This window comes from Stegodyphus dumicola, chromosome 3 (assembly GCF_044657685.1).
Source record: "Stegodyphus dumicola isolate Sdum_Otavi_A_Nest chromosome 3, ASM4465768v1".
Classification (NCBI taxonomy): Eukaryota; Metazoa; Arthropoda; class Arachnida; order Araneae; family Eresidae; genus Stegodyphus; species Stegodyphus dumicola.
In genome coordinates, this window is record NC_140770.1 from 197,422,648 (window position 1) to 197,544,543 (window position 121,896).

Here is a 121,896-nt window from a genome sequence, read left to right on the forward strand (position 1 = left end):
AGTTGGTGGAAGGGGTGAGGAGGAGCAAACGTCAACGATCCCACGGTCAAAAAATCTTTTGTCGCATAGCCCAATTCTTTTAAAACGTAGGTAAATTCACCCTTCTTGTGGTTGTAGGACTGGAAACCCTTCAGATCGAGCACGATAAAGTTTTCTGAACACGCCATGGCGATGAATACGGTGATGTCTTCCACAAACAGGAGCAAAAAAGAGAATCGAAAAGGTATATATGTATAACAGGGAAGATCTAGAAAGGAAAAAAAAACAATAAAACGTTTTAGAGTCGTCGTCTTGAAAGAGACATTTTTCTTTTCAAAGGGTTAAGAAGTTTCAAAGTTTCAAAGGTCTTTTTAAATGAAGTTATGATTAAACCATATTCATAGGACCAAAGGGACTTACCAGCTCAGTTCACGTCTTCTTCTGTTCTCTGAAGAAATCTCGCGGAGGATACACACTTTTATACTCGCGCGACATCTGTCGGGATCGCGACCCCATCTAAATGTCAGGGTCATTCCAACCTCTTAAAAGGATCGGAATGAAAGAAACACTTTGATAAAAAATATATTTATGAAAAGATATCTGAGGGTCGTGAGAACATTTTCTCTCCCCACCCCCCGCCTATTTCAAAAAAAAAATAATAAAAAGTCTTTCTTGGATCGCGTCAAGATTACAAAACAACTCACAGGACTTGTTTATCTCGATCTTGTCAGGATCACCGTTTCACATAAGAAGATGGATGGACCCTGAAGTTTAGACATGATAAAAATTAACTCTACCCGCCTTTTGTCTGGGAATAGGGTCTCACCGTTTCTAAAAATAGACCAGATCCCATTCTTGGAATTCTATTCTTTAGGAAAGGAGGAGTGATGGTCTATTTTTAGAAAGTGTGAGACAACATTCCCAGACAAAAGGGGGGGTAGAGTTAATTTTTATCATGTCTAAGACATGATTAAAATTAACAAAAAGTTTTTTTTTTTTTTTTTTTTTTTTTTTTTTTTAAAGGCTGAAAAATTTTTCTGAGAGAGCTGAGAAAGATTTTTCCTCCCAATCTTTTTCGACGATGAAAAGGGAAAAACTACTGATCCGATCTCCCTACGCTTTAGGGAAAAAAATACTTATGAAATATTCATGTGTTGAAATTGACTATTCAAATAAGTGACATTTTGTTTCTCATTGGAACTGTTCAACGGCGAGTCCACTCGTCTCATTCTTTGGGGTAGGGGATGAAAGTACAGCGGTTTGTTGAAATCGATGATAGTTTCCTCTTTAGTCGGCGGAACTGTAAATCTATCCCGTCTTAACTCTTCTAATCTCTTTGAAAGTCTTTCCACTTACTCTGCTAAGGTTTCCTCGGTACTCATGGTCTCTCTTAGTTTAGGGAAGTCTTGACGTATTGGCTAGAGAACAGAGGGTCTTTTTCTCTCTATACATATATCATGTGGGAGCGTGTAATTTATAAATCCTTGTGAAATCTTTCTACGTCTTGTGTAACTTGGAAGATTCGTCTTGTGTAACTTGGAAAATTCTTCTTCTTCTCGTCGATTGGGCTGGAGTTATGGAAAAGAAATGGGATTGGAAAGAAATCAACATATTACAAAAAAAAAAGGAACTTTTTTTTCTATTTTTTTTCCTCTAGGGATTTACATACCATTTCATTCATGAACATTCAAGGGTTCTCTCCAAGACCAAATTTTAGAAGAGGACCACAAAGAGTACACTTGAGGATCCTCTTTCCGGTCTAGGTGAGATAAGGGTTGAGACCAATATTCTTGGGTCTCTAAAGCATCCCAACTTAGACATTTATTATTATTATTAGAAAGTTCATCCTCCTCCTCCTCCTCATCGTCGCACGAGTTCTCCTGGGGAGATTCTTCCGCCTCCTCTTCGTCTTCGACAGCTTTGCTCTCGGAGGGGTAACAATGTAATTTCCGGAAAACGTAACTACCCTCCATCAAATGGTATCGAAAATTCCTCACCTTGTTCTCGGCACAATGAATCATCTTTTGGAAATATTGGTGTCGCGTGCATTTCGACTTGTTCCGCCACTCGGTTTTCCCTGGGATGTAAAACTCGTAAACGGATCGCTGGCAGAGCTTGCTAAAAAATTCGGCTTTATCGTATCCATTGACGTAGATCGTCTCCACATTTTCGGTCAGTATTTTCAGGATCATAGGAAGATGCTCGTAGGAAAGGCGACCCTCGATCCATTGCAGGCCGTGTCGGTTATTTGTAGTCTGGTTGACCACAGCTTGATTGCGGGACGATAAGTCATCGTAATGGACAGGAGGGAGAAAAATCAGGGATCCGCATAAGGTTAAATCGCAAGTGATGTAGCCCAGTTCTTTCAAGATGAAACATATATCTCCCGTCTTTGCATCATAACAATGAAAGTATTCCATGTCCAGAACAATGTAGGAATCTTTGAGAGGTTTGGCACTCAAAATGTCCATCTTCTTCAATTGAGGAAAAAAAGAAAACAAAATTCTCTCTCTCTCTCTCGCTGTGTGTCCTGAAGGAAAAAATGGATAGCGTTCTCTCGCCGTCTCCTCTTTTATAGAGAGAGAGAGAGAGAGAAGGTTGCACGTGACAGGTCGTATGAATTCTGGGAAAGGTCACATTCGTATATATATTTGTTTTTGAATAATATCGTGCGTATCTCAATACACATCCATCATAATAATAATAAAGGTCACCTTGGAAAGAAAAAGAAATAAAAAACATGGAACTCGTGCTCGACTTTGAAGGTTTCTACGATTCTCAAGGAGCCTTTATTGTGAAAGAATTGGCTTACGTCACATTGGACGGTACTTCTCGAGGGGTATTTGTTTTTAAACCCCCGTTTCCATGGCAAATGCTCACCGAGAAAGAAAAACGAACCGCTGTGTGGGCGAGTGATTATTATCACGGCTTGTCGTGGTACGAAGGAGAAATTCCGTACAGTTATTTTCCATGGGTGTTAACGATGTTGACGGAACCTTTTTCCATGATTTGGGTGCGAGGAGAAATGAAACGGCGGTTTTTAGAGAAATGGTTACAAAGATCCATTTATTGCATTTCGGGATCGACGCAAGAGATTCTCAAATACAATGGGATCGAACACATGAATTGTCCTAACCATACAAAAGGTTTTTTCCATTGCGCTCTACAAAAAGCGGTTCGGTATCATTATTATTTAAAGACACAGAGAAGAAATTCGCAAGGTCGATCCCGCACAATTCAATCTTGACAGAACTCATTAAAAAAATACATATATCATGTTATTTCATCAACAGCATAGATGGTTCTGAAGCGAAACTTGGAATTTTGAAATAATAGATCAGAGAGAAATCATTCTTAAAAACAAATGATAAAGTCTCGAATCGGCTGGGAGAAAAAAAATTTCTCAGAGGTGGAAAAAAAAAACTTTTGGTTAATTTTTATCATGTCTTAGACATGATAAAAATTAATGACCCTCCCTTTTTGTCTGGGAAGGATGTTTCACCCTTTCTAAAAATAGACCATGACTCATCCTTTCTCTAATGGCAATCATTCCATGAATGAATCACGATTTGTTTTTCAAAAGAGTGAGACAACATTCCCAGACGAAAAGGGAAGAGGGTCGTTAATTTTTATCATGTCTAAGACATGATAAAAATTAACAAAAAGTTTTTTTTTTTTTTTTTTTTTTTTTTTGAGTTGCAGAATTTTTCTCAGCTCTGAAAATTTTTTTCCAGCCGACTCGAGACTTTACCATTTATATTTACGAATAGTCTTTGGATTATTTATTTATTTTCTTTTAAGAAGAAAAATTCTGAGCTAGACCTATCTATTGGCTTAACATTCTGGTCATAGAAACAGTCTACAATCTCAGTTTTTTTCGAGGCTAATGCACGGGTTCTCCAATCAAAAGGGTTACTATAAAGGGATTGGTTTGAATGCATTTATCTGCAAATGTTGTAGGATTCTGTTGTTGAGAAGGGGGTATATTATTATTATTATTATTATTATTATTATTATTATTATTATTATGATTGTGGCAGATTCGTTTTCTACATGGAAGTCTAATCTCCTCCGAAGACCTTTTCTGGGGATCGTCGATAGATGGTTTTTCAATAGGAATCGTTTCCCTCGGATCCTCAAGAGATAGAGGGGGGTCCTGTCTTGAGACATGGAGCGGTCTCTCCGCCTCCTCCTCCTCGAGAAGTCTTGAGAAAGGGAGAGGATTTTCGGTTCCCTTATTCTCGCGAGGTCTTGACAAATTGAGAGGTCCCTCCTCTTCGAAAGAGAGAGAAGTTTTGGTTCCCTTATCCTCGAGGGGTTTTGACAAATCGAGAGGTCCCTTATCCTCGAGGGGTTTTGACAAATCGAGAGGTCCCTCATTTTCGAGGGGTCTTGATAAATGGAGAGGTTTTTCATCTTCGAGGGGTCTTGAGAAAGGAAGAGGTTTTTCATCTTCGAGGAGGTTTGACAATGGGAGAGATCTCTCCTTCTCGGGGGGTCTCTCTTCCTCAAGGGGTTTTGAGGAAGCGAGAGGTTTTTCATCCTCGACGGGTTTTGACAAACTGAGAGGAATCTGAACAGGCTTCTCCTCATCCCCATCATTATCGAGGAGGATGAGGATAGGCTTTTGGAAAGGTTTTTTGTTTTTCTTCTGAACACGCTCCTCTTGATGCTCGGGGAGAGGGATGGGGTAGTTGTTCCACCATTCTATTTTTTCTTGCTCGAGGATTTTTTCAAAAGTCGTGGCCTCTCTAAGATGAGACGAAGGAGGAGAGTCCTCGAGAAGAATATAATAGGTATTCTTTCCAGTCTTCTCGATCGAGAGAGGTTCGTGCAAACATTTGTGCAACCATTCACTAAAATGAACGAGAATCCCTTTTGTCTTCTCAAGACGATCCATAATCCTATTCATTTGCGATACGGTTAGAAAGTGGGACGTTTAAAAATATTTGGCTCGTTTCATTAACAAAATTTGTGCATCCAAAGGTGGAATGTCACGAGCCATCAACACGTTTTCGTCGGACAAAAATTCGTCCCGCATCTTTTGATAACTCCCCACGGTATGATAACCCGCACATTTTGAAAAATCGGAGGCTTTCAAGTAAACGACTCCTTGGATGATATAAAAGGAAAGATCAACATATTTATATTTGAAAGGAATACACGTAGTGAGCTGGGGATGCCTCCTCATGATCCACTTGGACAAAAATACGACTTTGGGGCTCTCCCCTTTTATTTATAGAGAGAAAGAGAGTGTGACCTTCCCTTCCCTCCTCCTCCTCTCCCCCTGCTTCCTCTATCTCTGGACGTCCTTGGATTGGAAAGGGTGACTTTGAAAAAAAAAAAGAAGGTCATGGTTGGATAATTTTTTGTTTATTAAATTATTACTTTCACTTCCTCATTCCCACACACATTCATCTTTTTAAGAAAAGAAAAAGAGGTCATGGAGATAAGATTTCTTGGAAAGAAGAGAGAGAGAAACAAAAAAAAAACAAATAAAACGGACGTCATAGAGCCTCTATGTGTGTCTGTGTGTGTCTATATATATAAAAACGCGAGAGTACTGGGCGAGATCATTTCTTTTCCATTGGGAGCCATGTCGCTGTTAGACGTTTTTCCAACTCAACGGATTTCGAACGGGGAGGATTTGAAGACGCTAAAGCAAATCTCCAACTTGAAAATTTTTTTGGCGTGTCATTGTGCGACATTTATTCCGCATTTACCACCTCATCAAGCGATCGTTTCTTTCAACCAAGATGTCGAATCCTCCAACCTGCTCGTTCAGAATATATACAGAAATTTATTCGAATCGCAACAAACGAAAGAGGAATCTCCCTTCTCTTGGAATCGGATGGATCGAGCTTTGAGACGGCCCATTCAAACAGACCGGCGATATACGGATCCGCGCACGAGTTTTCGGTGGAAGAATATTTTTCTCACGAAACGATATTTTACGTTTGGAGTGAGAACGACGGCTGAGGACGAAGTTGATATTGTTCAAACCACAGCCGCTCCTCTCGCCTATTACGAATCATCGTCCCCCAATCTGAAGGAAACAAGTTTTAAAGTCAGCGACAGGATGAAATATAAGAAATATATTCTAAGATCTTTTCAAAACTATGTCGTTCTCCCGAAAACGCAATATCTCATCATCACAACCCAGAAGAGTCTCTTTCTCCTCGATCGGTGCTCGTACTCGCTTTGGAAACAATTGAAAGAGGAGATTTCTTTCCAATTGCCGATGATGTTTCAAGAAAAAGAAGAAGAAAACCCTCCGCCACCTTTACCCATCCCTTCCTTAGATGATAAGAGGAGCTGGACCAAACCGTCGTCATGGCCCGAAACAAAATCGACCCGGCAACGGAATGAAATTGAAGATCACAATTGAAGATGAGGAGGAAGAAAAAAAATTACCTCTTAAAAAACGGTCGACTTACCGGAACCTACCTGGCGTGCAAGATCCGCTTCAGAATCCAGAAGCTTCTTCTTCTTCTTCTTCTTCCCCGACTTGTTCAAACAGGCAACCTCTTTCGGACTCCTCACAGACAGAACCTCTTCCAGTATCCTCTTCTTCTTCTTCTTCTCCTCCAACCTGTCCCGACATCGTAGAGGTAGAATGTCAGACGGGTCCACAAGCTTCAAAAAGTCCCGACATCGTAGAGGTAGAATGTCAGCCGAGTTCACAAGTTCCAACAGGTCCAGAAATCATGGAGGCAGAATCACAGCCGGGTTCACAAGTTCCAACGGGTCCAGAAATCGTAGAGGCAGAATTTCAGCCGGGTAAACAAGTTCCAACGGGTCCAGAAATCATGGAGGTAGAATCGCAGCCGGGTCCAGACATCCTAGATCCCTCCACTCATCCCAAAGAGACTCCAAGTGTTTCAAGACAGCCTTGTGAGGATCCAGCCCTTCCCGTATGGAATGATTATATGGACTTACAAAATTTGGTGCAACAGGAAGGAGAAAAAAATAATCATACGGATGGGTGGGTCAAAGACTGTTTAGATCATTTAACCTCGAATGAAATTGAACTGTTATGGAATTGCATTTCTGAAATCACATCGGAAATGGGATAAAAACCAAAAACAAAAAAAAATTTTTTTAATAACAAATTGGAGGAGGGTCATGATGTCAATTAAAAAAATATTATATAGAGTCCAATCTTGGTGGTTCACTTCAGTTTTCCAGCATGAGGTGATCCACGTTTCCCGAAATATGGATCCCATTCCAAGAGAGATTGTGTAGAGCCTTCACTTCAGTTCTTTTTTTCCAAGTTTAGGGAAGGGAGGTCTCAAAATGACACCCCCCATTTTCAAAGAGAGATGGTGTAGAGCGTTCATTTCTGTTTTTTCCAAAGTTAGGGAGTTTTCAAATGACTACCCATTTCAGAGAAAGAGAGAGAGAGAAGGTGTAGAGCGTTCATTTCAGTTTTCCAAGGTTAGGATGGTGGTGGAGAATCCTCCAAAATGGCTACTCATCTCAAAGAGAACTGCTTTTTCCCAAAATGGCTTCCCAATTCAAAGAGAGAGAGAGAGAGAGAGAGAGAGAGAAAGGGTGTGTAGAGCGGTCATGTTCATTCTCCAAGATAGGGTCGTCAGCTTTTTCTCAAAATGGCATATCCCCATTCAAAAAGAGATCGTAACCAATTTTTTCCAGTTTTTTCCAAGATGGGGGGAAGAAAACCTAGGATGGAATAACACGACACATAGAGGGAAAGAGAAAAAAAACGCCATCTTGTCATTTTCTGATAGGGTACCGGTGTTCGAATACTTTTGTGACCGACTGTACCACTAGATGAAGCTAGTTCTGAACTATGTACATTTAATACGCCTTATGGAAGATATAAATTTAATAAAATGCCATTTGGAATATCCTCCGCCCCAGAAATATTTCAGAAAAGAAACCAAAAATTATTTGGTGATATTGACGGTGTGGAAGTTTATTTTGATGATATCATAATTGCAGGATCTGATGAGGTTACTCATGATATAATTTTCTCTAAGGTTCTTGAAAGAGCTAGGTCTCTAAATATAAAATTTAATCCTGATAAATTACAATATAGGGTACCGGAAGTCAAATATGTAGGCCAAATTATTTCTGAGTCAGGTGTAAAAGCCGATCCTAGTCATATTAAAGCAATTATTGATATGCCAACACCAAAATCAAAAACTGAAGTAAGGAGGTTGTTAGGAATGTTAAATTTTCTGTCAAAATTTATACCTAATGTATCTAAAGTTACTGCTCCTTTAAGAGAAATCATTCAAGAAAAGGTAGAATTTAATTGGGGAGAAACTCAGAAAGAGTCATTTAACAACATCAAACAACTGCTAACCAAAGCTCCAATTTTAAAAGTTTTCAGTGGTAATGAAGATATAATTATACAGTGTGATAGTTCGAAGAATGGCCTAGGATCGTGTCTAATTCAAAAGGGTAAGCCTGTATCATTTGTGTCTCGCAGCTTGACTAACAGTGAAAAAAACTATGCACAGATCGAAAAAGAGCTATTGGCCTTTTTCGTTTTCTCTATTTTCTTTTGAAAAGTACCACAATTTTGTTTATGGACGGAAAGTCACAGTACAAAGTGATCATAAACCGTTAATAATCATAAACCGTCTCGCAGCTTGACTAACAGTGAAAAAAACTATGCACAGATCGAAAAAGAGCTATTGGCCACAGTATTTTCTTTTGAAAAGTACCACAATTTTGTTTATGGACGGAAAGTCACAGTACAAAGTGATCATAAACCGTTAATGGCAATTGTTAAGAAACCATTGCATAAAATTTCGTCTAGAATGCAAAGGATGATCTTAAAGTTACTAAAGTATGATTTTGAGATAAATTATGTTCCAGGTAATCAAATGCTTTTTGCTGACACTTTGTCACGAGCATATCCTGTGAATCAAACTATTAGTGATGATCCTGAAATGCTAAATGTTGTTCACATTATTTCAAAATATTTGCCTATGAGTGAAAGAAGAGTGGTGCAATTTAGGAAAGAAACTGAATCAGATCCAGATTTGCAAATAGTTATGGAATATATTAAAGAGGGTTGGCCTAAATGTTACAAAAAAGTAGATAGTAGTGTAAAAACATACTTTAAAGTTAAAAATGATCTTTATATTAATGACGACTTGTTATTTATTAAAGAAAAATTAGTTGTACCTTATCGTTTGAGAAAAGATATGTTGCAATTAATTCATGAAGCGCACTTTGGAACTGAGAAATGTAAAAGTAGAGCCCGTGAAATTTTTTACTGGCCAGGTATGACAAATGACATTGAGCAGCTTGTTTCCAAATGTGAAATATGTGAAAAATTCAGAAATAGAAATCAAAAAGAACCTCTAATGCAATATGAAATTCCAACTAAACCATTCGAAAAAATTGCCCTTGATATCTTGCAATTTGGTAATCAAAATTACTTAGTAGTTATCGATTATTACTCTAAATGGATTGAGGTTTTTAGCATAAAAGATAAGACAGCAAATGAAATTATGATAAAGTTAAAGTGCATTTTTACCAGGTATGGTATTGCAAATGAAGTCGTTTGCGACAATGATCCCTGCAATAGCTACTTATTTAAGAAATTTGCTGAAGATTGGGATTTCGAACTTAAATTTAGTAGCCCCAGATATCCTCAAAGCAATGGGTTGGCTGAAAAAGCTGTAGGAATAGTGAAAAATATCATGAGGAAAGTGCAAGATATAAGTGTAGGCTTAATGGAATATCGAAATACTCCAATTAGTGGAATAAATTTGTCGCCTGCACAACTGTTACTTAATAGAAGATTAAGGACAAAATTACCTATCAGTAATAAATTGTTAAATACTAAGATAAATAAACCTTATTCTAAATTTCGTGCACTTCAAGCTAGGCAAAAATATTATTATGATAGAACCGCACAGAAACTACCTGAGTTAAAACCTGGAGATAGTATAACCTTGTTCAACTTTACAACTGGGCAATGGGATAAAGGTGAAATAATTTCAAAACATAAAGCTCCTAGATCCTATATTGTAAGAAATTCAAATGGGGAAATATTGCGAAGAAACAGACGCCACATAAAATTTTCAAAATCACCTTACGAAGTTAATAATGATTATGATGATATAGTATTAGATAAAGAGGAAAATTCAAATGGAAGCCCTGAGAATGTTTCTGTGCCTGTTAATATAGGAAATCAACAGAATAATCTATCCAATAGTACAATAACAAGAAGTGGACGGTTGATTAGACAACCTTCAAGATATAGAGACTTTGTCATGGAATAAAATAATGTAACGTATTGCATATATCATTTTTATGTAACTTTTTTGTTATTGTATGTCATATTGTAAATATACTTGTATTGATATTATTTGGTATTTTTATTATTGTTTATAAACTGGAGGAAGGGATGTGATGTATATTTAAATTAACTGTAACTGTAACTGAAAATAACTTTAACTTAGCATTCCGTTGTTGTGATGCACGTGTTACTGTGCTAGCTGAATGTCATGTGATCAATTTAAAAATGTAATAATAAAAGTTTTGAATTCTTGAGTTATACTCATTAATTGAGTCTTCTTTTAAAGTACAGAAGTAATTAAATTCAACAAACTACACAAGAAGTTACAGAGAACATGAGTCAGAGTTTTTTCTAAAAGCGAAGGTTAATGGTCGATGATTGGTGAAAATGATGAAGTCGTGTCCTTCCAAGTTGTGCCGGAAGTATTTAACAGCAGAGTACACAGCAAGTAGCTCCCTGTCATATGTGCTGTATTTCCTTTCTGCAGTAGTAAGTTTTCTGGAGAAGAATGCCATTGGGGAAAGTCCTTTAGTGGTATGAGCTTGAAGCACTGCTCCTATGGCCGTGTCAGATGCATCTACCATTATAGAGAGCTGATCACTAGGTGAGTGATAAGAAAGTGTGGCTGCATTTGCCAGATCGTGTTTGCATTGCACGAATGCTGCAGATGCAGATTCAGTCCAAGGGACAGCTCGTTGATCGTTTTTTTTTTGCTATTCTTCAGAAACTCATGTAGGCAGGCTTGTGTTTTTGCGGCATTTGGCAGAAAGCGTCGGTAGAAATTTAACATTGCTAGAAAACGCTTCAGTTCAGAGATGGTTTTGGGCTGAGGTAGGTCGTTAATTGCTTTGACTCTTTCCGGTAAAGGTTTGACACTCCATTCTGGGTGATAAGACATCCAAGAAAGGAAACTGAGGGTTGACCAAGTACACATTTGGATGGATTTAGTTTTAATCCATGATCTTTAAGGCGAGTGAAAATCTGACGCAGATGTTGAAAATGTTCTTCCGCATCTGTAGATGCAACCAGGATATCATCAAAATATGGGATGCAGAAATCGAGGCCAGACAGTACTTGGTGTATGAAACGCTGAAATGTTTGGCCAGCATTGCGAAGGCTAAATGGCATATATAAGTACTCAAAGAGACCAAATGGTGTAGTCACTGCGGTCTTGGGCACATCTTCAGCATGCACTGGGATCTGATGATATGCTCTGGCAAGATCGAGGGTAGAAAATATGTTCTATGAAAAAGATGGGTACAGTCTTGGATATGTGGGACTGGATATCTGTCAGGGACTGTGACGGCATTAAGTCGACGATAATCTCCACAAGGCCGCCAGTCACCATTAGACTTTTTAACCATGTGAAGTGGACTGGCCTATGGACATTTAGATGGGCGAATGGTTCCCTGTGCTAGCATGAATTCAAATTCTTTGCGAGCAGCTTTTAGCATCTCTGGAGAAAGACGACGAGGCTTGGAAAATACAGGTGGGCCATGTGTTTCAATGTGATGATACACTTCTGGCTGATGAGTATGCTGCCCTGATTTGGATGGGATTAAAATGTCAGGGAATTCTGCTAATAACCGATGAAACCGTGTGCTGCCCGATACAACACTTATGTTGGTAGGTACGTTCGATATGTAAGAAGCTTGGCCCTGTGATGTCAGCTGAGTTGTAGCATCAATTAAGCAATTATTCTTGACATCCACTAGAAGGTGGAAATGTGTCAAGAAGTCGACACCAATAATTGCTTGAGTTACATCCGCAATAATAAAAGGCCAGTTGAAAGTCCGGCGTAAGTTTAAATCAAGTGTCAATAGTTTGGTGCCTAAGTTGCAATTTGGGTACCATTGGCTGCATACAGTACAAGTTTATTAAGTTGGTGAGCATTTGTTTTAGTTCTCGGGAGCACTGATATGTCAGCTCCAGTATCTACTAGAAAACATAACTGAGTTGAACGATCAGCCAGTACTATTCTGTCGATGTGGCGGACATTCTGTTGGCCAGCAGAAGACCGCCCATTTAGTTTCCCGCTTGTTCAAAAGTGCATGGAGGGGCACAGCTGCGAGCTTGAGTGCCAAAATTCATATGATAAAAACATATGCCATTTGTGGGTTCTTTGTACTGCGTTCGAGTATTGTGACGAGATCGACTCATGCTTCGGGCACGAAATTTATTACGTGGGCCCTGATTTGATCGATTGTATCTCCGTGAAGCATGAAGTCTTGTAGAGAGTTCAGATACTTTTTTGGTCAATTCAGCCACTTGTTGTTCGAGGGATGAACTGGAAGGTGCAGCATTAGCAGCACTGACATAAGCTGGAGTAACAAGTTCATTAATTCTGTCAGCCATTGCTGCTAAACGGGTTAGATCTTCATTGGAAGCAGCAAGAATTATTTGTATGCTATTAGGGAGACGCGAAAGCCATAGTGACTTCAACAAGTCGTCACTAAAATGGCTTCCTGCCAGATCACGCATTCGTGACAGCAAGTATGAAGGTCGCTGATCTCCAAGTTCAAGTCCTTGTAGTAAAGTACGTATTTTTGAAGATTCACTTTCTGAATAGATTTCAATGAGCCGCTGTTTCAGTTTGGAGTATTTATCACAATCAGGTGGTTTGAGAATTAAGTCATGCACTGAATTCAGAATATCAGACTCAATTGCTGCAACTACATGGTTGAATTTAGTAGAATCCTCAGTAATGCGAGCGATAGAAAATTGTGCTTCGATCTGAGCGAACCACAATGAAGGATTATTTTTCCAGAAAGGCGGTGGCTTCACCGCAACGAGTGTGATTTGTGGCTCTGGTGGAATATCGTCGGGCATAATGATGGATAATTTTCACTTTAATTAATAAACACTTAACAGCACAAATATTCTAGCATGAGGATACACTATTGATATTTTACCATAATAGCCCACCAGCGGCCGAGCGGTAAAGTCGCTGAACACTGGTAGTTCGGTCCCAGGTTCGAATCCCGCGAACGGGCTGGCTGCATGGGCGTTTTCGTGGTTTTCCCCATGTGTAACGTGTATACGAGCCAGTTTCCCTTAGAAAGTCCTCCACGAAGGCATCCCTCGTCTTAGGCAGATAGCCCTCGAGGCTTTGCCATACTCACAAACACACACACACATTTTACCATGATAACAATAAATATTTTAACCATGCAGAAAAAATTTACGTAACGATACACACACAAATAAGACAGGGTCAGCAATTACACACACAAATAATATTTTACCGAAATGCATTTGAAAAGAAACCCCTATTTGAGAAAAACGATGCGTTCATTTTGTATTGCGCACACACAAAATCACCACTTCACACTGCTAAGGCACTTTCGAAGGAAAAAGGAAATCACTCCTGTAGCATAAAGCTTCTATATTAGAGGAGCCTTACTGTAGCACATGGGAAAAAAATTCACTACTTTCGAACACTGAGGGAAGAATTTTGCCGTAGTACGTTGCAGAAAAATTACTGATGTAGCACATTTAGCGAAAATCACTATCGTATCACATGTCACAAAAGTTGAATGATCGAAGAATTATTGCACGACTGGCGAAGTCAGCGGAACGGAACAGATCACATTGACATACCTGCCAATTTCTAAAGATAAAAATTCAGAAGATTTCTCCAAAATTCAGAAGAACACGAGGAATTAATATCATGTTTTGATATTAAAAAAATAACAATTTATACAAATAGAAAAAAGAAAATTGTACTTACATTAGTAAATCTCAATTAAGTAGTAACTAAAAAATTTATTAGGAAACATAAAACAAGAACTTAACGTTACACAACATTATTGCAATGAATTTAGAGTGCATTTTTTGGCTTTAGCCAAAAATTCTTTGGAAAATTTTCTGTCATAACAATTAGTTTCCTCATAACATTTAGCAATTAAAATGTTTTATAGAGTTTTTGGTGAAATTGAAGAACGAAACATAGTTTTGTTTTTCTTCACAACACTGAAGACTCTCTCGCACTCAGCATTACTGTGTGGAATTACGAGAATAGCACATAAAACTCTTGCTAGTCTATCATATTTTGGTGTTCCATCAGCTCTTTTTATTCTTTTTAAGGTACCAACGAGGACATCAAGTCTATCTTCTGCAGAAGTGGCAAAGTCTTCAAACTGTGCAGCAGAAAATTGGTTCTGTAGTTCATCTAAAGCATCATTATGGCATTCATTTTCTTTAATTGTTAACAAAAATGGAAATTTATCAATAAAAAAACGAATCTTTTCAAAAGATGAATTTTCACTTTGTTTCAAATTTGACACTTCAGCATTTAACCCTTTGAGGGGCGATATATAAAATAATTTAAACTGTGGTAAAATTTTGCATGAACTATAACTTATGGACCCTAAGGACACAAAATTGAGACTTAAAAAAATCTAGAGCGAAATCCGGAATTTTGAGAGCCGGTATATATTTTATACCGGCGCCTCTCTAGGACAATTTTTTTCCAGGTAGCTGCCAACTGGTAATCTTTGTTTTTTAAATTAATTTTGGGTACTTTTGATGTGCGTCTGTAGTGATGAGTGCTTGAATATACGAGTAATTATGTAAGTCTAAAGACAATTTTTTTTAAATTTCGGCAGAAATTTAAAATTTATGTTTTTATGCACTTTGATGATTCAACCCAGCTGAACATACTTATGTAAAATATGGGTAAAAAGCTTTTCAACTTGATTTAAATTCAATATTATTTTATAAAAAAATTTAGCAAATATAACACTGCATGTGTAAATCGTATCATGCTGTAACTGAACTAGTATAATACTACAAGCAGATGTAACTCAGCCGAAAATTTAAAAAATTGGAAAATGAAGCACTACGACCGACTCAGTTGAGAAAGTATGTTGCATATTTGAAGTTGTATTTTATGCTTTAGATAATATGTGAAAAACGCCATGCTTCATACTATGATACGAAGAATCGGCCCCCCCTCCACGCACACACACTTTAGATCATCGAGGACCGTAAGGGTCCCTTTTTTTATTTTTTGTAAATATAGGTTGTAATATATCCTTTTGTTCAGGAAGAAACGCCATTAAACAATTTTATTATCTGATACACCTCAAAGCTCTTATTCTGATTTTCAACCCCTTTGGCTTCGTAGGGGCTCTTTTTCAACTTTTGGATAAATTTTAGTTTGCATCTAAAACGGGCCTTAGAAATATTTTCCCTCCTTTCACGAACTGTGAAAATTTATTTCCGAAACAATCTATTTGTATCAACCAGAGCGCAAATTTCTCTTGTGTTCTCTAGTTTTTCATCTGAATTTAACAAAGTATTAAAAAGAATTTCTCTAAAGAATAAAAGCATGCTTTCAAACTAGCAGTTTTTGTGATTACACTATGAGATGGACCTTAAGTACATTTCAAGTGAGCTTTCCCTTTGTGTGATCTTATCACACCTCACAAAGGGAAGAAGGCGTGACTCCCGAATGACAAATTGGTTGTCAATCACCTCTTTTCAATTTCTTGCATTCTAGGATTTTGAAAAACAGGAAGCAACAGGTGTCTTTTGGGGGCTAGCATGCTACGTTTAACCCCGACAATTGTGTAAAGTTTTGACCCCAGACGGCAATTTTGAAATCGATGAGTCTTTCTCTTGGGAAAGGGATTAAGTGCTGAAATAAAAATTTTAGCTAAACACAGACGAATGAAACTTGAGCTGAGTACACAAAAAGAATAAATGAAACTAATATACTTGTATTCAGTCCTAGCGCAGCGTCAGTAAACTCCCCATTCCTCCATGAACATAATATTTAATCCTAAATGACTTATAAATTAATCATGAAAAATTATTACATCACAAACTGTTACAATAATAAAGAAATTCTGTCATGTCACAGAGTAGAAAAGGAGAAGACTGGTGCTGACATTTATTGGCGTGGTACCCTCAGTGTGGGCGCCGGTATATATTATATACCGGTTTTAAAATCGTATAAATAATCGTCTGTTAATTATCACTTCTGACTGAATGAAGTAAATATATAAGATTCAACATGTGTACGTCATATATTTGAATATTTTGAATTTTTTCTTTCTCTCCAATAGAATTTATCAATCTTCCAACATGATACCTTGGAACGAGGTATATTAATGTCATAACTGTAAAATATTGAGCATTCATAGGGTGATGTTGCCATTTAGAATTGAAAGAAAACACTAGACACTTACAATTATAGCTTTTGGTGTAGAAAAATTACGGTTATATTATATACCAGTGCCCTTCAAAGGGTTAAAAGAACTTCATTTTGCAAAGGAAACTTCCTTACAATGTAATCACAGGCTGAGAAAAAGTACTAACACATTGAAAAAATTCTTTTTTCTCATGATCTTTCAAAGAATTTACAAGTTCCCTGGTTTGATTTCCAATTATAAGATCATTGTCATCCTTTTGATTTGCCAAACTATTATAGGCAACACGAATCAACAAACTGTTTTTCACAACGGACGGTTTTACAAACTTAGTATAAATTTCTTTCCAAAGATCATTAAGAATTTGGATAAGCAGGGGATATTTTGGCGAAGCTGATTGTAGAAGGGTATTCACACTTTCAAAAATCTTAATGGTACTTAACACAAAACTACAATATGCTTTGTTCAAATCCAAAGAAAGAAGACAGAAAATCCTTTCCTCCCGGCTAATAGAAGACTGTTTTTTCTTCCCTTCAACTTCTTTAACAAAGTTAACCTTTGAGGAGTCTTCTAAGCATTTTCTTTTTAAACGGTTTGATTCTGTGTGTTGGCTCTTCCCTTTTAAAGCATTTTGATTAGAAGCAAAGTTCGTTTTCGGAATCTTATATGCCGACAAATTTGATGGGATCTGTGGTTTCGTTTTGGTCTCTTCGTGGAAATATTTTAGCAATGCATCCCACTGTTCAATAAACCTTCCTAGCGCTCTGCCTAAGGATAACCATCTCGTGCATACATGTTTCAGAATTTTTCTCGTTTCACCAGAGCACAGTTCTTGGAAATTCTTTAGGTTTTCTTTCCTTTTTACACTTTTTTCCAGATAGAAAAACACATCAATCAGAAGCTGGTCAATATTTAATGGTAAAGCAGCTGCAGCTTTTTCCGCTGCCAAATTAATTAAGTGGCATGGGCATCCAATAGCAATTAATTCATTTTGTTCTTTTTTGAGGAAAGAGGCTACACCCTTTTTGTCACCCACCATGATATGAGCATTATCTGCACCAAATGAAATGCAGTTTGATATTGGGATGTTAAGTTGTTTCAACTCATTAATTACCAAGGAGGCAATATTTTCCCCCGTAGCGTCTCCATTTAACAATGGGAGACGCAAAAGATGAGTTTTCATTTCATTAGAAACATCACAGAAATATGTGACAACGATGGGGTAAACGGTAAAGCTTCCAATCGCTGTCGTTGCTGCCATCGACTGACACCGAAAATGCTGAATTCTGGAGTGCAGCTATCGTTTTACTTTGTGCATCGCAAGCAATTTCGTTCACAATAGAAGATGTTTTCGTGTGAGCACAAGCATATTTCTGAGCAATCTTGGAGTCGGGAAACATCCGTCTGAAAAGTTGACCGGCAGCACGTTGTGTTCGATGAGGAATGCAGTAAACAAACACTCTGCCAAAATGACATCGGCATCCAAATTCGTAGCCGAATTTTTAAAAAAAATCATCCACTTTCTTTGACGTTGTCGAAGCCGAAGCATTAACTTCATGCTTTTTAGACTTAACATGCTTCACAATGTCGCTTCTTCCACCGTGACTTATTATGAAGTCACACACGCACACGTTGCAAAATGCATAGTTATTTCCTTTGAAGGATTCTTTAATTGTTGGAAATTCGGCTTTGTAGGCAGGCCGAAAATATTGAGAATACGGTTTTTTTGAACTCATTTCGTAACAACGACGTATTAAGAAAATTCGTAGCACGTGAAAAAAAAAAAAAAAAAAAAACAGAATGCGACAATCCACGCTAAAAAAAATAATCTGGTGCTCACAAAGAAAAGAGTGGGAGAAACCGCAGGTTACTGGATTCGAAGAAGTGGGTAGTTGGCGGTAAAACACGATGCAATTGGCGAAAAATTATAAAATTTCGACAAAAATCACTAAAAACACTTGAAAAAGGAAAAAAATCGTAAAAAATGGATTACGATCGTAAAATCGCAAAGACAAACGCATTTTCGTAAAAATTACGAAAAATTCGTAAAAGTTGGCAGGTATGCATTGATGATTTGCTGAAGCTCCTTGCGATGATATGCACGACTTTGAAAAAAACACAAGCAATATATATCAATACTTCTATCAGTTCTTCAGAATGCCTTGGATGCACGTGGCTTAGGGTCGTTGAAAATCCATTGTCAGTAGCGTGCTCAGTCAAAAGGTCACCACTTTTAGTGGTCGTGTGCTTAATGCATGATATAATTAAAGAAAATAAGAGTAGACAATCTCCTATAACAAAAGAATATATTAAGTACTAAATTACAATTTAAATTACATTGCAGAGATCAACACAGAGCTCGGAACACAGTTCATGCTATCGTCGCTTTGCTGCTCCGATTAAGAACTGGATTTTACACGTGGCGCCATCTCATGAATAGAAGTTGAAGTATCTGTCGGAACGCCACAGTACCAGTGGTACATAAATTTTACAGCTCCAAGGAAATTTAGATGCGATCCCTCAAACCAAGACTTTTTCTCAGCAAGATCTAAGATTGAAACGCTATTTTGGGGTATCGTAATTGGTAAAACACATCATTTCAGAATTATTTTTATAAAATTTTCAGCTATGAGGAATCCCTTTTCTCTGTAGTAATTTCACTGCATTTCATAAATCACCATTTCATATTTTTAATTTTATAATTAACATCTTACTGGATATAAACTTAAGATCTAATATGCAGCAAAATCAAAAATCTGAAATTGCCAATGTCATGAATATTCTAGATCTTTGACTTTGTACCATACAGTGAAAAGTAGTTAATTCGGACCTCAAAGCTAAAAACTTTCTGCGTATGCGGCGTATTGACACATGCTCATAAACGTTTACGCGTGCGCGTAAGACCTTTACGACTGCGCATATATTTCTAGATTCTGCGCTTGCGCATATGCATGTGCGCAAGCGCAGAATACGTTTTCGTGTGCGCGTTTTATGTATAACGGACGGTACAAGCTAAAATTATCTAACTATCTATTTCAGTTAATTTTGCAGATTGCGTTGTTCCTTAATCTTCTAATTGGATCCAACTTATTATTTTTTGCAGACTGTAAGAGCAATTTTATAAAAGTAAACTTGAACTTTCGATTATGTCAAATAGAATTTCCGATGCTGGAGCTCCCAAAGGATCTACAAAACGAAAGTATGTTTCGATGTCCATCAAACAAAAAGTGGAACTGCTTCAAAAAATACATAAAGGCATGAAGAAGGTGACAGAGAGGTTAGTGAAAACGAAAAAATTTGGATTGACAAGTTAGTCGGTATTCTCGGCACAGCAATTACGGGACTTGAGCAGCGGAACTTTGTAACTGAACAAGAAATTGTGTCTGTTTATAGAATTAAAGAGAAAGTATTATCACATAAAACTTAAACCACTTACATTGAAAGAAATGTTTAATAAAGTAAACAAATAAATATTAAGCTTTTTTTTTTTTTTTGCAAATTTTTATACCCTTTAGATCATAATTGTTCTTTATTTCATAAATTACGGTTTCATATTTTTAATTTTAGAATTTCTGCATGCCATCTTACGAGATTTAAACTGATGTTCTATAATCCGGAAAAATCGATAATCTGGAATCGCCGAAGTCCCGACGAGTCCGGATTAACGACTTTTGACTGTATTTCTAACAGCAGTCAGTATAAAGCCATGCTATACAGGATATAAAAAATTGCAGTGATAGTTTCTTTTTCAAGGATGTTAATGGTCTGAACAACATTTTGTTGTTTAGGAAATGTTGCTTAGCACAGCCAAAAACAAGTCCAGTAGAAATTAAATTAAATCGATGGAACATCGTGCATAATTTTTTAAATTTCTGTGGCATATGCTCAGAATGAGAATGTAGGGACATATATCTTTCATAGAGGTCTGGGAAAGAGAATACATCTTCTGTTTTGAAATGACACCAAAAGGAACAATTTCTAGATTTCATTACAAATGCTTTATATATTGCAGGCCAATGCACAAAGACTATGGTTAGTATTGGAAAAATGCACAACCCATGCTGTACGACATGTAAATTATATTTATTTAATGAGAATAAGAAAGTGTAAGAAACAAATAAATAACACATGAATATTTGGCTCAGTTCACTCATAAAACCAAGATGACTTAGCTGATCACATTGTTGCTATCTTCAGCAAGTTATCACATATTTTAACAGTTTTTTGCAGTGCCCATATAACAGAAAAAGTACCTACATTTCTAATAACAGTTTTTAAATAGAACACTATCATTATGAGTTATAAAATATACTTTTTATGTCTTATTAGGGTAAGTTATTAAATTATAAATTATAGAATTTTTTAAAGTTTGAAAACTAACAGTCTCTTAATGAAGAAAAAGTTACAGAAATGATAATTACTTATGTCAAAGTAAGAAAAGATATATTTATAATTTATTTAAATCTTTTATTAAAGGAATAGTAATAATCAATTACTCAAGTATATCTTAAAATCTAAAATAAACCTAACACTTATAAATGTAATAATTACTTAACATGATCTTTCAAAATATATTACCTAACTATGTTACTTCTGATTAACATTTCTTACATGATAAAATATTTCTCAGATTGAATTTTTCTTTAAAACTTAAATACATGTTTGGAATATAATGCCACTCATGATATGTCCCCATATACAGTGGTTCCCAAAAGTGTTCGTACACTTGCGATTTTCATTGACATAAGGCTCTATCAATTAATTAAAACTAAACTGAATGAGATTTTAATAATAAGATCTATAATCTATCCGTAACAAAATTACATGATATATTTTTAAAAAATAGCGAAACTTTATTTTTAGGAAATTAATAATCAAAAAATGACAAACATTTATTTCACAAAAATCTTCATACACTTCAAAAAAATCTTGACATAATAGTGAATATTTTCATTTTTCATTAAATTAACATTTAGTAGTATATCCTTTAGCATCCACAACAGCTTTTAAACGTCTGAAATAAAGAACAATTATGATCTAAAGGGTATAAAAATTTGAAAAAAAAAAAAAAAAAAAAGAGCTTAATATTTATTTGTTTACTTTATTAAACATTTCTTTCAATGTAAGTTGTTTAAGTTTTATGTGATAATACTTTCTCTTTAATTTTATAAACAGACATAATTTCTTGTTCAGTTACAAAGTTCCACTGCTCAAGTCCTGTAATTGCTGTGCCGAGAATACCGACTAACTTGTCAATCGAAATTTTTTCGTTTTCACTAACCTCTCTGTCACCTTCTTCATGTCTTTATCTATTTTTTGAAGCAATTCCACTTTTTGTTTGATCGACATCGAAACATACTTTTGTTTTGTAGATCCTTTGGGAGCTCCAGCATCGGAAATTCCATGCGACATAATCGAAAGTTCAAGTTTACTTTTATAAAATTGCTCTTACAGTCTGCAAAAAATAATAAGCTGGATCCAATTAGAAGATTAAGGAACAACACAATCTGCAAAATTAACTGAAATAGATAATTAGATAATTTTAGCTTATACCGTCCATTATACATAAAATGCGCACACGAAAACGTATTCTGCGTTTGCACACACGCATATGCGCAGTCGTAAAGGTCTTACACGCACGCGTAAACGCCTATGAGCATGTGTCAATGCGGCGCATGCGCAGAAAGTTTTTAGCTTTGAGGTCCGGATTATAGATCATTCCGGATTATGGGTGTCCTAATTAACGACTTTTGACTGTATGGTACAAAGTCAAAGGTCTAGAATATTCATGACATTGGCAATTTCAGATTTGGGATTTTACTGCATATTAGATCTTAAGTTTATATCCAGTAAGATGTTAATTATAAAATTAAAAATATGAAATGGTGATTTATGAAATGCAGTGAAATTACTACAGAGAAAAGGGATTCTTCATAGCTGAAAATTTTATAAAAATAATTCTGAAATGATGTGTTTTACCAATTACGATACACCAAAATAACGTTTCAATCTTAGATCTTGCTGAGAAAAAGTCTTGGATCTCGGACTTGGTTTGAGGGATTGCATCTAAATTTCCTTGGAGCTGTAAAATTTATGTACCACTGGTACCATGGACTCACCTCAGTTGAGTTTTGTAATATGCAATACAGTTGTTGATTGGAACAATTATATGCAGAATTTTTTTTAACCATTTTATATCTAGGTATGTCTCATGCTTGTTTCTGAAGTCTGTTAATAAATGTTATTTTATCAAATCGTAGTTGATTTCTCATTTAAACTACAACACTGCACAATCCTAAATGTTGGAAATTATTTCTTACTAATTTTAATTTTTATGAAAATTGTTAAAAAATATATAGAAGCATTTACCATGCCAGCAAATTGGAGTTAATGGCATCTGTATGGACATTGAACAGGTTAAGAGAATTCTTAATTGACATAAGATTTACAATATAGGAGCATTTAATTAAAGAAAAATTATTTCTAATGTGTCAGCTAAGTAATTTGACAATTGTAGCATTTAAATATTAATTACATTGGCAAAATGACAATTTTATGCGCTACCTCTCTTGCAAGAAATATATCTGATTTTAAAGGCATGAAAATATTTTAAGACTTGTTTTTAATATTTTTTCCCCTCTTATTATACAGCAAAGATTATATACACCATAAGTTTGACATATTGTTACTATTTTAGGTTATGTGCTATTAATATGCACTAATTTAAAGTTTAAAAATGATGGCAATTATTTTAATTAATAGTGTTAAGTTGATATAATTACAGAACAATTTCCAAATTTTAATTAAAATCAGATTTTTTAATACATAATGAAAGCAATCTTTCATTGAACATTTTTATAAACAAATTGGTATATATCAAAGGACTATTTACCATTAATTCAAATGGAAAAAGGTTCTTGTATTAGGGAAAAAAAAAGACTTTCAAATTATATTTAAACAAATTAAAATTACTAAAACTGATGTAATAAATATATAGTCTAATTAATAATATATATATTATTAATTAGCATTTAAAAGGCAAACAAGTGCATTATAATTACAGGTGGTTGAGTAATGATTATGTTGGGTATCCTAAGTTGTCAAAGATCTGATAATGACATATGCAATTTTTTTATGCAGAAAGAAGAAAGAGGATCATTTAGTAGTATCTTAACCATTGCTTGAGTGTGTACTGTTCCTATGATTTCTATGCCTGTTTGCTCACAGCACTCGCAATTCAGGTTTATATTGTGTTATGGTTAGCATAAAATATTAAAATTAATATATTCAATAAAAAAAATTTGTTTTCATACATGATCAAAGCATTTTGAAAAAACTGTGTTAGATCAGTATACTTTCTTAAAATTAAGGCGTACATTTTTGCAGTCATTACATTAAATAAAAATATTAAATAATAATTTCACTTTTTCATTCTAGAAAAATGAAAAATCCATGCTTTCTTTTAGTACCCTTAGTTCTTTCTGAGAGTAAATTTAAGACCTTTGTAAAAGAGAAGTGGCATAAAGGATTTAGTTATTATAGTCATATAATTTGGGAATAATAAATTTCCAAATATTAAAAATATTTATTAATACTAAATATTTATTTTTAATATTTAGAGATTGAGTGGGCTTTCTACTAAAAATACAGAACTAGCCATTGTTCAGATATAATTTCACTTTTTCTTTCAAATTATTGAGGTCACATAAGAGATTTTGAAGAACGAACAACAACAACAACAACAACAACAACAAAACAAAAAACAAAAAAAAAAAAAAAAAAAAAAAAGAGTACTACATATATTTTTGTTTTGATGCACTGTATTCATATGATAAATCTGTATTTATTTTGAAAAGTTTAGAATGAGATTGATTTAAAGGGGTGAATTTGGTGGCATTTAAATTTCACTTCACTTTGTGGCATTTGTGTATATAGCAGAGTTTAAATTGCGTCGGTACTTCTCAGTTTTCGAGATAAATTATAATTTCAGCCGGAGCCCTAATTAAAAGGGCTCAGGCACTTTTTTAATGCAAGTGAACTTCAATTTTAACAGAGAAATTTGTTTTAATAGTCTTAAAAATCATTCTAACTTCTGAATACAAGCCTGTCTTTCCATCGCACTCAAGCCTTGCACAGAGATTGAGACTTTTGAGGAAAGAAAAGCCTCCAATTATATGTCAAAGGCTTAATCTCCAGGATATGCAATGAATTTATGAGAGCAGGTAAATTTTGTATTCCCTTAAAGAACTAAAAGTGACACCCTGGTCGTGGAAGTTTATGCTAGTGACTTCCTTCTGCAGAGCTGTAGACTTTCTGAATGATGTAACCAAACGGAGGGCTGCCACTTGTACCGAGAAGTTATATATTTTTTCTCCCGTTGTATTAAAAAAAAGTAATCAGGGAAAATTTCTGCTTGGCGGCTAGAATTATATCGACAGGGCATTGCGATCAGGTAGTCTTGAACTCTTCCTTCTTTATCTTCAAAGCTACACTTTTCAGTTAAATTGCTTTCCATACCCTCATAATCTTTCTAGAATTTTCACTTTTCTCTTTAGTGGAGCTTTAATCGTTTTATCTTTTTTCCTTGAGGTGCTGCAAAAAAAAGAGCGATACTTGTCATCCCTTGGAATAGTACATTTTAATCTATAATCAGGGTTTAAACTCAGACGGAGATTAGCTGAGCTGCTTCTTAGCATCTAAGTGGAACTGTAATTCCGGACAATGCCTCACATAAGAGAAGGTCCAATACTTTTTTCTTATTTAACTATTCAAAATTTATTTAATAATTTATTAAATTTCTCTTTATCTTTACATTTTTCTTAATTTAATTAATTAATTTAAATTTATTATCTAATTATTAGCTATTTTAATTAATTATTTATTTATTTTTTACCTTCGTCAGTCTTCTATAGGGCTCCAGCACTTCTAATTTTATAAATTAAGCCCTGGTATATAGCATGGAACAATGAGTCCTCAAGAGTTAATGGGAACGGAAGAGGGGTAGATGATCTTTGGATCTATCTCCTGGTCATTGTTTAAAAATGAGATAGAGCTGGGCAAATTCATATCGTCACCTATAATGTGTCCAAGGTTTAAACTAATGACAGACATAATCAAGTGCACTCTTGGTCAATGATTTTGTAGACGTTTTTGATGTTACTATCAAAAGAGTCTGTGATTATATTTAGAATTTAACTAAATCAAAAGTTACTATGTGTTATTAATTGCTTCAACATTCAGTTCATTTATTATTAAATAATCAATTAGTTAAGTAATTTCTCCTTCTATCATGTCTGAATAATTTTATATTCTGAAGCGGTCATTTCAATACACATATAGAAATTATAAATTTATTCATTATTCCATAATGTAATTGATAATTCTAAGCAATTGCAATCTAATGTGCTTTCAGCTGTTGCAAAAAATGCCTTCAAAGCTTCTTAACTAGGGCAATTAAAATAATGCCGATATCTTAAGTAAAATTCATTGTAAGAAATATGAGGTACTGAATATTACGAAAAGTAATAAACATATTGCCCATTAGGTACAACAATTCTATGTTCAGATACATGTTTATGAGACTGCCATTATCGTCACCATTTTGAGGGTATTTACTAACAGTGAATTCTGTGGATGTATAGCAGAATAAAAATATTATATTATTAATTGTTATTTTACCGGCACGAAAGTAGTTGATGAACACTTTTTTCACTGAATCAATTGGGCGCAAGCAATTCCACGCTTTAGCAACATCACATCGATGTGTATGCCGAAATGAAACTTTAATCGAAGTGCACAGATTCTTTTTTACGTACTCATCACGACATCTTGTATACTTATTATTTTTTTAAAATTCTGACATGCAAAGCAGTTAAACATTCTTTATTTCTGAAACTAGCCTATTTCTTATTTAGTCTTGCATGTTGACATACATGGAAGACACTACTTCGTATGAATATCCATCAAATAAAATTTTATAAAGTTCATTTTACACTTCATTTGAGATACTCGCGGCCATCACAAATTTGAAACATAAACCGACAGCGTTATTTCCTTTTGCACATGCGCTTGGTGTCACAATTTCGCCAAGACCCGATAAATCGCCAAATTTAGTCGCGAGTTGCGTTTCCTACGCAGGAAGTAAAAATACACATCTGGTGCACAAGGGATTTGGCTACTTTTGGCGACTTTATGATGAGCAGTAAACAGGACATATACGATGAGTAGTTAAACGGGTCATTTTGGTATTGGCAATAATTTTCAAAATCGCACCAAGGGTGCACCATATACTAGGATTTTACCATAGTGAAAATTACAGAGAGCATTTATTTTTTCATTACCAAGTAAAAAATGCACATGGAAAAGGCTTTCTCAGGTTTTCCTATGCAGATGATATGTTGCTCTTTTCTTTTCCTTTTATATTAAGTACCCAAATTTAGCCAACAAAGCCACATACTTATATATATAAATATATGTAATGATATTTTTAAATCCATTGATTAAATTAAATTCTAATAATATTGCTTAATAATATGTTGGCGATTCTCTACCTAAATTGAATCCCTGTTCCTAAATTTTGGCGAAATCCTTTCTTTAGTATAAAATATATTAACCTGTTGGCGCCCGCCAAATCGCCAAACTCATAAATCTGTCATATTACATAAAGTCCTTAAGAACACTCCTGATGAGAAGATAGCATTACCTCGTGATTTCAATTAATATCGCTGATTGGATGAGCCTCGTGACGCACACATATGTATAAATAGGGCTTCTGCTCAAGATACGATAAGAAACGCTTGTGAGATGGATGCTGAAATAAACCTACCACTTTATATTCCAAAATTTGTCTCATTCCTGTTGCCCCAGCTGCACAAAACAAATAATGTATGAGAAATTACATTTCATATATATATTTTTTAGAAGCTTCCTAAATACCAACAAATATGGTACTATTCGGTTTTGAGGACCGTAAAAAATCGCCAAACTACTGTTGATGCCAATGCTGCCAAAAATAATTGTGGAAAGAAAGGAAGTACAGTCAAAAGTCTTTAATACGGACTTCAAAGCTACAAACTTTCTCAGCATAATGCGTTTACACATGCACGTTTAATGTATAACAGATGGTATAAGCTAAGCTAAAATTATCTATTTCAATTAATGTTGCAGATTGCATTGTTCCTTAATCTTCTAATTGGATCCAGCTTATTATTTTTTGCAGACTGTTAAAACAATTTTATAAAAGTAAGCTTGAACTTTCGATTATGCCAAAAAGAATTTCTGATTCTGGAGCTGCCAAAGGATCTACAAAGCGAAAGCATGTTTCATTTTGGCAATGTATCAATTTCACGCTGCTCTGCGGGGCAGGGGGGCGAACGACGCGGGGCGCAATGAACTGGAAGTTGATCTGTCAGCATTATCCTTATCTTCAGGGCAGATGCTTTTATTTTATTCGGCTTATAATTCCTTACTAAATGTAGTATTTCATCTCGATGTACTCTGATATTATTTAAATCAAATTCCTCGTCATTATAAATATCACGAATACAAATCAAATAGTTTTCAGGTTGCAATTTTCTAATTTCGGCTATGTGTAATGTATGCTTTACGCATCCGCGTGTTGAAAGAAATGTTGAATGAAGTAAACAAATCAATATTAAGTTTTTTTTTCTTTAAATTCTGATACCCTTTAGATCATAATTGCTCTTTATTTCATAAATTACGGTTTCATATTTTTAATTTTAGAATTTCTGCATGCCATCTTACCAGATTTAAACTGATGATCTATAATCCGGAATCGCCGAAGCCCCGATTAAAGACTTTTGACTGTACATACTTATGAATCTTCTGCGAAATATACTTATTTTGCTTAAATCTCCTTCCAAAGTACTTTATTTTGATACAACCCATGGTTTAGAAAACTTAATGTTTCTGACGTAGGTCCTTCTTCAGTAAAAAAATAAATAGGGTTTTTATTCCTGGCTTTTTGAAGAAAATATATCAGATAACCCTCAAAATTAATAATGATTATTCAAACTCTGGATAAGTCTAATCTTTAAATTCATTACCTGCCAAAATTTTGAATTTTGTGACAACTATATGTTTTTGAGAACATGGGATTACAGGTGGATTTGTTCAAACACCATTCCAAGTTCTTCAACTACATGCCTGCAATGACTCTGCATGAACAATCTACAAATTAAATTCGTCAAAAGCTTTAGAAAGTGTAATCTAAGGCACTCAGTAAGTTTGTTCTTTCTGTCTGAGGAAATCAGCTTTTTCATTACCATCGGTTCTACAATGGAAATGAACCTGCTTTGCAATTACTCTGAATTGAAATTGTTTTGAAATTTCTAAAGATGATTGCAAATATGAACAAGTGACAAGTGAACAATAAGTGAAATCTATTTAGCCTATTCTTAGTATTAGTAATATTAGGTTTTGCAACATTAAATGAGGTACAAAAAGTCCATTATAATATCTTCAGTGATGAAATGTACGAAGTTTGCATGAGTCCTTTGTTCAATTTGTCTATATCTAAACCCTATATCCTTTTTGTTTTCTTATTATTTATTCCACGAAAAAACCACGTCTTGCATGTTGTAACCATGCTTTAAGAAACATTTAACTTTTATGTCAAAACATGAAATATAAGTAAATTATTTTGGGATTTTCATTGAGATGGTTTTAACATGAAAACTGCATAATGAAATTTCTAATAGTGTAAAGGAAGGTACAGGTATTATGAAGACTGTTGGTATTAATAGAGGTGAAACTAAATAGGATTTATGCTCGATGAAAAGTATTTCCACAATAAAATCTTCTTTGACTCACAATAAATTTTAGATTTAAAGACAATGTTAAATGGGGAAACTTTTAGCGGAATGTAAAAGCCTTTTAAAAAATCTCTGCTAGTTCTTAAAACCTTCCATATGATCAACTGAGGTGAGAGAAGAAAATAGTATCATGAAATTTATTTGCTATTTTATGTAATTTCCATGATATTTCTTATTTCATTTTGTTCATGCACAGTTATTTGTTTTTGTAAAATTTAAAACATTTCATTATAATTTCATATTTTGATTTTATAAAATAAAGTGTGTTCTCTTTGTTAATATTTTAATAGCTCACCACTAGATTAGATATTTTAATCAAAATTTTATTTAGGTTGATAAATTACAATTTAATATATATTGCTCCAAACATCAGATTATGTTGCATAATATGAATATATTTTTTTATAAATTCTTAAAATATGTAAATTTTAAGTTTTTAATATTATAAAAGTATTTTTTGCACATGGATCACATGCATAATCACAAAATATAACCTGAAGTTGAAAATTTTAGTTGTTTGTTTTCTATGTACAAAAAAGTTGTTTTTATCAATTTAACATTTCATCAGTAATTTCTTAACACAATAAATATAGCATTGGTCCCTAGGAACCAACCTTAAACCAAGCAAAACAGACTTGTTTAACATGTTAGATATTGGGAAAACATAACAGTAGTGTAAACCATTGTAAAACAATAAAGGAATGTTAATTATGTAATTAAATGCACACTTACACTCGGATATCACCCATTTGTCTTAAAGCCATTATTGACTGTTATACATAAATGGTATACAGTCAAAAGTCTTTAATTCGGACTCGCTGGGGCTTCGGCTATTCCGGATTATAGATCATCAGTTTAAATCTGGTAAGATGGCATGCAGAAATTATAAAATTAAAAATACGAAACCGTAATTTATGAAATAAAAAGCAATTATGATCTAAAGAATATCAGAATTTACAGAAAAAAAAGCTTCATATTGATTTGTTTACTTTATTCAACATTTCTTTCAATGCGCACATGCGTGAAGCATACATTACGCATAGCCGAAATTAGAAAATTGCAACCAGAAAACTATTTGCTACTAGAAACAATTAATCTAAATGAAAAAAAAAATGCAGTTTCCATATCAGTTTCAATATGAAGGGAAAGAAACGATGATAAATCATGTAATGATAACTTCATTCGGAGATTCTGGAGCAGATTAAACCTTCTATAAAATGGTTTAATCTGCTTCAGAATAAAATGGTCACAAAGTTTTCACACAGAGAAAAACCATTATCATCTTACATAATTGGTATTCATCAGCAGTCGAGTGTGTTGGCTTTAGTTTTCCACATGCAAATTTTGATCGAAGGTCGATCGGCGGTAAGCTAACGTGGTTGCCGCTGATTGGCCGATGACGTCAAGATCGGCGGGTTGGCCGAGTATAATATATATGTACACCGGTATCGGCAAATGTCTTGTTTTCTTGGTATTATGAGTTAGCATTATGCTACTTTTCTATCACTCAATGATTTTAAATGTAAAGGCTACACCGTTAGCTTATTGTATTTTATTTACGGAATAAAGCATGAATTTTATTTAGATTAGTCTTAGTTTTATTTAAGGGAAGCAAAATATGCTTTGCCTTTATCATCACCACTGCACACAGGGTTATGGGCCCAGCGCCAACAGCTAATGGGTCATCCAGTTCAACTCAGCATTGAAGGAATATAGGTGAAGAGGGCCGTTATCCACGAAAAGAAGCTGACCTGTCTTAGAAGTTTGTTCAAGTCGTTTTGCTCACACTTAATTGAAGATGTCATTACTACCTGAAGGTTTTGAGCTGTTAAACCATGACAACTGGGATCGATGGAAAGTCGACATGAAAATGCTGCTACTGGTTAGAAATTGTTGGAGCTTCATGGAGGATAAAGAAGAAGAATTAGATAAAAGTGCAACAAGGCGTGAAATGCAGGAGTTCACACTGAGAGAGAACAGAGCCTTCACTACATTATATTATGGAGTTAAAACTGAGTTCAGGCCGCTGATATAAGAATGCTCAAGTGGTAAAAAAGCATGGGTAGTTCTACAGAAGCAATTCGAACACAAATCAAGAGCAAGGATAATTCGGTTGCTGGATGAATTTTTTAGTATTAGATATACGCGAAATGAAGAAATAGGATTATTTATCGCGAGGATAAGAATGACTGCAAAGAAGTTGGCTGAAGCTGGTCACAACTTGGCAGATCTTTTTAAAGGATTTCAGGCAATAAGGAGATTACCCCCGGAATACTTCGGCATTGTACAGTTGATCTATAGGTGGAAGGACGAAGATTTTACGCTGGAAAGAATTGCTGAAGAACTGGTAAGGGAAGAAAGCCGACTTCGCCAGGTAAATGCTGATTTAGGAGACAGCAAGGTAAGTGTGTTTAATACTATTGTTTCAAATTCAGGGAAAGATAAAGTTGAAAATAAAACTAAATCTAAGAAAAAAATGGGGAATATGAGAATAGGACCTTGTTTCAGATGTCATAAATTTGGGCACTTAATTGCTCAATGTAAAGAAAATGTAAGTAAAAATCAGAAGTTTAAAATAGACGATAAAAATGGACAGTTTAAAGATAAAGAATTAATGTTAGTAGAAAATTATGTAACAACTACAGATAAAGGAGGTAACGCAGATAAATTTAATTGGGTGGTAGATACTGCAGCTACAACTCATTTCTGTAATAATAGAAATTTAATGACAAATTTCGAAGAAATAAACGATATACGTATGTCTTTAGCTGTAGGAAATTGTGAAAGTAAAGTACTAGGAAAGGGTACTGTCAAATTTGCAGTAAAAGTAGGCAATCAAATAAATTGGATTGAGTTAGATAATGTGTTATATAATCCAAATCTAAGAAGAAATCTATTATCGGGAGCAAGGTTAGAAAAGGCTGGTGCTCATTTTATGATTTCAAAAGGGAAGATGTGGATATACTTTAATAATTGGGATAGATTATGCTACGCTAAACAATATGATGGACTTTATCACGTAAAACCATTTAGATATGCAACAGGTAAAAGGGAAGCTGGTTACGGTACAGAAATTGGAAAGTTAAATAAAATAGACGATGCAATGTTATGGCATCGGAGATTTAGCCACGTAAATTTTGATTATATTAAGAAAACTAGTAAGAATCAAAGCGTGAAAGGGTTACCAGAAATTGAAAAACCGATAGAGAGGCGTAAATCATGTATTATTGCTAAATCTAGTAGAATAAATTTTAAATCTGTTCTGAAGAGATCGGATAAACCATTGCAGTTGGTTTATTTAGACGTTTGTGGTCCACTACCAGTTCCATCTAAGGGTGGGAGTAAATATTTTCTCGCTATTGTAGATGACTATAGTAGATTAGTAACAGTGTATTGTATGAAAAATAAAAACGAATCGTTCTACAACTTTAAGAATTATCATAGGCAAATGGAAAGACTGACAAATAGAAAATTAATAAGTATATGCACTGATAATGGTGGGGAATTCTGTAATAGGCAATTCGAAGGGTACTTAGCCGAAAATGGAATTAGTGTTGAACGCACGAACGCGTACACCCCAGAGGAGAACAGTGTGTGTTAACGTTTTAACCGAACGGCATTAGACGCCGTTAAAGCTATGCTTAATGACGGTAAAATGGGAAAAGAATGGTGGGCAGAAGCTCTTGGCTGTTTCGTACATACGTGGAACAGAGTATGTCATAAAAGCAACCGAACCCCTTATGAAACGTTCCTAAATAGAAAACCCAGTGTTGTTTATTTTAAAGTATTTGGTTGTAAAGCCTATGTTGGCGTGCCAAAACAGATTAGGAATAAATTAGAAATGAGGTGCAAAGAAGGAATCATGGTAGGATATACAAAGGAAACTAGGGGTTATAGGATATGGCTGCCAGAAGAAAACAAATTAATAGAAACCTGTAATGTGAAGTTCGATGAAAAACTGTATGCAGCAAATGGCATCCTGGAACAGAAATCAAAACCTAAATTTGCTAGAGGAATCTGAGCTATTAGTAGAATCAGATGAAGAACAGAAAATTTCTAGAGAAGAAATAAAGTTGTCAGGTGACAAATCTACTCTGAAAGAAGCATCAGACTTAAACTGGCAAAGAAAAGCAGTTAAAAGGCCAGATGGAACACGTACAGACATATATTATTATGTAGAGGGAACAGACACCCGTTTTAGATCCTATAATGATATTGAAAAGTATTGTGAGGCAAGAAATATTAAATATGAAAAAGATAAGTTCGATTTTAGTGGAAAAAGCAAATACTCGGGGAAAGTTAATTTCGTAGAACAGGAGACTAGCTCTATGTCTGAAGAGGCAAATTCCGTAGAAATAGTTATCCCACAAAATTTTAAAGAAGCACGAAAATCAGTAAATGCCGAAGAATGGGATAAGGCAATGAAAGAAGAAATCAACACAATAAAGAAAAGAAAGGTTTGGGAATTAGTCGAAAAGCCAGAAAATAAAACTATAATTGGAAACAAATGGGTCCATACGCTAAAAAGAAATTAAAAGAATCAAGTGGTTAGATACAAAGCACGCTTAGTAGCACAGGGATTCAGGCAGAAAAGAGGTGAAGATTTTGATGACGTTTACAGTCCTGTAGTAAATTTTTCAATCATAAGAATATTTTTCACTATACTGGTTTGTTTATATGGATGGACTAATTGTCAGTTAGATGTAAAGAACGCATATTTATATGCAAACCTAAATGAGAAAATATATATGACCCAACCAGAGGGATTTATCGAAGAGAAAAATAAAGTGTGTTTATTACACAAGGCCATTTACGGTGTACATCAAAGCGGCCGTGAATGGTTTTGTGAATTTGAAAGTACTTTAGAAAATCTACATTTTAAGAAAATACAATGGTGTAATTGTGTTTATAAGGGTTCAAATGTAATTCTCTTATTATATGTAGATGATATTGTGATTTTTAGTAAAGATCAATATAGTATAGATAAAGTAATTTCACAGCTGAATAAGTTTTTTGATCTTAAAGTATTAAGCAAAACTAAAACGTTACTTGGAATTGAATTCTTAGAGAATGAGAATGGGGTTTTTATACATCAGCAAAAATATATCGAAGAAATTTTTGAAAAATTTAAACATTTCCAGATACCAATAACTTCACTTCCCATAGCTAAGGGCACTATTCTTACAAAATTAGATTGTCCATCTACAAGTGTAGAAATTGCGGAAATGCATACATTACAGGACATACTAACAGGACAAGGCCCGATATTACATGTGCAGTGAATATCTTATCACAATTTCAGGAGAATCCTGGAATTAGGCATTGGGAAGCATTGCTGAAATTGCTTGGTTATCTCAATAGTACTAAATTATATAAGTTAAACTTATCGAAGATTAAACATCTAAATTTATATTGTTATTCAGATGCTGATTATGCAAGTAATAGAGATGACCGCGTGTCCATGGGAGGATTTATATTATATTTAGATGAAGTACCGGTAATCTGGAAAACTGTTAAACAAAAATGTGTAAGTTTATCAACCATGGAAGCGGAGTATATCGCTTTATCTGAAGCAGCGAAGGAATTAATGTGGACGAAAAATGTCTTACAAGATGAAATTTTAAAGTTTAAATTAAGAGAGTGTAAACTATTTTGTGATAACAAGTCTGCCATTGATTTTTCTAGATCGCCAATAGAAAATCGCCGAACTAAGCACATAGACGTAAAATATCACTTTGTTAGAAGACTAGTAAATGATGGAGTGTTTGACCTTGAATTTATCACCAGTAAATTAAATACTGCGGACTTATTTACAAAAGCAGCAACTGCTGTTAATTTAAGAAAGTTTTGTTTAGATGTTTTCAGTGTTTAAAGACAATAAGTGTTTTCATATAATAGAACTGAACTATGAACTTCTGTGAAAGTTTGTCTTTGCATGGGGAAAAGAGGGCCGTTTGTTGGCTTTAGTTTTCCACATGCAAATTTTGATCGGAGGTAAGCTAACGTGGTTGCCGCTGATTGGCCGATGACGTCAAGATCGGCGGGTTGGCTGAGTATAATATATATGTACGCCGGTATCGGCGAATCGTGTTTTTCTTGTTCTCTTGTGTGATTATCAGTTAGCTTTATGCTAGTTTGCTTTCCCTAAATGATTTTAAATGTAAAGGCTACAGTGTTAGCTCTTTTATTTTATTTACGGAATAAAGCAAGAATTTTATTTAGTTTAGTCTTAGCTTTATTTAAGGGAAGCAAAACATGCTTTGCCTTTATCACCACTGCCAACAGAGTGGATAAGGCTAAGAAGCACTAATAGTTATGCTGGTGGTCAGGCTAGCTGCATGGAATATTTCTCATGTGTCGCATGAAGTCATATTCTTATAAATATATAATTAATGAAAGTCTTCTACTCTCAAGAAGATACTGTATAAGTATCTTCTTGAATTAAGTAAATAAGAAAACATTCTCATTTACTACCATTTATAGAGAAATCCCCTCCCCAAATAAGCATTTATACAATCTCTTGTCAACTGAAATATTTTTATGCATGCTTTGGTTTAAGAAAACAAAAAATTTATTTATCAAAAAACAACAAATTTAGTTTTTCATATTTACATTTCTACTGAAAATATACAAAATCATGAAAGCTCACCACAATTCCACGATCAGAAATGATAGCAAATTACAAGAACATAGGCAGCAGATGTGTAGACTACAGTATACAATTTGTTGCTTCTTATTGTTTCTTATTAACTATGTCTCATCTTTCCTTTTCAACTTTCTGTTATAAATTAACGTTTTTAATCCTATTTCAGACAAACTGTACTGGTGTTTTAAGGACAGGAAGGCAAGCACTTTTAAATTCAGTCAATAAATTCATGATCATCTGAAAATTCATAAAGAAAAACTGCTTCAGGTTAAAATTCCCCTTTAGAATATCTTGAGTGTATATAAAGAAAGTGAAATGCAAATTTGACATTGATATTATCACCATTTCAGCCCTTAAAGAACTCCTAAATGTTTTGTTTACTGATCAAAAACAGATCAGGTGTTTAAAAGTGATACCATAATGTCTGTATTAAAAAAAAAATCTTGAAATTATTGCTTAAGAAAAAGCAAAAACAAAAGCATTATTTATTTATTTATACCAAAGGCAAATTTAATTTCGTTGAGATCAAGGAGATATTTTAAACAATTGTTTATGCTCTATCTTGAAATCACCTAAATGTTTGTTTTCATAAATCAGAAGAAAACTCAGTTACATTTGAAACCCATCCTTTTTCAAATCAGTAATCCATGTATAATCATAAAAATCTTTTTTCTGCCCCTGAAATTAAGATATTTAGTTATGATGTTTATTTCACTGAATATTTAACTTTACTTAACAGAGCATATTTATATATATTTTAAAGTATACATTGTTCATTCAAAAAACGAAATCTTTCCAGAAAATAACATCTGCTTTAAAAACTACGTAAATTTCAGCATTAAATATGCCTGAAAAGTTAAAATTTTGAAATGTCCTTAATATTTAACTAGAGTTTCTCTAAAAAGCAAGTTTAAAAATTACATCAATTGATTAAATTTGGCAGAAATAATAAAAGATATGTTTTTTGTAATAATTATTCAAATATTATGCTAAATATCTTAAATTATAGGTAATATTTAAGTAAAAAGAAATTATTTAAAATAATTATTATCTGCATGCAAATGAAGAATATAGAAAAGTGTTGAACTATTTGAAGATTTTTAATTTATGACAAAAACATAGAAAATAAGAAATAATATCAAATGCAATCGAATTAGCAGTTTCACAGACAGAATGAAAATTGCACCAGATATTTTTTAATATGAGTTTTATTAATAGCAATTTAACCAACCTGCACTGAAATTCAAGTGATAATAAATGACACAGAGATTTAGGTAACTTAGGTTAAACACGCTTTATAATTAAAAAAAAAAAAGACAGGGTAAATTTTAAAACCAAATTGTTTCAAAATAAAAACCTTTTAAGACAGGATTCGCACCTGTACCCTGCGGCATTCGGAGAGTCATCACTGAGAAGCTAGTCATTTGCAACATTCTTGATAGCTCACATCTACGGGTACTAATATTTATGGTCGTAATCACTTATAGTCAGAACTATCGATGTAAAATTTTGGAAGAGGAAGGTTATAACAAAAGGAATAGCCAGAATTTTTCAGAGATTTAGGGTTATTTTTGTGACATTTTTACAGGAAGCTCGGTCCAAAATTAGTGACACTTTTAAAGGTATTTGTAGAAAATAACTCGACAGGTTAACGATGTGTTCATTATTAATATTTATTTTTTTCTAAGTGGCCATGCTTCAGTGTCCATGTTACTAATCAAATTACGTGGCAAAACTGAGTTAGCAAGCCTCAGTTTCATTGGACAACCAAACATAGCTTCATAAGGTTATCAGGACTACTATTTCTCCTTATCTGCTTTGCGAACATGCAAGTGTCCTGAATAGAACAGCGAGTTTAACTAAACTATGTTCTTTTTAACTGTAGAAAAGACAACAAGAAAGGGAAGGGTTTAACTAACTACCCTTTATTCTTCACAATTTACAGGTGCTCCCGCACTTCGGGATGCAAAGACCACCACTTGTCATCTGAACGTAAGAACTACAACTAACTAAATTCAAATAAGAGCTAAACTCAAATACTTTACACAGACGAATAACACTAAGATTGGTCTTTTAGATTTTTATCTACATAGAACGCAAACTGCGAGAAAGCTACAATATGTCTTCAATATCAAGAGGACTAAAACTCTAGTCTTAAAGGCGGACAGCAACTGATTGAAAGCATGCGTAAAATAAAATGGCGAGAAGGCTCACTCTCTCTCACTTTCTAACTCTACTTGGTGAAAAGCCACAACTTAAATACTTAAGAGTTTGCTAGCACAATTTGCATAAACAGAACAATGTGTTTATTCTGACTGGAAGTGAAAAATAAGAGAGGACAGTAAAGTTTTAAAATAAACGTAAGTAAAACTTAAGATTCTTATAAGGTGAACATTTGATTTCCATGTGACATGCTTAGTTTTTGTTGCTTGAACAAATTTTAATCCTTCTGACGACCACTTTTCTTTTTTATTTGTTTCCGTGCATGTTGCCAACATGTTCTCAATGTTTTAATTCACCCGTTTGACAGAGCCTTGCAATTGACTGCGTCTCGGTTTACCAAGAACTATTTTTATATTACTCCACATTTCACATAAACTGTTTATAATTAGGTTGCAAAATTCCCTCCTACTGTCAAAATGGAGAATGTTAGGAGCTTCAGAAGTTGTGAAAATATCCAGAAAGTGATATGTTACTTTATCAACTCTTTTACTGCATAAACTTCAGAATAGGACAAATTTTGTAAGATGATCTTGATATACTAAAATGAATTTCATATTATGATCAGGATTCGACTGCATATCTGTTAGGTCGACTTGGCATCGAGAGTTCATTTCGCTATGCACAACTAGTTTGATTACAATCCCCTTTTTAACAGTTTTTTGTTTCTTTCTGAAATGGTTCACATAGTCTCAAATAAGTGATGACTGTTACATTCTTGTACTTGTGATTCGGTTCCTTAATCATACGGGTTCTTCCAGCATGCCAAGTGCGATTTGAGTGTTGTGTATGAGGTTGAAGACTTCATTATTTGTAACATAATATAGGATTTATGCTTTTTCTGCAGATAATGGTACTATAAGTTTGTTCTCTCCTCCAATATTTAAAATAGTACAGCGGTTCAACCTTCTGTAACGAATTGCTTGTTTTTCCTTCACAATTTTGCTTCTTTCCCTTTGTTTATTAAAGAAGTGTATTTCTCATTTATTAAATAAAAGCTGTTATCGTGCTTTTGTCTTAATCTTTACACTTATTTGTCATTTGTTTTAATCGTCATAAAACTTTTCTGCACAACATCACTCATTTTCTTTCATTAAAATGAAAAATGCAAAGTATTGTTACGTTTTTCCTCTTCTGACACCAGTTGTTGCGTTATTTTCTTCGTTTACGTTCGTGGATTTGGAGTGAATAACAACGACACTTGATGAAGTATCAAAACACACTTTATTTAGCCAATGTTAATCAGGATAGCTCTAATAACACTTTTTACAGTCGTCGGAGATCTACTATAAACACGTTGAAACAATAAATGACACATCCTTCACATTGTCAGGCAATAACGGTGGAGACAGCTTCGCTGCAAAGCACCTGAGTACAGCTCCCAACTCTGTTTGGTTGTTCTGGAACTCCCCGTACTCTCGAGACTCTCCACACGATGCACTCGACGATACACAAGACTATAGCTCTCGACTCAGCACAGTCAAAGACAAAACTCAACGATGCACTACTTTGCAATGCACTAAAAGACTCTCTTGATGCACACGACGACCACCTCGGCGCTAGACTTCGAGACACTCGCTCAATGACTGACTATCAACTTGCTAGACGAGGCACACACACTTGATGAGAGACACACACTAACTTACTGCAGACCAGCAGGATTTATTTAGCTTTCGGCTTGTGTTCGAGAATATTCTGGTCTAAAGCGGTAATAATATGTTCCAGAAGGTTCTCCATCTGTCCATGGGATATCGCCGATTTTGTCGCCAAATGGGCAATATCTCGCCAAATGTGGCAACCCTCAAACTGCTTTGCGGGGAAGCCATCTTACTGCGCCTGTACATTTCGTAACAGTATGTTAAAATGGAAACAAACTGCTATTTCAGATCGTAGCTACTTACACTTGTTTGAATTCGTTGGAAGCTAAACTGTAAATAGCACAAATAAGGAGCAGGAACAGAGTGTAGCAACGGAATTTGCGTGTGCAGACTCGTTCAAGGTCAATTTAAATCCCTCATTTTGGGCTTTTACTGGAAGGTGTTGGTATTTCCTAAGTTTTATCTAAAAGGCTTGGTAAAAAGCTGAAATGGAATCATTAAAGCACACTTTGGACTTTTACCAAGCCATTTTGGTAAAAGCTAGCTTTTTACTGGTAAAACCTAGGATTTACCAGACTTTGATCTTTTACAGTAACACATACACTGATGGCGCAACTCAACTGTCCAGAATGGCATACATAAAGTGTGAATGGCATAACTATGAACCACAAGTTTGACATGGGCAGATTTGCCTCAGATTTCACCAGCGAACTGACAGAAGTAAACAAAGCCTTAATGAACATTATCTACTTAAGAATATGAAGAAAGCAAATAGTTAATTGCCTTCTGCAACTCCAGAGTACCTAAGATGCAGTAAATAAAGTTCAGTCAACACTTGCCCGAGATAGTTAGCATTAGCGGAAGGAAACTGACAATCTAGATAAGGTATGCATTCTGCTGTGGATGTCTGCTCATGCTGGCATTCCTGGAAACAAAACTGCAGACAGGGCTTGGCTTGCCAAAGAAGTAATGATGGCAATAATAAGAAAATTTCTCTTCACAATGCAAATGCCATTGCAAGGTGTCAGCTTAGAAGAAATACCATCAAAAAAGACTATACGATTTGTGAAATTAATGCTGAGACATTACAAAAACTAAAACTTGATCCCAAACCCAGCGCTTTTGGGTTATAAGAATAGAAAGAGATGGCCTACTGTCTCTTCAATAACTGTGACCAGATAGTTGATTTCTAACCACATTTGTGATTGTTCCACAAAATTTAAGATCTTTGATTGTTCTTGGAGAATATCTTTTTGATCCAGAAAGGTTCCATTCTAAAAAGATCACTGAGATAGTTGGCTGCGTTTTGTCGACACATGGCCCTTTGTAATCAATTTTTAGTTTCAAAAGACACCACACCACCATACAAAACGTGAACACAAATATATAGCTAACATTTATTTAATCACAAGTAAATCGTAAAGTAAAATTAGGAGGGGGGAAATACTTTCATTTAGTAGCCAAATATATATTTTTTTAACTTTTCTTTTTATAAAAAAAGCTAAACCAGTTTTTTTGCGAGCTCTGACTTCTGAAAGTTTGTTTAAAGTTTTCACTAAAATCAGCATTTTTAGCTACTGTATTTTCAATGGAAAGCAAAACCATTAAATTTTATTTATCTCATTACTAGCTTTTACCCCCGGCTTTGCTTGCGTTGATCTTTAAATAAGTTTCAAAGATTATTGAGAAGAAAATAAAATAAGTTGATTTTTTTTTTTCTTATTCCCTGACCAAGATAACCAGGATAAAATTTTAGTTACTATTAGTTATTTTTTAATTTAAAAATACACTCTGCGCAAAATTTAATTAATACTGCCCTTCTTCATTGAGATAAAAAGAAATCCATATTGATGTTGTTAAGATGCTATTCTGCATAATTCTTAAAATACGATTTGGATATATCAAACATTGCAATCTTATCTTATGTCTTTTTTTTTTTTTTTTACTAAAAAATGTTAAAGTAAAATATAATTTTAAAAAACTGAAAAACATGCTTTATTAAGATATCTTACTACAAAAATAAATAACTTTCATTACCAAGATTTCAAAAAGTTTAAAGTATTAACAAAGTGTTAAAAATATTAATTCTTTTTCAGAAGAGAACGAATAAGCGTATTATTCTAGGATGCTTCTGTATTCTATATTATATGTTTTTCCATTCGGCGCTAATACATATAAATTCATGGCTTTGGATACATGTGAAAAGGCAACATAAAGTTGACCATAGAAAAGCATGGCTTTTCCAATGCATCCCTGCAACCTGTAATGCTTGCCCTTGAGCTTTGTTAATAGTAACATCAAAACTAAGTTTGATTGGAAACTGCAGTCTTTTAAAGTGAAACGGTACATCAGTGAGGATTATTGGGATTCGAGGTATGATAACACTTTCCCCCTTTCCTACACCTGTTAAAATAGTGGCATCGATTATATTCTGCCCTAATTGTGTGATCTGCCTCGTTCCATTACACAGTCGAGGTTCATCTATATTTTGCATAAGCATTACCTGTACATTTAGTTTCAATTAGAGTTTATGTGAGGGTACACCTGATAGCTCTAGTAAAGGAATAAACAAAAAGAGATATCTTATGTCTAAAATTAAAACAGACGTTGGTTAGGATTGTAGTAAATAAAAGTACTTAAAAATATACAACTTATACAAAACATTGTCTTACAAACAAAAAATAAAAATAATAACAGTATTTCACAGAAAAAATGCAGTTTCAAATAATCATAATGATTCTTTCTTCAATTGTAACACTATAAACATTTCTCTGTGGGAAGACCTACTCTATAACATCAGTGTACTCTAAAGTGTGACAGGCGTGACATTTGTAGTATGTATACTGTAGTACTTAGTATGACATTCGTAGTTTCCTAAACAATTAACAAATGTTGATGTAAAAATTGTAGTATTTTATGTTAAAAGCATAGCAAAATTAAAATGCAAGTAATTTGTTAAATTTAAGCTACAGTCATAAGTGTGTGGTACACACTATACTCATGTTTTATAGCTTAAAATGATTGTCGTTGTATAAACATTAAGTGTTGAAAGTTTCATAACGATAAGTTAAACGATGTAAAAGTTTGTCTGCATGCACAGGTGCGTGGCTTAAACCATGCAAACATTTTATAGCCTATAACCTTTTCTAACATATCAAAAAAATTTCTTGATAATTTCATGATGATTGGTTAAGTAATTAAGGAATGAAAGCATTTGGATAATTGGATCAAAAGTTATAATTTTTGTCACTAATTTATTGGACCCACATGGGAAGACCTAAGAAAAAATCCCTAATGTCGCTATTGAGTCTCATAAAAATTAGCATTTGCAGAGTTTTTAATTAATATCTCATCTCATTAAAGTTGTACAAAAATGTCAAAGGTATCAAAGGATTCGGGCGAATTTTTGGAATCGGGATATGCGTCTCGAAATTCAACTATGCGCCGTTCCATAGATATTTGTGAAAAAAGAAACTGCCACGCAGCCAAATCCCTTTAATGGGGAAAAACCCAACAAAGTGAAAAATGTAGGGGGAAAAGTAGTTTTTAATTAATATCTCGGCTAATTAAAGTCGTATGAAAAGTTATAACACATCGTTCAATAAGTCCCAGGACTAACCGACAGATGGCGTTGTTCCAAAGAACTAACCTTCAAATGACACGTGTCTGATTTTCATGGCATTCATACTGGAAACAGCAAAGCTACTGTACTGAACGTGGCACTACTTGTGCACAAAATGGAAAAAAACAAATTTCGAGTGTTGATCAAACATTGCTATTTAATGGGCAAAAGTACCGTCCAAGCTCAGCAACGGCTTGAAAAATGTTATCCAGACTCTGCTCCATCGAAAACAACCATCTGTCGTTGGTATGTTTATTTAAAGCGCAGTCGCATGGATACAAATGATGCGGGTAGGCCAAATGAAGCAGTTACTCCGGAAAATGTGAAACAAGTGTTGAAAATCGTGATGAATGACCGCAATCGTGAGATTGCTGAGACGGTAAACATATCCACCGGAAGTGCGTGTGCGATTTTACATGAAAAGTTGGGCATAAAAAAAGTGTTTTCCAAATGGGTGCCGCGTTTGCTCACAATGGAACTAAAGCAACAACGAGTTGACGATTCACAGAGCTGTTTGCCACTGTTTACTCACAATGAACAGGATTTCTTGCGTCGGTATGTGACATTGGACGAAATGCAGATCCATTATTTCACTCCAGAGTTGAAGCAGCAGTCAGCTGAGTGGCGTGCAGCCAGTGAAAGCCGTCCGAACTGCCCCAAAATGCTACAGTCAGCTGGCAAAGTCATGGCATCAGTGTTTTGGGATGCACGAGGTATAATTTACATAGGCTACCTTGAAAAGGGAAAATTTATCAATAGCACCTATTACACTGAAATACTAGCGCTTCTGAAGCAAAAAATTGCAAAAAAACGACCGCACACGAAGAAGAAAAAAAACCATCTTCCATCAAGACAATGCAAACACTGGTTACATTGAACAAGTTGGGCTTCATTCTGCTTCCCAACATACTGCCCAGATCTAGCCCCTAGCGACTACTGGCTGCTTGCTGATCTGAAAAAAGATGCTGCAGGGAAAAAGATTTGACTCGAATGAGGAAGTTATTGCTGCCACTGAAGCTTATTTTGTGGACAAAAACAAATCATTTTACAAGCATCGTATTGAAAAGTTAGAAAAGCGTTGGAATGATTGCATAGCTCTTGGTGATTATGTTGATGAATAAACGTGAATTTTGTGAAATGGATGCTGTTTTCTTAGTTAGTCTCGGGACTTATTGAAAGATGTGTTAGCCTATAAACTTTTCTAATATATCAAAAATATTTCTTGAAAATTTCATGATGATGGGTTAAGGCGTGAAACTGTAAGAAACAAACAAACTCACATTCGCATTTATAATATTAGTTACGATTGATCAAGGTTAGTTTTTAATCAATTTTAAAATTGAAAACCTTCTCTTGCAAGAAGCAACTGAAACACATATAGTTAGAGATTGATTTTTGAAAGCCTATTTCCATAATAAACTTCAACATTTTAAATGCAGTTCACAAGTAATCCAGTTCACAAAGAAACATCAAGAACAAATAGAAAAACTGAGTTAAATTTTCTTCAGCTTGAATGGAATGAAGCTGGACTTGCAATATTTAATGCTAACAACATTTATCAGCATCAATCGTTTTAATGGAAAAATTCAAACCAAAAAGAGAAGGGTCAATCCAGTGCCTTAATTAACAGAGATTTTGTGATATGCAGTACTTATGTTTAACATAACTCATTGCATTAGCTTCATCCTTTTTTATAATCTTACATATAGGTACATATGCTTAAAAACGTAAGGTTCTTTGGAGGCTCTCCTGATAAGAGGCACAGAGTTGTCTGCCGCCCCTAAGGAGGAGAAGTTTTCCAAACTGAAGGAAGCTGAGATGGAAATTCAGAGCAAAGCAATGGAACATGAAGCTGAAATAAGAAAAATAGAAAACCCTATATGGATATCTCGAAGAAAAACAGCAAGAATCCCCACTACAGAAGAAAATACAGAAATAGCACATCAAAATAACTTTTCATTACTAATGAGCAGCCTCAAAATGAGACTAGTGATGAACAAAAAATATCAAAGGAGAAAATTTTGCCAATAGTCATAACAAATATGGACATAGATTGGTGCAGGACAGGAAGAGAACCCTTAGTGATATGGGGGGAGAAGTGATTTTGAAAAATCAACCATTTTCATACATGTTAAGAAATTACATGATTACCACAGAGTCCAGGACAGTAAAAAAAGTAAGAACATCACTTTTAATTCTTATTAAAGAAGAAATGATACAATGATGAAAGTGATACTGAAACAAATCCCCCCTTCTATCCCCTAGGAAGCTACAAAGAATGATTTAGCAAAAAAAGAAAAAAAAAAAAAAAAAAGAAAAAAAAAAAACCCATCATTCAAGTAATCTAGTTCACAAAGAAACATCAAGAACAAATAGAAAAACAGAGTTAAATTTTCTTCAGCTTGAATGGAATGAAGCTGGACTTGCAATATTTAATGCTAACAACATTTATCAGCATCAATCATTTTAATGGAAAAATTCAAACCAAAAAGAGAAGGGTCAATCCAGTGCCTTAATTACCAGAGATTTTGTGATATGCAGTACTTATGTTTAACATAACTCACTGCATTGAATGCATGCAAAAACACAGAAATGCAGAATGTCGATTAAAACAAGAAGAAAAAAACTGTGTTTATTCTGTCAAGGAACTCAAGTAAGTAGTTATAGGAGATGCCCAGAATATTTAAAGAAATTCCAAAAACCTGAGAAGCAAGCATTAGAAACATCCAAAAATAAATTTACTTAAAGTTAATTCATTAAAATATCCCAAACAATACATGCATTAGAATTTCCTGCATTATGTGTAGCAGAGCAGGTTTTCTCTTTTGAATTTTAGAGTGTGTAACATTTTCGAGAATATTAAAAAAAAAAGCTTTATATTGCAGTATTTTTTATTTTCCTTCGAAATAAATATAGCTGGAGTGTCAGTGATTGGCCTTCATAATGAAGCTAGATTGATGATGCTAGTTTGAAGAACAGATGATAATCACTTGGAGCTAAACATGGGCTGCAAGGGACTATTCAAGCTTCACTGACCAACATTACTGTTTTAAAACTGTATTGACATGTTGCTATTTTTGGATTATTGAAAGGAGTTTGAAAGCTTTCCAACGTTGACCAAAAAATCAGGCACAAATATTGTCATTCACCAGCCAAGAAACTGCAGCAAAGTACTGAGAAGAAATACTACAAATGAAAACCAACAACTGAAATAAATATTTGTCCATCGTAAGAAAACTTATTAAAGGGACTAAAGAAAGCCAAATCATTAACACACATCCCAAGTGTAATTCCGAAAGATGCTGAAATTTTAGCAAGATTAATTTAATGGATTTCATTGAAGAAATTCATACTAGCTTGAATAGCCCAGCTAAGTTTCTGGTACTCACTCATATGACAAGAGTGAAGCAAAAAATGAAGGTTGGGTGAGATCAGAACATGGCCACAACTGAAATCTTTCTATCAAATTTCAATGTAATCAGACAGAGTTTACTAGATGGCAACATGACCTCATCAATTTCTTTGTCGCATTAGGGCATAATTCCAAATTATGGGTTAAACTTTTCCTGGTGGATGGGACATACATGTCCCATGCATTCACTATATTTAATTAGGCTAAAATATAAGTTTTCATAAATTAAACTTAGTTTTTTTTTATGGAAATTTAAAATTTGTAACTTAATGCAGAGTAAGTAAGAGCAGACCCTGTCGATCGGTTTTTCAATTTTTTGCTGATTCAATAGTTGATTAAATGGCTTCAATACACAAAAAATAGTGTCTATACCTCATGTGAAAAGGTTAAAAAGCATATTTATGCTATATGCCCATTAAGTCCCCAAATCAGAAAATTAAAATAATCATTTGAAAATTTTAACAGGCTGTTTAAAATAAACAAAACTTGATAAAATGAAAAGGAATTCAATAACTGTCATAGTAACAGTTAACCTAGTTAATAAATTCAGTATCTACATACACAAATACTGTTTTCCAAATATTCATGAAGAGAACTCTACTCAACATAAATACAAACACAAAAACATTTTCCTCAAAATATTCCCTTTATAGCATCTGTATTTCAGTGACACTATTAACACACACAAAAAGGCATAAAATTAATTAAAACTTCTAAATAAAAGCATATTACCTGTCATAATAGTATATCCTATATCTCCCATACAGTTATATTTCGAAGAGCTTTATATTTTAACTCTTTTATGTTGTTGAAAGTTTGCTAATCAATAAAAGAATTCAAAAGAAAATACGAAGGTTTTATTTTTTCCATCTTTAAGAAAAATATTTGAAAAAAGTAAAAAACATGAAAATAGAATTTAAATTTTATATTAGCAATATGAGAAAATTACAGAAAAGTTGTAAACTGTCAATTAGCATTTTTCCTACTTTCCCGGTGGTATAATTTCACAGATCTGAACAACTCTTGATGTAGTGGCTGATGTCATGAAATCAAATCTGTTCTTGTTTAGCCTTTGACTTTCGAAAAAGCAAAACATGAGGCTCTAAAAATTAGAAAATAAATTTAGTAAATAAAGTCAAAATTATTAACATACATGTCATCATATAAAAATCCGACAATTTAGATCATCAATGCATGTTGTGTGTCAAAATTAAAGGATATTTCAAGGCATAAATTACAGGCAATTAAGTATGGAATTATAAAACAATTATAATTTTAAATTGAAAAGTTTACTTATGAAGTTAAACATTAAATCCACAAAATCATACCCCCTCAAAAAAAGATTGCTTATATTCAATCCTACAATGACTACAAGATTGTTAGGCCATGGGATCTCTGAAATTTCTTTCTTATTAGTTTCAATTAATTAACTACTGAACTCCTTCCCAAGCTATGCAGTCAAAATATGAAACCACATGAAATTTTGTTTAAGGCTTCTGCAGTTTTCTTCTTCTATCCTAAACCTGAAGCTTTCAAATGACATCATTTCTAGCATTTCACAAGAAAAGATGTGAGTATCTCACATCGCTGGTGCAATAGAATTACAATAAAATGTCTTGTTATGTCCCTATTCCAAAAATTCATTGTAGTAAGGGCAGGTAGATACCATATAATCACCATTCTTTAATATCTATTCATCAACTAAAGAAAAACACATTTTCCCTACATGCTCAGTTCAAACTAGTTGGTCATATAGGCCCAATACTGTGTCTGAAATGCCAAACTGAGCATTCTTGTAAGGGTGGAATGGCTCTTCGTGCGTTCTTGTTATTATTTCTCATCGCATTTATTCTGGATGTATACTCATGATATAATTTTTATTTACAAACTTATCATTTTTACTGACAATTTCTTTAGACTGGATCTTATTTATCACTGTTAAGCACAAGATATGTAAGGAATTAAGGCATTCATTTGTTATTAATACGAGTGAATTAAGTACACAAGGATAATGCAATTTGTAGGTTTCTTAAATTAGATACTGCACAAAAAGAAAATACGCATCTCAGACGATATATTTACATATATGGAATTATCCCTTTAATTAACTTAAAGAATTTTCAAGGGTTATTGATGGAACTTCAGAAAATGTCTACATATTTCTGCATGCTTTCTAAATATTGATATGATAAAATATTTAGTTTTACAAAATTCAGCTACTACAATGTTTTGATCTGAATATCAAATCATTTCATAACTTCCAATTAAGTGTTTTATCACAGCTACTTCCACTTTTCAATTTAAATTGACACCAAATTTTTAGTAATTTATTCTGCATTTAACTTAAAAATTTTAATTTCTTTTCTTCTAACCTTTTCCTATCAAATGGTCTATTTATTTTTATATTTATCAGTGCATATTTTTTTTAACTTATAAAAACCTTTTGAATCTCAGCTCAATCTTTATAAACACCATGTTCTAAACTATTCACAAAAGTTACACTAGATCTTTGATAATATGAAACTTTCAATAAATGAAACTAAATATCTCTTCCAAACAAACTACATTAAATATTAAAGTACGTATCCCATCGACTGATGACGGAAATTTTGGCAATGGTCGCCAATCGTTACTGTGGAATGCCAAATTACATGGTCATCCATAATTGACACTACTTGGCCAGTCGGCAGGACAATAAGTAAGCACTGAAATTAATGTTAACTTGTCAAAGTATATTAGATTTCTTTAATTAAAGTGTTCAAATTATTTAATAATTTTTATTTTTATTTATTTTTTGAAGAAGGAAAAATATTTTCTTTGCATTTCTTTATACACAAGCCAAACTTGTTGTCCTCAAATTATGCAATTAATGGCCCATATAAACTGTAGAACTTAATGTAATTTGCATACTCCTGGTTTTCTGGGCTATTTAAAAAATGCATTTCACAGAAATACTAATTTATTTTAGAAATGACATTTATATATTTCTTTGATTTTAGTACGAAGACAGTCAGTTCGTTTTTATGCTGTAATCAACTATTTTTGAAAATTAAACAACAAATTGTTTATTTTAAAATTAATAAATTTTGAAAACTAAAATCAAACTTAAAAATAAAATGTTATTCTCCTAACACAATATTATAATCACTATTACTTGTTAATTGTTATTCACTTAAAACTGATTGTAGACGCATTTGTTTCTTTTCCATATAACAGCAGCAGTTTATTGCCTACGAGTCCATGAATATCTATTTTTTACTACGGTATATTATACACTTAATAGTAGCAATGCAATTATAGTATGTTGCAAGAAATAAGAATATATGCACTTTAATAAATTCTTGATTTGGTAAACCCATATGAAATGAGGAGAAAAGAAAAAAAAAAAAAAAAAAAAAGAGACCATAAAATCAAAGGTTTGTAAATGAGAATGGCATTAAAAAAATCACAAACATTTTAAGATCAAAGCTATAGTTCACAAAAATGAGAATTTATCATACTGTACTATTTTTCCAACCTATCCTCTCTTAAGGCAAAATTGTATATTTTCTAAAATTAAATCTGGTGGATTACCTATAATCAATCAACATGAGTATTGTCAGTCAAACTCAAGTATCAGTAATTATGTAACACAAATAAAAAATTTCACCATATAGCATTGTAGTGTATAGTCTTAAACCTTCTGTGGGAATTTTTGATCGCCATGTGATAATTCTGAAATCCAGCAATAGCTGGAAATTGTAAGTTTTTAACTTTTTCAAGCTGTGCTAAGGAATGAGTTTAGAGTTGTGACTGTTCATTTAATGCCTTTGTGGATTTGTGCACTTTGTATAAACTAGAGAGCATTCAGAATACTCTTCATAATTTTATTCTGGAGCACATGTTACGATCAGTTTGCCTTACAATATATTTTTCTATCAATGCTTTAATAAAACAATGTATGTTGCAGTATTATAAAATTGCGATCTATCTGCAATTTCACAAAGTTAAAAAGAACAAAATGCAAAGAATGTTTCCTTGCATTTTGAAATGTATGTCAACCACAAATGAAAGATGGCTTGTCATTTGAATTGACTTTCCTGTTGTTAACTTTTCCCATTGTAATTTAAAATAAAGTCAGTTCTTCAAAAAATACAATAAATTTGGAATCTTGAGACATCATGGTACATCTGCAAAACCATGGCTCACAGCTGATATCCAGGGACAGTGCAGTTAATATTCCCCTAACAGGTCATCTTTAAAAAGAAACTTGAGGCTACCAAAACCCTGAAAAAAAAAAAAAAAAAAAAAAAAAATGCATCTGAAATAGGAGAATTTCACTACAGCAGTGATCTTCAGGAGAATAGGGACATGAAGTTTCATTCAGCTGAAACATTGTCTTCTCAAACAAGAACTCTGCCACCCCAAAACCAGTACCTTTGAATGATGTTAGAGGCATGACTAAGTGTTTCTCACTCTCTTCAGTTTGTTTACATGTCTAAAATCACTAATGAATTTAAATCCATACACAATACTTGACTACAAATCTAAGTTTCCAACATAAAATAAACAGTGTTTCTGATAGATAGGCAGCCACAGTACACAGGCAATAGCCACCAAGTGAATGAACAACCTGCATGCAATCGTCTGGTCACATTTAAACATGATAGGATGCATTATTATTAAACATACTTCAATTAATATAATTAGGAATAAGTTTGAGAATAAAATAAACGTTATTAAATTTATCAAGTAGCAATAAATATTTTACACATATAATAGTTGGACATATTTTGAAAGAACATAAGTGACATTATATTTATGTTTTACTAACAGCTTTATTTTTTTGTTTTTTGTAGTCTCATTTTTGTCTTTCTCAGTTTAGAAAATAACAGGTAGATTTTATGTCAAACGGCATAGGTTAAAATGAGAAGTAAAATCACAATCGGCATAATTCATAACAAAAGTCTATTTGTCGTCATTGCTGTTGCTTGCCTAGAGAGACACCTGCTGATCAGAACAAGCCTGAAAGGCCTGATATAGGCACAGTTGGCAAGTTTTGAAAATAATTTGAGTGTCTGACGCAGTTAGCGCCATAGCTTCGTGTAGAGTTCCAGGGGTTGTAATCCAGTTAATGTATTTTAAGGTTCCAGTACGCCACTAAAGCACCAAAGGTGATAAGTTGTTTTGCATTATTTTAATATTTTTGAGTCGGTATTAATTGTGCTGTCTGTTATTAATTGTATTAAGTCTCACTAGATGCGAAGAATAAGTTTTGCATGAATTTTGACATTTTTGTGTTTTAGCTTGTGACCACGGTAAGGATTAATAAAACGCAATAATTCAATTTAGTATGCAGAGATAATTTGTAAGTGTTAGTTAGTTATAAATAATTAAATTAGGTAGTTAGATAACCTGAGTCATTATGGATTTACATGGCCACTATTAAATTTATTTTTTAACAATGTTTGTTAAAAAAGTCCTGTTAAAATCAAAATTTAATAAAATTCCAGAATTTAAATTACATTATTATGACATTGATTCTTAAATGATATTAGGTTAATTACACATTAAAAGCTACAAAACATATACGTTTTGTAGCAACAACACTCAACAAAATATTTATGTGTCTTTTTAATTTGAAGCCTTCCCAGACATTTTGGCTAATTTATATCGATTTCCTTCTGTTTAAGCATCTTTTCTAACAATCAGAAAATTGTCTCAATAGTTTCTGTGTGCTTTATCTCCTAACTTGTCAACCTCTTCATAATGTACCTATGAGGGTTTACTTGATCTAGTAAAAGTAAAATAATCCAAAACCCCACACAGATGCGAAGCAAATTATCGTTATGTCTGAAAGTAACTACAAAGTCAGACAAAGGTTTAAATAAGCCTCTTATTTAAAAAGAACTTTATGTTCAAAGTTCTTTTTAAATAAGGGCATGCTGTGATGCTAAGAAAATCAATTAGAGTTCGTAGTGATGTAATTAAACAAGTAGAGTCAAATTCAAACTACAGATGTGAATTAGTGGTAAAAGTCTATGCAATTTAACTTTAATTTAAGCTTGCTCAGTAAAGCTGCGTTCACACCAACGTGTCCCCGCGTAAAGCGTTAACCAATCAGAAGCAAGTTCAGAAGCGGCATTTGCCGGATGGCCGGAGACCGCACGAGTTGATTTAACTTCAACTTTTTGACGCTCGACGCATTAGCTTCTCGATTCACGTGACTGCACCAACCAATGATTACGTTTGTTTACTTACCCGCTTACTACTGCAGCTTTGGAAACCATTTCCCATTTTGGCACTTTGTACCAACAAAAAATGAGTTTTTCTCTAGCGACGGAACGAACTTCTCATAAATGAATTGCAGAAATATCCTTATATATTCAATCTCAATAATAAACGCCATAAAAATTCCCTGATGAGAAGAAATGCATGGATCAGCATAGCTGAAGCCATTGGATCTACAGGCGAGTGGCATAAAATTTCTTATTTTAAACTGATTAAAATTCTTTCTATTTTAACTACTTATGCTAATTTTTTAAATATAACTAATTAAGTTTGACTAAAATTAACTTTTAAGTAAATTCATAAAGCATGATTTACTGAATTTGTAAGTTAAAATTATCGTAATTTCCTCTCGTACTACTGTTAAGTACAACAATACTATGTTTTATTTCATTTTTAGATTACATTCTTTAATCAATTTAGATAACGAAGTATTATGATTTATGACTTCTACAGATTAAAGTTTCTCATTATATTTATGATTTGTTCTTGTAGCTGACAGATGCCAGGAGCTATACAAATCACTTCAGGAAAGAAAAATGATTACTAAAGCAGACGAGTGGTAGTGGTGGAAAAAGAAAAAGAGAATGACCACTGTATCAATCAATGACATTTCTTGACCAATTTTTAATTGATAAATAGTAAGATTTTTAAATCATGCACCTATTCCACAATATTCTAACATAGCATTATAATTAACTACATACAATATTATTTTACCTAACGGAACTTTTTTTGAGAATTTTAATTTGAAAATGTAATTCTAAGCAATTATTACTTTTAAAATATATATAGTTTCTTTTGTGTGAGTTTATATGGTTTGAAAATATATTAGATATACTTAAGGGGGAAATATACAGATTGAAAATAGGTATTAGTGTCCTATCAAATTAATACCATCACTGAAATTAATATACAAAAACATCTGAATGAAATTTAACATCAAATTTATTCATGTTAGAATGTAACATATATTTCCAGAAGTGTTTCTATGAATTTTAAAGCACCTTTTTTTAAACCTTAAAATTTGATTACTTTGAACAGGTCAAGGAACTTCCAAATTTATGCTTTTTCTTTTTCGTATATAAGACCCTTCATCAAATGACAAACATTTAATTGCAATTCTTTAATAATATACTAAGACGTTTGCACCGGGCTGCAGAATTTAGGACCCACAGACACTGCATCAGGCGGTAAGATATCTAGCGCCAACCCTCAATAAAGCTTAAGTATATGTGGGAATTTATTTATTCAGAACTCTGATAAGCCTTAAGCATGTGTAAGAAATAGACATAAGTATAATAAATAACTAAACTAATACAATTCAGGCTTATTTGTCTCAGTGCCTCGATAGAAGCAAGATAAAATTTAATGGAACAACTTGTCGTTAGTCGCGAAGCTCATGATGCATAGCCAAATAATAGTAAATGACAACTAAATTTGATGATGATAGCCACGAATTTTAAAGATTTTCAGATATCGCAAAACAAAGGTGAAATTTTCTAATTAACGGATTTTGTAAAGAAATGTGGAGAAGTAGTAGTAATAAATGAAAATGATATAAAAGAAGTTTTTCATCGTGATGACAATGCATCTCAATCATCAATCAATTAATGAACGGCAAAATTAGTATGGTTCTAGATCCCGTAAATACCGCTACCATTCGTGAGGAAAGTGACTAAAAACGAAAAAATTTCAATTGACAAGTTAGTCGGAATTCTCGACACAGCAGTAACAGGACTTCAACAATGTAACTAAACAAGAGATTATGTCTGTCTACAGAATTAAAGAGAAAGTATTAGCACAAAAAATGGAACAACTTACATTGAAAGAAATGTTTAATAAGGTAAACAAATAAATATTAAGCCTTTTTCTTTTTTTTATAAATTTTGATACCCTTCAGATCATAAATCACAATTTCATATTTTTAATTTTATAATTTCTACATGCTATCCTACTAGATTTAAACTGATGATCTAATATCCAGAAAAATTCCAAATCCGGAATCGACAAAGTCCGAACGAGTCCGGATTTCGGACTTTGTACTGCATTATTGCTCTTATTTTACTTTATGGAAAAGATAAAACAATCACCCCTCCCTTCAAATTTATTTGAAATTATTTGTGTTTATATTGTTTTGCATATAAAATAATGGAATGTGTGTAATAAATAGAGTGATGTATCTGAATATGAGATTTTTGGGATAGGAGCCAGCATTCACGCAAATCTTCATGTCTGCATACAAGCCTAAGTGAAAAGTTCGCAATGCCACCACTAGCTAGTACTGGAAACAAAGCAAAAAGCAAGCTTGTTATCCAGTTCCCTTGGTTACCTTATACTAGATGCATATTTCATATATCAAGAATGCTTTCCTCACATTATTGTGCATCATTTTGCCATTAAGATAGATTTATAACATTGGATCCTAAGAAAGTGGGTAATGCTAAGAAGCAGATGATGTCCCTAGATTCAAAGCATAAAATCATTAATAAACATGAGTCTCTCCTGGAAGAGTATGCTAAGGAGAACTTATGTAATGGTGGAAGACGACAAGGATACCTGGCCATAAATCTATTACAGACATGCTGATCTTTGCACTACATGCAAAGGCAATTCGAGACTTCAAAATAAACCCACTAGTTGTTATTATTTAGAAAATCACACAGCATTTGTGCCCCCAAAATTATAGGAACTTTAAATTATATTAAAGATCAAGGAGCGCAAAATATTTTGGGGGAAATTAATAATGAGGTAGGGGTAGAGTAGCCTTCTACTTCAGTTGTAATTAAGTACATTTTGTGCTAGCATGAAGAAGTTGCTGAGTTTACTGGAAAAAAATGGCAACTCGCCATACAACAGCACTATTCAAACGACACTTCTTTGACACATTTTGAAAACAATCTTAAACATCATATGATGACATACATACTTTCTTGAACAATTTTTTATTGAAATGAGCTAGGGATGAAAATGAAAAAATTGTGGAGAAAAAGGTAACAGTAAAGAATAATGAAGGTACGTTGTACCTAAGTAGAGCAAAATAATTAAGCCTTATAAAACTAGTTTATTTCTTTAAATTCTTCCATATATTTGTATTATGTTTTATACAGTTTTTATTTATTTTTTATGCAATACCGTGCATAAAAAATAAATAAGAACTGTATAACATGTAATTCATTTTTTATTTAAAAACTGAAGTTATTGTTTGGGGATTGGAATGGATTAATGGTATCTAAATATTTCTTAAAGAATAAAATTGTTTTAGGATACGAGTAGATCGGATTAGAAGCTCAGTTGCAGAGCAAATTAAAAGTTGTCCAGTCAATTGTAACATTGTATTAAAAGTTTGAAGTGTAAATCTTTAGAATATCAAAGTAAGTTAAGATTTAAAATATAGCCTATCAGAGAATCACTATAACATTTTGCTTAGTTTATTTATACATTTTAGAATACCTCTAGGTATAATCCACTAATTATACTAATTATTGATTGACCCAGGTAATGAAAAGGTTTATTCCATTAGCACAGTTTAGAAATATGCATTGTAAGCTGTACTTCCTTATAGGTTCACATGCAATTATTTTTGGTTTTTTGCATATTAAAGCATTTTAATTTTAAACATTTCTTGCTCTGCAACAATTTTTTCAATAAAACTAATACACTGTTATATTTGAATAAAATGTATCAGCATAAGGTTGAATTTTGCATAATCTGTAATTGTTTCAGTACCTGGTCTAATTTGAGTTCCCAAAGCATGAATTCATCATGCTCCACGGATTTCGAGGAGTTAGATATGCAAGCTTCAGTGGATTTTGAAGATTTCATACAAGAAGAAACAGCTTCTGAGTCTAGCTCTTTGCTTAAAAGTATGTTAACATGAATTGGAATTCTCGTAGATTAAAAACTGTTATTTTAAAGTTATTTTTATACATCATGTGTAGATGATGAAAATTTTTTTATTTATATACATGTGCTAATTTACAAAAATATTTTTAACTATCAATAAAAAAAAATTCAAATCTTCTGAAATGCACATATATATATTCCAAATACAAAATAAAATAGTGAAACAAATTAAAAAATATTTTCAGTAAAATATGCACAGTGGGAATTGAGATTACTATTTAATAATGAATTTTTTATTTATTTTCAGATTCTTCTGGAAAAAAAATATGATGAACAAAGCCATTGCTTTTGTCCTTGAAACACAGGAGCACAACAACAACGATCACTTAATGCTGTTTATATCCAAAATGGTGAAGTCTTTTCCTCCAGAAAAGCAAAGGAAGGCTTGTAGAGGTCTTGCGAATTTTATTTTTGATTTGATGGATGACGAATAAATCCTAAATACATCCTTTATTATTGTGTTATTAGCCAAGTGTATCAATAAGTTTAATTTGTCTAACAAGAAATTAAACATTTCATTTAAGACTTGTACACTACTCACATTTCTTGGGCAAAACTAATTCCTTAAATTTCTAATGAACTGTAATCTTAAATTCAGTTAATAGAAAGTTTATTTAAGAAAAAATAAGATTATTTATGTATATTCACATTATATTAATTATATAAATCTTATCAGGTCTTATATACATGCACTTGAGTTCACTTTTGTAACTTAGACAATTAGTGTGATGTGAAATATGCATATTATTAAGGGTGACTGCTTCCTTCTTATCTGCACAGATTAATTATATCATACAGCTATATTTTTTTGATTTCATCAGTTATTTTCTTCCTCATATATGTCATTCTAAAGTAAATTTTTAGTATGCACTCTTTGATGTTGAATCATATTTAATTTTTACACATATACAAATTAAAATAAAATACGAATAAAATATAATTAGATAAATTATATGGCAATACATATATACACATAAATAAGAAAGGAAGCTTGAAACCTAGTAAAAGTGTGCATAATATTTGTCAATTTTATTTTTTTGAAACTGTAGCATACTGCCATGGTACAGCCCCTTCACTTGTAAAGTAATTGGTGTATGAAATACATACAGCAACTGCATTCCTGCTGTACATATTTGTGGCAGAACGAGACACTTTACTTAAATTCTGTATGTTCTCGTCTTTCCATCCGCTTGTTAGAATATTGCCACTGCCATCATCCGTATCTGCAAAACCAGGAAGAGGACTTCACAATATTCTGGCTGGTTGTAAGACCAGCTACAATCGGTTTACGCAGAATTCGAAATCTGGCAGCCATGATTTGAAATGTATTCTCAACGTATCTCCGTGCTCTCGATAGTCTGTAGTTAAAAATGTATTTTTCTGTATCTAGTTCTCGACCAGGATATGGTCACATTAAATTACTTTTAAGGGAAAAAGTTTTATCTCCAATAAAAGTGTATGGCAATAAATATTGTGATCCATGAACTGGAGAACTTTTAGGTAAGTTCAGTGCTTCTTCATCAAGAGCTTTACCAAAGGTGGAATTAATGAAAATTCCTCCATCATTCTGATGCCTGGCAGCTCTGATGTCAACAATTATGAACTTATATTTCACATCAGCTACGGCCATCAAAACTGTACTGAACGAACCTTTGTAATTATAATAGGAAGATCCAGTCTGTGGTGGAGCCTGTAATGAATTTAATTTTAATTAGGAATACATGCTATCATAGTTCAAAAAACAAAAGTTTGAAACAGATTATCCATTTTAATAACATAAATCACACTGCAAAGTTTTAACAATATATATGTTAAAATTATTTAAAAACAAACAAACAAACAAACAAAAAAAAAAAAAAAAAAAAAAAAAAAAAAAAAAAAAACAGCTGAAGTGCCATTTTTTTAAGCATTGACTGATTAAAAAAAAAAACTAGGATTAATTTTATCATAAAATAAGCCTCTTAATGTTTATACTGTTACAATGATTGTTAAGGAACTACTGCAAATTAAAGTTAGAATTTTATCTTATACACATTTACATACACGCACACATATAGGTGTAATAAAAACTTTTCATAACCTACTCATGGGAGTAGTGTGTGAAAGTCACATTATTTATTTTACAACAGTTTTATATACCTGAATGATGACATGCTTTCCATCAATGGATCCAAGGCAGTGCGGGAACTGCCATAAAGTTTCATATTGCTGGGCAATGCGCAGCCACTTTTCTTCACTCGGAACTTCCAAAACAGTTGGCTGTAATACATTGCACAAAGCAGCACAAGTGTCTCTTATTATGAGGGAGACTGTGGGCTTTCCCATTCGAAATGCAAATGACAAGCTTGTCATTAAATCTCCCTTGGCAAAAAATCTTTAAAATGTGTAAAAAAAATGTTATCATATAAATTTTATTACATTAATATATTTACAAATCACAAAATAAATGATTTATTAATCATGTTAAATTACTTTTTACCCCTCTCATAAAGCAAAAGCTGAAGGTCATCTCACTAATAGCAGTGGCATTTTTCGACATGGTCTCATAGAGTAGAATTATTCGTTAAAGCATGTGTACATCAATATTAATGAACAATTAGGAAAAGTATCTTTTATATCAGTTTGTATTATTATACTGAAAAGAACAATATTCTTTACATAACCCTAGACTACGTGACTTAATGATGCTAGTTTATATAAAAGGGTACACTAATGCCAAATTTCAGTACCATGATATTAAACAAACATGATTATTTTGCATTTCATTTGAGAATTTAGCCATTTGTTCATTACAGTAAGCATTTGTTTTAATAAACTGTCGTTAGTATGTTTATAATTTAATGTCAACGCTGTTAAGAGCTAGAACAATGACACATTTGTACAGCACAAAAATGGAATAATTCAATATATTTTTATCGTATTCAGTAAAAATAACTTATTGCCTTTACTCCTGATCAGTTAAAGAGTGGAGTGAATTAGAAATTAAAATATTCTATAGGTCTACAAGAGTTTATAGGTTTTGTATCTAATAAGAAAAACCAAGATAAATTTTGACCAGCTCAGACAATGAAGAAAATTCATAGATAGAAGAATGCAAAGTTTTCAGAAGTTTTAACACAACGTTAGAATCACATGAATGAGGTGCAAAAAATAATGTCTTTTATTTAAGAAAAGATTACTGAACGACTCAAACTAAATATAATTCTATACAGAGGTTGCCCTCGTAGCATTTAGGGCTGCAGAAAAAGTTTTTTCGTCATCCTACCCCAAAAATTCAAAATTTAAAAATAACAATAGAATGTTTTGCAAAAAAGTACTTAATGGTATGATGAAATAATTTGCAATATTCCACGCAACACCTCTATGCATTCAGTTATGTGGTTGGTCATCCTACTCCCTCCCTCAAAGCTGGCCACTACTATTTCTATCCAACATATAAACAATCAATGGAAGAGAAACATACTGATATATTATATAAAAATAGGTGAAACAATAATCTTAGTTTGGAGTAAATTTTGAATGTTAAATGAAAAAAACATTAATGTTTGTACGTGTATCAGCTTAAATTTCACTACAATTCCCATCAGTGAATACAATTTCACTAGAAAGCCAAACCTTTTGACATTCTCATAGGCGTTTTCTGAATGCATGATACTTTTCCGCTTGCTTGCTTCCATTTAACTTGTCACAGTTCACTTCTTTGTATCATCTATTGTCTTGAAATGTAAACTTCAAAAAAACATAGGGTGCAGATTGAATTCATGATGGTATGTGAATCAGGATATACGTCTCAAGGATTATTTTGTCTTACAGCTACGTCTGTCTGTAAGTGGCATCATTCTATCATAAATATCTTTCATTTAAATTTCAATAAGGAACTCATACTTAAGGCAAGACAAAGGAGAGGGTGATCACCATTTATGAAGCCAGGATTGCAGAAAATGGAAAGATGCTCAAAGTAAGTAAATGTCCATAAAAAAAAAAAAAAAAAAAAAAGATTATCTACCAAACTTGAGTCTATCTAATTGGAATTATCTTAATTCTTTTTAAATGTCCAGCTCTTGCTTTAATTTTTAAATGCTTTAAAAATTCTTGAAGGAACTATGAAATTCAAATAAAACAATCCAAATGAAATGCTTTAGACAACTGTTAAAAATATATAAATTATTTAAAAGAAAATTCTCAAGTTATTAAGAATAAATAATAATTATCATTCATAAACGAGATATGGCCGATAATTTATACACAATAATCTAAAGCAACAGATTGTTGCGAGTAAATAATGCTAGTTTTCAAGATTCTTTATTTTGAACTTTACTTAGAATCTACACAGTTTAAGGTTCCTTTTCTAAATTATTGAGTTCTTAATGTTTAATAACTTGTGAATACTAAGCAATTTGTTTAAAAATTTTAGGATGACTATTACTTATACAGAAAGGAAGCTTGACAGAATGTGACATTTAAATTAAGACAAAATTCAAATCCGGATTGATGCTGATTTTATGAAATACTTCTATGCATTGTGATCACACCTTGTCTGTTTCCCTCAAAATGCAAGATCACTTTTCACTTAAATTTTATAAAAACAAAGCCAAAAGTTTAACCTTGGTGACAATCTTTTATTAAAGAACACCTGAGTATTGACAAATTTATTAATATGGAAATTAATTATTCAAAACAAAAACTGCCAGTTATTTTATAAGGAAAAAATATATAAAATACAATTTCATCAATAAGTTTTATATGAAATTGACTAATTTTAAATGGTGACATTAATATATAACTAATTGGAGTAATTACAATTACATTTAAGAATAAAAAAATATAAACATAAGGCAGAAAATATGTTTTAATAATATTTTAATAAAAGATTCTATAATTTTTTTATAACATGCCTTTTCCAACTATAACATTTGGTAAGTATAAATCTTGCATACATTATACCAAAATATATTTTAATTAGATTAACTAAATCAATTTATGGAAGTACATGCATTATATAAAAATTTTATATGCAGTGCTGTTTCTTATGAAAATCACGACCTCAGAAGTTAAAACATGCAATTAATAATTTTTAATTAACATTCAGAAAAATTCACAAATAAACTGAGATATATACATACCTTAATGTTACAGCCAAACGATCTTTTTCTGGAATACTTTGATGATAATTAGTATTTTCCTTCTGTATAGATGGTCTAACCAGGGCTAACAATTCATCGAACTGACTAGGCGTCATGCGAAAATAATTGAAAAAACTTTCGATATCATTCCTGCATCCCCTTGCTGCAGTCGTCTCTCAAATATGGGTCGAACCCACCATCTTTTATTTCTCCTTCTTCGTAATGCAAGAAGCAAAATTAGTTTCAATTTAGCTGAAACAGCATCCATCTTTACTTAAAATACGCAGCCTGGGAAGAATCGGACGCGAACGAAACTCAATGCGCAGGAATGAAAAACAGGAAGTACATTTTCCCCAAGTTTCCGATACAGAGAGCCATCTAGGCACATTTATGACAACTTTTGACGTGAAAGTTTCTGCGCTGGTGTGAACTGATGTACGCGGAAAGCGTTTTTTACGCTTTGACGTCCCAACGGACCAGTGTAAACGCAGCTTAACTCTATCATCATAACAAATTTAAATGTCGGCTGCGATAATGCAGAGATGAATTATTACAAATTATCAGAGCTGGCAGGAACTAATGCAGCAAGCAAGCAGAAGTCAGAAACACACCTTGCCTTACACTCCAAAAACCTCAGTTTAAAAACAGTCTAAGTGGTTTGCTTTCTCATGAGGAAATGGAAATGGGAAATTATAGCAAAGAGTGAATTATAAACAACTAGGTAATTTACATAATAATAACTGTACATATCTTTGAAGCATAATTTTCTTTTTCTTTATGCATTGTTTTTCTTCAACACATTTCCTTTAGTTTTTAGAATTTCTGGATTTAATTGAAGATTTCTGTTATTCTAAAAAAACTAAATGCGTTTAGAATGTATAGAAAAAGCTGCTAATTTTATTTCTTTAGTAATATGATCATTCAAAAGAAATCTGAAATATATATGGTAAGGGTTGGTTACAGAGCTGATGTGGCAGAATTTTTACAATTGAGTGACACACCGAGTAACAAAATCTAGAAATTGCAAAACTTTTAGAATTTTGTGCAGGCACTAGAAGCAGAATTTAGAAAGGCACCAGGTAGAATTTAGGATCTACAGAGATTGCATCAAGTGGGAAAATGCCTAGTGCCAGCCCTGTGTATGATTCATTAGGGCATATTAGATAAACTTTTCAAATTGTCAGTTTTCAATTTCTTTAGCAATAAAAAAATTCCTTTCTATAATGCCTGTCCATGTAAAAAGACTAGAAGCATTTTTGATATTTTTCATGCTTGCGCCTAGTGAAAAGTAGGTAAGATAAACAAGTTAAGAAATTTTGTAGTATCAGAAGTAAAACATTCAAATATTATGTTTTCATTCTTCTTCCAGATGTTCTCCAAAAAGTAGGAAATTCATTGCAAACCTTCTGCAAAATACATTCATTATGTGTTAATACTATGGAGACATTTTTCATTTTGTCACATATCTCTAGAATCATGGGGTTTATAAATCTAGCCTTCAAATCCTTCTAAACTTTCCAAGCTGCAATGTCTCCTGAAGAAAAATTACCCCTACCAATTCTGTAACAGCAAAAAAAAAAAAAAAAAAAAATTTCAGGGAAAGGGGGGGGGAAGAGGGAAAAAGTGTAAAATTAATTTTATAGAGAAAACTAATGCATATTGAGACAATAATATGGGAAAAACTCTTACCATGAAAAAATTAAAAAGGAAACATTTTTAATTAATCACATAGCTTTTTTTTTTGCTTTTGCCAAGAACTGTTTTGTAAATTGTGCTTTAAGCATTATACCTTTTTTTATTTTTCCATATTCAAAATATTAAATATTGTATAATAAGTGGCCAAAATGGAACTTCATAATGCAACAGAGAAAGATAAAAATGTTTTATTTTAATGTTATTTTTTAAGTACAACTTCAATATATTACCTTTATTTTAATGAAACTTATCAGTGTTAGTGTTTTAAAAAAAAATCGTCGAAAAATTTTCAGATCTCGGAATTAAAAATTTTCTATAGAAAATTATCTCAAAATTGCCAAATTTAGAACCTTTTAATAAAAGAATTCACATCCCCAAAAGCAAAAGTTGTTTTAGAGCTCTTCATTAGAAAAAATGAAATAATTTCAAAATGCTTCTTGTTTCACTTCTTGCTCAGAAACTCGAGAATCCCACCATTCATATTAGAAATAGAAACAACTTATAACACATGAATCATTCAAAAGATAATCATATTCATCACTGAATTGCTAAACTACCCCTCTAAAATGCTAATTCACACCGAAAATGGCAATCGTAAAAACAGACAGAAATTTCAGATGATTAAAATTAAGGACCTACCGATTTTGGATGAAATTAAGAACTCTTAAGAACCGTACGAACCCTGTAGAGACGCTCTGTCTTCCAAGATCCCAGTGATTCAATTTGAGGTCATATTATCCAAACATTGTCTATGGGATATTACACTACAACAGTAAATCAGTGTAATGTAAACGTGCATTGGACAATAGCTTCCATTCAAATTCAAATATTTATTACCTTTGTGCTTTCTCATATGCTCATAGAATGCTATGCTACACATATATACAAGCCATACTGCACAGAACCGTAGGCAATCACCCGATTGGTCTTATGGCTGTTTTTGACATATCATTCTGGTGTTATGTTAATCTCACTAATTTGCTTTTTGCAAATCAGTATAAGAAGTACAGTCAAAAGTCGTTAATTCGGACACCCATAATCCGGACCTCAAAACTACAAACTTTCTGCGCATGCGTCGCATTCACGCATGCGCACAGGCGTTTACGAGAGCGCGTAAGACCTTTACGACTGCTAATATGTTTGTGCGCATGCGCATTTAATGTGTAACGGAGGTATAAGCTGAGCTAAAATTATCTAATTCAGTTAATGTTGCAGATTGCGTTGTTCCTTAATCTTCGAATTAGATCCGGCTTATTATTTTTTGCAGACTGTTAGAGCAATTTCATAAAAGTAAGCTTGAACTTTCGATTATGTCAAATAGAATTTCCGATATATATTTACTAATATGTAATTTGTATCTACAAAGTGAAAGTATGTTTTGAAATCCGAAATCTGTTTATCAATTTCACGCCGCGGATTGGAAGTTGATCTGTCAGCACTATCCTTATCTTCAGGGCAGATGTTTTTATTTTATTTGGCTTATAATTCCTTACTAAGTGTAGTATTTTATCTCGATGTACTCCGTCTTTGATATGATTTAAATCAAGTTCCTCGTGATTATAATTCGCTTCCGATAGTGAAGAACGTGACCCAGCGGTTATTGAAAACGAAAACATTTCGATTGACAAGTAAGTCGGTGTTCTCGGCACAGCAATTACGGGACTTGAACAGCGGAACTTTGTAATCGAACAAGAAATTATGTTTGTTTATAGAATTAAAGAGAAAGTATTATCACAGGAAACGAAGCAACTTAAACAACTTACATTGAAAGAAATGTTTAATAAAGTAAACAAATAAATATTAAGGTTTTTTTTTTTTTTTTTTTTTTTTTTTTTGTAAATTTTGATACCCTTTAGATCATAATTGTTCTTTATTTCATAAATTACGGTTTCATATTTTTAATTTTATAATTTCTGCATGCCATCTTACCAGATTTAAACTGATGATCTATAATCCGGAAAAATCGATAATCCGGAATCGCCGAAGTCCCGACGAGTCCGGATTAACGACTTTTGACTGTATAAGTATTGAATTTTGTTGCGTGTTCTAGTTGATGTTAAAAGTTTGATGTATGACCATTTAATGCATCAAACTGACACTTTTTTTTTTTTTTTTCTGTTTTGCATCTCTTATCCACTTATTCTGTTGCATTTTTTGGTATTTCCTAATTATCAGCATCTCCTCCAAAAAGTATTTATGAGGTAATGCTGTATATTGCAAAATAGCAAGGCATGACTGTCACAGTGTATTTATTTGGCAACCCAGGTATGCATGCAAATGTAACAGGATGAGTGCAAGTTATTATTGTTTGTTTCTGTTGCATTTACGATTGTCAGTAGTATTTGTTTTTTTTTTCATCGAGTGTAATTTTTTTCTTATAAAGAATCATAATGGAACTGTGGAGTTTGCAAGCTGCTGAAAAAGAAAGCTGTGCTTTTCTTCAGAAACATGGCATTTTGCCTAACAGTAGAAAATGTAAAAATTTGCATTTCATGACATTATACTTTGTAAACAGTCAAATTTTATGAATCAAAATTTGTGCTGTAGTGCTGAATTTATACAGTTCTAGGATTTTTTTCCCCCAGCAAAAATAGATCGTTGTACACATGGGAAAGCAACATTAAGTGCACTGACAAAAATGTATGTAATTTTCTGATTTTTTTTTTTTAAAGAAAAAACGCTGTACATGGAGAGAATGACATTGCATGCAAAGCTGAGTTCTACAGTTCTCGGATGTTTTTGAAAATAAAATTGATCACTGTGTACATGGGATGGACAGAACAAAAAAGTGTTAATATTTTATTATAGTATGTCTTGAGCTGTAGAGAATTGTGAAAGTAAAGTATTAGGAAAGGGTACCGTCAAATTTGCAGTAAAAGTAGGCAATTGAATAAATTGGATTGAGTTAGATAATGTCTTACATAATCCAAATCTAAGAAGAAATTTACTATCGGGAGCAAAGTTAGAAAAGGCAGGTGCTCATTTTGTGATTTCAAAACAGAAAATGTGGATATATTTTAATAATCGGGATAGATTATGCTACGCTAAATGATATGAAGGACTTCATCATGCATTTAGATATGCAACAAATAAAAAGGAGGCTGGTTATGGTACAGAAATTGGAAAGCTAAATAAAGTAGATGATGCGATGCTATGGCATCGGAGATTTAGCCACGTAAATTTTGATTATATTAAGAAAACTAGTAAGAATCAAAGCGTGAAAGGGTTACCAGAAATTGAAAAACCAATGGAGAGGTGTGAACCATGTATTATTGCTAAATCTAGTAGAATAACTTTTAAAACTGTTCCGAAGAGATTGGATAAACCATTGCAGTTGGTTTATTTAGAAAATATATATGACCCAACCAGAGGGATTTATCAAAGAGGAAAATAAAGTGTGTTTACTACACAAGGCCATTTATGGTCTACATCAAAGCGGCCGTGAATGGTTTTGTGAATTTGAAAGTACTTAAGAAAATCTAATTTTAAGAAAATACAATGGTGTAATTGTGTTTATAAGGGTTCAATTGTAATTCTCTTGTTATATGTAGAAGATATTATGATTTTTAGTAAAGATCAATATAGTATAGATAAAGTAATTTCACAGCTGAGTAAGTTTTTTGATCTTAAAGTATTAGGCAAAACTAAAACGTTACTTGGAATTGAATTCTTAGAGAATGAGAATGGGGTTTTATACATCAGCAAAAATATATCGAACAAATTTTTGAAAAATTTAAACATTTCCAGATACTTCACTTCCCATAGCTAAAGGCACTATTCTTACAAAATTAGATTGTCCATCTACAAGTGCAGAAATGCATACATTACCCTTTAGAAATCTGTTAGGATGTTTAGTTTTTGTAGCTAACAGGACAAGGCCCGATATTACATGTGCAGTGAATATCTTATCACAATTTCAGGAGAATCCTGGAGTTAGGCATTGGGAAGCATTGTTGAAATTGCTTGGTTATCTCAATAGTACTAAATTATATAAGTTAAACTTATCGAAGATTAAACATCTAAATTTATATTGTTATTCAGATGCTGATTATGCAAGTAATAGAGATGACCGCGTGTCAATGGGAGGATTTATATTATATTTAGATGAAGTACTGGTAATCTGGAAAACTGTTAAACAAAAATGTGTAAGTTTATCAACCATGGAAGCGGAGTATATCGCCTTATCGGAGGCAGCGAAGGAATTAATGTGGACGAAAAATGTCTTACAAGATGAAATTTTAAAGTTTAATTTAAGAGAATGTAAACTATTTTGTGATAACAAGTCTGCCATTGATTTTTCTAAATCGCCGAACTAAGCATATAGACATAAAATATCACTTTGTTAGAAGACTAGTAAATGATGGAGTGTTTGACCTTGAATTTATCACCAGTAAATTAAATATTGCGGACTTATTTACAAAAGCAGCGACTGCTGTTAATTTAAGAAAGTTTTGTTTAGATGTTTTCAGTGTTTCGTATAATAAAATGAACTTCTGTAATTCTGTGTAAGTGTTGTTTTTGTCTTTGCATGAGGAAAAGAGGGCCGTTTGTTGGCTTTAGTTTTCCACATACAAATTTTGATCGGAGGTAAGCTAACGTGGTTTCCGCCGATTGGCCGATGACATCAAGATCGGCGGGTTGGCTGAGTATTATATATATGTACGCCGATATCGGCGAATGTATTGTTCTCTTGGTATTATGAGTTAGCATTATGCTAGTTTTCTTTCACTCAATGATGTTAAATGTAAAGGCTACAGTGTTAGCTTATTTTATTTTATTTTATTTATGGAATAAAGCATGAATTTTATTTAGATTAGTCTTAGCTTTATTTAAGGGAAGCAAAATATGCTTTGCTTTTATCATCACCACTGCCAACAGTAAGGAATTATAAGCCGAATAAAATAAAATATATATATCTGCCCTGAAGATAAGGACAGTGCTGAGAGATCAACTTCCAGTTCATTGCGCGCCGCGTCGTTTCTCCCCTTCCCCACAGAGCAGCGTGAAATTGATAAACATATTTCAAGATGGTTTGAGAATCAAAAGATATGCCTTTATCCATTTTTTGCAGCAATTTCACGTTTTGTTTGATGGACATCGAAACATGCTTTCGCTTTGTAGATCCTTTGGTAGCTGCAGAATCGGAAATTCTTTTTGACATAATCGAAAGTTCACACTTACTTTTATAAAACTGCTCTAACACTCTGCAAAAAATAATAAGCAGGATTCAATTAGAATATAAAGGAACAACGCAATCTGCAACATTAACTGAAATAGATAATTAGATAATTTCAGCTTAGCTTATACTGTCCGTTATACATTAAATACGCATGCATAAAGGTATTATGCACATGCGTGAACGCATGCGCAGAAGGTTTGTAGCTTTGAGGTCCGGATTATAGATCATTCTGGATTAAAGACTTTTGACTGTAGTGATATTTTTCTTTCATTGGTACAGCATTTTTCTTTTCGCAGCGTTTGACATATAGTTCAGACCTTTTCTTAATATTTAAGCCAGTTTAAGTATTGTCATCTTGGCTTATGAGCTCTAGTGTAGTGACTAGTCTAGCCTGGATGTTTTATAACATTTGTTTCATCTACTTTATTGCTTGTAACAATGGAAAAATCATGTCAGTCTTTTCGAAAATAATATGTAAAGCATGGAGGTAGGAAGTAAGATGGAGTGGCCCTAAACAGGTTTCTCCCGTACCCTGCTCTGAAGCACTGGCGATCCCTACGTGGTGACCAAAACATTGGGTCATTTACCATTAAGTTCAATGGGTTTTGACGCGATTGGATGTAAATATTTTGTAATTACGTCGTAAATATACATATAAATGTATATATTTTCTTTTTCTACAACACTTCAGAGTCCTAAATATATGAAAACAACATATTTTTAAACAACATTTCATTCTGAATGGAATTAAATGCTATACTTTTCGCAGAACAGTTTTCTCAGAATGGTTTAATTTGAATGAAATATTTTCACAAGTTTTCGTTAATTATATTAGAAAAAAAATTTAAGGTAATTCAATTTTATTCAGTTAGGGTACAAAAATTAAGATCAAAGTTTATTGTATTATTAATATTAAAATTATGCATTATTTCTTTTCTATTTATAAAGCTTCTTCCTAAAATACTTTCTTAAATATGACATGATTTTTTGGCTTCTGAGGCATCTTTTAAATTGAAAAATACAAGTCAATTTATAATTAATGCTCTATTTGGTTCATTTTAAATTAGAGAATTATTAGAAATTAGCGAAATACTTTAAATAGTACTTAACTTTCTCTGAACATTTCTGAAAGAGAATAAAATAACTATTTTTTTTAAGTATTATTAAAACTTGTAACCGAGTTATTATAAAATGTAAGGGGAATAATTCTTTTAATTATACTTATCAGATTTTTTTACCATTAATTTCAACAATACATATTCCAAAACTCTTTATTACTTTCTTAAGTGCGCATCTCATAGCATTTGCTTTACAATGCCTCCAGTACAAACAATTCTTGCTTAAATAGTTTTATAATGTATTTGTGAACAGGATTTCAATTTATGTTTACAATTCAATATTAATGTTATTATATATTTAGATAACATTTATAATCATTATAAATTAGATACATTTAATAATTAGATTTCTTCACAGTTGTTTATAAATGAATAAATTCTTCATTTCAAATACATTTATAAATAATTTAATGAATATTTATGTATTTTGTTAAAGGCAGATACATGCTTTTTGCAAGCACACGCATAAATACCCATACATATTTCATACTTTTCATTTCCGGCATGTGCAAATCTTTAATTTCTGTGCATTCACTATATTTTATTTTTAATTAACCCAAATAAGTAAGCCCAAAGGGATTATTTTTCAGATATATAAAATTTAAATGATGAGTTTAAAATGAGCAGCAGTAAATCCCCTCCTCTAAAAAATTTTAAAAGGTACATGTTACAATAATATATGGATGTGAAAAAATTTATTTTATTTAAAACATTTTGGCGTTTGAAACATAAAATAAAAGTAGCGAATACTCTATCAAGGGTATCGAAAGACATATACAATTTTAAAGGTACCGAAAGGTATTTTTCATTCTTTAAGCATAACATTTTTGTTAAAATTTATATTTTTGTAGTTTAACAGCTTAGAATTTTATAAAACAAATTCATAATCAAAATCGCTGTTGTTAGTTATCAAAAAAGAACCAAGATGTGATTTTTGCGTAAATGTCACTAAACTATACAAATTCATACTTGCCAACCTATGACACTCAAAAATCAGGAGATTTTTCACAATGTTAAAAAGACTTTTTAAATGATAAAAATATAGTTTTTAATAATGAATTAACTTTAAATAGTTAATATTTATTAAATGCAAGCAAATAAAATTTAAATAATTTAATAATTATTAAATGGAAGCAACACAAAAATGCCTTACATATAAAGAACATTTTTATATTACTTGCATCATAAAAAAAAAAAAAAAAAAAAAAAAAGGACACTTTAATCAGTTTTTGTACAAATGGCTTTTGTACAAAAGACACTTTAATCAGTTTTTGAACAGTGGCAAATTTTGCTTTCGTTAAGAAAGAAACTTGATAATTTTGTTCATAGCAATTGCCACGTAGGCCTGCTTTCGCTAATAAAAGTTTTTCTAATGTGTCATCACTAATATTAGATCTAAATTTAGTCCTCGTTTTCGCAACAACACTGAAAATCCTCTCACACTCTGCATTACTATGGGGAGCTGTCAAGATGGCCAACATAATTCTAGACAGTTCACTATATTTTAAAATTTCATCAGCTCCTTTCAGTTTTCCAATTAAACTCCACTAGGTGTCAATCCTAGCTGATTTTATAACTTTATCCAAGTTTTCTAATTGTAATCTGCAAAATTACAACTGCAATATTATCAGTGGCAACATCAATATCATCATGTTCCATGACTAAATGAAGTAACACAGGAAATCTGTTCAAAAATTTTTTGTTCATATAACGAAGTATTAAGCCAAGTTCCATAAAAATCGTGAGAAATTTTAAGAATAAGAAAACGTCGGGAGAAATATATTGTAAATCGGGTTGGCGGGAGAGTGGTCGAAAATCAGGAGTCTCCCACCTAAATCAGGAGAGTTGGCAACTCTGCAAATTGCTATTATCCATCACATTATGGATATTTCTTTCATACGAAAGTGTGCCCTTTTCGATTTGTATGGAACTGTCGTGTGTCGAAATACTATCAGGACACTGTCAAGCGAGCTTCTGAATGAAAACAAAGAACACCACATCTGGTGACCGAAGCTTCGAAGCAGTGCTTCACTTCTACTGCCAGTTGGCCACTCCTTCCTTTCTTACCTCCATGATGTAAAGGAATGTCATCTTAGATCTGTAGTGTTATTTGTGGGGCATCTTCTTTTTATTTCTTTAATACAACCTCTTAAGAAAATATTTACTTGAGTTGACTATGTATATTATAAAATGCCTTCATGGCAGCCTCTCTCTTTCTCTCTCATCCAAAATAATTTTTTGATTGACCTTCTGATGAAATTTGCATATTAAATGGACAAATGTTTTTTGCAGGTATTAAGTTTCCATCTCTATTCCTGTATGCCAAATCTTTTGTTCTCTTATGCTTTTGTAAATTTCAGGCCCAGTTGTCAGGATTACAACTTCTTTTTTCCTCCTGAATGTGTTTGTTGTAATAGTTTTACTGTTGCAATCCGGAGAAAAATACTACTGTTTTCTTGAGCCAGACTTTCTGTTAATAAATCACATCGAAGAACCATCGGATGATTTACTGTTTTACATATCCAAATTGCTATTAGTCTCATTCATCTCATTATGCTACAATATTTATTTTCTTAAAAATAACTATCTAATTTAAATAATTCTTTATAATAATTAATCATAACACTTAATTCCGCAACAGTTAAACTGTGACCGATTAATTTATTTTGCTTTAATTGTGATAAAATGGCACTAAATTTATCATTTTCATTCTGCATGTGCTACTGAATTTGAGTTGGATTGTTGCAAAAACTCACATTACGGTACGGAATTAATCGAAATGGCTTCTGAAATAATTTATTATTCAATGGGGGAAAAAAAAAAAAAAAAAAAAAAAAAAAAAAAGTCATCTAATGGTGCTAATCTTTATTATTTGAGAAATGTATTATAAATTGAAAAAGCTATGATTGAACCTGAGTGCTTTAATATTTAAATTTAAGATATTTAAAAACGTGGAGTTAATCGATTTGGGCAGCAAATAGCTCAAATGTAAATACTAATCAAAATAACATGCGCTTCAGTATACTTAACACCTGATTATCTATGCTAATTAACATACCTCCTCCCAAAAAATGTCTTGCATAGTGAAGAAAATAAACTTTTATAGGTTTTAAAATGTTTTAAAGTTTTACATGCTATTATAAGAATGAAAGTTACATAGACTTTTTTGCTTGAAAGGGCTATTAATCTCAAACCTAAATTTTTCATCAAATCACTTTTCAAATAAAGAGATGTCATGACACCAGTTAACTGAAGAGGAAAAGCTTTTCTCGCATGAAAAATGTTAAAGAAAGTTATGTGCACACAGCGAATGGGACGACAAAGAATTATGGTCTAAAAAGTTCAGCCATTAAAGAAGAACAACCTCCCAGAATTTAAATTTTTGCATTCTTCATTTTTTGCTGAAAAGCCACATATCTGAAGAAATGCAATGATTCCTGTTTCATCAGTTGGCAAGCTTCACAGTGCAGTTACGATTCATTGTGATAGAGACAAATATACTCAATGCAAAAAGAACTAGTAATCATAAATATAGCAGTTGAATTTCAGAAGTGCAAATCCATGAGTACTCAAACTGTTATACACATAATCAGAATGCCTCATAAATCCTTTTGGGAACAGTGCATTGCCTTATCAACGTTTTTTGTAACTTTTCAGTGTTGATGCAGATAATCAGAATGTCCCTTGAGACTTTAGTGTTTTTTTAAGTTAAAACAGATCGATGTGTACATGGACACAGAGTTTGTGCAATTCTTTGGTTTTGTGTAGTGGCCATCTTGAAATTGTGCCTTCCTGACGTCAAAAAAGAATCACTCCCCCCAAAAAAGGGGGGGCACCCAATTGTAAACTTTTACCTACCTTGATTTCTTTAGCATTTACTTTGATCATGACAAAATCTTTTTTCATAGCCCTTATTATTGCAGCTATACTTTTTTCATTTATGTTTTGAAGATCCTGAATGCTAGAAATGATTTCAGTAAGGCCAGATTCGATTGTCTCTTCAAATAGCAAAACCTTCTTTCTTTTTGATATAAGGGATAAGTTTTTGTATGATATGAATAAATGTTTAGCTTCCATATTCCTTCCAGACCTTAGCAGCAAGGTCCACTATACAAAAAAATCCTAAGTTTTTTCCAAAAATTCTCAAGTTTTACTTTTTGGAGTACCAGTCTTGGAAAATTACCATTATCTATTAAGAAATTCCTGACATATTTATTTTGTTGCATATAAAAGTTTAAAACTATTGTACCTGTATTATTTTTTAATTATTATGGTATTATTAGAATGTTCACATACGGAAATACAATTGCAAAAAAAATTTTTTAACTAATATACCTGGAGTGTGAACCATATAATGTATCCAATTAAGCGACTGCTGAACACCAATATTTCTCCATTCTGTTTCTGTCATTAAATGATTCCTCGGGACAAGTTCAGCAATGTCAGGAGGAAGCATGACATGTCTAGAACGATACAAATAAAAATTTTAAGACTTCCTAAAAATACTGGATAATTTTCCATTAGGAATTAATTTAGTCTTTCCAACTTCAAAAAGACTTTATTTGCTTAAACTGTAAAAAGTTGCCTAATGTTATTCTGAAGATTTTCACATCGTTTATAATTGTATCATTTTGTTTTTTTTGCTAGTAATCCAAGCACTTCAGTACATGCATAAAGAACTTTAAAATACATAGATATGGCAATGATTTAATACATACAATACAAAAAGTGAGACATATATATTTTAGTGCTAGTGTCATCCATGCTCTTTTATTTAATCAATAGATGATGAAGAAAATCTTTACTTCTTTAAATGATCAAAGGTCACGCATTTTTTTAGTTATAAAAACTTTACATTTGCACCTATCAAAATCATTAGTCACGCTTTGGAATCTTTGACAATACTAGTGACACATTAAATAAACATAGCCAAGGTTGGATCTTCTCTATTTACTTTTATGTTAATGTATAAGGTATTTCTCCCACTTCCCTAGCGTGCCTTCGTGGTGTAAAGGTAGCATGCTGGGTCGGTATTCCAGAGGTCCGTGGTTCGATTCCCGGCAAAGGCAGTTGCATATTTTTCATCTTTTCTGCTTCCAATTAACCTAATGACTGTAGAAGTGGTGCCCGAACTAAAAGGGTTGTGGATGATGATTCTCCACAACCAGGATTTGGTGACTAGGTCCCCTAAAACCTCAGTCACCCTTTAAAAAGGGGAGTATATAAGGTATTTCTCCCACTTCCCTAGCGTGCCTTCATGGTGTAATGGTAGCACGCTGGGCCGATATTCCAGAGCCCGTGGTTTGATTCCCGGCGAAGGCGGTTGCATATTTTTCATCTTTTCTGCTTCCAATTAACCTAATGACTCTACAAGTGACACACGAACTAAAAGGGTTGTGGATGACGATTCTCCACAACCAGGATTTGGCGACTAGGTCCCCTAAAACCCTAGTCACCCTTCAAAAAGGGGCGTACATAAGGTATTTCTCCCACTTTCCTAGCGTCCTTCGTGGTGCAGTGGTTCTGCACGCTGGGCCGGAATTCCAGAGGTCCATGGCTTGATTTCCGGCGAGGGCGTTTACTATTTTTCATCTTTCCTGGTTAAAAAAAACTAATGCCACTACAAAAGTACTTCAACATCAAGAGATGCTTGAGTACATTACTAGCAACTTATAGAATTAGTTACTAAATATGTAACATGAATCGCTTATATTGAAATCAAAATTCGCCATGATTAGACAACTCCACAAAATCACATTTATCAATAATCAATAAATAATAAATATGCTCTACAACACAATTCAAATTATTGCACAGTTACCTTTTACTAATAATTATACACTTCTCAAAATTGCACTGATCTCTTTAAGTTACCAGTTTGAGTTTTCACGAGACAGGAGCAAACGTTACCATTTCTGCCAGGATAAGTTTCTATTATCTATTTTCCACAAATTCCTAAAGAAGCAGTCACCATTTACAAAAACAACATTACCAACTCTAAACTGACCAGACACTTTAGTACTAAACATAAATTTATGGACATTAAAGAAAGCAAGTAATGCTTTTTCTAATGATTCCAAAACGATTTAACATGGTTTGCTGATATTTATACCTTTTGATTAGGGACTACTAGACCAAATCAGGTCTTCTCTGGATACTCCTGCCAATAGTAGAAAGTAAATGCTTATCAGTCAAGGGCTGATCTTTGGAATATGGTAACTGGTAGTTTGGCGACATTTTGGAGGCGATAAAGGTTACTACCTAGGACTTTGGTAATAATGTGAGAAGTACCGGAAGTACTCAGTTCCGATTATGCATTATTTTGTGTGAGGGAAATGAGAGATCATGAGATATGTCATGTGACATTAATGGACGAATTACAGTTCTTTAATCGGAAAAGGGGGGAAATCTGGAAATTTTGTATTTAGCTTTATTCTGTGTTGTGTGAAACAATGTTGGTTAATTTTTGGATTCCATGGCCCTAACTAAAGTGAATTCGGAATGGCTATTTAGGCATCGTGATAAAGAGAATTTTGCTTTTTATTTAGTGGAGGAAATATGGAGGAAAAATTCGCAGATTAGGTAAGTTAGTATTTTTAATTATTTGAGGATATTATTTTTATGCATTGTTCTAAATGTAAGGAGTAAATAAAGTAATATCGTATTATTGGAAAATTGTTATTAGCAATGATTTAGTTTAAAGTAATTAGGATTGTAAGCTAATTTTTATTAATTTAATGTATGTGCTTATTTATATTTTAAGTAGTGTTTTTAAATTTAATTAAATGATAGTTATTTTGTGAATTATATGTTTGTAGGAATTTGGTATATACGTTTCAGTGGAAGTAAACGTGCATGGAAATAATTTAAATATTTGACACTAAGTATTTGTAACCATTTGTAATGTTTGCGGTATGAATTAGTTGGTGACGTTTATAATATAATAGATAATTTAGAGGTAAAAGTTTTTGGATATTTTATTTATTTTATACGTGGAAATGTTCATCATTTTAGAAGGGTATATACTTTTTCGCGATCAGGTAATTTCATATATGTTCTTTTTACCGCATTTAAAGATTCACAAAATTTTCATGCATTTTCGTGAAATTTTCCTAATTTATGAGAAAAAAGCAGTGTACATGGATATAGTGAAGAGTGCAATGCCATTTTTGTGCAATTCTGGGATTTTTTTTTAAGTAAAAATAAGTCGACATGTACATGGTTTAGTGATATTTTAATTAAATGATAGTTATTTTGTGAATTTTATGTTTGCAGGAATTTGGTATACATTTCAGAAATGTTCATCATTTTAGAAGGGTATATACTTTTTCGCGATCAGGTAATTTCATATATGTTCTTTTTACCGCATTTAAAGATTCACAAAATTTTCATGCATTTTCGTGAAATTTTCCTAATTTATGAGAAAAAAGCAGTGTACATGGATATAGTGAAGAGTGCAATGCCATTTTTGTGCAATTCTGGGATTTTTTTTTAAGTAAAAATAAGTCGACATGTACATGGTTTAGTGATATTTTAATTAAATGATAGATAATTAAATGATAGTTTTAATTAAATGGTAGTGTACATGGATATAGTGAAGAGTGCAATGCCATTTTTGTGCAATTCTGGGATTTTTTTTAAGTAAAAATAAGTCGACATGTACATGGTTTAGTGATATTTTAATTAAATGATAGTTATTTTGTGAATTTTATGTTTGTAGGAATTTGGTATACATTTCAGAAATGTTCATATATGTTCTTTTTACCGCATTTAAAGATTCACAAAATTTTCATGCATTTTCGTGAAATTTTCCTAATTTATGAGAAAAAAGCAGTGTACATGGATATAGTGAAGAGTGCAATGCCATTTTTGTGCAATTCTGGGATTTTTTTTTAAGTAAAAATAAGTCGACATGTACATGGTTTAGTGATATTTTAATTAAATGATAGTTATTTTGTGAATTTTATGTTTGTAGGAATTTGGTATACATTTCAGAAATGTTCATCATTTTAGAAGGGTATGTTTGTAGGAATTTGGTATATACGTTTCAGTGGAAGTAAACGTGCATGGAAATAATTTAAATATTTGACACTAAGTATTTGTAACCATTTGTAATGTTTGCGGTATGAATTAGTTGGTGACGTTTATAATATAATAGATAATTTAGAGGTAAAAGTTTTTGGCAATGATTTAGTTTAAAGTAATTAGGATTGTAAGCTAATTTTTATTAATTTAATGTATGTGCTTATTTATATTTTAAGTAGTGTTTTTAAATTTAATTAAATGATAGTTATTTTGTGAATTATATGTTTGTAGGAATTTGGTATACATTTCAGTTGAAGTAAACGTGCATGGAAGTAATTTAAATATTTGACACTAAGTATTTGTAACCATTTCTAATGTTTGCGGTATGAATTAGTTGGTGACGTTTATAATATAATAGATAATTTAGTGATAAAAGTTTTTGGATATTTTATTTATTTTATACGTGGAAATGTTCATCCTTGGAAAGGGTATATACTTTTTCGTGATCAGGTAATTTCATATATGTGCTTTTTACCGAGTTTAAAGATTCACAGAATTTTTTTGCGTTTTCGTGCAAATTTTTGCAATTTATGAGAAAATAGCAGTGTTGATGGATAAAGTTAAGAGTGTGTGCAATGCCATTTTTGTGCAATTCTGGGATTTTTTTTAAGTAAAAATAAGTCGACGTATAAATGGTTTATGTGTATGTGCTATTCTGAAAAATGCGCAAGGAGTTTGCGATTGTGCACCTTTTCCCAATTTTGCAGTTAATATTTGTCATGATTAAGCAGTTTTGTTACATAAAATTTCTAGCATAAGTGTAATTCGGCTAGTAGATTGTTGGAAAAAGTGTTCAGTAAATAAAAAGAAAAGAAACATGTCTTTACTTCGTGAAGACAAAATGGAGGCGAAAAAAAAATAGAGGGTTGCTGTAGCAGAGTTGGTCGCCAAATTTTCTCCAAGTTACCATAATCCAAAGATCAACCCAGTCAAGAAATGAGAAGAAATTAGTGGTGAATGTCCTGCCAGCTATTGGTATAAATAATGCTTCCTTTATGACATTCACATACGGGTAGAAGGTAGGCCAGCATCTCTAGTACCACAGGTGATCGAGGTGTTGCTAAACTTAGCTAACTGTTAAGCTTCTGCACCAGTTTTAAAGGGAAACATATCAGGACTTCCACTCCTCTTCCCCCGCTACGAACCTCTCAAGAGGATTTTCAGCACAATATCTATTTTTTGTCCCCCCTTCCACACTTCAGCAAAGTTTCGGCCGACTGATTTAGAACAGCGACTAAAAAATATTCAATCGATTCTTTGCATAATTCCCCGAAAACCCACAGGAAGAAGGGCAGAAGAATACAACCAACATTGCTTTTTCTTTGACTGAGCTTGTTCACTTCAATAATTTCCTTACATCTGCCAACTGTCAACATAGTTACATTGTGGTTCATCTTCAGTTGGAGCTCAAAAAGTTCAATAAATATCATCTCCTGACAACAAAAACAGAGGAAAGCACAACTGTAAGGAAAGGGGATTTTTAATTCTTTGAACCAGTTTTGTGTTCTTAGTCCATTCAGGACAGCAGGATTCTTTCTTGCAATACCATTTCGCTGTTGAGTTATAAATTAAAAAAATTCATCTTGTGATTCTTTGAGCATAATTTTCTATCATGAATGATGCATTTTCTTTGAAAAAATTATGCTGTAGACTTTTTGTCCTTGGGCAATTTCCAAATTGTTAGATCAAATAATTTAAAAATTAAGCTAGTATTTCAATGGCAACTGAGCAATTTGTGATTAAAAAGGGTGTGCAGAAAAAATGTCACCCGGGAAAAAGGGAAACGGAAAGGATGTCCCCGAAAAATAAGGAACGGAAAAAATGTCACTCGGAAAATAAGGAATGGAAAAAAAAGGAACTCTAAAATCTCGCCAAATAATGTCGCTGATTAGAGTTGGGTGAACCTGCCAAATTCTGATTTAACGGGCAGGGTTATAGCGGGCTGTCTTGAGGGAGGTTTTAAGAATAAGATAAAACTTTTATCACCCAGCTTGGCAATCTTTCTAAACATGCCTTATATTTTCCATTGCAAACGAAGGGTGACATTTTTTCCGTTCCTTATTTTCCGGGGACATTCTTTCCGTTTCCCTTTTTTCCGGGTGACATTTTTTCCTACAACCTTAAAAAGGCACCTTTTAATATATATTTTTGCTTCAGTTTCGTACAGTGCCAGTAACGGAATTGTACAAATCTTTTTTTATCAGTTTAACCCTCAGAGTGTCATGATCAGCTTTTATCTGGTCATAAGATTTTTTTTGTCACCTGGTACATATTAGTTAAGATATTTTGCTTTTTTACTTTCTTTTATAATATAAATGCAAGATTATGAAAATAGAGACTAAAATAAAGAAATATACAAATTTAGCTAATAAAGACTGTTTAAATACAGGTCTTCATGATGGATCCAAAAATCTGTGCTGCTCAGAGAGTTAAACCAGAGTGTAGTTCAGGAAAGGGATGCAGTCAGCCTTTTATTTACCTGTTAAGTTTTAGTTTTAGTTTATGAATATAAAAAACTATTCAACATTTTCTATACTTCTTGTTTAGTTTAAAAAACATATTTAAAATAATTTATATAAATGTATTTGTATTTTTCAAGTTTTGGATGGGGAGAATGATCACCAGCAAAGGGTTGCATGGGATAAAAAAGGTTGTGAACTACTGGGTTAAACTGTTGTTGAGTAATTATACTATGTGTAACTGATAAGTATTTCTATAGAAATGTATGCCAAACTTTCTGAATCCATCAAGGTCTATATTTTTTCTACTTAAGAATGTGCACAATAAAAATAGTTTAAAACTTATTTCTGTCTATATTTAAGGAATTTACCTTACATTTTGTGAGCAACTTGGTTATTCAGCACAGAATACTGCACTTGGATTTATTAAGGTGAATAATATAATTTTTTGTTGGTATTTTAGTGTTTTATAGTATTATTTAAGAGCATTTTTATTAGCCTCATTTTAGTTGATAATAGTTCATTGTATAGACTTGATCTCTCTATACAAATTTAAGCATAATCAATATCACAACCAAACTTTTGTCAAAAATGAAATAGTTAATATTACCTACCTATATTCATATTTATCATCAGAATATTTGTCCGAATAAAATATGTTTGCTTCACTACCCATCCTGTTTAAAGGGGGAAAAAATGTATATATATATATAAATTGAAAGTTCAATACATTCAAAAAGTATGAGATACAGTAAATTTATTCTAGAAACTACTTTACATTCATTTAAAACTCATCTTTAACACTTACATCAATATTTGACACATATTATGTCAATCTGTCAAAAATCAGGTTTCACAGAAAAAAATTTAAACTCTAAAAAACAGCAATGAAAGAGAGGTTTTAATACAAGTATAATAATACAATGGGTATACAAGTATAATAATACAAATTTAAAATGGAGATGATAGCAAGAAAATAATAATAACGAAGAAAATCCAGTATGCAGTATTAATTACGATTATTTATTAAAGCCTTTAAAGACAAATATCCTTACACTTAGTCTACACTAAATTGAAAATGCTAATGAACTTAGAAAGATACTTTAAAAAATTATAAAAAACGGAGTTTTGCATCTGAAGAATTTAAAATTAAATTCATTAAAACTATTATTACCTCATAAGATAAAAAATTTTAAAACTAAGGAAAAAAGAATGCTAGATCAAAATGGTAACACAAACAACAATTCCAAAGAAACGTAGGGCAAAATCATTTAAACTTTAATAACAAATTCATTTAAATAAGTATGTAAATAAAGGCGCCAAATAACTCATCAACATCTACACACATAAAAAAATTGTGTTCACATAGACTACAGAAATAAATACCTGGTTGAAAAAACAAATATCGGTTAAAATTAGATTCTCGCGCCTTATCCTTGATGCCAGAAAACCGTTCAACCTGAAGCAAAGTTCTTTGATTAATAGGTACTGTGACAAAGTTAAAATATAAGATTCACCTAAATATAAAAAAATTAAAGATTATAGTATTTTAATAATCACTAGAACTACATTATTAAGGACAAAAGACACATTAAAGGACTTTTGCTCCGACTTTCTTCGCTTCGAATATATTTCAATTTTGGAGCTGGCAACTATTGTTTATCAAGTCGGTTTGTTGACTTTAAGGGCTAGAAAAGTGAAATGTTGTTTACATAGCGTTGAGGAAAAAGAAAACTTATTAAAATTTATTTAGAATGGCTTCAATAGAAAAAGTAAAAATTTTGGTGGTTGGAGATTCGGGTGAGTGCTATAAAACGAAACCTTAATTAAAAATTTTTTAATTATTATAAGTGGAATTATATTCCCTTTTTCTGAAATGTTTTCTTTAATCTTCGTTTTTTTATTAATTGGTCTATGAATTTATGTAATTGTTAGCGTTATCTGGCTAGCGCAGGAATTTGAAAAACATATTTGATTACTTTGAAAAATCAGTTGATTTTGAAAAAATTGTGGAGATGACGAAATTATTGAAGAAGATGAAAGCCTTTTCACTCGAAGAAAAAATTTCATTGGCCATGATGACTTTTGGGTGAATAGTGCAGAGAAGCAACTGAATTTTTTTTTTTTTTTTTGGTCGCTTTTCCAAACTGATAGGTGAAAATTTTTTAAATGTTATGAAAAAAAGTACTGTAGAAGTAATCATTATTTATACCGATTGGTGGAAAGCATGTAAGTCGAATAAATTGCAGGATGCTGGCTTTGAACATTTTACTATTAAGCACAAGAATGATTTGTGGATCTGGGAGGCAAGTGTCATACACAAACAATAGAGTGGCATTGGGGTAATGCTAAATGGCATAATAAAACACTATCAGGACACTGCTCTACAGCACCTCGAATCTTATTTATGGAAATTGGTGTGGAGATATTTATACACACAGAAAGAAAGAAAGAGAAAAAATTTTATGCCTGCATTTGATTTCAGTTATACTTAGTTGTTTTATTTTTATAGATTGTAATAAAAAATAATATATGAAATTAATCTTTCATCTAAATTAAAATAATATTCTTACATAGTTATTTGCTATTATTTTCCTTGTGATAGAGTTACTGTAACTGTTTTTGCATCGTTTGATGTCAACAGTAGTTTGCTGATTTGTTACAGTCTGGATAATAGAATTGTACCTAATTTCGATACATGTTGTACCTGTATTACAGTATTATCTTCAAAATTTTATAATGAAAAATTATATCAAATAATATCATACTCATGACAGTTTAGTTATTCAGAAACTTTTAAAATGCTTTCATTTAAAAAACTTTTTTTTTTCGTGTTTTTCTCAAGAGATTTTATTTTGCCCTGATTTTTGGTCAGATTTTAATGGTTGCAGAATTCAGGGTTAAATCTGATTGTGGTGTCTCACCTACCAAAATCAGTATTCTTTGTTGCAGATCTGCTGTTAGAATCAGCAAAGAAATAATCAAAAATGCAGTTTTTGAATTTGATCTACTTTTAAACTGTGTGCTTTCTATAACTGTCTTTCTTCCTGAGTATATATTTAAATTAGGACTTGGTAGTCTGTTTAAGGAAATTACTGTTAATTTCTTTATTTAATGTGTCATGTGTTTGATGTCATAAATAAACTGATGTTTTGACAGGGTTAGCGATTTTTCAGAATATCTTTGTATTTAAATAGCAAACATTAATTTAAATTATCTTATTGTTTATGGTATTGTATTGTATATGCTTCTAATAAAGAAAGCAATGCATTAAATTCTTTTATTCATCTATCATTTGAAATGAATAATATAGCAGAATATCTACATTTGTGTCTACATGTACCAGAGGAGTGAGAAATAAGTGAATGCTGAATTTATGCAAAATTGTGAATTTGCTATAAGAAATTATCTTGCTCATCTGATATGAAGCAAAACATTAAAATATATGAGTATATATATGTATATTGTATAATTCTGTAGTGACTTGGACAGACTTAAGATGACATATATGGATTTATTAGAAATAAGCTACAGGTGCTTGGATGCTAAAAGAACATCCAATTACCTTATCATTTATTTGGGTAGTCTTTCTAAGAAATAACACAGTTTTATGAAGAGTGAGAGGAGGAGTGCAGAAATGAGAGAACACAAGAGTGAAGCAGCAAGGTCAGTTTCATCTGATAAGATGGGCAGGCTATTTGCAAAAGCACCAGTAAAACTGAATGGGCCAATGTAATTTTAAATATGTGAATTTTACTTGCTCACATTGTTTGATGCTGCTTTAATATGATTTTTGAACCCTTTAATTTTTTAATGTATGATCAAGATATATTTTGTGGTAGAAAATAAAATTTAATTGTGTGATATCCTTATTAGGTGTTGGGAAATCTTCTTTGGTTCATCTGATCTGCCATTTTGAAGCAATCACTAACCCTTCATGGACAATTGGATGTTCTGTTGAAGTAAAGGTAATGCATACATGATGTTTTTTTCAGAAAAAAATTATATTTCACAATTTTTTATGTATAAAAATCCTCTATTGAATGTGTGGATATTACAAGTATTAAATTACGTTGATCTGGAAATTCTTCAAATTATAAGATTCATCAGATTATAAGAATACCAGCTTCTGCTGGTGTTCTTATAGTTTTATCTATTATGTTCCAAAATAAATTATATTCTTGGTTAAGAATATTTTTCATGTTTTTTTTTTAAAGTAAATTAATCATTTGAACATGGTAGTGACATTCTATAGAATGCTTAGTAAATTTCACAAAAATGTTTCCAAATAAAAATGTATTGATTGGCAAACTAATGTAGAATATAGAAACTTAGCACCAAATTTACCTATGTATAGAATCTTCTGATTCTCTATTTTTCATGTGTATCAAGTACATATTTGTTTCTTCTTAAATTTTAGCTTCATGAATATAAAGAAGGAACACCTTTTCAGAAGACTTATTTTGTAGAACTGTGGGATGTTGGAGGTTCCAGCAGTCATAGAAACAGCAGAGCTGTATTTTATAATTCCTTCCATGGTAAGTTTGTCCTTATAACATTAGACATATGTAATTTTCGAGTTGGATGTTAACCTTACATTAACCAAATATTTGGAATGATAAATAATAAAGTTTTCTTATGTAAATTATTTTATCCTAATTTTAATTGTGTTAACTGAGGCTTTTAAATATTAACATTAGAACGTCCATTGGTGCCGTTTTGATCTTAAGAACATTTGTCACTTTGTTCAGTACTTTTTCTCCCAATACTAACAATTTTATAAGGCTTTTTAATTAGCATGCTTGAGAAGTGCTTGAGAATTCTAATGATATGCTGTTTTTAAATATTGAATTTTATGCGATTTAAGTGCAAAGAACATGATATTTAATAAATAAAGGTAGCACACAAAATGTTAAAAAAAGCACCTTTGTAATAAAATCTGAAAGCTTTCAGATTTTTTAAATTTTTTATTGAAAATATTTGTTTGTTGTAGGTCGAAGAATTGAAAAGAATTAAGGACATATACCGAGGTACCACTTGCAGTCTTTTAGTGAGCATAACATATGCCCGGGGCACACCTGTTTTGCACATCCTCCAAGAAACATTTACTAATATAATATGTAGAATATACTTGTAGTAAGAATATAGTACAAATAATAATAAAATGCAGTATCTGTCGTAAAATACTCTATAATATATATTATAGTCACTACCTAAACTCTAGAAAATCTATACAGTTTTTTGGGATAACGGTCTCAGGTTAGGCTTTAAATTTGGGACAAAAAGTGTAGTTAAATCAAGACTAGAATGGATTCAGAAATCTGTCTCTGTCAGTGGAAAAATCAGATGTACATTCATCTAGAATTAATCAAAAAGATATTATTCATTTTACATATTTATATGCTGTATATAACTACATATAAGTCGACAATATTAAGAAGAAAAATCAAATTTCAAAGTAGGGGCTCGACTTATACGTGGAACCTAAAAAAGAAAGATCCGCCAAATCGATATTATAAAATTCACCCAAATTTTATGATTCTTTTCATGATCGTTATCAACATTATCCTTGTTCAAGAAATTTTCAACGTCCCGTAAATATCAAATTTAGAATCAAGAACACTTAATCGTATAAATCATGTACTTATTTCCTGGTGCAGATGATTAGGAATGCTTATCATAATGCGGGAAATTTCGCATTCTGTGGAAAGGCCAACATCTCTAGCTGATTCTCCGGGCACTTTTCGGCATCTTTTAACATGGATTGTTGTATCAATACCCCTTTTTTCACAAAAAGACTTATCATTTTCTATTGCCTCTTCGCAGATCTCATCTTGAATTTTTGCGAGTTTGGTTGCTAATGGTTCAAGATCATACAATGCTTCTCTAAAATTTATTTTAGAATCTTATACTCTGAGCTGCACACAAGTTCTCCTCAAGAGTTTATGCCAGAAATGGACTTAAGTTATGAAATTAAAATTCAGTGTATTTTGCAATAAATTGTCGCTTCATTTCTGGTGTCATTTGTGTTAGAACTGTCCACTGCTAATTTTTCTTATAGCTGTACTAATTCTTCCAGCCGATCGACAGAAACACTAACTGCTTGTTCTCTGGCACTCCATCTTGTTCCAAGTTTTCTTAAAAGCATTTTTTAATTTCCATCATAATATTGAATGTGAGCAAAAGAGCTATATGTTTTCAGTTATTCCAAAACATATTACAACAACTGGATCTTGCTTTGCTGTAACTCCTACTAAATTTAGTGAGTGATTATCGCAGTTTACAAATAATGCTTCATTATTTTTGTCCATAATTCTTTGTTCAGCACTAAATATAAGACCTGACACCGCAGTTGCATTATCATAACATTTTGATTTACAAATTAATAATTGTTTAAGATCGAAGGGCTTATAATATAATAAAAGACTATAGTGTGTTGTTTGTTATCATTTTAAAATAATAAGCGTGAGCTGTATGTGCATTTCATAAGAAAAATAAAAATATTCCACTAATTTAGAAAAATAAAGTTTTCAGAAAGAAAGAAAGTTTTGCATATGAAGATATTTGATTGATTTGTTGCAAACGTTATTCATAACATTTTTTATCAGACAGATTAAAAAAGGAAATAATTAATTATATTACAATCATTTTTAATTTAAAATATATTTTCCAGAAATCAATCAAAATTTTCCGGGAAATTTGTTTGTCTAGGTGACCATTTGGCACCCATCTGCGAGTGCCACCCAGGGTATGATAGCCTCCCATGCCCTGCTTTTACTACACCACCAACCACTCTATTTTCAGTGCCATTTTTTCTGTGATCCTTATTATACTTTATATTGGGGAAATTTTGAATTAACTGTTTCTCCACTTTTCCCAAACTGCTCTCGTTGCAATTTATTTTGATGCAAACCACATTCATTGTGTCCATCTGTCCAGTATTTATAATTTTAAATTCATCAATGACTTTCAGACCACCATGTACTGTTAGTGCTAGATGAATAATGGTGTAGGGGTGAAATCTACTCTTTTATATTGTAAATTACAGTAGCAGTATAATTTGTTCTTATTTCATTTCTTTCCACCTTTGAAAATATTAAATGTGTAATCTTTTTTCCTTTCAGAATGAAAAGCTGAGTTTTAAAATATGGTTTTAAATTTTAGGTATAATATTAGTTCATGATTTGACAAATCGAAAATCAAAACAGAATCTCAGAAAATGGCTTGCTGAGGTTTTGTGGAAAGATACTTCACCAAAAAAAAACAATGGTTGGTAAGTGCACTTTTCATGTAATGAATTCTATTATTTTATTATATAAATTTGTATGTGATTCTGATATTTATAAAATTTATTGTTTATAATAAGATTTTATAATTTTGCTGTATTTCCACCCACCTTTTCCATGGTAGACCTATGTCATCAGAACCTATATTAACAGTATAATATTGCAAATGAGCAGTTAATTAGTACAATCATTAAGTGGCATATAGTACTGTATACTTTATTTTTATTAACATGTTATGTTTTGAATCTTTTCTGCAGTTCTTTTCTTTCTTTAATTTTTCTTTACTTTTTTAGTGTTTAGTCTGTTCCACCAGAGAATGTAAATTACATGAGTATAAATAATCAGTAAGAATCTAAGTTTAGATAAAAAGTTTGGGCAATTTAAATCTCAGAGCACAATGATATTATTTATTTATTTATTTATTTTTTTCTGCTAGAGTACTTACTTTATAAATTAACTTATTTTTTGGTAACTATGTGAAAAGACATATTAGCAAAGGAGCTATATGTGTAGTTTTTAACATTTTGATTTTTAAATATACAACTACTATTATATTATCAAGGCATAAGCAGTGGAGATTATATTATTTTCTTTAGCTGTATCATCAAGCTTAAATAGCTGTATTTTCAAGCTGAAATATCAATATATACTTAAGTTACTTGTGTATATATATATATTTATATATATAAATTTGTGTTGTATATTTCTAAATCATGACTAGATGGAAACAGTCTAGTAAGGCTACTCATAGTTTAAATGTATGTAAGTGTATTCATATGCAGCATTATATGTAGTGTTTTTTATTCATTTGTGACAAATACCTCTTATAATTAAATACTTAATCTGTTTGAAGTTGCAATTTTTAGTCTGGTCAAAAAAGGTTAAGATGAAATATTGCATAATGTTTTCAAAAGTAGTGATAAAATTTTAAATGTTTGTAAAGGTTTATTTTCAATTGAAGCTATGTTTATAGGTAATTTACAAAGGAATAAATAGATCTGCATTTTCAGTCTTTGACAGACTCAGCCATTCTGTATCTCTAAGAAGTAAAACTGAGAAGAATATAATTGCAAAGTGATCTAACTATTTTATTGCCTCTTTGAAAAGAATTAAAAATTCCTGTTTCAGTTGATGTATATCATCAAGTAGAGTAGGGTGGTGAATTCACTGCTGATATAAAGGAATACTGCTAGTTATTACACTTCTTCTGAGAAATCAATAATAAACTCTTTTAAAGTGAGCTGATATATTTTTCTTTTTCAAAAGAGTACTTTAGAGAGATAACAAATAGTCTCTTTTCCATTTATATCTCAATTTTTTCCCTTTATTTTGAGGAGAGACCACTTTTTTTTCTGTAAATAGTGCATAATCTTTTACTCGTGCTGCAATTGGAGGAAAACTCTATTTAATGGAATGTATTTTCCACTCGGTATTGAATATGTATTGATATATAATCCCATTTTAGCAGTTTTTGAATATCTAAGAAATTTTGAGATGCAGAATGATGAATAGCTATCCCAGTTTTTCATTGTTGTCCTGGTAGAATACCAAATCTCTTGGTTTTAATTTTTACCCTTTACTAAAGAATTTGTTTCCTAACATTAAATAAAATTGAGCTGTCTTAATTTGCTTTAGACGTTTGTAGATTTTTAATAAAGATTCACAAATAATGTTTAATTTATTGATATTTATGTTTAATTTTATTTGACTGCTATACTTGGTACATTGCTAAGTTTATCCACTCAAATACTGTGTTCATTGTATTTAAAAGTACATTGATAACTATAAAAGTTTTCTTCACTACTCAGGAGCCCACCAGTGGCCGAGCGGTAAAGTCGCTGAACACTGGTAGTTCAGTCCGAGGTTCGAATCCCGCGAATGGTCTGGCTGCATGGGCATTTTCATGGTTTTTGCCATGTGTAACGTGTATATGAGCCAGTTTCCCATAGAAAGTCCTCCACGAAGGCATCCCTCTCCTTAGGCAGATAGCCCTAGTGTGCTTTGCCATAATTAAATAAACCAAACCAAACCAAATCACTACTCAGGTTTCTTTTAGTATAAGAGTGTGAGAAAATTAAAAAATGTAATTAGCCTAAGAACATTAAATTTAGAATATCTTGTCAAATGCTGTTATATTTTACACCAGAATTGTATTACAAATATTTCAGTAACCTGAATCTTGCATTATAAAGTGGATTAAAGTCAGTTTGGTGTTTCTTTGAAATGGTGTTGCCACATAGCGGGGAAACCTCCCAGTCTAAAATTTCAGAAACTCCAGTTTTTTTACTACAAAAATATCAATATTTGTAATGTTATATTCTAAATTGGGAGCTTATGCTTTCCTTCAGAAGTTCCTTAATCCCTGAACAAAGAGAAAAGTGTTTGAAACAACATGTGGAAACACATCATTACAAGACATAACGTTTTTGGAATGTTGTGTTTCATTGTCTTTCTAGGACTTTTAATAAACTTTGAAGCAATAAAATTGAGTTTTGTAATTTACAAATTTTATTTTCTAGATGACAGGGTTCGTAGCGGTCCTTATAAGTGCTTATAAGTCCTTATATTTGAAAATAAAATATAAAGGCCCTTATAGGTGCTTACTTTTTCTTTAAAGCCGTTATTTTTTTGTTTTTAGTGCTTATTTTTTGCTTTTGGTGCTTTTTTTTTAAATGAACGTGCAATCCCTCCCCCCCCCCCCGTACCAAAGCCGAAACTAAATAAACAACTTTTCTTCCTAATATGGAATGTCAGATGGTGAATCATACTCCCGGAAATAGCTTTTCCCCCTTTCTCTGCATTAACATAACCTTTGGTGTGCGCAAAGAGTACAGACAGGTGCCCGTCGTTCTGTTGGTCAAAGAATTGCCAAAGCAGTAGAAAATTTCGGTACATTCAGCATTCTTTTCCTCCCACCCAAATACTACACACGTTTGAATTTCTATCAAGATCTTAATAATTTGCATTCTCGTGATCGTTATGCTTATATTATGAGTATATGTATGAATGTTTATAATAACATAGTTGCAGTAACTGCTGAAGAACTTCCAAAAATGGTTGTGTTTTAACGCAGATTAGCTTTCTAAGGAATAATATTCAAAATGGCTTAAATAAAGGGAAAGTAATCGAATAGTCAAAATAATTTAAGTTTTTTGGCCAATACATTATACAGTATGAAGATTGGGAGGTTCTCCCCTTCTCCGCAAAATCTCGAATATTGAAACTGTTACAGTTCGCTGCAAAACAAGCAACGGGCCTTTTTTTTTTTTTTTTTTTTTTTTTTTTTTGTCACTTTCCAATCTGGATTGAATGGGACTAAAAGTTTTGCGGTCTACCAAACCAAGCGAAGAATGATTCTATTCTGGAAATTTAACTCAGTCTGTTGAAAATTAGAATGAAAAACACCCCAGATTGGTAAGTCTCTTTCTTTTCCTTAATTTAGTTCTTTATACTCCCAATACCGGCAGCCGTTGAATCCGATTACGTAATATCATGTAGGGAAGAATTACGGCGCACGTGTTGCGCAATAACGTTTGCGATATTTTGCAGAGGTAATTAATTTTGATGTTCGGTCCGAGATTTGTTTATGAACACTTAAAAGAGTTTTACTGTGCTTGCAAAGCAGAATATTTTTCTGTTCCGTTGGTTTGTTTTTATATGATGCACATATCGAAATGTCAAAAGCATTTATTTAGCGGAAAAATCTAAAGAACAGCTACAGTCTATCCCCCCTCCGCTCCTCTTTTTCAAGTTACGCTGGACTGTCAGAATATTCACCAATTTTCAAGTATGCGGGTAGTTAAGCTTTTACTGTTAAAGGATGACAGCATGAAGCAAATTTCTGTCTTCTGATTTCAGAAATGTTCCTCTTTTTTACTTAAATTACTTTGCTTGCAATATCTGTTAAAGGAAAACTGATATACGATGAAAATTTAGAAAATATTCAGAATTTAGATTTAAATTAGTTAAATATCAATATGAGTGGGAAAATAATTTGTATTTATTATTAAGTTCCAAGCAAATAGAATAAATATGTCTTATTATTATTTATTTCCTTTATTTTGAACTGAAATTTCATCATTAAATCGTGTAATATAGTTTAGTTCTGCTTAGTTTTTTTTTTCTCTCATTGTAAACTAGTTCTGTAAATTGAACTGTTATTTAAAATTAAAAAAAAAAGTAATTATTTTCCATGGTTGAGGTAATGCTTATTCTCTCTTAATAAATACTGCATTTCTCATATTTTAAATTACGAGTCTAATTTTTAAGGTTATGCAGTTGTGTATAATGTAATTAGACAGGTGCTTATTTTTTTTCTTAAAATGTGCTTGAAAAGTGCTTATAGGTGCTTATTTTTTTAACTTAAATGTGGCTATGAACCCTGGATGACCATATTGAATTTATGTCTGTCTTGAGTAGAGGTCTTTTATCATAACATTCAGTTTATGATTTTGATTGCAAGTGGATACTGGTTTTACTTAGCTTTCTTATATTGCACAAGCTGGTAACTGTAAACTCATCATTATCAATAATTCAGAATTATGACTAGAGAGATACAATTTTTTGGTGACAAAAGGTAGATATTTCTTTCTTTCTTTTTTTCTTTTTCTTTTTTTCTTTTTCTTTTTTTTTTTTTTCAAGTTTGTTTCTTGGAAACCATGGTGTTGGTGTGACTAATCTCACATGTCTGACAGTAGCATCAGAACTAGCCAACGAAATTCATCGTCGCAAGGAGTGCAAGATTGCGCCTGTCATTGGCAAGAGCTTTGAGCATCATCCAGGTGGCAGTATGACTTTGCTCAGTTCTACCCCCAATTTTGAAGTAAAGCACTTTGTGTGGATCGGTCAGAGGGTCTCCCATCCCTCTTCTTCTACCAGCAACCTCTCGAGAGGATTCTTGGCTCACTGCATATTTAGAGTGCCCCTGTGCCGCACAGACACCATAAATTTACAAATATCCATGCCTTCCCTAGAATTCGAACCCGGATCCTTTGGTATGAAAGTCAGCATCACTAACCAGCATCCTGATTGGGCAGCCTTTTTGAAACTATTTAAACTGAAACAGTGTAAAGTAAAGATGCATTTATCATTAATTTATGTGGGTCAGTGTGTTAATCTTTTGCAGATTGACATGATAAATATACAATTCATATAAATAGAAATAACTAATAATTTAACTTTCCTCAATAAGTAAAACAACAAGCATGGATTAGAGGTGATTGTGAAATAAAAAAACTTACAGGATACTTAGCAGTAAGAGATGTGGAAAAAAACAAGGGTGTAGAAAAGAAAGTTGAAGTTCATTTGGTAGTATCTTCTTGCTCTGTACAGCAGCCAGTCTTTAATTCTGTCTGCTACAGCCCAAAAAGTATTGAATTTTGTTGCATGTTCTAGTTGATGTTAAAAGTTTGATGTATGACCATTATGCATCAAACTGACACTTTTTTTTTTTCATCTGTTATCCACTTATTCTGCTGCATTTTTTGGTATTTCCTAATTATCAGCATCTCCTCCAAAAAGTATTTATGAGGTAATGCTGTATATTGCAAAATAGCAAGCCATGTCTGTCACAGTGTATTATAAAATTTACATTGTATAATTAATACCTCAGTAATGCTAGCAAAATATTAATTAGCTGGTAATTGTTATTTATTTGGCAACCCAGGTATGCATGAATATGCAACAGATGAGTGCAAGTTATTATTGTTGTTTCTGTTGCATTGATGATTGTCACTAGTATTTGTTTTTGTTTCATTGAGTGCATTTTTTTTCCTTATAAAGAATCATAATGGGATTGTGGAGTTTGCAAGCTGCTGAAAAAGAAAGCTTTGCTTTTCAGAAAAGCATTTTGCCTAACAGTAGAAAATGTAAAAATTTGCATTCCATGACATTATACTTCGTAAACAGTCAAATTTTGTAAATCAAAATTTGTGCTGTAGTGCTGAATTTATACAGTTCTTGGATTTTTTTCCCCAGCAAAAATAGGTTGTTGTACACATGGGAAAGCAACATTAAGTGCACTGCCAAAAATTTGTGTAACTTTCTGATTTTTTTTAAAGCAAAAACACTGTAAGTGGAGAGAATGACATTGTGTGCAAAGCTGAGTTCTACAGCTACAGTTCTCGGATTTTTTTTGAAAATAAAACTGATCACTGTGTACATGGGATGGACAGCACAAAAAAGTGTAAATATTTTATTATAGATGTTTCTTACATTTTTAATTTTCCTACTTGGTTGCTGTTAAATGTAATTCTTAGTGCACCACCATTTTTGAAAATAGAATGTGTCTTTTGTGTCTTGGTAAAAAATAATGGATTTGTAAATTTTTGGGACGAGGGTTAGCAGATAATCAGAAAATACCCATTCCCCCCTCAATCATGTGTCCATTGAAATTAATCAAATGTTTGCTAAACCACGTTAAAGCCTGTATTTTATTTTTCCTTAAAGTTATAATTTTTTTGCAACCACTTTATAAAAGAAACACTGAATAGCATTTTACCTTTTTTTTTTTTTTTTTTTTTATTTTTTAAATGAAAATTCTATTTGTATTTTTCTCAGTCACCAAAAAGACTAACAATGTAGCTGTTTCATAAAATTAAAGTTCATAAAGCTTTGAAAGCAGACCATAGCTGTATTAATAAATTAATTTTATTTTCAGTAGTGTTCATTCTAGTTTCAGTTAAATGTGTAAATTTTCAAACTTTTTGTAGAATTTTGAAAACAGAATATCAGTGGAAACAAAATATAAGTACATGGTAAAGTAGTAAATGTTTATATTCATATTTAATGCAAATTGTGGTAATCTGTATAATTTCTCTGCTAGGTATATGAAATGTATTGTAGCACTGAGATAAGGCAAACAGATTTGCATTTTTTCTTAGATAAATGCAATATTGTTTATAAGTTTACAATAAGTTAATTTTTAATTTTTCTTTCATGGTCTTTGTGATATATGTAATCTACATGAATTTCTTGACAATGATTTTAATTTTGTGTGCTTAAATTTATATTATCTGCCTGGTATTTCTATGGTAATAAAAATGCAGAAACATAAAAAGTTCATGCAAAAAGTATTTGATGTAAAAAATAAAATAAGAACTTAATGAAAGAGTAGATCTCATGAAACTAATAATAAATTTGTGACCAGCAAAATTTCAATTATTTTCACACTTGAAGAATTTAGTATAGTTATTAATTAATTTGCTTTCTAACACCAAGCCCAGCAGTTGTAATTAACCAGTTTGATACATTTTCTTCTCTGTACTCTTGGACATGTCAGTGGTCAGTTTAATTAAATTTTAATTCAAGTAAAGTTTTTATTATCTTAAATCTGCTTCATATATCTATTATTATTAAATATTTGCTTAAATTAATGCAAAACTTGATATTTTATGCTGTTGAAAGTGGTTTTTTTTTTTTTTTTTTTTTTTTTTTTTTTTTTTTTTTTTGTGTGTGTGTGTGTGTGTGTGCAAGAGCTGCTTGTGTGTCCAGCTGTCTAAAATATATGTTATACAGTCAAAAGTTGATAATTCGGACACCCATAATCCGGAATGATCTATAATATGGACCTCAAAGCTACAAGCTTGATGCAAAAGCAAAGTTTAAAGTTTATAAAATTAAACATTTAGCAGCAGTAGCAATAGAAGCTCCCTAAGATTATATGTTGTGCAGACATTGGAGTCCAAAGCCATTGAAGACAATAAAAAGTTTCAAACTTAACCAATTTATTAATAATATATAAAAAAAAATAAAAACACAAGGAATAAATTTAAACAATATCAGTAACTTAGAAAACTATAATATAACCATCATTATCAAAATTTCATATATTAAATAGTATTTTACCTGGTCTCCAAAATACTGGCATTCAATACGCGAAAAACGTATCCTAAACAGAAATTATGCGGTTTTAAATGAAATTAGCCACACTGTCAATAGATCCATGCTTAATGATCAAAAAGCACCTGAAAATTAAATTAAGTCCTTGAGGGCACTTAAATCCGCCCTAACTCCACTCACTGTAGTTGAACACGAGGAATCATAGCCCAGTAAAACATCGCCGCTAACTTATGTTAAATGCAGTCCATGGCAGCCACTCATCTTGTAGACAGAGACCAAGGAACTTATTCCGGAAAAGTCAACTTAAAGACTGGAACCAAGGAACTTATTCGGGAAAAACCAACTTGTAGACTGGAAACAAGGAACTTATTCGGGAAAAACCATCCTGTAGACTGGAACCTCGGAACTTTATTCGGGAAAAACCATCTTGTAGACTGGAACCTCGGAACTTATCCCCGGACTGCACGCATCGCAAGACGTCTTTGAATAGGGGCTGGAAACCGCACACCCAAGAGCCAAGAAAGCAGGAACTAGAAAGAATGAGCCAGAGCGACGTGAGATACTTATACCAGCAGTAGGCATGACGTCATCTCACGGCAACCAACCAGCTATCGGCACAACTCGGCTTTTCAGATGACGTAACATCACGTTTCGTTTTTGCATCTCAATTAGGTCGAAACAGTCCGTTCTCAACACAAACAGTAGCAGTGAAAAAAGAAGTAGAAGTAACTACTATATCCCTTTTAAAAATAAGAACTAAGCCTAATAAATATTTCAAGGAGGAGAGATAATGCAGGAAAAGGGTTACAATAAGTCATATTTTCCAACAAATGCCCCCCACATCATCATCTCCGACCTGAAATAAAACTCAACGCCAGTATGTTTACAAAATTCAAAACAAGAATAAATAAATATCACAATTTCATTCAATTCAGAAATTTTTAAGAAAAATTTTCCTTTAAAAACATCTTATTCTATTTTTCAAAATTTTACCATAACAAGAAAGTCCAACATGTTACAAAACAATACAAAGACATATGTATGATCATACATTCAATACATTTACCCAGGGCCCTGGTCAATCATACAACATTCTACACTATACAGTTTCACATTATCTAATACTCATCATAATATGAACATATTATTTTCAACTAAACAAAACTCTTAATTTAAATACACACAAAAACAAGTTTCACAAGAAAATTGTTCCACAAAATTTTATCAAGTTATGCTTAGTCAGCGGTTTTGTCATGGGATCAGCCAGATTATCTTTACTTGGAACATATTTTAAATCAAAAATTTCCCTGTTCAATGGATCACGAATGAAAAATAGTTTTACATCTATATGTTTTGTCCTTGAGCTTTCAGTGGGTGATTTTGTAAAACATATCGCAGCCATGTTATCCGCAAACAATATTGGTTTTAAAACATAGTTTCTTGCAATTTTAAACTGAATGCTTTCATCCAAAATGTTTTTAAACCAAACTAATTCTTTTGCTGATTCAGTCATGGAGATAAATTCAGCCTCCATAGTAGACAAACTCACTCCCCTTTCTTTAAATGTACGCCAAGATACAGGTGATTCTCCCAACAAAGCTATTTGTCCACCAATAGACACCATATCATCCCTGCTTGAAGCAAAATCCGAATCTGAATATATATTGAGCTTCAGTTCCTTGAATACCAGTTTAAGTTTGTGATGTCTGGTATTGGAAACATATCCTAAAAGTTTAAGTAATCCTTCCCAGTGAAACTTACCAGGATTGCTTTGAAACTGAGAAAATATATTAACAGCATGAGCTATATCCGGACGAGTACGATTGCAAAGAAACGAGAGACATTCCAAAACATTTCTATAAGGATTGTGATGTTGCGTGGCCCCAACTTGTCCGCAACAGTAGTAGTGACTGCTATGAACTGGAAGTTACACAAACTCGTAAGAAGGGTTTAATCCCTTTTTATTTCACTTTAGAAATTACAGTTGCGTTCACTTAACGCTCACAAACTACGCCGACTTGGTGGTGTAACAAAAATAGAAAAGTACAACTAAAAATAAATAACAGGATGCATAACTAACGAAGTCACTATCTACGAGGCTCTATAATCGTAACTATCTTAACCGCGTTCTAAGATACAGCTGAGATTCAGCAAACTTTCGGATTGAGAAGTTGAAAGATTCAACTAACTGCTGAAGTAGGCACACAGGCTGAAACACGCGGTTCTTAAATTTCTACCAAGCAACCTTCACGCTCGTGAATCAAGAAGCACACTTACAAATCTCGTTTCTTTTCTATCTAACTCAAAATTACTTCTGCTAAAAATTTGAATACTCTGCGCGTTCTACTAAAATTTACATACTCTGGCATTGGCAATTTCAGGGGAAAGTAAAGGCTTGACAGGAAAGATAGCTTAAAATAAATGTTAGTTAAAATAAATATAAACCCTACATTTGCCGCTGCCAGAATTTGGTAAATTTGGAAGCAGGTCCTAGAAACGACCTGTTGAAAAAGTTTCCACATTCTGATCTAAAACTCAAGAGCCCCGTTTACATAAAACAAACTGTTTCGTATAAGATTACAATAATTTCTATAGGCACATAATATTACCATCTCTTCTTACAGCAACCTTTCCTGGACTTCAACAATCAATCTTTTCTCTTCCTTCCAGTATCTGGAAGGAATAAGTATCAGTATCTTCTAAATACATTATGATTTACACTTTCTTAACACTCGATAAAGTTTTCGTTTTCGATCCTTTTATTTTCCTTAATTAACTGCTTAATTCACATTCATTCAAGTATTCAAACATGAATTTAACTTTACTATGGTTCTCCACCATGTGTGGTGTCAAGCGGGAATATTCGTGTTTTAGTATTACGACACTTCCCCTAACCACAATGATTTGTTAGAATTCAACGACCAAATAGACACACCTTAATCGACATACTGAAACTCGATGAGCTATGTTTAGCATTCTTAAAATTCAAGTGTAGGTGGAGAACCCTACAAAACATATTCATTCTAAATTCCCCCTCATTCATCTTTAGACATGCAGGCTTTCGCTCTAAAGCATGATTTTATCTGCTGTTTAATACTTAAATTTGAATTCATTTCTTTCGAGTATTTACTTTTAGCATCTAAAATTTTATGCTTCTAGACTAAATTCTACTTTTACATAACTTTCAAGTATTTACATATATTTAAAAAATTCTAATACATATGATTTTTACAATTTACCATAAAATGAATAAGATAAAAATAAAATTTTACTTCACGCTTTCTTCGCCAAGCTGGCGGCACTGAAACTAAATTTTTCATTAATACCAGAACACATTGACTTCCGTCAAAACATAGAACTTCATATTTACGCATAACATTTTGGAACAAAAGAAAAAATTTTTAGAAGATTTTAATTTATGTTTGAGTTTTTGATGATTGGAACTCCGACATCCTCTTCTGGCAGAATTGATCCCACGTTATGGAATTCATGGAAGTCAATCTTCGCGTTTCGTCCATGGTGACTTTTCTTTTTCGCCCTCTGTACGCCGGTTGCTTGGAGTGGTAGTCTTCGGGTTTCTGTCTTTTCCGTTTTGCCCCTGGACGGCTGGTCTTGGCGGCCTCTGGTCTGGAATCTTGCTTGAATTTCTTCTGTTGGTGGCAATCTTTTCGTTCCTCCTTCTGTCTTTTTGTTCTCGTGAACGTGGCCTTGCTTGCTCTTGACTATCTGGCCCTGGAAGTGGTTTCCTCGACGCAGAATTTCTACTATGGGATGTTGTAACTGGTCTTTTCCTATTTACCAAAGATTCCTTATGCGGCGGCGTTGATTTCTTGCATTTCTTGAATGCTGGAATCTGACAATTTTCCTTTCTTCTTTTCGGGACCGTAGCATGACTTGTAGAAGGGCTAGGTTCCTCTTCTGTTCTCTGCTTCTTGGGTGGTGGAGCGGGTGGCGTTACTTCTGGATCTTCCACTTCTTTTGCACTTGAGTCCTGCAAGAAACTTTTAAGGATTTCAAAATCATTTTGATTATAATATATTTTCACCTCGTCAGGACTTGCTTTACAGATTTCCCCTCTCTCGTTCTTAAGGTACAGTACGACTCCCTTGATTTCCTGAATTACATAGGGGCCTTCAAATTTTGCAGCCAACTTTGCAGTGAAATTGTATGGGGCACTTGATAAAGAAAATTTCCGCTTTAACACTTTATCCCCAACTTTAAAATCTGCTTCACGGCGTTTTCGATCATAGTACAGTTTCTGTCTATTTCTTGCCATGTCCGTACTTTTAACCGCCTGATCAATGAGTTTTTGTATATCTTTTTGTTTGAATTCTTCCTCTCTTTGTTGTACAAAGAATAATTTATCTAGTGGCATAATTAACTTCCGTCCAAAAATTGATCCTGCTGGAGTTTTCCCCCGTAGTATCATAATTTGCTGTTCTTAAAGCATAAGCTAACTCATTTATGTATCCCAGTGCCTGTGATGTGTGCTAACATAACTTCGAATTATTTTTACAATATTTTTATTAACTCTTTCTGCGATGTTTGCGTGTGGTCTATACGGAACCATTTTGATATGGCGTATGCCAAGTCCAGTGCAAATGTTTTAAAAAATTTGGCTAACAAATTGTTTACCGTTATCGCTAATGACTTTTATCGGTGCACCGTATTTTAAAATGTATCTGTATAAGAATGCATCTGCGACTGTTTTGGCTGACGCGTGTTTAAGTGGAACAATTTCTATCCGTTTTGAAAAATGATCTACAATTACTAAAAGAAAAAGATTTTTATTTAACTCACTCTGGGGAAAAGGACGAAGAAGATCTATGCCTAAAATTTCCTTCGGAAATGTAGCGCGAATGCTATTTAAGTACCGGGCCGAGCTGTAATTAATATCATTTATTAACTGACATTGATTGCAGGACCTGACATATGCAGTTACTATTTTGTATAATTGTGGGAAATATACCGCCTCGCGTACCCTTTTTAAAGTCTTTCTGACCCCTAAATGACCCGCTGTTTTCGCGTCGTGTAATTCCTTCAAAATGCTTAATCAAAGCGAGGCTGGGATGACTGATTTATATTCGAAATTTTCGTTTGTTGCTTTCGTATAAAACAATAAATTATCTATTATTTCATAGTTTTCTGCTCTATTTCTTATTGCATCGATATATGTGTGTTCAAAGCTTTCGGGTTCTTTCAAATACGCATAGATACTTCCAAATTCAGGATCAGCTTTCAATTCGGCAATAATTGTTTCTCTAGAATCTAAAATTTTTGAAGTCAACACAGCGCATTTGAGTTCATTGCCTTCATCGTCCAGTTTTATACGAGATAGTGCATCAGCAACATTGTTTTCCTTACCCGGTTTATATTTAATTATTAGGTTATACTCTTGAAGTTTTAAAGCCCATCTTATTAACCTGGGTGTTAGGTTTTTCCCCGACTAAAGTCTACCAACATCCGCATGATCCGAAAAGACTGTTACTGGCGCTTTGCCGAAATAAACTCGAAATTTGTGTACAGCCATTAATACAGCTAATGTTTCTCTCTCAGTAGCTGTATAATTACTTTGTGTCTGATTCAACGTTTTACTAAAAAATGCCAGAGGATGGCCATTTTGCATGAGAACAGCACCCACAGCATAGTCCGACGCATCTGCTGCAATTTCCAGGTTTTTGTCCCCCTCCGGGAATTTCAAAACAGGGGCATTGATGAGCGCTTCTTTTAACCTTTCAAATGCGGTATTTGCTTCTGCTGTCCACGTGAATTTACTTTTCTTACTTTTAATTACTAACAAAGGTTCAACAATATTAGCAAAATCTTTTATGAATGACCGATAATAAGAACATAACCCAAGGAAAGAAGAAAGTTTCTTGGCGGTGTTGGGAGGTGGGAAATTCTTGATGGCTTTTATTTTTGAAGCTTGCGTTTCTATACCCTTTTGCGAAATTTTATAACCGAGATATTTAAGTTCTTTAGTTGCGAACTTGCATTTTGATGCCTTAATTGTAAGACCGGCCTCTTTTAATAATTTAAAAACTTCTTCTAAGTCTTTAATATGTTGTTCCAACGTACTACTCGTTATAATTATATCATCTAGATAGATTAAAGTCGATTTTCCCAGGACAGGCTTTAGAACAATGTCCATAGCTCTCTGGAATGTTGACGGGGCCCCACACAACCCAAAGGGCATGCGTAAAAATGCATAAGTGCCCGATTTTGTTATAAACGCTGTTTTATGTATGTCTTCGGGTCTCATAGCTATTTGATAGTAGCCAGAAGTTAAGTCCAACGTAGTCATGCATCTCGTAGACTTAATCTTTCTAATAATTTCCTCTATAACCGGCAAAGGGTAAACTGGGAACTTATTAACACTATTAAACTTTCTGTAATCGATAGCAAACCTCCAAGCCCTTTTATTCGAAGGAGGAAATTCATCCTTTTTTCTACATAGTACGACTGGACTCGCGTACTCACTATTTATGGGCGTTATTATCTGGTTCTTCAACATTTCCTGAATGTGTTCTTTAATTATTTGTTCTTTCTGTTTATCATACCGGTAAGGTTTAGTCCTACGGGGTGTGTCGGCAGTTAACTGTATATCATGCGTGACAATTTGACAATTACCAGGCCGTTCTGAAAACAAGTTTGAAAATGTACTCACCACTTGCTGGATGGCTTGGCTTTCATGGTGATTTAAATGGCTAAGGTCCACTTGCGATTGTTTCACTGGCTCCACCACCCTCCGATCCATTTCCAGCATTATTGAATTTTCCTGAAAATTCAGTTTGGCCTTAGCGGCCTTTAAAAACTCCATGCCTAAAATGACTGGACTCTGCAAATTTTTGACCACAAAAATTAATACTAGGCTTTCATCTTTTACCTGTATTTGTAATGATAATTTCCCAATGCATTGACAAGTTTTTCCTTGCGCTGCTATGATTTCTGTGTTTTTATTTTTAAATAATCGTAACCTATTAAAATTCTTCTTAAAAAATGTATACACTCATAAAATTACCTTCTGCCCCTGTATCGATGAGGGCTTCTACTGGTACATCGCCAACCAGGACTTGTATAATCGGTAATTGCAAGTTCTTTACCACGACCGTATTTAGGTATCTTCTTGAGGGTTTTTTCGAAACTTCCGGGGTCTGGACCCTAGCTTTTACAGGCCCCTCTACTCGTTTAAAGCTTTCCTTTCAACTTCTGTGTTCTGGGTACGTGGACAGTTGTTTTCAAATTTCCTTTTTGGGCCTTGACCTTCGAGCTTCGATGAGTTAGCTTGATAGCTCTTTCCCCCATAACAGCGATTTGTGTTTCTGGTCTGTTGATTTGAGGAATGCCTTCAGAGACCTTGAGAATACGATGCCCCTCTAGCTTTTTCCGCTATTCTGCGATTTTGGAACTTGACCGCCAACTCGAAGTGTTCCTGCAAGGTTCTTGGGTTTCGAATTTCGAAGTAATCTTGGACAGCAGGTAGCAATCTTGGTAAGATTATTTCAATAATCTCCGCGTCGGGTTTCTTCCCATACAGCATATCCATCAGCTTAATTTTTCACAGAATAAAGTCCGTGAACTCTTCTATATTTCATTGATAAAAACTATATAGCTCGGCTTCTAGCTTTGCTCGGTCTTTCACTATGGGGAAGGCCTTTAATAATGATATTCTGAAATTTTCAATGGTATATGTTTGGCCTCCGAATTCCCCTAATATAAATTTCCCTATATTCTTCCACCATAGTGAGGCCTGCCCTCTTACTGCAGACGTGGCAATGGCAACTTTTTGTCTTTCAGGCACAGGGTATAGCTGAAAATGATTTTCTAGGCCTTCTAAGAATATCGCCACCGAATTTTTCCGTCGAAATTGATGTTTGGCTTGATTGATGCTCTCATCATCTGTACCAGGTATCCAAATCCTTCTCCTTCCAAATCAAAAAATTGGTTCGCCATTTCTTGTTGTTAGAATTGTACAGGAGCTTCCATCCAGTGTTTGGCCATTTCAGTTGGTAAAGTGGTCGGGCGCCAATGTGAAGTTGCGTGGCCCCAACTTGTCGGCAACAGTAGTAGTGACTGCTATGAACTGGAAGTTACACAAACTCGTAAGAAGGGTTTAATTCCTTTTTATTTCACTTTAGAAATTACAGTTGCGTTCACTTGACGCTCACAAACTACGCCGACCCGGCGGTGTAACAAAAATAGAAAAGTACAAATTAAAAATAAATAACAGGATGCATAACTAACGAAGTCACTATCTATGAGGCTCTATAATTGTAACTATCTTAACCCCTTTGAGCCGGGTAGCGAAAACGTGCGCTTATCGCGGAGGCCGGCAGTGTCTTCTGCGAGCGTCTCTCCAGGGCCGGGGAGTTTTTTTGCTACTAAGCCTAAATCCATGAAATTTCCGAAGTATCAACGCATTGTTTAATAATGCTCTATAGAGTATTTAAACGGCTTATGCTTTATATATATACTTTAATTACCTTATTTCTTGTTTAAATGCATATTTTACACATTTTATTTTAATTACTCACCATTTTATGACTTTTAACATTATACATCTGAAAACTAAATATATTACTTAAAATTCTCTTTTCGTATGAAAAATTTTAAAACAGGGATCTACACACAGTCCTACGTTACATTCCTTGAACTCGTAATAACTCATTTGCCGTTTTGGAGGATTTTTCCGGGAATGTGAACAAACGAAGCATCGTCGTCTCATTTTCTTATCAGTCTCTTCTGAACAAAGTTTTGGAAAATGTCTTTCAGTTAATCTTTCAGAATCAATATCAGAATTTCAGAATCAATATCTGAAATATTTTGCATCATTTCTGCTATTTCATGCTCTGTTAAACATTTTCGACGCTTCGACATTGAAACGGTAAAAACAGAAAGAATTCACGTCTAACAAGATCTAATTATTTTCTAAAAACTGAACTGTAAACGGAAATACTCAACACTTTAGCGCATATAAAACTTCTACTTACAATAAACAACTACCACGTGCGAATAAAGTGCGATTTAAAGAGACGTCATAAATCACGCCATTCGAAAACATTTAGTTCCCCGTTTGTTTATATAATCAAAAACACGTGTATGTGAGTCATGCTTCTCTCATTTCGAGTAGAATGTCTAATGCACATGTATCTGAAACCATATGGACATACAGGGCCATCTTGTGGCAGAAATTATAGTTTGAAAAACGTTCCAAGGTACTGGCACAAATATGTGACAGTCGGTAGAGAATGCAACAATGCTCTGGCACGCCTGCGTGTCGGCCGGTAGATAAGTGTGTTCGTTGCTGGCACATATACGTGGCGCGAAGGGGTTAACCACGTTCTAAGATACAGCTGAGATTCAGCAAACTTTCGGATTGAGAAGTTGAAAGATTCAACTAACTGCCGAAGTAGGCACACAGGCCGAAACGCGCGTTTTTTAAATTTCTACCAAGCAACCTTCACGCTCGTGAATCAAGAAGCACACTTACAAATCTCGTTTCCCTTCTATTTAACTCAAATGGGACTTTGAGACTGAGTATTTCACACCTTTAACTATTGGAAGGGAAGTAATTTGTTTTTAAAAGACTTGAATCGATCAACTATGTCTTCTATATATAATTGCTGATGAATCAAAACACTATTGTTCTCATATTCAAATTCCACACCCAAAAGCTTTCTTGTTTTACCCAAAATTTTCAAATCAAAATGTGAATTCAGGACTTTTAATATCCTTTTAGCCTGAACTTCACTTTTTCCAAACACAACAATATCATCAACATAAACCAACAGAATGACAAAATCTTTAAAACGATAGAAACAATTACACCACTCAAACTTGATAAACCCTAGGTTACATAGTGTTCTATCCAACTCGTAGTACCATAATCGCCCACTTTGATGCAGACCATACAAGGCTCTATCTAAACGACACACAAAAGTTTCTTTATCTCGCTCTACAAAACCCTAAGGTTGGGACATGTAAATTTCCTCTGATAAAGGAGCGTAGAGATAGGCACTTTTTACTCGCACTGTATATTTGCCCATCCAAGGTGTGCAACTAAGAGAGAGAAAAAGAGCCTTATTACTGAAAAGTTGACTACAGAAGAGTAGGTTTCATCATAGGTATCGTATTTAATTTGCCGATAACCCTGAGCCACTAAACGAGCTTTAAAACGAACAATGTTTCCAAATTCGTCACGTTTAATGTTAAAAATCCACCTGCAACCTAGTGGAGTCTTGTCTTTAGGAAGTGGAACAAAATGCCATACCTTATGCTTTCGCATGTAGGCCATTTCCTCTTCCATTGCCTCTATTCATTTAAGCTTTTCTGTGAATTTCATTGCCTGGTTATAAGTGTTTGGAATTGAAACCTCTAGTCAGCTATCTTGGGTATATGACGTTGAAGGAGTGCCAGTTGGGTCGATTTCTCCACTATAAGTATTGCTTCCCTTGAAATCAAACAAGGTAGGATCATACTGAATATTATGCTCAGTGCAATACTTTTCTACATCATTTGGTGATCGTAGTCTTTGATTAGATCCCCTCTCAAAATAGTACACATCCGTACGAGTGCCGTCTGGCCTTGGAACAGGTTTACGAAGTCAAGTTACTTGTCTCAATGTAGATTGAGTGTCAGTGCTAGGTATAGAAGAGGGTACACTGGTATCAATTCTTTCCTCTATTTCAGGAAAATAGCCAACTGGAGTATCAGTAGATTGGAACTCAATCCTCTCTTCAGATTCCAAATCAGGAAGGGTGCCCAGTGCAGCTCCACTGCCACTTTTCTGCATTCCAATTGACTCTTTAAAAGTAGCATTTAAGGTTTCTACTACCTTTTGCTCATTTTCCAACCAAATCTTGTACCCTTTTATTCGTACACTGTACCCAATCAATCGGCCCTTCGTTGCCTTTGGATCAAGCATAGAATTTCTTTTAGCCTTTGGAATTCCCGCATAGGCAATCGTTCCAAATGCCTCAAGGTGACGTACCGATGGTTTCCGCTTAGTATACAATTCGAATGGGGTTCTATCTTGGCCCTTATGACAAATTCTATTAAATAAATATGCAAAGTACATCACTGCATCTGACCAAAATTCAGGACTCATTCCACTATCATGTAAATTGTTGTAAATTGTACGTACATTGTAAATTGTAAATTGCACGTACATTGTTGAGAGCTGTCTGATTGAATCTCTCACAAACTCCATTCTGTTCCGGAGTATATACGTCTGTAAATTCATGCTTTACACCATTTTTATTACAATATGACCTGAATTATTCATTATCACATTCTCGTCCATTGTCAGTTCTAAAGTATTTCAACTTAAGGTTCAAAGATCTTTCAGCACGTGCTATATGCCTTTCAAATACTTCAAACACCTGACTTTTCTCTACAATGGGGTACACTACCACATAACAAGAATATTCGTCAATAAAGGAAACGAAATAACATTCACTATTCCTACCTGGAATGTTAATAGGTCCCCATACATCAGAACAAACCCTTTCAAGCGGCCTCTTTACTTGAATACCTTCTAAGGGTCTATAGGAGATTTGTCTTTGCTTATTGATTTGGCAATGTTCACAAAACAAATTAGGTGATTGTTTTAACACAGGAAGACCTCGAACTGAATGTCTCTTACTATTCCTGACAATAGCACTATAATTTATATGACCAAACCGACCATGCCATAATTCACTATTGTTATGCTGAACTGTGGATGCCTCAAATTTCACAGATTTGCCCCCCCCCTTTTTCATTATTTTCGGGAATACATGATAGTTATTTCCTATCAACTTAGCCTTGTACAAAGTTTCATTTTCATCATCAGTAACTTTAATTTGTTTATTTTTACCATAAAATCTCGCTTCATTGATATCCACTTTAGGTCCAGATATTAAATTTCGTCTCAGTTCAGGTGAGTATAAAACATCCTTAAGCAAAATAACTCTATCCCCAAATTTCATTTTAACAGTACCCTTCCCATGAATTAGAAAAGTTACCCCATCAATAGCTACTAGCATATTCTCATTCTTCACAGGAGAAAAAGTATCGTACAATTCATGATTTTTACAAAAATGATGAGATGCAGCAGTATCGAAAATCCAACTATCATAATTTTCCTCCAAATTGTTAACATTAGCTTCAGCTATAAAATGGGACTGAGCATGGGAATTATTTTTGCCTTTACACAACTTAGGTTTATTCTTACACTTAGCAGATGTTTTATTACTACTAGATACAGCTGAGGAAACAAAAGAAGCAGGCGAGGGTGATCTGGAAAAATTACCTTTTACTCTACAGTATTTTTGAATATGACCTAGACGGCCACATTTATAACACTTGAGCCCTTTAATCTGCTTAAATTTGGGTTCACAGTGAGTACTTTTAACTTCTATAGTCTTACTGGAATTTTCCCCATCTATCTCTCTTAAATTAAGATGCATTTCTTCTGCTAGTATTTCAAGTTCAACATTTTTAAATATGAACTTTTCATCTGGCCACCTCAAAACATTCTGAACTACTTGATCATATTTATCTGGAAGGAACCTAAGAAACTGAAAACATATGTATACATCTTTTACAGCCTGATTAATATCAGCTAATTGTTCAGTTACCCGTTTTAATCTAGAAGAAAAGAAACTGATACTTTTATTTGGCTTAATTTTACAATTTAAGAACTCCGAAAACAAGGACATATGTCTAGATCGATAATCTGGTTGAAAGTATTTAGCAAGCGTGTTCCATGCAACTACCGGGTCATCAATTTCACTTATCAAGTTTCTATATTCAGGGCTTACATTCATATAAATTAAAGATAATGCCAAACGACTTCTATTTTGATAGTCGGCAACAATTTCTTTTGTAATACCCTTAACATCATTTAAATCAGGACATTTTTCAATACCTTTGACCAAAAGCCATGCGTTTTTCTCATTATAACAAACTTCATATCTTTAGACCATGTAAAATAATTACATGCCTCAAGTTTAGCAATATTATGCATAACATTAACAGTAGCCATATTTGAATTTCAACAAAAAACCGCCCCTCAGTCTCTTAAGTCCTAAATTAACTTTAAACTTCAAAAGTCTGCACTAAAGATAACTAATCGGCTGGGCCCATAACCAAAATGATGCAAAGGCAAAGTTTAAAGTTTATAAAATTAAACATTTAGCAGCAGTAGCAATAGAAGCTCCCTAAGATTATATGTTGTGCAGACATTTCAGTCCAAAGCCATTGAAGACAATAAAAAGTTTCAAACTTAACCATTTATTAACAATATATATATATATATATATATATATATATATAAAGAATAAATTTAAACAATATCAGTAACTTAGAAAATTATAATATAACCATCATTATCAAAATTTCATATATTAAATAGTATTTTACCTGGTCTCCAAAATACTGGCATTCAATACGCGAAAAATGTACCCTAAACAGAAATTATGCGGTTTTAAATGAAATTAGCTACACTGTCAATAGATCCACGCTTAATGATCAAAAAGCACCTGAAAATTAAATTAAGTCCTTGAGGGCATTTAAATCCGCCCTAACTCCGCTCACTGTAGTTGAACACGAGGAATCATAGCCCAGTAAAACATCGCCGCTAACTTATGTTAAATGCCGCCGTCATGAAGAACATGGATGCCGCCCACGGCAGTCACTCATCTTGTAGACAGAAACCAAGGAACTTATTCCGGAAAAGTCAACTTGTAGACTGGAACCAAGGAACTTATTCGAGAAAAACCAACTTGTAGACTGGAACCAAATAACTTATTCGGGAAAAACCATCCTGTAGACTAGAACCTCGGAATTTTATTCGGGATAAACCATCTTGTAGACTGGAACCTAGGAACTTATCCCCGGACTGCACGCATCGCAAGACGGCTTTCAATAGGGGCTGGAAACTGCACACCCAAGATCCAAGAAAGCAGGAACTAGAAAGAATGAGCCAGAGCGACGCGAAATATTTATACCAGCAGTAGGCATGACGTCATCTCACGGCAACCAATCAGCTATCGGCACAACTCGGCTTTCCAGATGATGTAACATCACGTTTCGTTTTTGCATCTCAATTAGGCCGAAACAGTCCATTCTCAACACAAACAGTGGCAGTGAAAAAAGAAGTAGAAGTAACTACTATATCCCTTTTAAAAATAAGAACTAAGCCTAATAAATATTTCAAGGAGTAGAGATGATGCAGAAAAAGGGTTACAGTAAGTCATATTTTCCAACAAAACTTTCTGCGTATGCTTCGCGTTGACGCACGCATGTAAGACCTTTACTGCTGCAAATATGCGTGTGTGCAGGTGCTTTTAATGCATAATGGATGGTATAAGCTAAGCTAAAATTATCTAATTCAGTTAATGTTGCAGATTGCGTTGTTTCTTAATCTTCGAATTGGATCTGACTTATTATTTTTTGCAGACTTTTAGAGCAATTTTATAAAAGTAAGCTTGAACTTTCGATTATGTCAAATAGAATTTCCGATATATATTTACTAATATGTAAAGGATGTACAAAGCGAAAGTATGTTTCGAAGTCCATTAAATAAAAAGTGAATTGCTGCAAAAAATGGGTAAAGGCATATCCTTCGTCTCTCTAACTATTCCGAAATCTGTTTATCAATTTCATGCTGCTCTGCAGCGGGGGGAGGAGGGGAACGCTGCGGCGCGCAATGAATTGGAAGTTGATCTGTCAGCACTATCCTTATCTTCAGGGCAGACGTTTTTATTTTATTTGGCTTATAATTCCTTACTAAATGTAGTATTTCATCTCGATGTACTCCGTCTTTGATATGATTTAAATCAAATTCCTCGTCATTAAAATTCGCTTCCGATAGTGAAGAAAGTGACATAGAGGTTATTCAAAACAAAAAAATTTCGATTGACAAATTAGTCGGTATTCTCGACACAGCAATTATAGGACTTGAGCAGCGGAACTTTGTAACTAACTTTGTAAGAAGTTATGTCTGTTTATAGAATTAAAGAGAAAGTATTATCACATAAAACGAAGCAACTTAAACAACTTACATTGAAAGAAATGTTTAATAAAGTAAACAAATAAATATTAAGCTTTTTTTTTGTAAATTTTGATACCCTTTAGATCATAATTGTTCTTTATTTCATAAATTACGGTTTCATATTTTTAATTTTATAATTTCTGCATGCCATCTTACCAAATTTAAACTGATGATCTATAATCTGGAAAAATCGATAATCCGGAATCGCCGAAGTCCCGACGAGTCCGGAGTAACGACTTTTGACTGTATAAAAAAGAAAAAAGTATCTTGATTTTAGAAAGTGCAACTAGTGTAATTTTACAGATCCAGATTCTAATTAATAACTGAGATGAAGAACTGTCTTTATCTCCTTTAAATAGTTTATTAATTAATAATTGGCAGATTAAATTTGAAGGAAAAAGCGAATTCACATTCCTGAATGATGATACACTGCCACATGGGAAATAAAAAATATTTTATTTCTTGCAGTGGCAAAACTTTTCTTTTGAATTACTCAGTTTGCTGATTAAATTCAAAAGATAAATAATTTATGCTTTGCCGAGTGAGAGCACATTACTTTTAAATCTGTGAGTTTGTGAGTAAAACTTGCATTAAGTTTGCATGAAATATAAAATGAATGAAAAATAAATTCAAAATTCAAAATTTGAGCTTTTAAGGTGCGCATGTTTAAGTGGAGGACTATATGTGTTTAGAATTCAGTAGATGTAGATTCAACTGTTATTTCACAATGTGAGGAGCATACACATGCATACAATTTCTTTTTTATTTACTAACAAAGATTTGGCAACCAAAATTCCTGTGTACTAGAATATCTAATATAATGAATGTACCATGATTTAATTATGCAAAGCTGTTACTCATTGCAAGACAGTGAAACTATAATTCATTTGAGGAACTGTAGTGACTCTGTTGTACATGTACATACTTTTATGCATCTAAATATTTGGATTATTGGTTGCAGCATTAGTATGCCAGTTAAATTTCCTTTGGTATTTTATGCCTTACTTATTATTACATTATACATGTGTATGTGCATGTAGATAGATAGACACACATATGCAAGCTAAATATTGATATGTGTTTTTCTTCTTTGTAGTTTTAGTAAAAGTTAAATCAAAAGTACCAATTATATTAAATATAGTATGTATTTTTATTAAAAGTATTAGATGTAACTGTTTTTGTTAAAACAAGACCAAAACCAAGCATTTACAATTTATTTTATTAGGCTAATATGATTAAGCACTGCGAAGTATTTGAAATCCGTATATTTTAATCTTTCTAGGTGTTTTTTTTTAAATTTCTGTTTTATTTGAGAAAAGTTTGTATTTCAGATTTATATTTTCAATTTTATATGTAAAGTATATTAATTTTAAAATGTAGGTCTTGCATGTAAAGTGAAGATGTTTAATATTAATTGATATTTCTGTGTTGTGTAGTAAGAAATATTTATATTTAATTATTATTTTCTGCTTAAGGTACAATTATGATTCTGAACAATTTGTTGACAATCAAATTCCAATTCTTGTGATTGGGACAAAGCAGGATCTTGTACTAGAAGTTTATCCACCTGGTCGAACTAAACGTACTGCTTCAATTGCAGAAGAATGTGGTGCTGATGAAATTTATGTAGTAAGTAATGTTCATATTGGAACTGGGGAAGAGAAGGCCTTAATTATGTATGCATTATCAGATCTATTAATACTGTTGCTAATGGTAATTATTGGTTTAGAAATTCTCATAATTTCAAAATTAAAAATGAAGTTATTCATAATACAGCTGATATAATGATGACCACTTGTTATAGAGACCATTCCATAACAATGACTGCTACAAAAGGCCCCTAACTTTTGAAAGTCTCTTAAGTCTGTTTTCATTGATATGGCCATTCATTATAATAACCTTTTTGTATGAGATGCAGAGGTACCCCTTGCTATAATTCCTCTACGTGAAGAACTATATTTCACACATGGTTAACTATCTGATTTCTATATAACACTTTCTTTGGAAGGTGGCAAAATTTTAATGTCCTTAAAACAGTACAGTACTACAGGTTTTGTTAATGTGTAACTGTGAATGTAAATAATATGTATTGAAGCGTACTTTGTTTTCACTATATGTATAATTACTAATTTCTTTTATGGAAAAATGTATAAAGTAATAGAATATTTGCTTTTGCAGCTTTAGATTTTGCATTAAATATATTTATGAACTTATTTCAGGACTGTAGACAGACACGTTCTTTTGCACCAGGTTCAAGTAATGCTGTGAAGCTTAGCAGATATTTTGATAAAGTAAGATTATTTGTTATAGTTAGATTTTTTTCATAACTGTAATTCCTATGAAATAAGTTTTACATTAAGCAGTGAAATGTTTAATAAATAGGTTAGATGCATATTTGTAAGAATTTATTGTTATGTGGTATCTTTGCATAGCTAATTGGAATATATGCATGTATTCATAAGCTGTACAAATTTACATAAACACCACACACACACACATATAGAAAATAATATCTATCTATATATATAAATGTAACATGCAATAAAGTATTGAAATATTTAGCATTTCGTAAAGCTGATTAGTGCTTTTTTCCTTTCTTTCAGAGTAATTATAGATCTATATATAATATATAAAAATATTATTTTCCCTAACAGTATTTTTCAAGGTAACAGTATCAAAGTCTATTCATTAATATTCCTAATCATAAAAAGTATAGGTGCTTCCATATTTTCCCATTGACCATAAAAGTTGGTTATTATCGAACCATAAACAGCAGAAACCCTGCCAGAGTTGTACCAATTCATGCAATATTCTGATCTACATTTACATCTGTAAACTCTTGCAATAAAACATTAGTCAGTCTCTCTGAAAAATCTAACAAATAGCCTCCAATAAGAATTTTATTCACTTTATATATTACTATTTTATCCACTGATATTAACTAGGACAATATAAAAAAAGTTTTATGTTTTATCTACGAGGGCCATCCAGGAAGTAGATTACGTTTCCGTCTGTGTCCGCTAGGGGCGGGGCTAGCGCGGCCATCTTGGGGTCAGAGCGTTGCGCAGCTCAGTCTGCATCTAGCCGTGCTAGTGAGAGGTTCGTGCTGTGCTCCGTTCAGATACTGTGACGGTTTGAAATGTCTGCGTTAATTGAAAATCCTGCGAGGTGCGCTCAGTAATAAGGTTTCTGACTGCAAAAAACTGTAAACCGATAGAAATCTATCGGCAGCTTCGTGAAGTGTATGGGGACAACATTATCACTGAAGGTGGAGTACGTCAGTGGGTCATAAGATTTCAAAATGGCCGAACCAATGTTCACGACGAAGATCGAAGTGGGAGACCCAGCATAGTGACCGCCGAACTTCTCGAAAAAGTCGATGCTAAAGTCCGTGAAAATCGAAATTTCACAATAACGGAACTTTCTTTGAGTTTTCCACAAATTTCGCGAAGTTTGTTGCACGAAATCATCAGCGAAAAGCTTGGTTACCACAAGTTTTGTGCAAGATGGATTCCAAAAATCTTGACAGAGGACCACAAAAATCAGCGAATGGCTGCAGCGTTGAACTTTTTGGACGCTTACCATAAGGATGGTGACTCTTTACTCGATCGCATCGTTACTGGTGACGAAATATGGGTGAAACATGTGAGCTGTGAAACGAAATTGCAATCAATGCAGTGGGGGCTCACAAGTTCTCCCCCAAAACCCAAGAAATGCATGCAAACAATGTCGGCAAGGAAGATGATGGCGACTGTTTTTTGGGACAGAAAAGGTGTAATTTTGGTGGACTTCCTGGAAAGAGGCACTACAATAAACTCTCAAAGGTATTGCCAAACTCCAGCAATGAAGAAGTGGCTGGCTATGCAGCGTTTTGATGACGACGCACAGCTGCAAGAAGAGGTAACGAAGTGGTTGAAGGCGCAGGCGGCCGAATTTTTCGACGAAGGAATTTCCAAGCTCGTACATCGCTACGATAAATGCCTTAATTTGTATGGTGACTATGTAGAAAAGTAGTATTTGAGTGTGGCTTTCATCTGTATATAATAAAATTTGTTTCCTATACTTTGTTTATTTTTTTATTCCAAAACGTAATCTACTTTCTGGATAGCCCTCGTATTTAATTATTGTTTATTTACTACCATAAAATTATAAAATGCTGTTTATTAACCAGACTTTTGTTTACTAGTGGGAGAATCATTGAAACATAATATTTTATTCATTGTATGAATGTTCTTTAGGTTGTATTTCCTTTCATTTGAAATTGATTTTTTAATGGAGCAAAATTTTCTTTTCTCTGCTGTTTCATTACTTTGATTTGTTCAGATAGATTGTGGTTTGATATATCACATTTTTATTGTCATATTAAAGACATTGATTCATTCAGAATTATATTTTTATAGTTAATTAAAATATTATGCAAAAATTAATAATTCAAGAATCCAAATATTGCCCTCCTGTTGTTCAAAAATATTGATATCTTATTTATTGTAGATTAATAGTTAGTTTTGGAAGATGCATTTTTCTAAATTTAGGGAAATTCAGGCTCTACCTTCATGAATTTGAGATTGTTTCATTCATAATACATGCAAATGAATATTAACAATGTATTAAATTAGTTTTAATTTTTGTTACATTAGTTGTATTTGATATTAGGTGATTGAAAAGAAATACCAAGGTCAAGGAAGTGGTCATGTTTCTTCAATTTTAGATCGAAGAAGAATTGCATCTAATTCTTCTAAACAGTCTCATGTAGATTAATTTACAATTGAGTTATTAGATTTGTTTATTCCTGTTATTTATTGTAATTCACTATTTCATAGTTGGTAACTATATTTTTGAAAGAATATATTTTGGAAAAAAATGTGTGATATATTGTATTTTAGACAATTATATAATATTTATTTTGGCATTTATTGCGGAAATGTTTATTGTAACAGAATATCTACTTTATATACATATTTATGAATATACAAATATATATAAATAGGAATTTATGTTGTTCAATACGTCTTATGCATTCCTGTATCGGTTAATTAATCACAAAAATTAACAGAACATATTTTATGAAGAATAAAATGTCTTTTTTAATGAAATTGCTGTTTTTTGTATAAAGTTATGCATTTTTGGATTAAAATTGTTTTTAAAAGATTTGAACATTTAAAAAAGTGTTTTAAAAACTGCAGTTTTGATAATCAGTTTTATATTTGAATTGCAGTCAGCTGCAGTTATATTTTTGCATCGGATTGCAGTTGAACATATTGTACATTTTATATCAACAAGTGGATTTGCATTTCAACCGGAATTTAAATTTTTCTCTCCCCCCCCAGTGTACATGGTGTGCTATATTAAACTGCTGGTTACATGAGCAGTTTTTATTTTTATTTATTGAGGATTGTTTAATCCTTAATAAATAAAAATATCTAATAATTATTTTATGAAACTTGAAAATTTTCTTAATTTTTTCTTTATTGAAAATGCACTAAATGTTGTGATACTTAGATAGCATTGCCAATTTTCTTTAATATTTTTTGGTTTGAAGTAAGCAGATAAATCATATAAAACCTCGTATCATAAAAATTTATGCCATGTATGTAATTTAGTTAACTTAAATTCATACAATATATGAAAACTGAATTCTAAAAGTTACAATATAAATTAAAATGTAAAACAATGTAAATACAATTCTAAAATTTACATGATTATAATTTTCAAATCAGTGAAAGATTGTGTAATATATTACTGTTCTTGATTAGATCCTAAAATGTATTTTGAAATTTTCATTTAGTTGGTTTATCAACTAGCTTAAATTATGATGTGTGAATAGTGTACATTTATCTTTTTGATTAAGAACATCTGCCAGTGGCTAAATAATAAAATTACTGAACGCTGGTAATTTGACTAAGGTTTGAGTCACAGTGAATAGGCGGTTGTATGGGAATTTTCATGGTTTTCCTCATTTGTAACATGAGTGCAAGACACAGGCTTTGTAGCGGTCCTTATAAGTCTATATATTTGAAAATAAAATATAAAGGCCCTTATAGGTGCTTACTTTTTCTTTAAAGCCCTTATTTTTTTGTTTTTAGTGCTTATTTTTTGCTTTTAGTGCTTTTTTTTTTATGAACGCGCTATTTTTCCCTGTACCAAAGCCAGAACTAAATAAACAACTTTTCTTCCTAATATGGAATGTCAGATGGTGAATCATACTCCCGGAAATAGTTTTTCCCCCTTTCTCTGTATTAACATAACTTTTGGTGTGCACGAAGAGTTCAGACAGTTGCCCGTCGTTCTATTGGTCAAAGAATTGTGAATGCAGTAGAAAATTCCGGTACATTCGGCATTCTTTTCCTCCCACCCAAATACTACACACGTTTGAATTTCTATCAAGATCTTAATTTGCATTCTCGTTACGCTTAGTCAGTTCATATTTGTGTTTATTATGATCATTGTGCTTATATTATGAGCATATGTATGAATGTTTATAATAACATAGTTGCAGTAACTGCTGAAGTATAGTAAACTTCCAGAAATGGTTGTGTTTTAACACAGATTAGCTTTCTAAGGAATAATATTCGGAATGGCTTAAATAAAGGGAAAGTAATCGAATAGTCAAAATAATTTCATTTTTTTGGCCAATACATTCTACAGTACGAAAATTGGGAGGTTCTCCCCTTTCTCCGCAAAATCTCGAATATTGGAACTGTTACAGTCAACGACTTCATATCAGTATATATCTCGTTGGTTACAGTTCGCTGCAAAACAAGCAACAGAATTTTTTTTTTTTTTTTTTGTCACTTGCCAATCTGGATTGAGGACTAAAAGTTCTGCGGTCTACCAACCCAAGCAAAGAATGATTCTATTCCGGAAATTTAACGCCATCTGTTGAAAATTAGAGTGAAAAACACCGCAGTTATTTAGTTCTTTATTCTTCCAATACCGGCAGCTGTTGATTCCGATTGCGTAATATCACGTAGGGAAGAATTACGGCGTATTGCGCAATAACGCTTGCGATATTTTGCAGAGATAATCAATTTTGATGTTCTGTCTGAGATTTGTTTATGAACACTTAAAAGAGTTTTACTGTGCTTGCTAAGCAGAATATTTTTCAGTTCCATTGGTTTTTTTTTATACGATGCACATATCAAAATGTCAAATTTATTTAGCGGAAAAATCTTAAGAGCGGCTTCAGTCTACCCCCCTTCCGCTCCTCTTTTTCAAGTTACGCTGGACTGTCCGAATATTTGCCAATTTCCAAGTATGTGTGTTAGTTAAGCTTTTACTGTTAAAGGATGACTGCATGAAGCAAATTTCTGTCTTCTGATTTCAGAAATGTTCGTCTTTTTTATTTAAATTACTTTGCTTGCAATATCTATTAAGGGAAAACTGATAATACAATGAAAATTTAGAAAATGTTCAGAATTTAGATTTAAATTAGTTAAATATCAATATGAGTGGGAAAATAAATTGTATTTATTATTAGGTTCCAAGCGAATACAATAAATATTCCTTATTATTATTTATTTTCTCTATTTTGAACTGAAATTTCATCATTAAATCTTGTAATATAGTTTAGTTCTGCATAGTTTTTTTTCCTCTCATTGTAAACTAATTCTGTAAATTGAACTGTTATTTAAAATTAAAAAAAAAAGTAATTATTTTCCATGGTTGAGGTAATGCTTATTCTCTCTTAATAAATACTCCATTTCTCATTATTTTAAATTACAAGTCTAATTTTTAAGATTATGCAGTTGTGTATAATGTAATTAGACAGGTGCTTATTTTTTTCTTAAAATGTGCTTGAAAAAAGCTTATAGGTGCTTATTTTTTTAACTAAAATGTGGCTATGAACCCTGAGACAGCACTCTAACTCACCCATAGAAAGCACTCCAAAAAGGCATTCCCCTTAATCCGCAAAGACGCATGTTACTTTTAGCTATGCGAGGACGCTCGTCGAGCTCTGTAGGCCCGCAGCGTTTTTCTTAACAAAACAAAAATAAAATTGCTTGTGTAATTGAAGAAAAACATTTAAGTAATAAAAACAGAGTGTATAAAAATATACTTTTAATTTAATAAGTCTAATAAAATTGTATTTTAAAACAATTTTAAGACTGAAATTATTTATGATTAACAACAAAAATTAAACTGATTTCTTTTTGAGCGCAAATGAAATTTAGTATTAATTTATGCAATATTAAACTTTTCAGCAATAATTTCAAAATAAAACTTACATTTCACGTTTTTTTGCAAATAATTGTGCTGTGTTTACCACAAACATTTTTCTCGCACACAGCACAAAAAATTTGTGATTTTCGGTCCGTTATGCTAAGACTATAAACGTTTTTGCAATTTTCAATGAACTTTTCAAAGGCATATCTTATCGGAGCCAGTTTATTTATTTTCCTTCTAGAAACACAATCTGTTATGTCATCAAATTTCAAACATCTCATTAGAAATAAGAAACGTTTGTAAGACATTGTTTGATGAAAAATGTCAAGCACTATTCCGTCAATCACCCAAAGGTCGAGAACATTTACGTGAACATTTATTCAATTTCCAAGCCTTGTGGAATGCTCAAAAATAAAGAAGACTGATAAATGATCTGATTTCTGTAATATTTGTGGATCGAGCATCTCTGTATCTTCCAAATTTGACGGCAATGGATTCGATATAAATGTTTGCACAACGTACTGGAATTTTTACTATTATTTTATTCATAAGCAGTTGCCAAGTAGGGGAGGACACAAATTTTGCTTCACAAACATTTCCGAGCAATTTTCTTACAATGTTGTGAGCAAGAGTTTTTGCAGCAAGTCATGGTTCTTTTTTATTCCATTTTGTCACATTATATTTGCCAAGATAACAATTCGCTGATGAACACAAAATTACTTAATCCATTACTAGATTCATCGCTTGAGTCTAATGCCTCTTCAGAATTCTATTGGTGATCACTAAACTGTTCTTCACCAACTATTTCTTCATCCTCTTCATTAATTGTATCTTCATCAGCCGGCACTTTGGCTAATAGTTTCTGTAGTCTTTTCATTTCATCATCATAACTCAAATAGCAAGACCTTTTTGCAACTGCCTGATCTCTTTCACGATTTTAAATGAAAATGCGAGTGCTTGCCTCGGGCCTGGGAAGCCCGGTTACTTAGTTTCTGAGAAATGATGAAGGGTTAAATTCCGGAAAATGCTTGTGAATGACAAGTACATGACCTTAAACGCAGCTACTGAGAAGGTAAAAAAATTTCACCAAAGGGAGAAATTTTTTTATTACATTTTTGTAACGACTGGGTCTTACAGGCCCGATGCGCGTTCTCGCGTGTTAAGAAAGATAGCCCTCCTGTGCTTTCCGATAATCCATCCAATCCCAGACTTTCTGATTAAGCAAGGTGGCTATTTAGTAATTTTTTTTAAAAATTTCCAGTGCGATATTACAAAGACAATTGTAGACAGAACAATCAAAGATGAACGAAAACATCAAAATCAAAAAAGTGTTCACAGTGTAATCTGTAAATCTATTTTGTGTCTCGCCTCCCAATATCTCTCTCAGTGTGATCCAGCATTAAGTGCAGGGCAATGACTCAGATGTGAGGCATCCATTTTCTCATGAATGTTGCACATTTATAAACTGTGGTTGGTATAATATTTATTCAATGCAGATGTTTCAAAAGGCAATCGTGGCCAGTAATAAAATGAAAGGTAGGAACAGATTTCTTACTGTGCCATAAACGAGTGTAAAAAATTCTGTTAATCCATAAACTATGGCTATTTAATAATGATCAACACGCAATATTGCCAATTTATTTCCCATGTATACATAGGTGATATTTTTATACTGATGTATGAGATGGATAAATAGATCTGGACAAGTTTAAACAAGTTTAAAGTTGTAGATAGTAGAAAGTATTTCTTTTTGGGGGGGGGTTCCCCGACTCTTAATTATGAATAAGATAAGAATGCAAATTTCAAACAATTTGGATGATAATACACAGTCTGAGGAATGGAGAAGGAAGGTGATTGTCTACTGTATGCTGGAAGGCCAACAACGACATGATTAACAGTTGTCGAAGACCACTGTACTGACAAATTGAACTGAGGACAGCTAAGCACATGTTTTCTCTTTCAAGGTAATCTGGAGGTTGCAAATGATGTTGAAATTGACTTCATTAAATAAGTTGCATATATAAAGAATTATTTTGTTCTCGTTTATCAAATTTTGAATAAATGTTCATTTTTAGAACATTTAGAAGTGCTTTTTTCCCCCATAATGTATTTTTCATGCCAGTTCTGTTGGCATATCTTGTATGCCAATGTTTAACGAATGATTGGTTATATAGCCGGCCCTTAACTTTCGCACAGTGCACAGCCCTTACTTTGCATGGTTTTAGAAATTTTGATCAATATTGATTTTTTTTTTTTTTTTTTTTTTTTATGCAGTTGCTTTTATGCAGCATGGTATCTCATGCTCACTTACACACTGTATCCTACAGTAGTGAGCTTCTCAGAATCCTTAAAAGAAAGAAAAGAATATCCTTATAAGCCTTATGAGAATATGCTTTTTTATAAAGTTGTCTGAATTGTTGTAACATCACTAGCCTAAACTTCATTTAATCGAGGCAAAGAAAGAAATACTTAGAAGTTTTGAAAGCTTTGAATTTTTTTCTTTGTCAGCCATTTGTACTATATAAATAGGTCCACAATATGTTCAGTTTTGAAAAACAAGAATAAAATTAATGAATATGTTCAAAATTATGGAAATATAGTTTTAAACATTGTTTCTAAAAGGCACGATGGGTGGTAGTGCTGTACGGAATGGAAAAATTTATTTATTTATTTTTTAATAAAGAATTAGAACTGGTCTCACAAGTCTGTTTGTTGTTTACTTACATTCAGTTTTTAAAGTATTGGAGTATATACTAGTTTTATTTAAAAGACACTCAATAATTTGGTGACCCGGATGTTATAATATTTTGTTTTGCCATGGGCGATGATAAAATTGCCCAGTCGAATGCTGAAGCGAGCAATGTGAGTGTGAAAATCCTGCCGTTTTCAGTTGAAGGACCTGAGATGTGCTTTTATCAAGTAGAGGCCTCATTTCAAATTAGTGGAATCAATTTTATCATAGAAACGATGTTTAATTATTTAGTCACCC

At 32.8% G+C, this 121,896-nt stretch overlaps 3 protein-coding genes across 4 annotated transcripts; 1 reads left to right on the forward strand and 2 right to left on the reverse strand.

The window, feature by feature from the left end:
- Positions 1-47,585: 47,585 nt before the first annotated feature.
- On the reverse strand, positions 47,586-82,114 carry LOC146998237 (cyclin-dependent kinases regulatory subunit-like). Of its 2 annotated transcripts, none has more exons than XM_085813734.1 (4): positions 81,969-82,114; positions 81,197-81,259; positions 74,374-74,501; positions 47,586-47,852 (listed from the first exon to the last, which is right to left on the reverse strand). In XM_085813734.1, exons 2-4 carry the CDS (start codon positions 81,256-81,258, stop codon positions 47,800-47,802), a joined length of 243 nt encoding a protein of 80 aa, XP_085669860.1. In that variant the 5' UTR covers position 81,259; positions 81,969-82,114; the 3' UTR covers positions 47,586-47,799. The 2 variants fall into 2 exon arrangements, with proteins under 2 accessions (XP_085669860.1, XP_085669859.1); XM_085813733.1 differs by lacking the exon at positions 81,969-82,114 and adding an exon at positions 81,757-81,904.
- LOC146998238 (uncharacterized) lies at positions 57,010-60,907 on the reverse strand. Its single transcript, XM_085812388.1, has 2 exons — positions 59,063-60,907; positions 57,010-58,613 (listed from the first exon to the last, which is right to left on the reverse strand). The coding sequence occupies exons 1-2, from the start codon at positions 59,273-59,275 to the stop codon at positions 58,332-58,334; spliced, it is 495 nt and encodes a 164-aa protein (XP_085668514.1). The 5' UTR covers positions 59,276-60,907; the 3' UTR covers positions 57,010-58,331.
- A 121-nt stretch (positions 82,115-82,235) lies between the features above and the next one.
- Positions 82,236-115,892, forward strand: LOC118196374 (rab-like protein 3). Its single transcript, XM_085813732.1, has 7 exons — positions 82,236-82,382; positions 84,459-84,550; positions 85,003-85,120; positions 87,747-87,855; positions 112,220-112,373; positions 112,964-113,035; positions 115,398-115,892. The coding sequence occupies exons 1-7, from the start codon at positions 82,337-82,339 to the stop codon at positions 115,500-115,502; spliced, it is 696 nt and encodes a 231-aa protein (XP_085669858.1). The 5' UTR covers positions 82,236-82,336; the 3' UTR covers positions 115,503-115,892.
- Positions 115,893-121,896: the final 6,004 nt, after the last annotated feature.

Excerpts from the sequence above, each read along its gene's own strand:
- LOC146998237 (XM_085813733.1), bottom strand. Across the intron at positions 74,502-81,196 it reads GATGATAAATATGAATATAG|ACATGTCATGCTTCCTCCTG; the intron begins GTAGGTAATATT and ends GTATCGTTCTAG. Across the intron at positions 47,853-74,373 it reads TTATATGGTTCACACTCCAG|AGCCTCATGTTTTGCTTTTT; the intron begins GTATATTAGTTA and ends TCTAATTTTTAG.
- LOC146998238 (XM_085812388.1), bottom strand. The coding sequence starts at position 59,275 with ATGACAAGCTTGTCATTTGCATTTCGAATGGGAAAGCCCACAGTCTCC. Across the intron at positions 58,614-59,062 it reads GAAAGCATGTCATCATTCAG|GCTCCACCACAGACTGGATC; the intron begins GTATATAAAACT and ends AATTCATTACAG.
- LOC118196374 (XM_085813732.1), top strand. The coding sequence starts at position 82,337 with ATGGCTTCAATAGAAAAAGTAAAAATTTTGGTGGTTGGAGATTCGG. Across the intron at positions 84,551-85,002 it reads GATGTTCTGTTGAAGTAAAG|CTTCATGAATATAAAGAAGG; the intron begins GTAATGCATACA and ends CTTAAATTTTAG. Across the intron at positions 85,121-87,746 it reads ATTTTATAATTCCTTCCATG|GTATAATATTAGTTCATGAT; the intron begins GTAAGTTTGTCC and ends TTTAAATTTTAG.